This window comes from Oryza sativa, chromosome 6 (genome assembly GCF_034140825.1).
Source record: "Oryza sativa Japonica Group chromosome 6, ASM3414082v1".
NCBI classification, from domain to species: Eukaryota; Viridiplantae; Streptophyta; class Magnoliopsida; order Poales; family Poaceae; genus Oryza; species Oryza sativa.
In genome coordinates this window covers 1,890,115-2,012,010 of record NC_089040.1, presented here as the reverse complement: position 1 = coordinate 2,012,010, position 121,896 = coordinate 1,890,115, and the positions used below count along the sequence as shown (strand labels likewise).

Sequence of the window (121,896 nt, the reverse complement as noted above, 5' to 3'; positions counted from 1 at the left end):
AGTTAAAAATATTATTATTATTTTCTACAAATTTATTCAAACTTAAAGTAGTTTGACTTTAATCAAAGTCAAAATGTCTTATTATCTAAAACAGAGGGAGTATCGTGCACGCATCTGGCTAGCTTAATTTTTCTAGCGAGTTTTTTTTTTTTTTTGCTATCTTGCAATTCGCCTGGTGAATTGTTCAAGAGTACACTCAAAAACAGAAAAATCAAAATTTTAATTGGATATAATAAAACAACTGAAAACCCAACAGAACTAACGTTGTTTTTTTTCTTTTCTGCGATTCAGTCATAAACACTAATGTAGTTTTTTAAGAAAAAGGAGAAACAATTATGGGCCTTACGCATGAGGGGCAATGGTCCATACGCAAAATTTACCATGGGCCGAGCCCAATCCCGGAACGGAGTGTTTCCGGTCCAATAGTTCACTCCTCGTCCTCACCTAGTCACGTGTGGAATTTTTTTTATTTTTTTAAGATCTTTTCATGTTCTAATTTTATTAATAGACTATTTCTAAAAATATTTTCGAAAACTGAATCTTTCGGTAATGCCACCTAAGTGGCTGGTCACACGAGCAGTGGTGGCGTAACAAGAGCGTGGTGTGGTTGTTAATGCGATAGAGTTATTTGATCATGGTAGATTTGAAAATACTTTTAGAAATGGTTATTAATAAAATTAAAACATAAAATGTCTAAAAAATAAAAAAATATCACCTGTGTTGTGTTGGCCACTTCGCCTTGCGCCATTTCGATTCCACCAAGCCCTAGTCCCCGCCACGCCACCGTCCGCCGGCGACGCCCCCACCGCCGGCCGGAGGCGCCATCCCCATCCATGGCGTCCAGGAGAGCAGGGCGGGAGCGGGACCCATGTGCGGATGGGGTATCCCGATCCCCCTTCACGGATGAGGACGTACGAGTGTACAGCGATTCTCGTGGGTATTTCTCCTCCGGGGGGCGCGATGATGATGCCGGGCCATTCCCAACCTCCGATGAACTCTACCACCACTATCGCCCCCGGACGACGCCCAGTGATCCAGTCCCGCCGCCGCTTTCTTCACAGTACGAACACCTCCCTTCGCTTATCTGTTTCTTATTATATCTCGAGGGCATATATTTTCCCTGTGGAGGTTTGTGAAAGTTAGTGGATTTCGATTCAATCGATTGCTTTTTTTTGTGAAGATTGCTTCTCCCAGAAGGGGAAACCAGGACTAGGAGAATATTGATCAGTAGAACTTGATATCTGGGGAAGGGTAGGGAAGAGAGGGGAGGGAGGGTTGTCAATTTTGACAAGTTTTACAAAAAGGTCAAATTGTCAATTTTTCGGATAAATTGGTGTGTAACATATGTGCATTTCTACAAACCAAATGTTGTAACTTGGTTAAAGACTATACATTTCCTAGTGTGTTATCCTCGGATTTGCACAATGATCCTTCTAGAATATCAGCTTTGTAAGATAAACTGTTTGACTGAATATCAACTTTTTAAGATAAATTGTTTGACTCATTGATCTTGCTACTGTAGGTGCTCTTATCCTGAATCTGCACATGCACTGCAAGAACCAGATGTTTTGTCCTTGGGAAAGCTTCTTGATGCTACAACATTGAAAGAATCAATCACTTGCAGTCCCTCTTCCTCCCCGCAGGCCGTATCAAAAGACACCATCAACTCTTCACCATCAGTCCGTTGCCTTTCCTCCCCTGGGTCAATCATTTGGGTTCGGGAACCTCCTGAAGACCGCCTTGGGGTATACCACATTCGGATGGATCGTAGTGGGTCATTCCACATGTATCCTGATCTGGGTGGTCCATTTCAGAGCTTGAATGAAGCTCAAGATGCTATCAGCAGCCATCTTAACAGGATTTATCCACCAGTAAAGTAAGGTTCTTACACTCTATTGTAGCTAACGCTGTTTATTTCCCCTGTGCTTGGATGGTGTTCAGATCATGAATCACAAAATGTAACTGTAGGACCTAACTTGTAGTTTGTACTGTTCACTGGCTGATAAAAAGAAATATTTTGCTAAGTGATGAAAGCAATTGAGCAAGCGAACAGTTTTAGGTAACTATGTTTTTAAGAGGTTGTTAAGCACAAATGACTGCAACAAAAAGATATTATGAAGTTCAGAAGTTGATAAGGCCTAAGCTAGTTGTTGCTTGGTAAGCATCATTTAGGCATGTTCCCCTCAGTTTTTTTTTTGTTTTTTGAGAAAGAGAGAAAAAAACCTTTCCCATTTAAATTACTGAAACGCATATATTTTATATGTTCCCCTCAGGTTAAAATGTTGCAATTGATTCCCAAACCATGGTGGTTCATATCAAAATTGTAGTTTGGTTATTTCTTATCCTCACAGATACATAGAAGTGATCTGTTTTGTCAAAGCAGCATCCAGACAAGTCTTTACAGCATTTCTGGTCAAAACTGCATTATACAACTTAACCATTCACATAGCGTTATTTCACATGCAGTTCGGACTTAAACTGCATTATAGAACTTTGTAACAAGACTACAAGAGTGTGGGTCAAATCCTGTAGCTTACCTCATTTCTCAAGCAGACACAGGGTGCTCCTCCTTCGCCTCATTTGCTGCAGTTGCATTCACCTCTTTAGACGCTTGCAGCAGTTGATCATGGGATGAGCCCTCTTCTTCACCTGCCTCCACTTGAGCTGAACTATTTCTGAATTTATATTAGGTCCTGTTTTTATATGATCCATAGTGAATAATGGCGGTTCCAGTTGGATCACATTATTCTAGTTCCTATCTAGGAATAGATAGCTTGTTTCCCAGCTAGCTTTGATGTGCCAGAGGCTAAGTGTGATTCCACGGCACTTACGTATACCTTTCAAATTATGAAGTTTTGTGCTTCTTCTATGTTGATAACTGCGAAATTATGCTAGTGTTTTGTTGTTTCAAATCATATGCATGTTGAACTTTCTATTAGATAACATTTACACATTCTCTAAACATTGAACTAAATTGCTGGTACACATTCTCTAACAATGCCTTTGCAACCCCCACATTGTACTATATTCATTGTGCCTTGTACTAATGATATAGTCTGATCTGATCTGAGTTAGGTTCCAAGAGCGACCTGGGGAGTCATATGTGGACAGGATGATAAGGGAAAAGCTTTATTGGCCTGATGGCACTAGGAAGAAATGTTCCAAAGCACAGGCATTTGAGAATGTCAAAAATATGATGAATCAACTAGCTAAGGTGATATTAGACATGTATAATGATGATCAAAATTTTTTGGAGGTTTGTTCTTGCTCTCGCTTTATGTCTATCATTCTCGCTTTGGTGGTGTCTAATTGATGTCACACTTGCCGATCTTATTCTATTTCTCATTGTAGGATCTTTCCTATGAGCTTAAAGAGGTCGTTAGCTTCGAACCAATATTTGAGAGTCATAGGTGGTTTGATCATATAAATTTCACTGCAAACACTAAAGGATCTAAAGGGCTAGATCGTGACCATCTATTCTTTGCTGAAGCAATGTCTCTAGAAGGACAAAAGGATTATGTGGTCACTTGCTGCTCTTTGATAAGTTCTAATGACAATGGTAAGCTGTACCCGTCTTAACTTTTGTGGACTTGGGTTCATACTTCATAATTTGTATATACTCATAAACCTGGGAGAAACATTTGGTTTTTCATGTTTAATAATCTGTTTTTTCATAGCTTCTTGCATTTTTTTTCCTTTTACCTTCATTAGCTCAACTTGAATTTAAGATATTTTCATATATATAATTGCTGCCTAACTGAATAACTGATGGTGTGTCTGTCATTTGACGAAACGATCTATTTCTTTCTAAGGTAACTGCTATACCTGCAAGTTTGGGAACAGAAGTATGAAGCACCCAAATGATGTCAATTCATATGTTGGCGGCCACTGTTATATCACTGGGATATATGACACTGAAGTGTCGAGTGACTCTGAAGAGGTCAGAGGATCCATCTTTTCCTCCTTATTTTCATTAATGCATATACTGCGCTTCATTGTGAATGACATGTTTTCTGCCACTGGATTGACAGGATGAGGATGCAGAGGAACAGAGGTTAAGAAAAATGTATCAGGTATATCCGTATATGTCATGTTTCTGGCTGAGTATGTGTTCTTTTTCTCAATTAATGTTGATTGCTCTCTCGTGTTTTTCTTAGGATCTTGATGATCCAGGTGTATGGGAAGAGCTCTTTGATTGAGATCATGTCAGTTGCAACTGGAACGGATTTATAATTAACATATTTTATGCCATGCAACCATGTTAGTGACACAGTTTTCTGCCCCTTGATTGACAGGACGAGGATGCAGAGGAGCAAAGGCTAAGAAAAATGTATCAGGTACGCGACCTTATTTCAGACATAGCGTTATTATATGCATACAGTATAGTGTCTTTTTTTTTCTTCTCAAAATTGATGATTGCTCTCTAATGTTTTTCTTAGGATCTTGATGACCCAGGTGTGTGGGAAGAGCTTTTTGGTTGAGGTCATGTCAGTTGCAACATGGAGGGTGCAATATAACTAGACTGTTTTATAATTAACATAATGTTATACAATGTTACTATTTTTTATCTGGATTGTTGCCAGGAACCAGGGACCAAATGCACCTGGAACCTTAACTTGACTTTTGGCTTAGAGGCTACCTACTTGGGATCCTACAGGAAGAAATTGCATGAAAAATAACAGAATTAGGGGAATTTAAAGTGCGCTGCAAGACAAAGAACAAGTGTAGAACTAGGGTTTATATTCTTCGATAGATGCAAAGGGGGATCGGATCGGCTTATATAGATTCTGCCGCCACGAATAGGGACAAACCCAGCTCAGTTCATTAGCTCGCTTAAGACGTATCTTACGGTAAACAGTAATTACTGAAAGAAAACAAGGACGTTCGATCTACATTAGCGAAACGGTATCAGCTCATCTCAGCCGTCCATTTCCTTCTTTCTTCCTGTTTTTTCTCTTCGTTGTTTCAGCTTCAGATATACAGACCAGATATGCAATTTTCAGAGATTTGACTATTGTAAAATTTTGACGAACATTGATGAAGATAACAAATTTGAAAGAATAATCAACAAAATTTTGAAACGAATTAATCACCACGTCCTTTTAAGGCTTCAGACTTGAGTGTACTAGCTCGATCGTATAGTTGCTTCACTGCACTGAGCTAGTACTATCTAGCCGGAGCCCAGCGCTGCCGTTGAGGCGTTGAGCACCATGGCTCCAAGAGCAAGACATACGAGTATAATGCTATTCCAGTAAGCACGGAGTGACCTTGCCGGAATAGAAGGGTAACACAAGATTTGCAAAATCCCTATTTCTTTCCCTTAACAAATTCCGGGTCCACTTGCTTCCGTCAAAAACAGGTGTAATCGATTCATTCGATCAAAAAAAAAAGCAGGGGCCAAAAAAACCTAAATAGCAGAGGTAAAATCACAATTAGATATGAAAATAGGGATTGCTCCTTTAGGTTCGGTTGGGCCTTTTTAAGGATGGAGGGAGTACTACGCATACAGTAATTTGTTCAGAACACGGTAACGATTCCGATTCCCTCACGTTAATTGTCCAGTGAAGAAGATGCATATAAATCGCCCCCAATCCCGTGCTCGCTTAAACTAATTTTGTTAGCCAAATACCGTCTTAACTGTACATTGAGTATCCCTCAAAAAAAAAAAAAACTGTACATTGAGTATAATCATGGATCACCAGAGCCCGGATCTTCATCCTAAGTAAGTCCATCTTCAAACTGCATTTAATTATGATCTGCCTATCTTTATATAAGTGCATTGTAGGAGTTTTTGCATGTGGTGGCTAGCTTGATTTCTCTCAAATTATTGTTAAACCTTCATATAAATCGACCCCAATCCGTGAAACCAAGCGCATACACTGCTTATTTTTTTCGTCTCCTCCATGCTCCTGCTAGTTAGGTTAATTTAGCAAATACACTGTAGCAATCAAGCGGCTCCATCGAGCGACATAATTAAGAAACCAAATAGAAATCGATCGATAGGCATATTTCTCATGGAACAGCAAGACACCAGATCGTCCTCATCATATGCAAGAGGACTCGATCCAGTCATGCAAATTTTAGTATGGGCCGAGCCCAATTCCGGCCCAATAGTCACTTGTGTTGGCCACTTCGCCTTGCGCCATTTCGATTCCACCAAGCCCTAGTCCCCGCCACGCCACCGTCCGCCGGCAACGCCCCCGCCGCCGGCCGGCGGCCGGCGCCATCCCCATCCATGGCGTCCAGGACAGCAGGGCGGGAGCGGGACCCGTGTGAGGATGAGGAGGTACGAGTGTACAGCGATTCTCGTGGGTATTTCGCCTCCGGGGGGCGCGATGTTGATGTCGGGCCGTTCCCAACCTCCGATGAACTCTACGCCGCACTCGACCACCACTATCACCTCCGGTCGAAGCCCTGTGATCCAGCCCCGCTGCCGACACAGTACGAACACCACCTCAACCCTCCTCCCTCCTCCCTATCTTTCTCTGTCGATGAACAAGGTTGATGAAAGGGCTTGCATTTGGATTCAATCCTATTATTTATCATTTATGTTTCTGAGGATTGATGGTTCCCCAGACACTTTCTATAATGAGGTGATGATCAATCACGAGACAAATTGCACACCCTTCTTATATTTGGGGAGGGGAGGGGAGGGGTGGGAATGTAGGATACTCGATGAAAGTCATTCCTTTTGTCGGTTTAGAGGGGAGGGGAGGGGAGAGGCAGGATACTTGAATTCCTTTTGTCGGCTTATATATAGTTAAAAATAGAACTAACGGCACTATAAATTGGTGTATTACATAGGTTCACTTCTACTAAACTGATGCCGCAATTCGGTAAAAGGCTATATCTTTTCGAGTCATTTTAGAAAACAGATCAATATTTCCTAGTATGTTAACCTGGCATTTGTGCAATGGTCATTCTGGAATATCGACTTTGTAAGATACTTTTATTGTACTAATTGATCGAATATTGGCTTTGCAAGATACTTTGTTGTACTAATTGATCTTGTTCACTGCAGGTGTGAGGGCCTTTTGAGAGGTGCATCTGAGCCTGAATCTGCACAGGCACTGCAGGAACCAGATGTTTTGTCCGTGGGGGAGCTTCTTGGCGCTATAGCATTGAAAGAACCAATTATTTCCAGTCCCTCTTCCTCCCCACAGGCAGTACCAGAAGACAACATTGACGCTGTACCATCAGGGTGCTGCCTTTCCTCATCCCCTGGGTCAGTCATTTGGGTTCACAAACCTCCTGAAGGCCGCCGCGGGTCATACCACATTCGAATGGATCGTAGTGGGCTGTTCCACACGTATCCTGATATGGGTGGTCCATTTCTCAGCTTAAATGAAGCTCAAGACGCTTTCACTAGCCATCTTAACATCCTATATCCTCCATTAAAGTAAGATACCTGCATATCCTCTTTTTATTTCCATGTGCTTGGTATGCGATTTTATATCTACAAATAGAACAATGCCATGCTAAGGTGGATAAAATTTGCCAAGAAACAATTTTAGGCAACTTGATTGCACTTGTTTTCACCTGAGAATACTTGGAATAGAAGAAAATTTGCAAAGTAAGACCTGATTGCACAAGTTTTCATCCAAGAATATTTTAATTTCGCTTGCAGCATTCCAGTGTGTACAGTTAAGTATAGCTTATATCGCACCTAGTGCCTTAGATGCTGAACAAGACTGATTGTCAGTTTGCCACAAGAATTAGTCAATTCACTGGTAACAACAGGGCAAAAACACCAGTCTGTGTTAGGAATTTAAATAGGGAAATGCTTTAAAGATTGATAAATCTAAATCCAATAGCCATGCACACCTTATCTACCTCGAAACTAGTTAAGTTAGTTATGCGTAATTTTAAATGGGTGTGCCTCTTTTCTGTTGTCGACTACCAGAAACTATGCTAGTGTTTTGTTGTTTCATATGTATATTAAAACTTCTATTAAACACTCTTTACACAAACTCCTAAGCCTCAACTCGCTAAACTGTTGGTACATTTTGCTATCTAAAAATTACCTAACAATATATCTGCAACCCCCTATTATTTTTTTTACCTATAGTTCACTTCACCTTATACTAATAATGGGTTGTTCTGATTTGAGCTAGGTTTGAGGAGCGGGATGGGGAGTCTATTGTGGACATGATGGTACGCAAAATCCTTTATTTTCCTGATGGAACTAGGAGGAGGTACTCCAAATCACAAGTAACGCAGGATGTGCATAATGATATGCGCCAATTGGCTCGGGTGATATTAGACATGTATAATGACGATCACAGTCTTTTAGGGGTCTGTTCTCCCGATCTCTAGCGTTACTATCCCATCATTCTTATTGTATTCTGATTCTTAATTCTATTTTCAGGGTCTTGCATACGAGCTCAAAGATGTCATTCACTTTCAACCAATTATGGAGAGCTGTACGTGGTTTGACCATTTAAATTTCACGGCATTGACCAAAGGAGATAATGAATTGGATTATCAAATTCATCTGTTCTTTGCTGAATTGATGTGTTTGGTAGGACAAAAGGATTATATTGTCACTTGTTGCTGTGCACTTAAATCTGATGACAATGGTAATTGTTCCCTTGTATTCAGTTAACTTTTATGGGGTTGGTTCACAATATCTCTATACTCATGTAGTTTTGAGAAACATTGGCTATGTATGTCTACAATATTATATATTGCATTCTATGTCGTTTGCATCATTTGGATTAGGCCACCACGTTTATGTATGTGTAAATTATACGGCCACTGATTACTTCAAAAGTATGTACATTGCAGATTCAGGTTCGCGCTAACTGGATTTATATGTTACCTCACGTTTTACATTTGTTATTTTGAAACTGGTGGATTCCTTGTGGCCTATATTCATTAATGCATGTTTCTTTACCTTCACTTGCCTAACTGTTCGTTAGGAAATATTTATTTAATTTGATGCCTAACAGATGGAACAACAGTTGATTGACAAGTTGTATTATTTCTTTCTTATTAAGGTAATTGCTATAACTGCAAGCTTCAGAATGTTAATTTGAAGCACCCAAATGATACTAACCAATATGCTGGTGGACATGAGTATCTTTGTGGAATTTATGACACCGAAGAGATGAGCGAGTCTGAAGATGTGTGATAAGCCCATCTTTCCACCCCTCTTTTTTTTTTCTGTCTATAGCATGTAGGCATATGCTATGCTTCATTGCCAGTGGCATACTGACATGCTTCTGATGCTCCTTTCACAGGAAGAAAAAGAGGAGCAGAGGATAAGAAAACTTTACGAGGTATATTTGTACTATATGAAATGTTTCATACTGTATATTGTTACACATGTAATATGGTGCTAGTTACTCTCGTGATGGTCCATTGATGTTTGTTTGCTGTTGCCTTTTCCTTAGGATCTTGAGGAACCAGGTTTGCATGAAAAACTTTTTGGTGATGTAGAGGAAACAGGTTTACAGGAAGAACTTTTTGGTTGAGGTGGAATGGGAGCGGGAGTACGTACTCCTAATGAGTATAGAACCATTTTTATGCTACCGTGTCTGTGTTGTAGTAGTGCGTTTTCATGTTATTTAGGAATTTGTGGAGTTTTGGTTATTATGTAGTACAACCTGCCATTTTACTATAATACTATATGGTACGTGACTTCTGTGTCTCAACAGCATCAGACTAACGCTGTCCATTGCTCGTTTATACCGTGGTGTGAAACTATTGAGTTCCAGGCCTTCGCCTGGTTGAGTGGTTGTGCTGGTTGATCTTCGAATTTTAGCTTTACCTGTTAAAGGAGGATTATGATGTTTTTTCAATGGCTATCTTGGAAAGTATAGTGGTTTTGGAATGGTCCTGTGCAAGCAAAATAACTCTTCTGTTCTATTTCTAGATTGTTTAGTAAGTACTAAGGCTTTTAATTACTTCAGTGGCCAATTTTTAAATTTTGATTTGCTCAGAGCATGGCTAAGATTCCTAAAAATCTCTTTCCTAAATCTTTTTTAAGATTCTCTAAAGAGGATTTAAGGATTAAAAATATACTATTTTCCAATAGATAGTCTATTTACTCCCTCCGGACTGATAATACTTGTCGTTTTAGATAAGGATAAGATCAAACTTTAGAATATTTGATTATGAATCATTTTAAAAATATTTGTCTTTCAAATATGGTGACTACATGTATAGATTAATCTTATAAAGTACTTTGCTTTTATACATATTACAATGAAAAATAATGATCGAAGTTATTTTTTGGAGACCGTGCCCTTGTCCAAAACGGCAAGTATTATCAATCCGGAGAGAGTAACTCTTACAGTGCGCCTTATCAGATTTTACCATTCTTACAGGGGTAAACGCCTCATTCAATAGAAAAAAGTGGGAGAAAAACGAAAACCCTAGAAAACGAGGGTAAAATCAATATTGGATATGAAAGTAGGGGTATGAACGAAATTGTCCCTTAGCGAAACCATACATCCGTATAGTCATAGGACCTAATTTAACCTGTTTTTGTAAGTTAAAGGGTTAAGATATCTGTATTATGGTTTATGAATGTCGATTTAACTCCGCGTAAAGGTGAGGGAAGAAAGTTGGACTTATTTTCAACTCTTTTAGGCCCACAATACCTTGGCGGGCTTTTAATTAGGAAACCATGGACCCCCAGACAATAATATCAGGCCCAATCGGCCTACTACCCGTCTCCCCTACATATTCTGCTAATCTTTCGGATGAATTTTCAAGTTGATGAAACGATCCGATTCATTTATGGAGTCAAGCTCGTGAATTTGTGATAAATATCGGACTCGACATGCATGTGGTTCGTTAATTACTCTACGTTATACGGTATATACGTACAGTTTATTAGATTCATATATATAGCCCGATTACGATTCCTTCACGGTTTCTAGCGAGGCATCTGTATATAATAAATCAAGCAGAGCAGAACGTTTCAATTGATTAATAATTAATAATTGTCGTCTTAATTCCTCGACTATTAGCTGCGATCGAGATCGAGATATTCCTCGGCTAGCTGCCGCAAAAAAACATCGTCATGGAACACCGGTACGTACTCGATCGATCGATCTCTGCATGGACCTAGCATGTTGCAACTTTATTTATTTTTTTCCTTTCTATTTTCTTTTCGAAGATGCAACAGGCTTGGTTATCGATATATTAGAAGGACATAGTTTTTTTATACACCTAACAAGTTAATTATGAACTGATTTATCCAATGGTATAATCTTCTTAATTACGTGCTTTAGATATGATTTTCAGCAAGAAACATATCTAAAACTGCAAACTATAAGGATTTTTTAATCCAAAATACAACGAATTTCTTCAGGTAAATAATATGTGGTGCAGCTTATACTGGAAAAATGAAAATTGAAAAATATCATTAAGAGTCGGTATTAAATATATAGTTTTAATTGTTGGTACATAGACAACCTACCCAGCGAGCGTGCCAATTTATTCTAGCAGCATGGGCCGAATTAAAGCGAAGATTGTAAACACAAACTTAGATGGGTTCATTAGTTACAAACTTAATCTAATATCACAAAATAATTAATTGCATGATCCCGGTTTGTTAGGGGTCGCCTAATATATACTATTGTTAAATGATCTTTGATACCTTAATGGATTAAAACAAGTAAAAAACTAAAAAAAATCCGAAACCCAAGAAACAAAACACGACCCTTTTTTTTTAAAGAAAAGGAAGAAATAGTGAGCTGCATTTTAGGGAGGAAAATAGTTGTGGGCTACTGGGCCATCCTCCAAATGGGCTCTCTGGGCCCATAACTCTTAACAGCATCATCCACTAGGCCGGTTTGGGCTATTTTGTCCCCACGAAACCCTATTCCCCGCCACCCGTCGTCTTCCTCCTCCTCCTCCCCGGTTCGCCGGCGACGCCCTCACCACCGGTGGCCGGTGGGCGGTGGCGCCAACCCCCATCCATGGACCCTCCACGGAGGCAACGCCGCGTGTCTAGGAGGGCTCGGATGGCCCCGCCCCCTCTGCACGTCGAACTGCCCTTCATGGATCGGCAAATACTAGTCTCACGCAATTCTCGCGGGTATTTCGCCTTGGGATACAGTCTTCCCGGCGAGCCGTTCCCAAGCTTGCATGAGCTCTTGGGCGCAATCTATGACCACTATCACCCCCAGAGGGAGTCCCGTGATCCAGCCCCGCCGCCCCTGCTTCCACAGTACGGCCATCACCTCCTCTCACCTCACTCTGTTCTCTCTTTCTAACTGTAACTGGTACTTGTGTTGAAGTTGCTCAAGAACCAACCAGAAAATTTCCTCCTTGGAGGAGTTGCTTGATTATTGCTTCCAGTTCAGTTCGTCTTCCTCACCATCTATTTGCTGCTCGGACAACCCTCTTGGATGAGTCAATTTCGGTCTGGGGACAGGGACTGAGCCAATTCATACGAATGCACGGGGGGGATTTGGGTTCTTTTGTTGGGGGAAAAAAGAGAACTGTGAATCAAGTGGCTAAATGGGCATATCGTGAAATAGGTCCAGCTCTAGAGCGCAAAATTATTGATTGCAAATGTTAGGTGTCTCAAATCTTACCAGGGCATTGCTTTCAAAACAATTATTTTTCTCACTGGAAAATTTACATATGTATTCTGATGCCGATTTCACTACTGACGGCAGAGGGTAGTATGTTGTTTTTTAGCCCCAGCCATTAGCATGTTTCTCCCTGACTTGGCATAGCACAGTGAATGTGCTTTTAGGTATATAATAGTGTATGCTACTCCAATGATTTGTGGTCAATTGGTAATACAAATGTCACTTCAAATCCCAAGCTTTTGATTGTGCTACAACAAAACTGGTCATTCCAATGACTTGCACTTAAAAAAAAGTTTTTTTTTTTTGCTTGTCCCCCACCCTCCATAATTAATTGCATCCCAATTAACAGTCTTTTCATCCGGTAAGATTACTGCTGTTCTGACCATGACACTTGTTGTACCTCCCTAGATATCCTCTTATTGTTCTCAGTTCATGAACTCAACCTGTCAGGCTGTTACCTACATGCCCTATTCTCCTCAATTTACCTGTTGCGACATCACTCATCATGGTTGCCCTGAGAAATCTTTCTGTTGCAGAACCATGCCTGCTAGTTTTACAGTGTATCAAAGTGCTTGAGCAGTGAAAGATGGCACATCAAGCAACACACTGTTTATTTTATGAAAAGAAAAATCATGATGTGTGTACCGGTGTACGGGGTTAAGGAATAAAGATCTTTGAGCTTTTGATGGTTTAAAAGTGTGAGCTAGCCTAAAGGAGTTGTGTTGATTTAGTTTGAGTTTTGTTGTAGCATTATGTACTTTCAGGTCATTCTGGAATGGCATTAATAGAATTGTCTTTATGCATTCAATATCCAAAAAATAATTATATGTAATATTGGGCTTGTTCTAATTTAGGTGTGAGGAGCATGTTGAAGGCAATACTCAGCTTTCATTAGAACAAACGCTTGAAGAACCAGAAGTTGCAACCATGGAGGAGTCGCCTGAACCTACAACATTAGGAGATCCATTTACTGCTACTACCTCTTCCTTACCATCCGCACCACATGGCACTAGCGAGGTCTCACCATCATCAAGGCTCCGCCATCACACTTCTCCTGAATCAACCATTTGGACAAGAGACCCTGCTGACTGGCCATGGATATATCACATTAGGATGGATCGTGGAGGATCTTTTCACACATATCCTGCTCTAGATGGACCATTTCTGAACTTATATGAAGCTGAGGATGCTATCAATCGTCATCTTGAGAGCCTGAAGTGTCCAATGTAAGGTTTTTCTAAACCTGGTTCTAGCTTATTATTTGTCCCTTTTTTGTGTACTGCACTTGCTATACACTATTTAACAGTCCTAGGTCAATTAGCCCTACGAAACGAGTAAAAGATGAATTACAAACTGAACAAAAGTGCCTCACTTAGTCACTTATAGATAGCTCAGAAACTGAAAAAATTATGGTCTCCAAAATCCATCATTTCTGATTGAGTTTGTTAGCACAACTAGAAACATAACAAGAAAGTTCACCAAGTAAGCATAAACCCCGCTTGTTTTATGGTCAGCTAGTAAAAAGATCCTGCAAATGAAAACATTGGAACATTTCCTGTAAAAAAAAAGCATTGCCATGCGAAGAACCTATTCCTATCCACAAGCAAAAAAGGAGTTGGGATGTAAAATATAAAGGATGAAGACTTCTTACACTTTAACTTATGATCATGGAAATTTGTTTAGAAAATAGCCAATTCAACCCTGTAGTTTCAAAATTTGAGAAGTGATATCATTTGTTTGTTGACAACTATAGTACTTTATATGCCTCACTTCAGACGTACATCTTCCTAATCATTAGTTTGTGTGATTCCAATTAGGTTCAAGGAGCAAGATGGAGTTTCTCCTGTGGAGAGGATGATACAAAAATCACTTTATTGGCCTGATGGTACTAGAAAGAAATATTCCAGATCACAAGCTAGTCAAAACGTTGATAAGAGAAGACGTCAAATGGTTCAAGTGCTATTAGACAAGTATAATGATGATCATGACCTTGTTGAGGTTTGCTTATCTTCTCATCCTCACTCTTTTTCTGATTGCGTGGATTACAAGTCTTGGAGATAAAACACTTTGTAAATTTTATCCTGTTGTTGTTTGTTGTAGGATCTTGCTTATGAGCTTCAAGATGTTGTTCACTATCAATTGATTGTTGAGGGAATTAAGTGGTTCAATCACTTCAATTTCACAGCAAAGACCAGTGGAGCTGATATTGACAATTTATTTTTTGCTGAAGTGATGTCTTCGCAAGGGGAGGAAGATTGGGTAGTGACTTGTTGCTGCTTGATTAAATCTGCTGATAATGGTATGCCCTACTTGTACTAAAATAAATGCTCCTGTTTTTTTTACACAAATTAAATGCTCCTGTTAATGGGCATATATTATTATAAGGAACAATGTTAAATTTCATATGTCATGTGTCATTTTTGGTTAGCCTATGGAAATCCTGGCAGCCATGTCCCATCCAACCCCATCCACTCAACCAAACACACCCTTAATAACTATTTGAAGAGACCACTTTTACAAACATATGAGTTATTAACAACCAAAAGATTGGTTTTAGTGCATTTTTCTGTTCCATGCTAATTGAATTTACTGATACAAGTGATACAATTACTTTTAAGATGGTTGCCAATTGTATGGTGTGCACTTGTCTTTTTCATTCCATATACTATCATTATGTAATACATATGTTGTTTCTTGAGTTGGTGGATTATTTGTGTTGTGTGTATTTGATTGCTCAATTCTATTAAGGTAGATAGCATCTTTTACTTTTTTTTAATTCCCAACTGGTGACTTGATAGCCAATTATCTGACAAATAGACATATTCAGGTATCTGCTATGGTTGCAAGAACGATCGAAATCTGGATATGAAGCACCCAAATGATAGCGATACATATGTGGGCGGTCACAAGGACATAGTTATGCCATTTGAAACTGAAAATTGGACTGAATCTGAATCTGATGATGATGAGGTGTGATTATTTGTTTTCCTTCTTTTTTATGATAATCAGTTAAACAAAAATTTGTGTTTCATTGTTAATGAATGACAATAATTTCCATTTCCACAGGATGAGGAAGAGGAAGTGAAGGCGAGTAGGATAAGAAGGATGATTGAGGTTTGCTGTGTTCTTTATTAAATTTTATGCATTTAAATATAATTTCTCAATTGTTGACTAATTGTTATCATGATTGGATTAGGGTCTTGATGATTCAGATGAACCAGAAGATATTTTTGATCCAGTTTTCAAGCCATGAGTTGGAACTGCATCTTTACATTTCTACACTATTAACCTATCTTAAGTTTATTTAAACATAAATTTTGAGTTTCAAATTTTAGAATAGAGTAACGGAATGTAAATTCTCATGTATGCGTTGACATATAACCTTACACCTCGTCGTCCATTTCTGCCTACCGTGGCTTTGGTTCTTAATGGATGGTCGTAATGGTGTAGTGTTTTATTTGAAATGTTTTTTTTCTTGGACATCCCATGAGCTGATGAGTATGGCATGATGGCACGCTTCTGAGCTCCTAAACAGTGTGATTTTTGAAAAAAAAAAGTTCTACATAAATTTCTTAAAACAGTCTTAAATCCATTTTTCTTTAACTTGATAATAGTTAAGTCATTCGACTGTAAGGATCATGCATATTTTGATTTATGCTGAAACAGCAAAATATATCCAGAGTAGTTCTTCAGTGGCATGATAGTTTAGAAAATAGGTAGGCCATAATATACTGATACCTACATAGAAAACAGACAGAGAACTTTGTTAACTGGTGTGATATACTTGTAATAAACTGTGGAACTTCTTGTCAGTGTTTCATACATTGTGCATGAATGTAAGAAGTCAGCTCAGGGTGCATTTCTGTAACACGTGAATCAAACACGATCATCTTATCCCACAACAATAACGGATACACTAGTAGTAAAATTTAGTGAACCAAACAGGTCTTCACTTTATAGAAACCATATGACTTTTTACACAGCAATGCGACAAAAGGAAAACAGAAACTGATCAGTTTGCTAAAGATGTTGGACACAGCAAACTGCATCATGAAACAACAGCAATTAGATTTGACCACAACCCAGGAGGCAACCTGCATTATGAAACAGAAGCAGCTACTATTATAGCCCAAAACTTTGAAGCCACTGCCAATTATGAAATAGTAACTTACATCCATGTGTACCACTACCAGTTACACCATTGAAAACCTCTAAAGTCACCAGCAGCATCCTGCTAGTGCCAGCGCCTTGACACATCATTCTGCATAATTGCCAAAAATCAATCAATGGCAAATGTGAAAAATTACTGAGGTGAGATCAGACGGTTCTTTACTGAGAAAAAAAACAGGAGCTTTTTTTTAGCACTACAGGCTAGGCTGCATTTTCAAAAAGACACATCACAGCAATACAGCTGCCACCCCGACCACCGCAAAACTATTTCCCTTCCGAACATTTATTTCTATTTGTAAATAATGTTATTATTGGCCTCAATGAAACCTTCACTTGGATCATTTCGTTCCTTTACTTTCTCTCTTCTTCGAGAATTGTGTTAACCATTTCTCAACATGGGCCTCTATATTCCAGTCTGAAATCAAATACATAACTTTCTCAAAACACAATTTTCATATTTAAACATGGATTCAAGTGTAGTTGAGTTCTCGTGTCAATTTGCAAAGAAGCATGATCCAAGAGGGTTATTTCCAAAGATCTAACTACTACAAAAAAAAACTGACATTTCCAGACTGGACTCACCAAAATCCTCTCCAGGTTACATACAAGGATCCTAATGTTAAATGATCGGACAAAGTTCTCCTACTTAAAAGCCAATCCATAAAGAATCCTATGCTATATAATAGAATTTAAAAATAGAAGTCTATCTGAACAAACTTATGTGCTTTGTTCATCTTCACTTCTAACAATACTAAAATCACCCCTACAGATACAGGGTAGTTATTTTTATTGCAGATCTGGACCAACTCAATAAGGAATATGGTCTTTCGTATGTCCTAAGTTGCTCCCTTTATCAATTGACCCCCTCCTAGATCTTATGAGCAAACCAAAACCTTCATCCACAATTTCAATTGGTAAGCTAGTAAAATTTAGAGAAGCAAACTGCAGATCACATTTTGTATTTCTAGCCATGGAGAAACAGGTATTCACTTTATAAAAACCATATGACTTTTACATAGCATGTAACAAAAGGAAAACAGAAACTAATCTGTCTGCTAAAGATGTTAGATACAGCCAACTGCCACCTGGCCAACCGCATAGCACATTCTTTTTTTTTTTTTTTTGTACATGCAAAAACAGGAGAATGCAGCAGTAATAAGATTTGGACACAGGCCCACAGCCCAGGACAGAACCTGCATTATGAAACAGAAGAAGCTATATTATTGCCCAAACCTCTGAAGCCACTGCCAATTATGAAATAATTTACATTGTTTAGAGCCACTGCCAATTCTCCATCCATGTGTACCAGTTCACCACTGAAAACCTCTACCAGCAGCATCCTGCTAGTGCTAGCACTGACAAAGCATTCTGCATAATTGCCCAAAAATCAAGTCATTGACAAACATGAAAATTGCTGAGGTGAGATCAGACAGTTTTGTACTGACTACTGAGAAAAACAGGAGCCTTTTTTATACCACTACAGGCTAGGCTGCATTTCAAAGAGACACATTACAGCAATACAGCTGCCACCCCAACCACTGCAAACTCTTCTCTTTCTGATTTAAAAACTTTCCAGCCCAGGTCATGAGCATTTGCTGGGAAGTTAGGGATGCCAAATGAAATTGAACAGACGAACTTGCTAGAGGGCCTGTGAAAATAGATGGTTGAATATTTCAACATTCCCACAATACTGACAATGCTCATTGCCCTGCAAACTTCTCCTAACTAGATTATAGTTTAAGAGAATACAAATGTCTGGTTACTAACCAGAGAAACATGGTATCTGAAGTGGCTATTTAGTTCATACGGAAATGGTATTTTCTGAACTTTGGGAGCTTCAAGGATGTACTGAAATAAGCCCTCTTGGCCCCAAAGTCGCAAATTAATTAGGTTCGTAAGTTTCAGACCAGCCCCTTTCCATCCTACCCACGTACATCTATTTGTAAATATGTTGTATTACCGGCCTCAATGAAACCTTCACTTTGGATCATTTTGTCCCTTTCTTTCTCTCTTCTCTGAGAGCTGTGCGAAACATTTCTCAACATGAACCTCTCTGTTCCTGACTGATACACACAAAACTAAAACATCACAATGTTTGTCTAAAACATCAATTTGTCTTAACAAATTTTGTTTTACTTCATTATACTTTCCTTCAAACCGATTAATATAACTTTTTACACAAACACATTATTTAAGCCTTCTCAGTTGTGCCTGCCATTGATCAAATATTACTGGTCCCTGAGACAGGCTGACATAAACTGAAAATCAAATAAAAAACTTTCCCAAAACAATTGTGTTTTGGGAAAGTTCATATTTAAAATGTGGATTCAACTGCAGTTGAGTTATAGTGTCAATTTAGTGAAGAAGCATGATCTAAGAGGGTTCTTTCCAAAGATCTACTACCTCCGTTTCAGGTTATAAGATTTTCTAGCATTGTCCACGTTCATATAGATGCTAATGAATCTAGGCACACATATGTCTAGATTCATTAACATATATATGAATGTGGGCAATGCTAGAAAGTCTTATAATATGAAACGGAGGAAGTAACTACTAAAAATGAAAATTGATATTTCCAGACAGGACGCATCAAAATCCTATTCAGGCTACATACAAGGATCCTAATGGTTAAATGCTATTAGACGGTGTAAAATGTCTCCTACTTAAAAGCCAATCTATAATCAATCTTAGGCTCTACAGCAGAATTTTAAAAGAAAAGTCCATCTGAACAAACTTCCAGGCTTTGCTCATCTTCACTTCTAACAATACTAAAATTACTCCCTACGGATGCAGCGTATTATTACATATCTGGACTAACTCAGTAAGGAATTTTCTATTTCCATTTTACTAAGCTGCTCCATAAACAACTACTAAGTTACACTCAATATACTGTCTTCTTTAATGATTAAAAAAAATCACAAAAACTCACCATCTCAATGCCAAGCAAATCTTGCCATTCACATTTTAAGCAGAGTTGAAGAGAACTCATGTACTATGGTTCCCTGCTAACCAGTGATCAAGTTTCTCCTGTCAGTTCTCCAAGAAATTGTCATGGCAGTGCTGGAAGCCATGGAAAGACAGCCACAGGTTCAGAGTAAGAAACTAAGAATACAGAGGAAACAGCAAGAGTGGAAAAGAATGATAATTTGAATTCGGGACATGATGGGTCTTGTAATATAAGAGAGCATGAGTTTGGTGGGGAGTAGCCATGTAGGCCCAAATTGGAGGCAACAAAGAAGAGATATTGTGTAGTACATTGTGGACAAAATGGAAATTCTAACCCCCTACCTACTGTTGTTCTTTCTCTTTACACTTTCTCTAGATCCCCAAATGCTTGGCATGTTCATAATGTTATCGTAGCAAGTAGACTGTTCATGGTATATTATGAGTTATATTCTGTTTTTTCCTTTCCTTTTTAACTTTGGGCCCACCCCTGGTGACCCTCCCCCCTTGGTTTCTTACTTGCTTACCAGGGGAAGCTGCTCTCATTCAAAGTACTATCATTTACTTCCTCAAGGTGAATTTCATCATCTACATTGTCTGCAATAAGCTCCTCTGTGACATTTCAGTACCAAGGTCAACTTGATCTGAGTCGCAGGGATGCTTATGCTGGGGTTGTTTAACTGTACTCATTTACAAGTTTACCCTTGTTTGCTCAATGATGTTCATCATTTCCACAGGTTGCATACTCTGAGACCCACTGCCACCCTTAATTTCTAAACATCTAACACGGACAATAAGAAATCATTAGAAGTAGAGAGCAAAGCAAACTGAAATAGATGTACCTGCTTCTAGCTCTAGATCCTTCTTCCTTGCCATTTCTTTTGCTTCATCTATCAATTGACTTCCTCCTAGAGCCTCTGAGCAAACCCAAACTTTCTTTCACAGTTTCACATCCTTAACAACTATATCACTTTTCACATGTTGTACTCTCTTGTCAGAAGATACAATAACATAGTTGTCCACTCGTCCTCCTCAAATCGCTTCTGCATTGATGAACAACAGCTATCAAGCACCACTGTTGTTCCTAGTTTAGCTGAAAGGAGTTGGAATCTTGAGATGCACAATATCGTCACTCGCAGTGAAGTATAGTTAGAGCCTATCATTGGGCTATTCAAAAGAACTCTGCAACATTCCCCTCTTTTGAGTTTTGAGCATGCAACTCAAATTGCTACATGTCCCTTCTGAAAGAAAAACTCAAACTGCAATGTTTCTTTACTCAAAGAAAAGAGAAGTTACCCTCTTCTGAAAGAAGATATCCCCCTCCGATGTACTTATTCTTCTCCATCTGAGGCGACACACAAGAGATAAATACTATCAACTGCTACACAAGGAGAAGAAAGAAGAAAGAAAACCGGTACAAAGAACGCGCGGGTCAGTTGCATTTGCATCGGGAACAGAACAAATTTGCAAGAACAAGAACAAGCTTGGGTCGTAAAAGTGCAAAAGCAAACTGAAACACAATGCGTCAGTCGGGAGAATACCCTAGCTCCCGCTCCTGCGGTGACGGCGCTGCGATTCCCCCCAAATTGCAGGCTGCACTCGCACTCGCACTCGCACTCGCAGAAGCAGACAAGCAGTTCCGCTTCCGCCGCCGCCTGCGGTGCGCAGGCGAGGAGAGCGACGAATTGGAGAAATTGATTTTAAAAACTTGGAGGTGGTTTTTGCATATATTCTCTGTGGCCTGTGTGGGTGCGGGTGGGACCGTGGGTGGTGGCCACCTGAACCTGAAGGAAGAAATCTTGGCCTTTCCTTTCTCATCCGACGGACACCATTGCTTGGAGCTCACCATCTTCTTCCTCCTCGCGTATATATCGTCGTCGTCTTCCTCTCGCTTGTTGCTTTACCACCTGAGACTCAAAGAGAGAGAGAGAGAGAGAAAGAGAGAGAGAGAGAGACCACCTCTCTCTGTGCTGCGTCCACCCAGCGCGGCGGCGGTGAGCTCATCGGCGCCGCCGCCGCCTCGGTCGACCACGGGGTCACCACTCCTTCACGTACGCCGGTGTACGGCGGCTCGCTTCGACGGAGCAGGAGCAGGCGCTCCTGACCTGATCATCCGGACATCAAGTAGGTAAAAGAACCCAACTTTGCACCCTAGCACATGATTAAAATGCGTCTTTGATGCGTTCTGCGCGTAAAAAACGAAGCTTTTTTTTTTCTCTTCTGTGTCCGTCCGCGTGTATGTGTTTTGAATCAAATCCGGCCTCAAGAAACCAGCGGTGTTTGCAGGGACGAGCTCAGGCAGGGCAGGATCGATCGGATCGTGATTCATTTGGTTTCTTCAGATCGTGTCTCTGCTCCCACGCACACTAGCTCCACACTTGACACCACTCAACGCGCGCGGCGCCAAGATAATCCTCCTCCTCCTCCTCAATTCCTCATCGTGCTCATCAATCTGTTCCCGACCTCATACGGACATCAAGTATGTAAAAAGGCCCAACTTTGCACCCTAATATACATCATAAAATTGCATTTCTGATGTGTTGTGTACGTAAAAGACGAAGCTTTATTGATGCAGTGCGTACTTTGAAACAAATCCTCAACCAGGAACTGCCATACTTACTTGTAGATTGTTCAGTTAGTCAGTAATTCTTGATTATTACATGGTTTAGTGGTATACTATGTCGTGATAAATTAATTTGTTCATCGGGGCATTCACCTACAGCTCAGTAAATCAGGACAGAGGAGGAGCCCATGATGCTTGACCCTTTTACTATACTTCCATTGTCTAGCCTTGTCTACACTACTTTATCACCTCACTTACTAGTTTGTTAATCACTGGAAGTAATCAGATCTCTTCCCAACTAAATTTTATTGTGTGTGCAACCTTGGTACAAAATCTGAGTATTTGAATAATTTTGCTGCTTGATAAATTGAAAGAACGACGTGGTATATTTGCCATATGCATATATGTACAGCAATCCTCTCTTTTCTTAGAAAGGCACAACCTTTCTGTCTCTACATCTCCAACAACACTGTAAGGCTCTGTTCTTTTGGTTGAGTTGGGAACCCATCCCTCCGGTACGGAAAACGAAGCAGTCCATTAGCACGTGATTAATTAATTATTTGCTATTTTTTTTTCAAAAATGGATCAATATAATTTTTTTAAGCAACTTTCGTATATAAACTTTTTGCAAAAAACACACCGTTTAGCAGTTTGAAAAGCGTGCGCGCGGAAAATGAGATGGGGGAGTTGGGAACTCCAGGAAACGAACAGAGCCTAAGTGTTTACACCAAAACGGTTAACTGCAGCATTATCAGAGCACCCGCAATGGTAAAGTAAGGTGCTATCTATAAAACATGTACACCTCAACAATAGACTAGATTAATAGTAAACCACTTCAATGGTATGTCTACATGGGTATCTATAGCTCTCTAATCCATTGCCTCATTTTTCTCTATAGACTATCTCCATGTTAGTAGATAGCTTTGCTCTCTCTCTTCATTTAATCTCTTCCAAGTAGGAAAATATGCTGACATGGATCTCTTGTAGAGAGCTTATAGATAACCATTGTGGGTGCCCTCAGCATGTACTAGTGTAGCAGTCTTTGTAGGAAAGAAAGGCGTGTTCATTAGTCAATGGTCAATTTTTTTTGAAACATCGTTCTTTTATATCTTTTCGGCATTCTTTCATGTCGACACCATTGAGGTGAGTAAGAAGGTAAACTAGCGAGGAAGGGAGCTTCGTGGGAAATCCTTACTGCCACCGGTCCATGACCAGGGGGAAAAGAGTAAGACTTATTTAGGCTGTGTTTAGATTCAGGGGTGAAAAATTTTGTCGTGCCACATTGGATATACGGATACACATTTGAAATATTAAACGTAGATTAATAACAAAACAAACAATATAATCTACATGTAAACTGCGAGACGAATTTATTAAACTTAATTAATCCGTCATTAGCAAATGTTTAGTGTAGCATCACATTGTCAAATCATGTTGTAATTAGATTTAAAAGATTCGTCTCGCAATTTACACGCAATCTGTATAATATCTAAACAGGTCCTTACACTAGGAATAGGTTTGCTTTACTTCCCCAAGCTATATATACAAAGTAAATAATTCTATGTTAATTTATTGCAGACACTTGTATATTTCACTCACTCGGGGCTGCTACTGAGTCCCATTACAAAAGGCGTGGTGCTTTATCTATCCCCAAGGAGGATTTTGAGGTGACTTTATCCATTGATGACTACGTCAGCCAGTACAATAAGATGATTTCAGGTAATACTGCCGCAAATAATGATCAACCATCCACATAAAACATAAATCAACCTCATTTAGGATTGTTTCTACTATTATTATTACAACAAATTAAATGCTCTTATTAAGATTTCCAAGCTAGATCCATTATATATCCTCCAGTAACTTTTGATCCCTTACCTGCCAATTCCACTAATTGACCAAACTTTTGATCCCTTACATGCCAATTCCACTAATTGATCAAGAGTTGTTCGTTTGTTTTTTATATTAGAGTGCGCAACCTAGCCCACCAACTGTGGGTCACCTATGTCACATTGGGCCAAGATTGTTTTTTATGTTATTGGGCCAAGAGTTGTTCGTTTGTTTTTTATGTTAGAGTGCGCAACCTGGTCCACCAACTATGGGTCACCCAGATCACATTGGGCCTGCTTCACCACAAGCCTAACCAGAGCCACAACTTTAGGTCCTGAGCCTACACAGCCCAAAAGACTAGTCCAATGGATTAGGACCGCCGCCACCTTTTAGATCATGCTCCTCCATCACCAATTAACGATGTGGGACTAAACCCAACAGTTTAAATGACATTATTTACCTTACCATATAACTAAAAGTGAGAGATGTTCCACGCAACAATTATTTGGATTGTGAAAAAAAAATATACAAAAGGATACATTAGCAAAATCATTGAAATTCAAAAAATTGTAAAACTTTACATCAAATTTGAAAAGTAATTCTTGAATAAATATACGGTTTTAAAAGTATGGATTTTGCCATAACCATGTACTACCTCCTCCAAAAAGAATGTATTTCTACCATTTCAAATTTGTTAAATAAGTTGTGTTTCTAGCAAGGTGAGACCCTACTAACTAATTAGTTGATGAATATATCCTACCTCCGGCCCTCCTATATCTTTCCATCCCTCATCTCGCCATCCTGTTAATGCATGTAATTTGAGAGATTGACTGATTGGCTGAATTTCCCCTTTTAACTAGTTGATTCCCCTGCATTTTGTTGCGGAATATATGAATGAATGCATAAATATATTATAAAAATGATATATGTATGTGTTTAAATAGTGTGAAAATGAAGTGGAGATAATGATTTGACATTGGTTGCATATTGAGTTCTAAAAATACAACAAAATTGTAATTGATATATCATGTTTGCATGATATTTAAAATACTCTAGATAATAATTGCTAGTGGCACATTTGCATGTTGTTTAAAATATTGTGGATAATAATTGCTATTAGGTGATGGTGTGACATACTAGCATGTTAAGCTTTACAAGTTACTATATATGCATCAACTTTATAGTGAGATAGGATATGTACATGCTCGTTTAGTGAAATAATGAAAAATTGGACCACCATATATATATATATATATATATATATATATATATATATATATATATATATATATATATATATATATATATATATATATATATATATATATATATATATATATATATATATGTATATATATATAAAATATGTACATGCACGGTGGATTAGGAATAAGGAGTAAGTTTCAATCATTAGAAACAACATTAGATTGGCAATAATTTGTGTTGAATGCTAATCTGTCTAAAATTTGCTAGGAATGCATTTTCTTTGAGGCAGTAGTAATACTTACCTTTGGTCACTATTGTCAGTCCATGCAAAAAAATGTTTAATATCTAAAGTTTCCTTTTCGAATTCAGTGCAATTATTATTTTTAGTATGTATCAGCCACTCAAACATTTTATTTAGTGAGGACGCTTACCACTTTATGATGTACTACTTCCATCCTAAAATAAACCAATTTAGAATTAGATGGAACATCACATAGTATAACGAATTTGGACATAACACATGTCCAGATTTATTGTACTATGTGATATCCAATCCAATCCTAGATTGGTTTATTTTTGGATGGAGAGAGTGCACTAGAGGTAATATGGTTATTTTAGAAAAACAATATAATGGCCACTTAACAGCCAACTAATTAACGGAATAGAAGTATAGAGGATAATATAAAAAATCAGGGGCATAAAAAGGATTAGGCAAAATTTAGCGACATAGAAGGGATTAGGTAAAAGTTTAGGGGTATACAAAAATTTCTGTGTTACAAATAGCAAATGCATGCATGCAGCATTAAGATACTTCTTGTCTTGATTGCTTAATGCAGGAGAGCTCGGAACAGAACCAGGTGGAGGTAGAGGTCAAAGCCGAATGCATGTGGCACTAAGAGTGCTACAAGAAATTGGTATTGCTGCAGAAGATCCTGGCCTTGAGGGCATGCGCTATAAAATCTATAACTGGAAGATGATTAACAAGGAGGATGTTAAATTCAAGGAAATTGCCGAAGAGATCGGGATAAAAGCTAGGGTCATGGCTGCAGGATTCAAGATATCTAGCAACTTCAGGACCACCAAGCCAGGCGAGATTTACTCCTACGAGCCTAACAAGAGGGAGAAAAACGAGGATGGAGTCACACGTTCCCATTGTGTCCTGGTGGTCGGATTTGGGCGACGAGAGGGGCAAGAGTACCTGGTGTATCAGAATAGTGCTGGCATAGAGTTTGGAGAGGAGGGCTTTGGCCGTGTCTATCTCAAGGACGTGCTGAGGATGGCAACCTTGAACGTCATTTGATGTTGATCGATATATTGTATGATTCATGGTTGTGTGTCCTGATAGCTAGGTGCCTTCTGAACTTTGATCAGTACTGGATTACATCATCATGGCTACTCTACTGCTATATATATACTCTAGTTGCTACTGAGTTGATGTGCTGCGGGCTGCTTGCTGTAGACAATTAATCTCCCCAATTTGCATCTCATAAAGTGACAATAGACCAAGGTGCTATCTTAATTTGGAGGTTGGAGTAACTTCAACATGTATGCTCCTCACTTTCTCAGTTTCAAAATATGATATGTTTTGGTTTGTCTTCAAGGCTGAGTTCTAAGTGCTTTCCGGATGAGCTAAATGGTGTCTTTTTTTAAAAAAAACTTTTTATATAAAAGTTTCTTTAAAAATTAAATAAATCCATTTATCAAGTTTCTAATAGCTAATACTCAATTAATCATGCGCTAATAGCTTTTGTCATTTTGCATGCCAAGGAAAAGCTCGACCAAACTAGCCAATTTGAACTAAGCCTAAGTCAAGCTGCTTTAACCAAGTTTATTAAAAATGTAAAAACACATTTTTAATACTAAACAAATATATTATAAAAATATATTTGAGTGGATTTAATAAAATTAATTTGATGTTTTAGTTGTACTAGTATGATTTTTCTATAAATATTGTCAAACTTAGAGAAATTTGAGTTCGGACAAAACCAAACCATCTTACATTCATAAACGGAGGGAAGTTAACACACCTAGGTCATGCATCACTTCTTGTTATGCTTTCCAATTCGGGCCATCAACGGCATGATAAGCATCCATTTTTGGGTGTGTGGCAATCATCGATCTATTGATCTTCCCATTAATAGTATTCACTTTAGTGGTCAAGATTGCTTTAAAGATTCGTACCCTTTATAATCCTAACCCCTATCTTTCCTCCTATGTCCGAGTAAATTGTCGTTGTCGCCGCCGCCACGGTGCTCCACCTTGCTCTCGCCCAATCCTGGTCAACCACCCTCTCTACCACCTCGCTCCTACCATAGATCCACCGTTTGTTATTTTCACCATCATCAAGCTCAACGTCTTTCCCCTAGCGTCGTGATCTCCTCCCTCGTCCTTGGCGGATCACGCTATTAGAGAGTCATCGGATCCACTACCTTCAACCCCACCTCCTAACCACAAGACCCGCCACTCCCTATCATTAACCCACCTACCACCCTCCTCCAAGCATCCTCGCGTCTATGGCGCCTCGCATGCTAATCTCCACCAGTTTTCCACCACCCCGCCCATCCTTCTATAGTCGTCTTCATTGCTCTCACCCTTGAAACTTTAATCCGACAAAGCCTACTAGAATTTAAGTGTTGGTGGCACTAAGGTTAGCTAAGGAAGTTGTCATCGTGGTGAGTCGTCATCATCAAAATATGGAAGACGATGGCTAGGGCGCTAGATGTTAATCCAACATCACTCATTAGTCCACCAAGGCTCCATAGATTGGCCGTCAGCAAAATAGATGGGGGCCCCAACGCTTTCTAAAATTTTCTTAATAGAATGCCACGTAATTGCCACATTAGCATGGTGGACAACGTCAACGTGACATGCCAGCGAAAACCATTCTCAAAACGGAGAATTGATCCGGTTTTAGTTGAGGGAGCCAATAGGAACTTTCACATGTATCAACTCACCATGGGCCAGCGTGCCCAGCCCACCTCCCCATGCGGTACGTCCACGGACCTTCGAGGTGGGCCAATTCCGGCCCAACCGGCCCACCCAACGCGCACGGTCTCGTCCCCCGCACGCGTGGGTCGTCGTCATCGTCGTCCACCTCCGACCGACGGCTATGAAGGCCGCCGCCTCCCCGCTCCGCGCCGCCCTCCTCCTCTTCCTCTCCTCCTCGCCGTCCCCGCGTCTCGCGCTCCCCATGAACCCCTCCTCCTCCTCCTCCTCCCGCGGCGCCGCCTCCTACCACTCCAAGGCCGCCGCCTTCGCCTCCCCGCAGCCTCGCGGCGGCGGCGGCGGCCGAGGGGGGCGACGCGGCGGCGGAAGAGGCCGCGGCGGCGATGGGAGCGACCGCATCGACGCCCTCGGCCGCCTCCTGTAAGATACAAGGCCAACGCGCCCATGCTCCCGCGATTCTCCTTTTCCGCAGTTGCTTTGCTTGCTTGCTGATTGTTGGATTCCTTCCTCCCTCCCCAGGACGCGGATCTTGCGGCACATGGCGTCGGAGCTGAACCTGGAGATGAGGACCGACGGCTACGTGCGGGTCCGCGACCTGCTCAAGCTCAACCTGCAGACCTTCGCCAAGATCCCTCTCAAGTCCCACACCGTCGACGAAATCAAGGAGGTAATACTAGCTCAATCTACCCAGTTATATCAACCGTATGCTTCGGTTTAGGGTTCGTGTTTGTTTCAGCTTGCCAGCTTGTGTTTGGATTCACCAGTGTGCTGTGAGTGATGAACTGATGATTATTAGTATGTGAATAATAAGTGAATGTTGCTTTAATTATGGCGTGTTAGGCGGTTAGACGGGATAACAAGCAGAGGTTTGGTCTGTTGGAGGAAGATGGTGAGCTGCTGATTCGAGCTAACCAGGGCCACACAGTAACGGTATGTTCTCTACCAAAACCCCCTGCACTGATGCAATTATACTGGTATAAAATACACTATCACTTGTTTATGATTGTTTGTGATGACTAAGCATCGCTTCTGTTATCGCCAGCAAGCTCAGACTTACGAAAAGAGAAGTAATACAGGCATGTGTGGTTGTGCAATTTCATTCTATGGGGCACTGTTTTAGCTGTTGGAAAACACATATTTTGTGTTTTGCTCAAGATAGTTTTTTTTTTCTTTTCCCACTGTAGCATAACTTACTGTTGATTTTTTATGTTGCTAACAAGCAGTGGCGGAGCTAGGGAGAATTGGAGGGGGGTGCCCCACTTAGTCATGCGTCCATACCATAAAGCCATATAGAATTTTTAAGTGATATTGTACTAAATAATTATGCCTCCCATCAATTATTAAAAAAGAAAATTCAATAAGTGATGTTAATCGTATCAAAAGAGGAGTACAACGATTAAAAGTACTAACCAATATGCGTGAATGCATTGTACCAGCAAAACCGAAATACATTGCCCCAACCTTCATGTTAGCTCTGAAGTAAAAAAACTTATGAACTATTCATGTCAAATACTAGATACATTACCTTCTAGTACTATTTATGACTCTACATCTAATTTTCTAATGTTTGTTAAACAGTAAGGCAAAGCCTGGATATTAGTATATTCCTTGCACTCTACTATTGGCCACTTGTTATATATAAAAAAAATCCCAAAAAAAATCGCCTATACAGCACTGACATTATTGGATAACAATATGTATACAACTTTACTTCAAACACCAACGATCTATCATGAGAAAATAACTTTGTATTCGTATTAATCAAATCCTATATTCAAAACATAACTTTTTTTGTTTGCAAGATCAAATTAATTAAGAAAAAAAGTGGGCTTTACGTCTCCGTAGCTTAATTATCGATCTAGGGGTACACATACGTGAGCCCAGGGGGGTGCCCACATGGTCATTAGGGGGTATTAATAACTAATTTCACTTTCCTACCCGGGTTCCTAGGAACCCCCTTCGGACAACATAGCTTCGCCCCTGCTAACAAGCTACCCGAGAACAATGTCGCTCAATTGCTTATTGACCCGAACTAGGACAAAATAAAAGGGAGTCACAATTCATGTGTGTTTATAATGCCTAACACTAGTACTCTGATCGAGCGTCTTGTATTCTGTAATCATATACTCTTCTGTAGCACTTCTTTTTTTTGGTTTAGAGGCTTGCATAGCTTTGCTAAGTGACAAGTTTCATCAGCATACCACATACACCTTTACAGGATTTTACTGATAGCTCTGCCATTTTTTGGCATAGTTTAAAGGTCAAAAAACCTAAATGTTCAGTTATGTGTATTGCAATGGTATGGTATGCATGGTATTTGAGGTCACCACGTTTTGCCTCTCTTTTAGGTCTTAGCTGAAATTTACATAATGCACAACTGCTCCTATGCATAAGGCATCTAGTTTACTAGAGGGCTAGGTTAATTTTCCTATCGAGTGAATTGTTTTAGTGTTTACAACTAACCATTGTAATCAAAGATGACCAAACAATATTTGAAAGTGAGTTGTTTTGCATTAGGGCCCAATGGCAAACGCCCCAAGTTTGTGCCATAGACTTCCCATTGTCCACAAATTGTGATGTTAGACTCTATATACTGGTTAGATAGATGTCTCAATTGCATCTAACTTGTTGATCTTGTCTGCTTTATAACAACCCTGCAAAACCTCTTGCAGACTGTTACTTCAGAGAGCTTGTTGAAACCCATTCTATCAGCAGATGAAGTCTCTGGTATGTGATTTTTGAGTTCCCCTTTGCACTCTCTACAGAATAATAGTTTGGTTTGTACTGATTCTTTTATCCACAGTTTGTGTGCATGGAACATACAGGAAGAACCTCGATTCAATCTTGCATCAGGGGCTAAAACGAATGGCAAGGTTACATGTACATTTCTCAAGTGGCTTACCGACAGATGGGGGAGTTATTAGCGGTAATGCTTTACCCTTACGCAAGTACAAAATGCACCATTGTTGAGCTTGTTTTCTCTGGAAGGCTATGGCCGTTTGCTTAGTTTCTGTTATAAATCTAGTGTGTTTCTGTTATTCCCGCTTAGGTGGATGACAAGCTATTATTGATAATGGTGCTTTCCTGTATGTAGTCTTTTGGTTCTTCCACTACTGCAATCATGAACTAACGTCTCATCTTCTTCAGGTATGCGGCAGAGTGTTAACATCTTGATATATTTGGATGTCAGTATGGCACTGCAAGGTATGATGCTGTTTGTTTATAGCCACAAGCAATCTATTTATTCTCTTATCAACTTGCTAGGGGCTGGTTTCTGATAGCTGAATCTGTTTCTCAGATGGAATGAAGCTGTACATTTCAGACAACAAGGTGATTCTGACAGAGGGTTTCGATGGCGTTGTTCCTGTGAAGTACTTCGAGAAAATTGAAACATGGCCAGGGAGAGCACCGATACCATTTGAAAAATAGAGAACACTGTTGTAATTTTGCTCATGCGTATAGCGATCTACTTCTTCAGTTCATGGGAATTGTGCCCTGAAAGGCCGAAAGAAATGTAATTTTGCAAACAAGTTTAGGTTATGCTCGTTTGAGAAATGGAGAGGTAGACATTGTTGTGAAGCTTCAGTAAGCTGTTCTTAATGTTGATTGGGTCAATGGCTCCTCCAGTTTATCCAATTCCATCTTTGCAGTTACTACTAATCTTGTAACTGAGTATATTGCAATACACAATTGGCTACGACTGACGATTTATGTTGTTGTATGGTCCATCAGATTCAGATTTCAATAGTTCAGATGCAATTTGCATTCAGACTGGTTTATTGGCGTAAAATAACAAGCTGTGCAAGTTCATAATTCCATATTCGCAAGTAAGGAGGCAAACATAGGCTGCTTTCTATACTTTACTTTCCCGACTTCTAATACTCGTTTTCTCCACATATGCTTCTCAAATTACTAAGTGATGTATTTTTTTAAAACATTTTTAAACTAAAGTTGCTTTTAAAAATCATATTAATCAATTTCTCAAATATTTTTTAAATTAGTATTTAATTAATCATGTGTCAAGTTCCCAACTAGGATATCCAAACGCGGCCATAGGAGAGAGTCAGAGAAACAGCAGACACAGGCTTGAGTTCTTATCCTATCTTTCCACATATTTCGTTTTTCACGCGCACGTTTCTTAAATCGCTAAACAGTGTGTTTTTTTTTAAAAAAAATATCTATACGAAAGTTGTTTTAAAAAATTATAGTAATCTTTTTTAAAAAAATAGTTAATACTGCTTAATTAATCGTGCAATATACTTACATGCTTCGTTGTGTGTGCTAGGAGGAGGGGTTCCAACTGGGCCTACTGTCATCCCTTGCAAGACAAACTGGGCCCACTGTCATAGACACGACCCACCAATGCTTCCCCTCTCCCAGAACGAGTCACATCCAACGGCCAGAAAACACTCCGACCATTCGATCCAACGGCCACTCGAACCCCACCTCCTACCTCCCGCCTCTACATAAACCCTCCGCCTCCGTCGACGCCGCGAAAACCTAGATCCCCATCTCGCGCCGCCACCTCTCCCCCTCCTCCATCCGCGAGGCGAAACCCTAGCCGAGGACCTCCTCCCCTTCCGCGCCAGCCATGGCGGCCGCCGACGTGGCGTACGCGCCGCCGATGAAGTCCGGCAAGATCGGCTTCGAGAGCTCGCAGGAGGTGCAGCACAGGATCCGCATCACCCTCTCCTCCAAGAGCGTCAAGAACCTCGAGAAAGGTAAACCCTCTTTGTGATTTCTCGTTTTGTGGTGATGGGGTTTATGTGCGACATTTGATCTGATGATTGGTGTTGGATTGGATGTGTGTTGCGTGGGGGCAGTCTGCGGTGATCTGGTGAAGGGAGCCAAGGACAAGAGCTTGAAGGTGAAGGGCCCCGTGCGGATGCCCACCAAGGTGCTCCACATCACCACCAGGAAGTCTCCTTGTGGAGAAGGTGACATTTCTTCTCGAGATGATCTGGCTTGTCTGTTGATGGTTTTGTTAGGTTGTGTAGAACAGTTGTCTATGATTTGTCATGTTGATGATGATCTGCTGAGCAGATGATGTTAAATACTAGTTGATCACTGAGATCTTGATCTTTGATGTCTAAAAAAATCGAGCTTTTTAAAACTGATGCTTAGCATATCATCATCATCTTCAATTGTGTTGTTTGTTAGGAGTTAGCATTGCCTTGATTAAAGCATTTTAGATGAGAGCTGAGTTGTTAGTTGTAGGCCGAGCATGTGATGTTACAAGGAGATGCTACTGAGATGTTATATCGTTGAAGTCTCTAAAACCGAGCTTTTTAAAACTGATGCTTGGCCTTGTAATAGCAAGTGTAGTGTGGATGGTTTTATGGTTATTGCATGGTTTCTGCTAAACTTACTGGCGATGCTGATAAGTTTGAGTATATTGCTACGATTTTGTACTTGGTATGGAATTGCTGATATGAAATCTTCTTTTAGGACCTTATGCTTGTTCTGTCTGAATTAATATTGTTTTTAATGTGGTTATTGTTCTATGATGGGCTGGCCAAATGATGCTAAAATATGTTTTTGCTGAGTCTTTCTTTGAAGACTAACAAAATCGAGCTTTTTAAAACTGATGGTTGGCCTATCCAATGCTTGGTAATTATTTGTCCAAATACTGACCTTTTTGGGTTAATGACTTAGTTGCTTCTTAGTACTTCTTTGTACCATGCACTACTATTTTTTTCCACATTGCATGGCAAACCTGCACCTGAATGTTTTAATGATTGTATATTTCTGGACATGTTGAGCAGATGATGATATATTATGTTTGTACTGATTTATTTGATGTCTAAAAATCGAGCTTTTTAAAACTGATGCTCAGCCTTGAAGTAATAATGTGAACCCCTTGTTTGCAATTATTTTATCACTATAGTTGGAGCATTTCTCTTTTGCAAGTTGTGGTGCTCTTATTTACCTGTTGAAACTGTATTTGTTTCCACTCTAGTTGTATAGAAACATCAATGCAATATTTTTAGTTGCCCTCTTTGTTCTGCATCTCCCATGGGCGGTTGGAAATGTTAATGATGTAAACATTGTTTCAGGTACCAACACCTGGGATCGGTTTGAGATGCGGGTGCACAAAAGGGTGATTGATCTTGTCAGCTCTGCAGATGTTGTCAAGCAGATCACCTCAATCACCATTGAGCCAGGTGTGGAGGTTGAAGTGACCATCAGCGACCAGTAAAATGCTGCTATCCAACAGGTGGAGAAATTCGGTGAACAGGGTAGGGTATTTCAGAAAGTTTTTAGCATGAGAACACTGGTGGAACAGAGTTTTTGTTCATCTATAGGCTCTCGGCGGTTAATTCCGACCATCTGTTATCTAAGCTATCATAAATCTTGTGACTCATGTCTGTTCCAACATATGCTATAAATGAATGACTCGCTAAAGATCTACAAGATTTTGGTGCCATTTCCTTACCAATTCCTTTGTGTCGTTGCAGTATGCTGTAGTGTATCGGCGTTGCTGTTCCCAGACTCGAGTGTTGTTGTGTTCTGTCTTCTGTTGCTTGGGCTTGTTATGTATGATTGAGTTTATAGTATTCTCTCTCGTGTGGCTTGGTCAGCCAGTTTGCTGGCCACTCAAACAACACTCGAGTTGTACATATGGACATATATGGTTCTGTTGTACATGGTGGTGATAGAGCATTACGGGCTTCAGTGCTTCACACTGTCGTTGCATTGCCATGAGGACCAAGGAGAATTTAGTGAGATGGCAATTTATAGCTTCTGAAATCGCAGAAGGCCAAATTATTCTTTATGCCAAAACAGTCTGAATGAATTTAGTGTACAGATCTCATTTTACCTCAATTCTCATCACCTTATGTAACGCAGCCTTTGCTACAAACTAGTATTACAGGCACACAAAAACTCATCTCGTGAAGAAAAGAAGAAACGAGTTCCCTCAACAGTCAACACATGGATGATGGACAGACAGACAACAGAACCTAGACCTCACTCTTTTAAAAGCTCAGTTCAGTTCCTGACGAAAGTGCTTAGAACGTCGAAGTAGTTGGGGAAGGTCTTGCGGGTGCAACCAGGGTCCCTGATCGTCACGGGCACGTCGGCGCAGGCAGCGAGGGAGAAGGCCATGGCCATCCTGTGATCATCGTAGGTGTCGATTGCCGTGATGTTCAGCTTCTCCGGTGGGGTGATGATGCAGTAGTCAGGACCTTCTTCAACCGATGCTCCCAGCTGGCACAACACCAAAAAAGAAGATGATGAATTTAAACATCATTGAAGGAGAATTCAACTTATGAACAAACTACTTGAAGAATGAAAGGACACGGGACCTAATGAATTTACCTTTGTTAGCTCGGTCCGAATTGCAACCATCCTTTCGGTTTCCTTTACTCTCCAGGAAGCCACTGTGGAAGACAATGGATAAGTATGATGAACAAACATGCAATTTAGCTGAAACCGTTCAGAAAATTGCCAGCAGCAAACTTCATAGCTGAAACTACAGTAGTACTGTTTACCACACAAAACGAACCTTTCTTATATTTCTAAGTTATTTTGAAGAAAGTTTGGTTATTTGTTTTGTCACAATGCTAAGCAGTAATTGCTAGTATGATAGAACAGGTATAATAGGCCTTAATGTTTACCATCTCTGATAGCAGTTGGACCATCAGCGAAGAGTGCAACAACGGCAAGGGTCATGGCAACATCAGGCATTTTGTTCATGTTGACATCAACAGCTTTCAGGTGTTTCTTCCCATAAGGCTCACGTGGTGGACCAGTTACGGTTACACTGGTGTCAGTCCATGTAACCTTTGCTCCCATCATCTCAAGTACCTCAGCAAATTTGACATCACCCTGTAATATTAACATGTAGGTCAGGGAACATAACAGCACAGCAAGCCACAAGAGAACTGTTTAGTTTGAAGATTAAGCTAGGGTATATAGCACTCTCTAGGTCAAGCGTATTTGATTAACAGTGGCATAATACAGATTGTGCTATATTCTGAATATGTGACTACTGACTAAACTTGACTAAACGGTAGAATGTCAAAACAGGCACTACAGTTATACCTGCAAACTGGTCGTACCACAACCTTGAACTGTCACAGTGCCTCCAGTGATTGCAGCACCAGCCAAGAAATAGCTCGCGCTTGAGGCATCACCTTCAACATAGGCATTTCCAGGAGATCTGTCAATGCCAAAGAAAAGAAAAAGGGTTAGTTTAGGGAGTTAATCATAAACACCCGAATAATTCAGCTCAGTAAGGCAGGTAGAAGCTTACTTGTACTTCTGCCCTCCCTTAATATAGAATCTGTCCCAACTATCAGAATGCTCTGCCTTCACACCAAAACGCTCCATCAATCTCAATGTCATTTCAACGTAAGGAATGGAGATTAGTTTGTCAATGATTTCGATCTCCACATCCCCAAGGGCCAAAGGAGCAGCCATCAGCAAGGCACTCAAGTACTGACTGCTGATGGAACCAGAGAGCTTAACCTGTTGAGTGTAATTCAGTTAAATGCTAATTCAAAAGAAGACATCAAGACCAAAAAGGAATGCCCAAATATACAAAAATATGGTACCAAATTCAAACAAATATTGCTCGCTTGAGCTTGGCAGGAATATGGCATATTGATTAAGCATGAAACATTTCAAGTTACTGTGCAGTGTAAGGTCGAATTGCATCATAGAATGTTCCTTATAAATGCAGAAGGTTGACAAAGAATTGAGGTGCATACAGAAGTACAAAGGATGCAGTTTAGGAGTAACTAACCTTGCCACCAGGAAGTCCTCCAATTCCCTTGACACGAACAGGTGGGCATTCAGTGCCAAGGAAACAGTCGACATCCGCACCAAGTTGTTTCAACCCGACAACCAAGTCACCAATCGGTCTCTCCCTCATTCGTGGCACTCCATCAAGCACATAACTGATGGTAAAGAAAAAGGTCATAAAACATACCCCATGAATTCCATACATATTTTCATAAACATTAAAAAAAAAAACATACGTTGCATTTCCACCAGCAGCAGTCACGGCTGCTGTCAATGGTCGCATTGCAGTTCCAGCGTTCCCCAAGAAGAGTTGCACTTCCTCTTTCGCATCCTTCTCAACAGGAAACTTGCCACCACAGCCAACGACTACAGCTCTTTTTGCAACTTTATCTGCTTCCACAGAGAGCCCGAGGGCTTTCAGGGCCTCAAGCATGTAGTGAACATCCTCACTGTTCAGCAAGTTGTCCACCACTGTTGTGCCCTAATAACCAGAGAAAAAAAAATGATCAATCACATGTCAAAGGATCAATACCCGCTTGAAATAATAGCAATGTAAGCAGGCATCAGTTTCTTGTCCACATTAAGATAAGTTAATGACATGCTTGGAAACAAATAAACCCAAGGGATTGTATATTTAGTACCAAACATGGCTCATGATAAACTGATGCTACAAAATAACAGCTCAAGAATTAAAATGTTAAATTTCGCGATCAAAGCTATTAAGAATAAAGAGCAATGTATTGGGGAATTATAATGATGTAGAGGAGCCTCAAAATTGCATAATTTTGGGAGAAAGCACTGCTTGCAAAATGTTCAAACATAACATTGGTACAGTGCGAAACCTCCAAAGTTGCCTTAGTTTACACAAATTTCATAACAGACCTCACCAGACTCGTTAAGAAACTTGTTTTGAGTGGATCATACCGTCGTGAAAATTTAGTAGCCTGACATGTAGGAGGATATCATACCTTCGTAAGCAGTTTCTTATGCCAAACCAAAATGTTTCAATAAATTGGTTATATGAGTGTGTGATTAAAACCAGAACCTCAGTTATATCTCATCGTTAGATTGACTTGAGAGATAATTCCTAGGATTTCACAAACACAGCCACCTCACCTAATAAACCCCCTAAAATCTCATCTCCAGAAATGGAATTCACGCAAGAGGAAGGGATCCGCGTCTCACCTCGGAGAGGGCGGAGAGGAGGAGGATCCTGTTGGAGAGCGACTTGGACCCTGGCAGCTGAACCGCCCCGGAGATCTCCCTGATGGGCTGGAGCACGATCTCCTCCGCCTTCGCCGCCGGCGCTGCCACCGACGACGACGACGCGGACGCCACCACCACCGCCTCCCGCCGCCCCCGCGCCCGCACCCGCACCCGCATCCCCCCGCGCGCCGCGGCGGGCAGCCGCAGCTGCTTCCGCGACGAGAACGCCGCCGACGCCGCCACGGCCTGGTCCAGGGACACCGCCGCCGCAGCCGCGGCGTTGGACGCCATGGTCGCCGCCATTGCCGGCGGCGTGGAGGTCGGGAGGATGGGGTGGGGTTGGTGGGAGGGGAGAGGGGAGAGCGCGCGCGGGGTTGGGGTTGGTGCGGTTGGTGTGGTGAGGCGGAGAAGGGAGGAAGAAGAAGAAATAGAGGAGGAAGAAGGGTTGCCACCTACCACGGCGAGTGCGCGAGTCGAGTCGAGTCGTGTGGACTGCTTAACGGGTTGCGGATCCAGCGCTTCACGTAGTACGGAGTTGGATTGGTGGGCGGTGGGCCTACAGCGGTTAGATGGGCCGGGTTCGGGGCCGATCGTCCCGTGCCCGGCCCGTTTAGAAGCGTCCCCCTTTTACCATCGCGCCGTGGTGGCGGGATTTTTATTTATTTTAAACTTTTAATTTTACTTATAAAAATACTCGTGCGTTGTACCGGGTGAACATTTATATGTTTTAATTAAGGTGAAATCTACTATAAGAACTCGTTTGGATATATTTTTTTTTGGAAAATTATGAGCTGCAATTAGCAGTTCGATCGTCTCAAGTTAGCATGCGAGTTTTTTAAAATAGATTTATTTTACGATTCCTTTTGTATTTCAAAAAACGAACGAACTTAAAAACATACTCAAATACGGATATGTATTTCCAAAAGCGAACAAACTTAAAAACCGACTCATGCACAAATGAGTAACAAAATACCGGTAAAAACATCTTCAATTTTTATAATGATATAGATAAAAAATATAAATTGTTTTAAATTTTATTTTCAATATATGAACATTTTGTCCACACCAGCTGGATTGGTGTGGCAAAACAATATTGTCACGCCCGTTTGGGTGACGTGCCCGCTGTGTGTCACGTGTTAGTGTTTTTAAAAGATTTGTATTTGAAGATAAGTTTTTAAAATGGTTTTATTTTTTAAATTAAAATTTGAAAAGGTAAAAAAGAAAAATCCAAGCGGCGTGGTTCTCCTTCCGTTCCGTCGGTGTCTCACTCTCACCAACCAACTCAACTCGAGGGAGGAGGAAGAAGGCCGTCTACGTGTACTGCCTACGTGGCGCCGTACGACTGGAGGAGAGATGGTGAGACCACGACCAGTGCACCTACCTGAACACAATACACATGGCAGTCCGTACGATTGTCACACTGACATGCGGAACCTACGTACCACGCCACTGGAATGAAATTGGGTAGGTGGCACTGCACAAGTGAATTGGTGGTGATCAGTTGGTGAGTGGAAATTTGGAGGAAGTAGTTGTTGAGCTCTTCGCAGTAGGTGCGTTCCTTCTCTTCATTTCGTCATAATGTAAACAACCTTGTAAGTTAACGCATACTTTCGTCGTTCTATAATCAACAAATCCAATATGGAATACCACTGTAATATTATGACATATTCTACTACTATATATTTATATAAGCTCCTATTCAGATTTGTATTATATTAGATTTGTTGCGATGAAGAGAGTAGTCAGACATTAAGGCTATCCATCGAAAATATATGGCATATGTGTCCTAGGAGAACTTTGGAATGTAACTGCATGCATTGATGGTTGGTGCATTTTTATATTTCAGGACCTATTTAGATTAATGTCATTTTAAACCATACCACTATTTGGTAAAATTGATAAATATACGGTTGTGTTTAGTTTGTTACCAAATTTCAGTAACAGTAGAAAATTTTGGCGCAACATATTTATTTCATCCTAATATTATTAAAATTTGGTACGATTGATTTTGGCAATTATCCGAACCGGCCCTTAGAATAAAGGTAGTAGTAAAGTAATTTAAGGGGATAGCAACTGGAGTCGTAGTTGCAGACTTGCAGTTCATTCACGTCTGATGGCGGTCTTTGTGGGAAGCAGCCACCGACGAGAGCCGAAAGAGAGACCCGACCCAATCTTTTGGGGCTTTGAAAGGCTACCCAGCATGAACCAAAGAGTCAAATTCAAGATGGCGTGCTGCTCTTGGTCTTTTGAATGTGGCAGCAGCCAGGATCAATGCATCCTAATATATCTATGTTGGCTTAGTGAATGACTAATTAAACACAATTAACCCCAGGGATGGTCACATGACTACTGATCTCTTCAAACTGTTTTAATTTCCCATGTCAGAATCTACATCTGTACGTACAATTTAAGCTCTCCTTTTTTTTTTTTTAAAAAAAAAAGACGAGGTTAAACTAACTAACTAAGCTTGAGCATCTTCTAATGTAGTAAGGTATATAAATCAGAAGCAAAAACAACATCAAAACTGTTACAAAAACAAGCAAACCATATAAATAAGAATATTCCACAAAGGTAGATTCCTGCTGAATAGATTCTATGCCCATCTGGGTCTATCTTGTTATTTATTCTCGTGTGGCTCGGTTTCATCATCCATCTTGGCGAATCACAGAAAAGAGCGGTTTGCAATTTATATTTGGTTGAAAAGAATGGCAATTTTACATGCCAGGATCATATACCTCTGCATCTAAAAAGTTGATTTTTTTGACCCCAAATTTTCAACATAAACATCACAATCAACCATGGAATGACGCCAGAAAACAACTGTGACGGCGACGACCCCAACATACACAAGGAGCCAGGACAATCTTTACATTATTTTTATCTCTTAGAAAAAAATATGTCCCATAACAATTTTTTTTTCAAAAGGCTCACCAGACCACTAACAAATAGGCGAAAATATCTTTAATAATATCCAATCGTTTCCTACCCTCTTCCAACGGCCAGGATCATCTTGTTTGCCATATCAACGGTCATGGCTGATATCCTCATCCACCAACCCACCTCACCACACCCATCCCCACATAAACCCAGTCCATACACGCAAATCTAATCAAAACCACATGTATAGCTGCAGAATATATATAACAATTCTATCATATATACATACTACAAACTTGCACTTTATTATTCCAAGAATTGATACCATTTCCAGCATCTTTTTTAAACCTAACTGTAGAATTTTGTGAAAGCTACAAAATCAGTCAGGTCAATGTTCATGTAAAACGAACTAATTCTCATCAGATTAGTGTGCTATAAACATAAGCAAAATATATAAAGAAATTAGTAAGATCACTCCTCTATGTGAATATTTTCACACCTTTGCCAAATATGCATAAATTTTTTATCCAAGATGTTGCATATACTTCCTCCGTTTCACAATGTAAGTCACTCTAGCATTTTCCACATTTATATTGATGTTAACGAATCTAGACAGTCTAGATTCGTGTCTAGCTTCATTAACATCAATATGAATGTGGGAAATGCTAGAATGACTTACATTGTGAAACGGAGGGAGTACTTACCTAGGTTAACATTTGTTAAGTTTTTTTTATTGTGTCATATTTTCATCATTTGTTGATAATGCTATACTTTCTTTTCAGTATAGACTATGTAAGTAAGTAGCTATAGCTTCTGTTAAAACAAATGTCAGGTTTTATCTATTATCTAAAAACATCCAAGTTACCCCCTCTGCTTCATATTATAAGTCGTTTATTTTTTTCCTAATCAAATATTGTTAATTTCGACAAAATTTATAGAAAAAATTAACAACATCTAAGATATTAAATTAGTTTTATTAAATCTAAGTTGTATATATTTTGATAATATGATTGTTGTGTTGAAAATACTAATATATTTTTCTACATATTTAGTTAAACTTAAAAAAAGTTTGATAAAATTTTTTTAAAGGATTTATAATATAAAAGGAGGGAGTAACATTTGTTAACTACAATATAAAAACTAATTTAAAGATCAAATAAGTACAATAACTACTTTATAAAGATTATAGGTTCAATAATTGCGGCGAAGAAAGTGCTCCTAATCTCACCAGCCATGGCGGCTTAGGATGCTGGTCCATGCACCATGTCCACGTCCACACCATAGCCCCCTCCTTTTTATTGGCTACGAGTCCCCCCAAAACGCACCCCCAAGTCTATACATAACCCATCCCATCTCCCACCCCACAACCTCGCCATCTCCGCCTCTCCTCGCCACCACACCACTCCTCTCGCCATGGCCGCGCACTCCGTCGCCGCCGCGCACGCCACCATCGCCGCGCGCGCGGGTGCCGCCGCGCCAGCGCCCGCGCCGCCGGAGCGCCTCGGGTTCCGCCTCAGCGCGCTCGCCGGCCGCGGCCTCCGCTCCCCGCTCCCGCCTCGCCGCGGCGCGCCATCGGCGTCCGCGTCGCGCCGCCGCCACAACAACCGCGTGCGCGCGGCGGCGGTCGAGACGCTCGAGGGGCAGGCGGCGACGGGGGCGCTGCTCGAGAAGTCGGTGAACACGATCCGGTTCCTCGCCATCGACGCCGTCGAGAAGGCCAACTCGGGGCACCCCGGCCTGCCCATGGGGTGCGCGCCCATGGGGCACATCCTCTACGACGAGGTCATGCGGTACAACCCCAAGAACCCCTACTGGTTCAACCGCGACCGCTTCATCCTCTCCGCCGGCCACGGCTGCATGCTCCAGTACGCCCTGCTCCACCTCGCCGGCTACGACGCCGTCTTGGTAAGCGCTTCCCATATCCCTTTGCTCCTTGCATCTCTCTTTCGCTTCTCGAGTTGGTTGGTTTGGGGCGGATAAATCGGGAGTAGGTTCGTGCAAGTTTCGGATCTTGTTAGGTGAAGCAGTGGAAAGTGTGGATCTTGACTGCTATTTTTGTGTGGCGGCTTCGTTTTTTTCCTAGTAAAAGTGTGCACCTTTTCCAGTCGTCAGAGATCTGTTTAGTGGAATTTAATCTTATGTAATACTTCCTAGGAAGATTAGTTGGAAGATGCTATTAAGTCGAGCAATTGTTCACTGTAAATTCTGGAGTGATCGGTGAAGTGTTTAATATGGTTGACTTCAGTTTCAACTGATTTGTTCATCGAGCTTGCTGTAACTATGGCCGCATATTGCTGCAGGAGGAGGACTTGAAGCAATTCAGGCAATGGGGAAGCAAGACTCCAGGCCATCCCGAGAACTTCGAGACGCCCGGAGTTGAAGTTACCACTGGTCTGTCATCTCAACTGAAGCTCATAGCACCTTTAAGTTTCTATGCTTGAATACATACAGAACTGAATGTTTCGGTTTCTTGTTTGGTTTCGTTCTGTAGGACCTCTTGGTCAGGGTATTGCAAATGCAGTTGGGCTGGCCCTTGCTGAGAAGCACCTGGCTGCTCGTTTCAACAAGCCCGACAGCGAGATTGTTGATCACTACACGTAATTTTTTTTTTATCATGAATACCTTTAGTTTTCACTTTAGTTATGGTGGTGCAACCTTGGTAACATGATTCATGGATTTTGTGCAGCTACTGTATTTTGGGAGATGGGTGCCAGATGGAGGGTATCTCCAATGAAGCTTGCTCGTTGGCTGGCCATTGGGGTCTTGGCAAGCTGATTGCATTCTATGATGACAACCACATTTCCATTGACGGAGACACAGAGATTGCATTCACTGAGGATGTGAGTGCTCGCTTTGAGGCTCTTGGGTGGCATACAATCTGGGTTAAGAATGGAAACGATGGCTATGATGAGATTCGTGCCGCCATTAAGGAAGCAAAGGCGGTAACTGACAAGCCAACACTAATCAAGGTTAGATTCCTGTACATTCTGTTATGCTGTGTTTTGTTATAGAGCTTATCATATTTAGCCAAAATGTACTCTTTTTAGGTGACCACCACAATCGGTTTTGGATCACCCAACAAGGCCAACTCATACAGCGTCCACGGAAGTGCTTTGGGTACCAAAGAGGTTGAAGCAACCAGAGAGAACCTTGGATGGCCCTATGAGCCATTCTTTGTGCCTGAGGATGTGAAGAGGTTTGTCTATTGTTGTTTTGGTTATCTGAATGAGATGTTGAAATTTCATAGCACTCACCTTATGGTTTATTTGCATGGGCTGTTACAGCCACTGGAGCCGCCATGTGCCTCAAGGTGCTGCTTTTGAGGCTGACTGGAATGCTAAGTTCGCCGAGTATGAGAAGAAGTACCCAGAAGATGCAGCGACCTTGAAGAGCATTGTCTCAGGGGAGTTGCCTGCTGGCTGGGCTGACGCTCTTCCTGTAAGTCTTTTACCATTTCTACTCATAACATTTGAGCTGGTATGTGAATGATGACATTCTAATGGTAGATTACTTGATTTGTACAGAAATACACTCCAGAGAGCCCTGCAGATGCCACCAGGAATCTGTCACAGCAGTGCTTAAACGCACTTGCTAAAGTTGTTCCTGGTCTTCTTGGAGGAAGTGCTGATCTTGCATCCTCCAACATGACATTGCTTAAGATGTTCGGTGACTTCCAGAAGGATACGCCTGAGGAGCGCAATGTCCGATTTGGAGTCAGGGAGCATGGAATGGGCGCCATTTGCAACGGCATTGCTCTGCACAGCCCAGGACTCATTCCATACTGTGCTACTTTCTTTGTTTTCACTGATTACATGAGAGCTGCCATGAGGATCTCAGCCTTGTGTGAAGCCGGAGTTATCTATGTTATGACCCATGACTCTATTGGTCTTGGAGAAGATGGTCCAACCCATCAGCCCATTGAGCACTTGGTGAGCTTCCGTGCGATGCCCAACATTCTGATGCTTCGTCCTGCTGATGGTAACGAGACTGCTGGGGCATACAAAATCGCGGTCCTCAACAGGAAGAGGCCATCCGTCCTTGCTCTCTCCAGGCAAAAGCTTGCTCAGCTGCCTGGTACCTCGATTGAGGGTGTTGAGAAGGGTGGGTACATCGTCTCTGACAACTCAACTGGCAACAAGCCTGACTTCATTGTGATGAGCACTGGCTCTGAACTAGAGATTGTCGCCAAGGCTGCTGATGAGTTGAGGAAGGAGGGGAAGACTGTCCGTGTCGTGTCATTTGTTTGCTGGGAGCTTTTCGATGAACAGTCGGCTGAGTACAAGGAGAGTGTTCTCCCTGAGGCTGTTACTGCAAGAGTCAGCCTTGAAGCAGGGTCTACTCTTGGATGGCAGAAGTACGTCGGAAGCAAAGGCAAGGCTATTGGCATCGACAAATTCGGTGCAAGTGCTCCTGCTGGAAAGATCTACCAGGAGTATGGCATCACCGCGGAGAACGTCATCGCAACAGCAAAGAGCCTGTAAGATTCAAACCGCGCGTTTTGAGTTTTTGTCATCGTTGATGCCAAGGAACAGTATACATGAAGCCATGAAGGTCTTGTGCCCAAAGCTTGGAATAATGAAGGGAGAGGGATGCCTGCATTGGAGCGTGAGTGGTATTTTAGGCCTGTAATAAGCACTGCTTTTCCATTTACGTTTGTTTTGTTGGATCACTCCTTAGATGATTCATCAAGTTGAGCCTGATTCAATTGGGGACTGGTTTTGGTAATATTTACATTTGACTATAGTCCAGCTACAATATTCCGTTCTCCCTAAAGTCATCTCCTCTCAGTGTGTTAGTTTGCTATTCACTATAGTCTTGCACAAATGTTGCTAGAAAAAAAAATTCGTGCATACAATTTCTGATCCATAGGTGCTTTTGGTTGAGCATCAAGATACATGAAGCTATATCCATCTCTCTTTTTTTCTATGGCCTGCATGGCTTCTCTGTTCCGGTACGGCTAGGATGAACTACCTCCACTGCTTATTGCTCTTCTTGCTAGTTGCTACTAGGGTTCTTACTTTTTTTTTTTTTTGGTCTGTGAAATGAGAGCCTTCAGAAATGTATGTGGCTGGAGAAGAAATTGAAGCAAGATAGGCAGGCTATCCATATTGTCTTCTTCTTTAAGGTGTTTGGAGCCTCAGATAGATCAGGGTGTGATCGTCTGTCTCGGCCTTTTTCTTTTCTTTTCTCGGTCGTTTTCTGTGGCTGCTGCTGCAGAAAGCAGCCTGTGACCGAGAGTAGATAGTAGAGGAGTGCTTTGCTGAGAGGTTGACGCTGGCTTGCCAGAGAGTTTGAGATTTTAGTTGAAAATGCTGTTACATTTTTCTAAAAATAACATGTTCAAACGTTAAAAAGAATTAAATTAAGATAAACATAGAAGAGTAAAGTGCATCAGCCAATCTCTAAATTTGTTTATCTGTGTGGCAAATCTATGTCTCAGAACTTGTTTAAATGTATCATTTTTTTTTTCAATTTTGAGTTTAAAGTTTTTAAATTTTTCAATAGAAATTTACCCATTCTCGTTTTAAATTTTGAGTTTGACACACTCTTAAAAAAATGAAAAAACATATACACGTTTACTTTTCCCGTATGACCGGCCGTCCCCACCCCAACTGAATCAGCGCTACGTTCCCTCCGCAGCTCTGCATTTGCATGATTTTCAGCCTAATCTTTTAGCTTATGCTTATCAATTAAAATTTGAATTTTCAACCTTAAATTTGAAATTGATTTTGGCGGTTTTTTTATTGTAGTTTATTTTTCAGCATTTACTTTTAAAACGTTAAGAGCACATACATAAAAGTTGTAATCAAAAATTATTTTTCCGTCATTTTGCTTTTTCCTCCAACGAGCGCGAAATGGGAATCCTGTCAGCAATACTCTGGCTGGCAAAAGGACACACTTGGCCTAATTCACATCAGTTCAAGCCAGTAAGACATTAACTTAGGGCTGGTTTGGTTTGGGGCCTAAATTAGACTTACCAATATTTGATAATTTCAATAGTGTTTAGTGTCTATTTGGTTTGAATCCAAATTTTGACATGCCTCAGAAAATATGCCATTTTAATAGTGAACTTAGATTATTTTGACTTCAATCCAAACACAACTTTACCTTACCAAAATTAGTCATGTCAAAACTTGCCAAATTTTTTTTTTAGATAAATAACTTGCCAAAATTTGGCAAGGCCTTTTTAGGCCACGAACCAAACCAACCCTTGACCCAATAACATAGCATTGTCTTCCACACCAGCTTCTTTACACTATCTTCCACACCAACTTACTTCCTCCATGGTCTTCGACCGTAATTGGAGCTACATGCTAAGCGAAGAGTCCCTCTAGATAACCTGGTTCATCCATGCCCTAAAGAAAATATACAAGCAAAGGGGCAATCAATCAAGTAGCTGACATTAAGTGACATCAGTAATTTACTGCCCAAGACGTGTTGCTATTACCTTATACAAAGATCTTAGCATAGCCTCCTCATCTTCCGGCTGTAAAGCGAGAGAAAAGTCCGGTCATTAACGATTGAGTAACAAAAAAAAAGGAAGTAAATAGTTGTCAAATAAATCTCCATACATTGAGACCGTCGTATTTGCTGCGCGAATCGTTTAGTCCAAAAGGCAAACAGCCATCCAAATGACCACCACTGTAAGCATCAGAATTGTTGGGGTGCTTCAAACCAGATTTTCCATCATTTCTACAACCATAGCAGTGACCTTCACAAAAGAAAGGGAGCACATTTGTCATTTTACTGCCAGCAAACAACAGCTGTGTGGTCAAAGATGAACAAAAAATGTGTGCACAAATTCCTATTAGCATAAGCTACACTGCTATCCAAACAAATTTCCAAAGCACAACCACATTACATATTTTTTAAAACAGGAAACTATCTGTGCTACTATATTGAACTGGAATTGTAAATAATACAATAAGTGAACCAGCAACATGAACATGCAATAGTTAAATAAAGATTAAAGAGTGATTACCATTAGCGGCAGGTTTAATTACACAGCAACAGCTGATCACCCATTCATCCTTTCCTTGCATATGCGATAGTTCAGCAAAGAATAGGTTGTCCATGGCACAGCCAGACTTGTGGGCTCCTTTTGTTTTTGTAGTGAAATTGATATGGTAGTAATACCTTTGGTCCTCATACATTACTCCAATTTGCAAAAATTCCTTCAGTTCATAAGCAAAATCCTAAAATAACAGACATGGATCAGATCATCAAGTGTTACAATAGGACATAAGATATAGACATATATGTTGTGTGGGTATTTAGATAGATGAGAGAGAGCATACCCCCAAAAGATTATGATCATCATTGTACTTCTCAACTAAAGCTTGGACCAAACAACGGTTATCCTTTTCATAACCCCCAACTAAATTGAAATGTTTCCTTTTGCCGTCAGGTCAGTACATATCTTGCCGTATCATACTCTCAATGAGAGGGAGCCTATCAAGCTCCTCGCCCCTAATTACATCAACATGCCCCCATATGATTAGTGTGTTAGTCTCAAAGTGGCAAATATGATGCGCTATAAAGTAGTCTGCAGTCTGCACAAGTTAGCGAGACCATGAACGGTTAAGGTAAATAAATACATCCAAGTATCCAACCACAAGAGTTTGCAGCGATTAAACAGATAACGAGATAGAACAAAGTTAAGAAGCCTCACATCTCTGGAATCCGCAGGTTATGAAGATGTTGGTTGATAGCATCATCAACTTCCGGCAGGCTCCGATATGGCCCATTACCCACATCAGGATACATGTGCAAACGTCCCCCAGGATCCATCCTGATGTAGAATACAAAATACCAACCAGGAGGTCTCCTGACCAAAATGGATGACCCAGGAGATGACCCTGATGGTGTGGAAGCGTCAATGCCGTCACGCCGTACTGTCTGTGGAGAGGAAGACGTAGATGCAGTTATCGGTTCTTTCAGTGCTGTACTACTGAGTAACTCTCCAGAGAGCAAAGCATCAGGTTCTTGCAGCTCTTGTGCAGAAGGATCAGCAGCAGTACTAGTTCCCAAGCTGTAGCAAACAATATCAATGAGCACGGTAATTAATTAATCTAGTGAAATCCATAATCAAAAAGAACCCTTTTGCAGTAGCCAAGCTAACAAGGGTCAAAAACATGTAGTACATTTTACCAAGGTGCAGCATTAGTCCCTAGAAATACATAGAATTTGATCACATACATAGACTTTACCCTCCTATTCAACTGACATGTGAGGCCACTTAAGGTCAATGACATGTGGGGCCAAAAGGGTAAATAAATTCTCAATTAGAGGTTATATGATCAACTTACTGGCCATTATCCCCGCTAAAACAAGAAAAAAAAAAAGACTACTGCCCCTTAGAACAGTAATAATCCTCCTGCAATCTCAAACAATACGAGGAAACTTGTTCTGCGATCCTAACACTAAATCCGCACAGGAGACGATGAAGCGAGAGAGGGAGAGAGAGGAGGCGTACAGTGGAGGCAGCGGCGGCGACGGGGCTCGACGCTGTCGACGACGGGAACTCCGCTGGCAGAGAAAGAGGGCACGGGCCGGCGACCTAACCGGAGAGAAAACCGCAAGCCTCCGGGCGCTCCTTCGCCGGCGGTGGCTTCTCATCGCTCCGCCGTCGGGAGGGTTCGCTTCGGCGTGGGGATTCGAGGGATTCGTGCCGATTCGTGTCAATCACACGAGTCCAATCCGAATCTTAAAGCAACTCGTTCGCTTGCCTCAGATCACACTGCACACCATCTTTATTTCTTTCTTTTAATTTTTTTTTTCGCAGAACACGTTTCAGATGTAAACACTCGTATATAGACGTATACACGAGTATACGTAACACGGACACACCTAACCAGGGTTTTCCAAATCGCCGGGGCCGGGGTTACCGCGCCCCGACAGTAAGCACGGTTACCACATGGTAACCGCGGTAACCGTGAAAAACTGTACAAAACCGTGCAAAATTTATTAAAAATTCAAATTATTTTTTAAATTTATTTGCATTTAAGGATGTTACCGCGGTATTTATATTACCGTACCCCGTGGTAAGCCCGGTAACCACGGTAACCGCGCGGTTACGGCGGTAAGGGAAACCCTACACCTAACTTTACGAGGACCATTTTCGTTTATCACATAGAGATAAATTAGTTGTAAATCAGATTACATGCCATGTCAAGTCTAAAACATAAAAACATAAGTTTGGTAGCCAGGTTCCAATACAGCATTTGCAGCATTTGACTGACTAATTGCGTTTGCCGCTTTCATGCAAGTAGTCCAAAGTTCTTCATAACATCACGGCATTGCACCATGAGGTGCCCTGTGTCCTCCATGGTAATTGACAACAAGAGTAAATTACTTGGGATAAACCAAGCCATCCATATGGCTAATCTAATACTTGAAAAGCATTGGTTTTCCACCCACGAAGTACAAGATTGCGTCAAAGTACTTTGAGCGAGCACTAGCTTTGAAGCTTATATCCCAATGTCTCCAAATCCTATATCACACGGTAGATGGCTTGAGATCTCTCTATCTTTTTTTTTTAAAAAAAAAAAACCTTGTTCATAAGTTCATTCCATGAACAATGATGAACATCACTCACCAAAGGCATACGGGGTATGTATGGATGCAATTGGCCAATTAGAGTTCACATTCCAGTCACAGCCCTGCCTTTTATCAGCGTTTGTGGCCAATAAATTTGGTCTTCAGGTTCCTGATGCTTGTGCTTGTGTTTCTGCCCAATGGTAAAGTTGAAGTACTAGCCGAATCCTGCTCATGAATTGACGTACTATTGTGCCATGACCCATGAGTGCTAATTGTATTTGGGCTGCTTATTAGCAGTGATTGAAATTTCGAAATGAAATTTCGCAAACCCCCCTCCCCCCCCCCCTCCATCGGCAAGCACAAATCTCGTCCAAAATTTTTCCTTTTTTTTCAACTTTTTGTTAATTTATCGAAGTTTATTCAAATTCATTTAAAATTTATCAATTTTTCAAATAATTTCGGCAAAGAAATTTCTGATATTTCGGTTCCCCCCGGGGCAAAAAAAAAAATCTAATTTTGATATTGCAAACTCTGCCTATTAGTAACCAGTTTCTTTAGTGAATGGTACATATAAAGATGCACATGAACTTACTCTCACACTCACACCACACCACACATGCACACACTGTGTGTCCAACACACACGCTTAAACTAGAGACTTGGAGGATCTAAAGTTTTGGTGTGTGAGAGAAGCATATTACCAGTGAACACTCACCTCCGTTTTTTAATAGATGACGCCGTTGACTTTTTCTCATATGTTTGGCCATTCGTCTTATTTAAAAATTTTATGCAAATGTATAAGATATAAATCACACTTAAAGTACTATGAGTGATAAAACAACTCATAACAAAATAAATTATAATTACGTAAATTTTTTGAATAAGACGAATGGTCAAACATGTGAGAAAAAGTCAACGGCGTCATCTATTAAAAAATGGATGTAGTACTTTTTTACCTAAATGGAATCAACCGAAGTTAGTCTCGGGGAAAACAAGAAAAATCTGTCAATGAGACGCGCGAGTGTCGATCTTGGGGATTGAACTCGTGCCGGGTGGTTCGAACCAACCAGCTGTGGTAATGCAACTCCTCTTCTTTGGGGAACTTGGTATTCTATATTGAGGGAACTTGGGCTAATGAGTTTTTTCAAGGGGCCAGGGAGGTTTTTACATAGAAGTATAGATGACAATCTATTCTACGGATTAATGGACCTTAATTGTTTTGTTTTTTTCCTCCGTTAAAAATTAGCGTGTGAGTGTGTGTGTGTGTGTGTTTTGGTTGTGTACATCTCAATTATGCAGATGTCGCTATATCACCTTGATGTAACTTGACAAGTTCATTAAAGCTTCTATTAACTTAAAAAAAATGAAAACACATCAGCCCTGCATCATTTTAGATTGAATTCAGTGTTAGCATAAGTGAACTTCCAGATCTTTTATTAAAAAAAACACCTTTTTGGGGGGTTAACTGGGCTGGTCGTTGGGGAATGGACAGCTCAGCGTAATTCTAAGGTAGTAAAACTGAAGAAGAACCAAAATGTTTCAAACAGAGTATAACCTGTGGGAGTCCATTTCTGCTGTAAAAACTGCATTCTTTCTTTGTAAAGATAATAACAACTGCATCCTTTTAAAGGAGTGTGTAGAGGTCTGGTTGCTATCACAGATTTGTGGTAAATATTTGATGACAAATTAATTTTGGGGAGTCAAAATGATGTGAGATCCCATTAGGTTACAAAATCGATGGCACACTACAATATTCATCTTTAAGTTAATTAAAAGTATAAGTGCATACCTCTCCACTAAAAAATTTTGAATTTGGGAACTTCTTTAATTTCTAGTGGGAATTGAATGTTTCGCTGAGTTTGATGCGTTCAACGGGGCCTCAGTAGTTGCACACATGAATGGATAGCACAAACCGGCAAAACACAAACTGCAAAGTAGTGTTACAACTAAAGCACATGAGGACATGAGGTTTGCAGGGCTTCCTAGGAACGCAAGAATTTTACAGTATTTTCATAGGAAACAGTTCGATTTCTCCAAAATTCCCGCGAAAATCCACCAAACCGAATAGGCCGCACAGCCACAGTGTGCATTGATTATCAGTAACAGCGACACTGATCTGTTGAGTTTTTAGACGAGAAGCAAGATTGGACGCCAATTCATACCAAATGGAGACGATCAGTACCAAAGGCTGGTGACTGAGCTTCGTTCGGTATCGATTTGATCCACTTTTGGTTGTCAATGCGGGATCTGCTACAAGTCTGATGAACTATTTAGCACGAGCCTGCTCAACTGTGGACGGCATGAAGAGAGAAGCAGCCTTGCTTGGTTACTGCTTGCACATTTTACTGCATCCACCTGATCAAGGTTGCCAAGATCAACTCGTCCTGCAACACAAGAAATTTTGAAGGTCAATGTAACAATCTTGCAGGTGCTTGTCATTGTGTTGTGCTCCAAAGTGTGGTGATCTTGCTAATTAACTATTTATCTCACTACTGGACTATCAATCATTCTGTCATGGTTGTACTGCTCTAGCCTAAGAAACATGGAGCCAACTTGCTAGGAATGGAGATGATAGGTTTGGATTCAGTTAATAAAAGATAAGTTTGATCATCACTTAATTTCAGACGAAGTTGCGTAGATCTATTGTGCCCAGTGCCCTGTCGTGTGCGAGCTAAGCAAAAGACGGTTAGCCATTCGAAATTAAAACTGACTGAAATCTTCCATTTCTTCATGCACAGCTGAAAATCAATCTGTCTTGAAGGATGAAGGAGACCAGTATTATCTAAAAAAAATGAAGGAGACCAGTACTTACTTCGGATGAGGATAAGTTGGAGCTAAGTTCCTGATACCTCTCAATCCTATGAACTGCACCATGGAATACACTGCTTTCGTGCCTAGGACTAGGAGTAGGTAAATCACCATGCATATCTCAATGAGGAGTGTATATATATATATATATATATATATATATATATATATATATATATATATATATATATATATATATATATATATATATATATATATATGCTCTCATAGAAGTAGCTGCCACAACAACCATAGTGCACTTATCCGACGTGGTCACTGATATATGGTCCCATGGATGGTGAGGCTCACATATATCAGCGACCATGTCCCTGTCATAATAGGAGGAAGAGTTCAATAATAATGTAGTACTCCCTCTATTTTTTAATAGTCGACGCCGTTGACTTTTTCTCACATGTTTGACCATTCATCTTATTCAAAAATTTTATGCAAATGTAAAAGATATAAATCACACTTAAAGTACTATGAGTGATAAAACAACTCATAACAAAATAAATTATAATTACGTAAATTTTTTGAATAAGACGAATGGTCAAACATGTGAGAAAAAGTCAACGGCGTTATCTATTAAAAACGGAGGTAGTACTATTACTAGAACTATGTGTTAATTCTGGATTTGAATTGCTATTTGATTCTCTTATTAATATGTTAGCCTTTTTACTGAATGCCTACGTGGCATTATACTAGGTGACAATGGAATTCAATTCCCACTTTATAGCTCTGCTCATCTTTTTATAGTCCTGTTTAAACTATAAGTAAAAAAGTGTAGATACAATAGGCCAAACCAAGTTTTAAACAAGACCAGTTCTTGCATAATGTGCACTTAGCACATGTCCAATCTAATTTAATTTCAAGTTCTTATTGATCATGAAAGGATTTGTTTCACTACATCAATATGTAGACTTTCTGTTTAATTTACCACACTAGGCAAGATTTTGCCTTAACAGTTGTGAGTTCTTGACATGAATCCCCGCGAACTCTTCTATCGTCTTAAATTTCCTCTGGTGGTCGGGCAGCAACCCTTCGATCCCTATTCTGCAATGACGCATATGCATATAGTAAAAAAGAAGAAGTTAATATTAGTAAAGGACCTAATATCAAATAAATAGAAGGGATGAAGCTTCGAACTCAAGCCGGCTAACCCACCATCTTGTGGAGCTAGCTGGAAAACCCCTAGACGTTTCTCAAGCGTATGCATACGGTAACATCGAGTTGGTTGTAAGTTAGCAGTTGTGCTTATCACAGACAACTGGAGGCTCAGAACTGATAGTGATCTACGACATAATCGACAAGATAGTTTCTTTTAAATGCCCCGGCCTTTTTGATGCAAGGAACAGTGAGGTGGCGACCGTCCAACAAGTCGTCAGTGGTGTAGGCCAAGCCGAGCGAAGCAGGCATGGAAGAGTACGAGAGTAAAATGCTACAAACTGCAGCGTGCAAGAGTTCTTTGACCATCAGTCGCAGCGTCCTTCGTTGATAAGTAGAAAACACGTCTCTCCGGGTCCTTTGAATCGCAGGAATGAGAAAACCTAGGAATAGAGAAAATAAAATTTTGATAGGAATGTAAGTGTAAAACAAAGGATTGCAAAACACAGGAATAGCCATTTGATTGGACAGCAGAAAAAATGCAGAAATTAGAAAAGATATAAAGACTCAAAGGAAAGTTTCCATGAGGTTCTATCTTATACTAGAATTCCTCCAAAACTTACATGCATTAGGCATTCCATAGAAATTTCATAGGATTCCATAAGATCAATTCCTTTGATTCAAAGGGCTGTATAGAAAAAAATTTTATAGAAATGAAATCCTCTAAAATTCCTATAGATTTCCTTTGAATCAAAGGGAGCCTTAATCTGGAAAGCAGTGGATGTTATGGAAGCTCTGAATGATCATCGAAGAGGACTACACCAAGTTCTGCAGATGTGAGCTACACAACTGAATATTCTATCTTCTTCCAGTTCCTTGTCACCCACCACTGCTCAAAATCTGCACTAGTAGCATCATCTTGGATGCCTCCTAACCCTAGCAATATAGCATATGCACCGGTTCGTCTCTACATTAACATAGTTTGATCCAGTGACGGAGCCAGGAATTTAACCCTGTGGGGTCGATTAATACCAGTTTATATTTAAGTGGGGTCATTTTTCTAAGTTTTCTGGATTCATACATAAAAATTGAGGTTTTTAAAGGGTTTTTCCAAAAACTCGGCCCCAAAGGATATGCATGGATCCGCCACTGATTTGGTCATCATAGGGAGGTGCTGAAATCAAGATAAATGGACACTCCTCACAGCCTTATATATGTGCCATTCAGGTTGTTTTGTACTTGGCTTCATCCATACACAATTAGTAGTGTATAGAAATTATCGAATTAGTAGGGGATCTTTGTGAATTCGGCATGCAGGAAGGAACACAATTACATCAAGAACACAATTGGTAGTGTACAGGTCAAGCTATCGCTCTGGTAGCATGTTGATTGCCGATACCTCCTAATCTTATGCCATACATACTGTCCAAGCCCTAGAAATGGACGAAGCAAAAATGACAGTGAAGCTAGTCGGAGTGGACACTTGCATTTTGGGTGCTTGCTGAGTTGTTGTTATTGCAACAAATGTATGATTTATTTGAGCAATTTATAGAGCTCGGCTGCATAAGGTTGAAGGGCCACGTCATACCCATGTGCTTACTTGATTGCACTCTGGGCTCATGTTGAGCTTCTCAACTTTAGCGATTTGCCTTTAATTACATATCATAAAAATATGGATTTGTTTTGCGACTAAATGCCATTTCACAGAAAAATGCATTGCCTGTTTGCACCAGAATATATAACAGTCACAAGGAAAAGAATAAAATATATCAGCATGCCTAATTAAGTACTCCCTCCGTTTTTTAATAGATGACACCGTTGACTTTTTCTCACATGTTTGACCATTCGTCTTATTCAAAAAATTTACGTAATTATAATTTATTTTGTTATGAGTTGTTTTATCACTCATAGTACTTTAAGTGTGATTTATATCATATACATTTGCATAAAATTTTTGAATAAGACGAATGGTCAAACATGTGAGAAAAAGTCAACGGCGTTATCTATTAAAAAACGAAGGTAGTATATATGCTTAACAAGGATTTTACATTGCAAAAATGAAAAGCGCAATAGGACTTCTACAACCATCATATTATGCATTCTTGTTTATAGTTTTCTTCCCTTAAAAATGTGACTAAAACAGAAGAATTGCCAATCAAAGTAATCGACTAACCTTCCTGATATTCCCCTTTCCAAACCTTGCAAAAAAGTAATTAAAACAATGTGGTTTCAATTGAAATTGTCTCAAAATCCACGATCAGTTCCGTTATCTTGCACATTTTGTTCATACAATTCACCGGTTGAGGCACTGAAATCATTTCATATACACATATACATGTTGGCTGATGCTATTTCTGTGAAGTTTACTAGATGTCTGCATAGAAGAACTATTCTTGCCAATGGTTCAGCACAACATGCATATTTCTCCCCAAATCCGTGGACATCCGTCGGTTCTGCACCGGCCATTCTATGACGAATTCCTCGCCGCATTGGGCTTCCAAAGGCGATAATCGCAGCTGCTGGTCTCTCGATGCCTCATGTTCTACTCTACCTCTCATCGCCTAATTATCTCTCCTCGTCTAGCTTGCCATGTGATCACCAACATATATTTAGACACGCACGCAAAATATAACAAGGACAAAACTAAACGAGAGTGGATGAATCATGAATGGGCAATGCAATGCTGCCTATATATAGCTAGCTACTCGATCATCGCAACAGTAATGCAATGTAATTCTTCAGAGATGTGAGGGTTGATCAGGGTATATATTGGCCTGTATTTACTTCACTTAGTTTGTTTGTTACTTCTATCCACATCAATAGCCTTAAGAGATATCGAAAGATAATAAATTTTTAAAAAAAGAAAATAAGGTACGATATTTTCTCGAGGACAATAAAATCGCTCAAAAAAATACCTTTGTATTGACTTATTGCGAGTAATCTAATTTGCCTGTGCATCACTACTTTCTTTCACAAAACTAGCATGGTGGCCCATGCAGATTGCACGGCTAGCATCGTTATATTTTTTTCTCATATAATAGCTTAAATAGTTTCATATTTTATTATTAAAATATATTAAAAATAGCAACACAATTTTGAATTTTGTATTGTGTTGATAGTTATTAATTATTTGCTAATTTTGAATTTTACTTATTTCTAAATTGTATTTCTATATGGACTCTAGAGTCTAGACTCATCTTTTAGTATTCTTTATTTTTAATTCTGAATTTCAGTTTTTTTTTCTTATTATTCTATATGGGCTATATAATCTTCTTCCAATATTCCTTATTTTTTTAATTCTAATTTTAGTTATTTTCAAATTGTATTCCTTTAGTTTTATTTTTTAAAAAAAATTCTGAATTTCAATTAGTTCTAACTTGTATGCTTGTATGAACTCTAGTCTACTCTTCCTATATTCCCTATTTTTAATTCTGAATTTTTGATATTTTTAAATTGTATTTCTATATGGACTCTACTTTTCTTTTTCCCTTATTAATGTGAGAATTTATAGGCCGTAAGAGCGGACGTGGAGGCTCATTTTTCTGTTACTTTAATAAGTTAATAGATGGGACATATCCTTTCATAACTAGTGTACGAGGGTTTACCAGGTTATTTATATTTGCTCTCGTTGAGTTTCTAAAGCTATTTCTCGAGGGGAAAGGGCAGTAGCTCTGCCAATTTCAATTAAAGAGAGGAGAAATAAAGTTTTACATCATACAACATCCAGTGTCAGGGGATCCCCTGGAAGAGGGGGAATAGGAGGGGGATACAAAAATTTAAGGCAATGCAAAGCGACTAACAACAAGATGCGTAGAAAGATCATCTAAACCGTCTGGGCTTCATCAAACGCCTTGCACATGGCAATGATGGAGTCAACCACCTGTGGCACCGAGTAATATTATTTTGGTAACTTTCTTCCTGTAATAATTATGTTGTATTTCTGACGCAAGTGACCATGAGGCATAAGTGTAAAATGTTTTTCAATATATTGATGCTCATCCTTCTAGCCTTGCATGCTTGGCTATTCTTGCATTTAAATAGGAACTCAAATGTAAAACAGAGAATTGAAAAAAAACATAAAAATTGGATAAGAAAGATTTGACCCCAAATGCTTAGTTGTAAAAGAAACATAAAAATTGGATAAGAACTTCCCTACGTTTTGAAATAGCACGATTGCAAAATATAGGATTGAAAAAAATTTACAAGAATAGAAAAATAATAGGAATACACGCATGTAAAATAGAGGAAGATCGAGAGGATATTTACAACTATGCATTTGGATGGAGCGTGCATGAGGCCATCAAAGACGTTCTTTTTTTTTGTTGTTGTTGTTTTGAACTAATCAAATCTTCACGTGCTCAAGCCACACCAAGAGGCGAAACTGTTCTTGAGCTCGCCATCGTCCACATGGAGCTTAACCCGGGCATCTTGGATCATGAAGGAAATCATCTTCTTCCCCAAGCTCACAACCATCTTCTCCACCAACCATACAGAGTTACATACACCGATAGAGTTAGATGTAGTGTGTTGATTTTCGATACCTCCCAATCTTATGTCATGTGTAAGCCTCTACAAAATGGATCGTGTGAAAATGATCAACTGAGCAAACCTTATGTGCATTTTGGTGCTTGTTGCTGCAACAAACATTATGCTTTGATCAATTTATAGAGCTCGGCTGCATAAGGTTGAAGGGCCACGTCATACCCCATGTGCTGCTTTATTGCTCCACATGACTACATTCTGGCTCTTGTTGAGCTTCTCAGTTTAGTGATTTTTTTTCTTTTTGATAGGTTTTGCTCACAAAAAATGCATTGCCTATGGACCAGAGCAAGCATAACACTCAAAGGAAAAGGGAGAAAAAAATCATACGTAGTCGTCACTTCATGCCTAGACATGCTTAACAAGGATTTTACATTTCCAAAAATGAAAAAAAAAAAACAATATGACCCCTCGTATTAATGCATTAATATTAGTAATTCTTATGAAATGAGTGCTTAGCTTTGCATCTCTTCACATTGTGCCTAAAACAGAGGAACTTTCAACTGCAGTAATCTACCCATCTTTCGTACGAACGACGATATGCAATTCGATCACCATTTGTGTACGTCATGTCTTCATTGAGTGGATTGTTGGAGCTTTTTTTTAGAAAATGAGTGGATTGTTTTTTTTTCGAATGATTAGGCCTTCGCCGACATTTTATATAAATAAGAAGGTGCTCCATTTTGACGAGAAAACGGGACCAAACCTTACAATACACAATTAATTAGAGAAAACTGGGTGAAAACCACAACTATCACACAGCACCACCAACTAATCTAATCTACCACGACAACGAAAACAGGACAACGGATCTCAACACCCAACCAAAGCCGCTAACAAGGCACAAGCTAGACGAACATACGGTCCCCACACACTGATACAGCCATGGTGTTATCGTCATCACACCAACACAAATGAGTGGATTGTTGGAGCTGATTTTAATCGCGTCGCATGTGTTTCCACCGCCTCCAACCAACCATTGCCACTGCGAACTGCATCTTCCACCCGTCATTGTAGGAGTTTCTCCATCACCAGTTCTTCCGCCATGGCGGGTGGCAGCCGCTTATCTCTCGATGCTTCTCATTCCAACCTCCTAATCCTACCTGCCTATTTCCTCCATCCAAAATAAAACTCAACCTTAATTAGAACGAAACATCATCTAAGGTTGAGTTTTTTCTTGGAAGGATGAGTACTTACTGCCTTCTCCATCTCTCATCATCTCCTTATCTATCCTGCCCATGTAATAATCCACATATACATATGCATTTGTCTATGGCGCTATAGTATAACAAATATCGAAGAGTGGATGAATGGGAGCATGCTGCCCCTACTCAAACACAAGGGGTAATGAAATATTATCGATTGACACGTGAGAAAAGTTTCAAGTTTGGTGAATGCATCCCCTGTATTTACTTCACACTATTACTCGCAACCATATATGCCATCGAGCAAACTTCATGTTCTACTCGTCTTATGGCCTTATGGGCCAGAGGACCGATGGCCTTAAAAGCCCAAGCATACAGATGGGCCTTTGTTTCCCACAGAAATAGAACATCACGGCCCAAACCAACTGTATGTTTTGTTTGCATTGTCTTACGATTTTTAGGATCTTGCAGTGTTTTCATAGTGGCACAATAATCCCACATATGTCACAACCTTTTTGACATGAGATGTATTATTGGTTGAGAAATTTTACAGTTTTCAAGAAAGAAGTATCGAGAGGTATCATCTTTTTATTATAAATTTTTGTACATTCTAATATTAGAGGTACCAAGAGGTATTAAATTTTATACTAAAAGATACGATACAATCCAATACTTTATTAGGTACGGTAAAATTACTTTTATTGTTTTCGGTACTTTTTGTAAGTATGGATTTGTCTTTTGAGAACAGTTAGCATGAATCTGCTCTTCTGAGGGCAGGCCGCAGGCATCATTGCCACTGGGTTTAGTGGGGCTAAAAACTGAAAAGGGCTTATGCCGGGTTTAGTTCCTAACTTTTTCTTCAAACTTTCAACTTTTCTATCACATCAAAACTTTTCTACACACATAAACTTTCAACATTTTTCTTCAAACTTTCAATTTTAGTCCAACTTTTAATTTTAGCGTTGGAACTAAACACTCTTATTCATGATCCTCTTTGACCGGCTTACAACAGCTGTAAAAGATGAACAAAAGCGAGCTATTGGAAAAGAGAAAGCGATGGAGGAATTCATGACGAACGAGAGATGCATGATGACATGACCTCCTGGCCTACCACCTTGGCCCCAACAGCAAAACAGTGAGTACATCAGCATAAGTGGTGTGCAGTAGCAGAGCAAGCGGTGGTGCTGGACTGCACAAGCGATCTTCCAAATGTTGCTAGTACCATTCTTTTTCTCTTAAGCATCCCAACGATAGTGATCGGTCATATGCGAATGGGAGAGAATTGGAGGGGATCGAATCTATGAGTTGTGTTTGGTTGATTGCTTTACAATGTCAAGCCATATCTATTAGGTAGGTGTTTGTTTCACCGCCACAACTTAAGACTTGCCACATTTTGTTCTAGGAAAAGAGATATCTTTTGCCCGCTCTAAATTAACTAACCAGAATGCCTCGACATCTATTGTCGTAAAGGAATTTTAAAGGTATTTTACATGTAATCAACTATTTACCGTGAAAATCCTACAAAGTTCTTGTATTCGAGACAAGCCTAAGAGCAAGTCTTTAATGTACTTATAGCCGACATTATCTTGAGTACAAGCATGCAGAATTTCTACAAGTTCGTGCCATGGAGCACACTACTACATTATCTGCCGTACGTGCGGCCACGCTACACGGACAGGAATAAAACCGCATTTACATATGCTGCCCATCGCATTCATCCAAGCTGTTTCTAGCAGTAGCGTTGATCGAGCAGAGGCTAACACAATCCATCGGTTTCAGGACGGAGGTATTGATGGCTCACCCCGGTACACCATTCGAGTGCTATGTACTATTCTAAAAGGACGCCTAGCATGACATGATCACATGACCACACAGCAGCAGAATCAATTGGGTAGCCAGGACCTGCCTATTGTTGGTTTGGTTTGGTTTTGTGTCTTAGTAGTAACTTACATTGTTGAGTTTGGATAAGATTTGGTAACATTAAATTTCTCTAGGGTAGAGGTAAAATGGATTTCCATGCATTGATGCTAAAGTTTTGTTATGCTATTATTTTAGCTTTTAAAGCCAAAATGCCTACTATCAAATTGGCATTTTGAATTATACTACTTGTTAGATAGAGTTTGGTTTGCTAACAAAGGGTTGTTCAAATTCGTTGTCGTATGATGGATCAAATCTTATACTATGTAGTAACGTTTTGGGACAAAGATAGTAATATCAAGTACACACGTGTTATCAAAATATTGGCAATGCTAAAAAGTGCCCAAGTTTTGTATTACCTCTATTATAGCATGGTAGCAAAACAAATCAACCGAAATAATCTCTCTTCCCCTTGGCTAGGGACCTAGAGAGGCCAGAATATCGTGTGCTCACAATATCGACGAATTTTAAACATTTCAAAGTTGGCTCAAAATGTGCATCTCGAATGGTTTTCTTCAAAATTTATCAAACTCCATTCAACAAAGTTTGTCGAAGTTCATTCGAATTAATGAAAAATCAGCATCTCGATGGGGCTCAATGAAGAATGTAAGCCCTACTCTGTCCTGCAAACTGAAGAGCAAAGAATTCACCAGGGTCCAGGGAGATCTCTGAATATCATGAAGCTGAATTGGTCCACCCATCATTGCAAAGTGAGCCAGCCAAGCCAACATGAATATTGATGGCCTGGTGCCTGCCTGCCTGCCTCTCCATGATTTCACAGCACCAGTTGCTATCAGTATCACCTCCTCCATTTCGGAGGCCAATAATGCGTGCAAAAGCCCGGCTGTGTTTAGTTCAACATAAAGTTTGAATTTTGGTTAAAATTAGAGATGATGTGACTGAAAAGTTGTGTGTGTATGACATATTGATGTAATGGAAAAGGACTGAAGTTTGTTTGGATGTAAACACAGACCTAGTACACTACTACACGAAGCAGTGTTAGTGCAGTAGTTAGAAGAGAAGAGAGAAACAGAAACAGAACCAGCTGTGTTCAGCTGAATGCCTACACACACTACTGCCTAGTGTTGTGCTTGTGCCTGCGCTACACAACAAAAACCGCAATTGCCCATGAATCATTGCCACAACTCACACTCACGGGCATCATCAATCTCATCTTGTTTTCAATCCCCGGCATCAATTAATCCCGTGATTAATGGCCGCCTGTCAATCAACGACCATCTCAACATCGTTTGAACTGTGACTGTTTTGCCAATGCGGCCATGCCCATGTCTAGCTTCCAAAATTCTCATGAAATTTTACCTGTTGCAATGCCAAATTGCTGAGTTCGAATTCAAACTTAGTTCAAGAAGAACGAACTCAAACAAACGAATTGAGCATTTGAGCCATGGTGGTAAGCAAAATAATCTCAAAGTTCCAAACAGTCTCCCCCAAACATACCATCCATTCACCCAAAGTCACCCAAAACCCCAAACATCGCCACCCTTGTTCACTTCACCGGCTCGATCTATACAAGAATTTAAAGCTACCATGGATTCCCAAGAAAAGGAATCCGAATCCATGGGCGGACGAACACTGCGTTCGTGCGTGGCGGCGGCGGCGGCTACTGGTCGAGCGCGTTGGGGCCGGAGCAGTAGCTGAGGATGGGGTTCCACACCCACTGCACCAAGAACTTGCGGCCGCCGACGCCGTTGACGTTGTACGACGCGCCGGAGCGGCCGTCGGTGAGCAGCTGGCCGGTGTACGCGCCGCCGCCGCCGGTGCCGTAGATCCCCTCGCACAGGTCGGCGATCTCCGTCGGGAACGACGGGTCCTCGCCGGCGTACCACGCGTTGGCGAGCGGGTTCGACGCCAGCTCGGCCAGCTCGTGCGCGATGACGCTCACCATCCCGTCCACGCCCACGTCGCCGTTCGGCGGCGCCTCCGCCCTCCGCCCCCCGCCCACGTACGACGGGATGGCGAACGGGTACGCGCACACCTCCGGGCACCGCGCCGCCGAGTTCCCCACCCACGCGTACGGCAGCGTGTACCCGACCACCGACGGGAACGTGAAGTAGTGGAAGCCGCACACCTGCCCGCAGAAGTTCTCCACCACCACCTCCGGCGAGGTCAGCACCAGGTACACGCCGCTCGAGTCCACGGGGAGCGGCCGCGTCCGCGCCGTCACGGCGTCCCGCACCACGGACTGGATGTCGAGCCGCGTCAGCCGCCCGCCCCGCGACGCGCGCGCGTCGCACTTCTCCCGCCCGAGCCTCACCACCCCGGACACGTTCGCCGAGGTCTGGTCGGTGTACAGCCGCACGGTGCGCCACCACGCCGCCACGGACGGCGACGGGATGCCGCCATCGCCGGAGCCCGAGCCCGGCGGCGAGAGCGACCGGAGGAACGCGCGGATGGTGCGCTTCTGCTCGGCGGGCCACCGGCCGTACCAGATCGGGTGGACCGTGATGTCGGCGGCGAGGACGGGGCCCATGTGGTACTGCAGCTTGACGAAATCCGACGACCCCTCGAACTTCTTGGACGCCCCGATCCCCTCAACCTCGCCGCTCCCATTCCGTGGCGGCCACGGCCGCCACGCGACGGCGGCGAGCGGCGCGAGCACGAGGAGGACGACGCAGCAGAGGCTGAACCGGTGCATCGCCATCGCCATGGAGGTGGAGGAGGTGGCGGTGGTGGTGGGTTTAATGGTGGTTTTCTTGGCTCGGGAAAAGATTTATAGAGAGAAAGAGGAAGAAGCTAGAGTGACACTGTTCTTGGTATGTGGGGAGCTAGTGAAGGTCTCGTTTCTTTGGAGGCTCCAACTTTTATTTTGTTCTACGTGTACCAAGCTTTTGTTTCGTGTGGGGGCTTAATGGAATGTGGGTTGTTTGTTTGTTCCATTCAACGAGCTAGATTGATTAAACTTTTCTTACCTTGTCCTTGCGATCACGAGTAAATTTCCCTGTGCACAATAGTGGTACTAGTACACATTACCCATCATCTACCAATGGGGCCAAACAGTAACATTGCATCACAAGAGTTAAAGATATTTTTAAAAAACCAAACAGTAGCATTGCTTACATTTTGTTCTCTCCGTCCAATAATAAGTTTATTTTTTTAGCTTCTCTTAGTTGTCACAAAATAAATTAATTTTTGGATAATCATTGTATTGACGTTCGTGAAAATAAGTAATACTAAGTTGTATTAGAAGTAGATAAAGTGAGAAAACATTGCATTGAGAGTTGATAAGATATAGGTATTTTAGTCTTTTAGGTTTTGTATTGGTATGTGTGATAGGAGAAGAACAAACTTATCTTGTGACGGAGGAAGTGCTAAATTTTAAATTTTAAAAAATTTAAAGTATTTTGTCGTAATTTTTTTTACATTAGCTTTTAAACCACAAATAAAATATACATGAAAAATTTGCCAACAATTTTTTTCCTTTACATGCTGTTTTACGGTTTGTCAGCTGCATGCCAAACGATGCATGTACAAAACCTTCACATGTGGCAAATGGGAAGAGCATGAGTGGCAGCAGCATTGAGTTTGAGTAGAGTGCAAAGCAAAACTACCGTTGCTGCCGTTCGCGGTTTTCGCACCACTTTTTTTTACCTCTACGAGAGGGAGGAGACGCGCGCGTAAAAAAAAAAAAAAAAAAGCGGGCAAAGTGCGCGCGAACTAGGGGGGTGATACGTGAGGCGTTGTTATTGCCCAGCTGTAAAGCCGGGCCCGCTTGCCAGATTCCCCGTGTCTCGCTCCTCCTCATTGCTGCTACTGCCTCCCTCGCGGGTGGGTGAATGCCAAACCGGGCCCACCTCGCCTGGGTCGCCGTACACGTGTCCTCCCGCCTCGGCTAGGCTGACCCTGACAACGGGGCCCACTCCCGAGACGATATTTTCCTTGCGGGACCCACCAAGATCACCTTCGCGGGCACGGATCCCGAGGCCCATGCGCGCCCGAACCCGCGATGGCCGTAGACGGCCAGGATGATCCGCATCGCCGGCTGGGCGCGCCTTCTGTCACGTTGGGTAGCGGAAAAGAAGCAACACCATCGAAGGCTGACAAGTGGGCCCGTGGTTTGTTCGGACCCACAAGTCAGTGACTGTAGTTGATCCAGTTGGAGTATTTCTCGAGCACACAAAGCAAGGTGGGTCCCGGATGTCCGGGAAAAGAGGTAAGAAAAGAGGGAGAAAAATGGGGCGGCCATTTAGTTTCCAAACAAAAAATTTTTCACATTACCACATCGAATATTTGAACATAGGTATAGAGTATTAAATATAGAAAAAACTAATTACACAAATTATGTGTAAATTGCGAGACGAATCGTTTAAGCTTAATAGCTCCATAATTTGATAATGTGATGCTACAATAAACATTTTCTAATAATGGATTAATAAGGCTTAATAAATTCGTATCGAAGTTTCTAGATGGAATCTGTAATTTATTTGTTATTAATCTACATTTAATACTTTGAATGTGTGTTCATATATCCGATGTGACACGCCAAAAATTCTCGTTCCCGAACTAAATAGGCCCCAGGTGCTCTCGTCTACTACTCACTGCTCTACATTGAGGCTGTGTTTAGATCCAAAGTTTGATCTAAACTTCAGTCCTTTTCCATCACATCAACCTGTCATACACACACAACTTTTCAGTCACACCATCTCTAATTTCAATCAAAATCTAAACTTTGCGCTGAACTATAAACACAGCCTGATTTTAAAAGAGGCCCCGGTTTTGTTGCAGGAAAAATTGTTGTCTACTCCACAAAGCGTGCTCATGTCTACACCGATGTGCAACAAAGATGATGTACATACACTAGAGTATACGAGTGGGTGGTATGGCTTTTGGTATCATCGGCCAGCGGTTTTGAGCAAATTATGAATGCCCATATGTTTGTTGTTTCCAGATACACTGTCTCTTTCCCGTAGGAGTATCAACTGGGTCCAGTTAAGTAGCTTTTCGCGCTGAATTGGTTTGTAATTTTGGGGGGAGGGGGGGGGGGGGGGATTTGAAGGAGGAGTAGCAAGTGATTGGCCTTTTGAGATACATGAAAGAACTGGCCCTCCTGTGTAAGAGGAGGTACCACTCTACTATACTCCACTCTAGGAGTAGTCTCAAGTCTCAACTACTTACTCAGGCTTCATTCGCCATCTCTAAAGAAAAAAAAGGTTTCTCTCTTCATTCTCTTCGGTCATTAACTACTCATCAGTTATTCACTCTCATGGCGAAATCCAACTGTTCTTGCCCCTTTTTGCAGTCAAGTTGCGCTTAAGATGGATTTCAGGTAGTAGTAGTAGTACCATTTCAGCAATCTCTCCGCTTCAAATCTTGCCCCGGTCGAGCTTGAGGCAGGGTTCGAATTACCGCCGGTAACCGTGTGGTTACCGGGCTTACCATGGGGGTACGGTAATATAAATACCACGATAACCTCCTTAAATTCAAATAAATTTTAAAAATAATTTGAATTTTTGATAAATTTTACATGATTTTATATGGTTTTTCACGGTTACCGCGCGGTAACCGTGCTTACCGCCGGGCGCGGTAACTCCGGCCCCGGCGGTTTGGGAAACTCTGGCTTGAGGTGGTGTTGGAAACTTATGTAGATAAAGATAAAGTAGTTTACGCAAAATAAGATAATATTAACATATGGTTAATCTCGAGTTGTGAATGGAGTTTTGCTTTATCTTGCAAAGCAGACGGACGGAGACAGGCAGATGAGCGCTGAGAATAGCATTGACTTGTCGCTTCGTCACTTCTGCAGGGGTTGTCAGTCAAGTGCTGCAACTGCAGTACTGTACCCTTTGCTTCTTTTGAACGTGTTTGACGAACTTGTGACCGCATATTCTGACTTACGCCGTCCCCCCAAAGAGAGAGAAAACCAAAGGAATAAGTTCCTTCGTGAGCTTTAAAAGTGATCGAAATCTAATCCGTAACTCTAAACCACAAAATCGGATATCTCGACCCCTCAACTTTTAAAACCGGTGCAATTTGACTTATTCGGTGGTTTTGAAGGACGGTTTCGCTGATGTGGCGCCTACGTGGCATCCTAATCATCAAATAAATTAAAAACAATAAAGTGGGGCCCACCTGTCAGTGACTCCTCTCCTACGTAGGCGCCACGTCAGCAAAACCGCTCTCCAAAACCACCGAGAAAGTCAAATTGCACCGGTTTTAAGAGTTTGGGGAGTCGAGATATCCGGTTTTGTGGTTTAGGGTCATGGATTAGATTTCGATCACTCTTGAGGGTCATGAAGTGAACTTATTCCAAAACCAAACACTGCACCTCTCTGAATCTTCTGCCAGTATTGCCGGTCCAAAAAGCCCACATGAGACATAATGGGCCAAATGACACAAGCCATTTTGACGTGCGTTCGACGCAGTCCAAGCCTAAGAAGAGTCAGACTCCGACGAGGAAGTTCATACGTTGACGAGGAAGTTCACACGTTGACGTCAAGGAGCATGTGTACTACTTTCGGCCCATGTTCTCTCACACGTGGCCCAACTCGGCCTGCAGTCCAAGCCGAAGAAGAGTCAAGGAAGTTCACACGTTGACGGCAAGGAACTCGCGCGCGAAGCCGTCGTGAGATCCACGCGACCACCCTGGCTTTTGCACTTGCAGAGTTGCAGTCGCGTGCGTCACGCGGCGAGGTGACCAGGTCGCGTACGCTCGCGTTCTTTCGGCCGCCTCGCCTTCCACCGCGTCCGCGAATTTTCTCGACCCATCTGTCCAAGAAAACACACAAATCCACTTCGATTACAACACAAATCCTCTCCCCCCCACGAGTATATATAATCCCCGATCTCTCTCCCCCCCATTGGCAACCTGTGCAAGCAAGGCAAGCAACCACAAATTCGAAGCAAAATTCAAGCCTACACGCCAGGTTTTTCGTCGAGAGGTTGTTCGATCTCGTCGTCTTCGTCGGCGGTGATGGACAAGGTGCTGGCATTCTCGATCCTGAGCGCGTCGCCGGCGGACATTGCCGCCGGTGGCTACTGGGCTCGGCTGTCGTGGCGGAGGAAGGCGGATGACCAGGCGGTGGATGGCCGGAGGCAGCCGTCGGAGCAGCAGCAGCGCGGGGAGGGGAGCTCGCCGTCGCAGAGGGAAGAGCGGCGGCGGCCACGCGAAGCGCCGCCCCTGCCACCGCGGTTCGCCCCGGAGTTCGACGGGATCGACTGCTTCGAGACCATCGTGATGCATTAGCCATTGCGAAATCATCATTATTACTACACGAGAGGATTTGATCTGACACGGGGTACTAATTTGGTGTTTTTTTAAAAAAATTTCACACGAACATGTATACGATGATTACTAGTCCCCTAACTATCCAGCTTCTATCTGTTGTTTTAATTGAGATGACGGGTTGTACAGAGCTGGAAACTAATCGAATATGAGCCCCTCTTCTTTTTTTCTGAAATCAAATTGAATTGTGTACTGAATTTGACCTGCTTTGTTTGATTTAGCTGTCTTGCTGTCTTACTACGTACTTCTATACGTCTGTAGGCTTATTCGAATCCAAATTTGAACTTGTGATTTTTTAACTTTGTTGCACAATAGTAGTGACTAATCCAAATTTGGGACGCTCCAATCCAACCTGTCCGCTATCGAATATAGAAGGGGACACGTTTCGCACGCTTAATTAAGCAACCGGCGGGTGCGTTTTGCTGTCGCTGGCCTGAAAGGAACTTGTCAAGTTTAGTTGGCGAGAGGGTCAGTTTCGCAGTTCGAGGGTAACGTGTATGATCTGGCACGAATTTATTTATAATTGAGATACTGATTATAATTATTTTTCCCGGGGAATTAAGATACCGATCAGGCTTCGCGTTCACACGAAAAAGAAAACCAAACCAATTTCGATGCAAACACGTTGAGCTCAAAACCATACCAGGAAGAAGAGAATAAACTTTGATTTTAAATCAAATAAACGTATGGTCATTCATCAGTTTCATTTGATCGCTGTATGCCACAGCTCTGTACAAATTACGCCTCTTTAAACAAAAAAAAAACTAAGAGAAGAATTGAAGCATCGAGATAGAGTCAGAAGGGAACGATGGTCTCGAAGCAATTGATGCCGTCGAACTCCGGCGCGAACCGCGGCCTCGCCACCGGCTTCCTCTCCGCCGCCGCCGCCGGCGAGCTCCGCCCGGCCTGCTGCTTCTCCCCTTCCTGCTGCCTCGTCGGCGCCTTCTCCGCCGCCGCCTTCTGCTGCTTCCCGGCGCTGGTCGTCCTCCAGGAGAATCGCGTGTAGTACCCCGGCGCGGCGATCTCCGCCGGCGACGAGCTCAGGATGGAGAAGGCCAGGATCTTGTCCATGATCAAGAAACTAGTGCAGTTGTGCTTCACTTTTGCCTTTGCTGACCAGTGTGGTTTGATTTGTGTGTGCTTGGGTTGAGACTTGAGGCTTCTCGCGGCGCTGGTCGTTATATATAGGCACAGCGAGGTCAGCGAGTCGGGGAGAAGGCGGGTGGAAACGGTGGTGAGTGAGCCGTGACGCGGCGGGAAAGCTCGTGTACGCGACGCGCCGCACGCACGCACGCGCGCGCGCGCGGAGGACTGGACCCAGTCCCACGTCGTGCGGCGAGTTCGCAGCTCGAATTGACGCGCGCGCGCGGGGGATGGCGCAGACGCGGTCGGTCAGGCTGGTTCCAACCGACGAGAAACGGATGGGGGGCGGTGCGCGCGCGCGCGTGGGCGAGACGTGGCGGGTGGTCATGGGAGGATGCAGGATGGGGTGGGGGCGCGGCGACACTGGGTGGATGGGGTTGGTCGGCGTACGTGGTGATTGGTGTTTGGTTGGGCACTTGGCAGACACCCCCGCACCGCACCGCACCGCACCTGGCGGGCGACGTGATATGCTGCTCCTGCGCCTGCGCCTGCGCGGGCGCGGGGGATCGGTTCGGTTCTGCGTCGGTAGGGGTAGGCGAAACCGTGGTGCAACAACGACGTGGCACATGCCATGTAATTTGCCTAATTGGCAGGTGCTTTTTACCGGACACGACGGTGCAGTGAAGGTGATGTTGGTTTACCGAACCTACCTAGCTCTACTTTTCCAAACGGGACAAACTTACCGCTGGTACTAGACAGTTTCTTTTTTTAGTCCATCACCGGTCACAAACTTGTACCGCTGTGTCATCGCGGTCCCTAAACTCGCAAAACGACCGTTCAGGTCCTCAAACTTGTTCAATTGTGTCATCCCGGTCCCTAAACTTGCAGATCACTCGTTTAGGTCCTCCAACTTATTCAGTTGTGTCACTCCGGTCTCTAAACTTGGATTTGAATATCATCTGGATCAAATAGAACGGTCTAAAGACTTTATATTTAAAAATAATTCATAAATTTTTCATGTGAACTCTAATGAAGACAAACTTTATATCAAATTTGTAGCCCTCGACGCGATCTAAAACTTTGTAGTTGATTTTTTTTATTTTAAGTCATGTTTTGTCCCAAAATGTAATTTTAAAATTAAAATTTCAAAATCTATAAATATACAACAATATTTTGGAACCCTAAACAGTTTTAATTCAAAAACTTATCAGGTCGCGTCGAGGGCTACCATTTTGATATAAAGTTTGTCTTCATTAGAGTTCACATGAAAAAGTTATGAATTACTTTTTGATATAAAGTTTTTAGATTATCCTGTTTAGGGACCGGGGTGATACTGAACAGGTTGAAGGATCTAAACGAGTGATCTGCAAGTTTAGGGACCGGGATGACACAGTCGAACAAGTTTGAGGAACTGAACGGTCGATTTACGAGTTTAGGGACTAGGATGAGATAGCGGTACAAGTTTAGGGACCGGTGATGGACTTTACTCTTTTTTTTTATGGAGTTACTACTACAAGTAGTGCTACTAGAATGGTTATTAAGCTTTGACGAACCGAAAGAAAAGTCAGGGCAGTTCAGTGGAAATAAGGGGATGAACGTTCCGGTCGGCCGCCGAACAAAACAGATGGGTGTACGTGTCGGGACTGGTCAAAAGATCAAACCGGCCGTGCATATTTTGGGTTGCCTCTTTGACTTGGCGGCTGCTTCTACTAGTTCGTTTTTGACTAGACGGAGTTTGATAGTAAAGCGAATCGAGGTAGCTGGTGGAGGATGACACAAACACCACACTCGCTAGCTCATGTTTATCTCAAAGATATACTTTGCTTAGATCGATTTGCCCTCTCCCCTATTATGTTATTGCTCTTTGGCCCCCCGTCTTTTCATTTGAAAAATAATGCTGGATTGGTAACGTGTTTGCCCGTCATTTGTCGAGCACTCGCAAGACATCCACTCGTCACGACATGTTGCCCTGTCCCTTTGCCTGCGCTAAACAACAATCTCACACTTGATGATACTACTATCTAGGACTGCTAATTAGCTGGCTAGTGATGTCTCTGGCGAGGGCAACCCGATATCTCAGGCACACATGCATGCACATAAGTACGCGGCTATGCTGATACACTTTGCACAGCGACTTGTTTAGTTGGGGAAAATTTTTAAATTTAGTTATCACATCGAATATACGGATATATATTTAAAGTATTAAATATAATCTAATAACAAAATAAATTATAGATTTCGTTTGAAAACTGCGAGACGAATTTATTAAACCTAATTAATCCGTTATTAGCAAATGTTTATTGTAGCACCACATTATCAAATCATAGCGCAATTAGGTTTAAAAGATTCGTCTCGCAATTTATACGTAATCTGTGTAATTGTTTTTTTCCTACATTTAATACTTTATACATGTGTCCAAATATTCGATGTGATTGCGTGAAAATTTTTTATTTTAGAACCTAAACAGGGCCTAGGCCAATCTAGCTAAGTGACGTTTGTTTGCCTTTGGGTGAGGATGCAGGAAATGCTGTCATGGGCGAAAGCCGACGTTAATCCCCCACCATGAATGAATAAATGAAGACGAAGGCAGGTTTTCTATTCATGAATCATGATGGTAAAAGGGGTCGGAGAATTAAACTCCGAACACCCACGGCACTCCGTTCCGCGGGCAACCCATCTTCAGGACATGTTGCTCTGTCCCTTTGCACTATCAAGACATTGTGCATTTAACCCGTAATAGTTCATGCCGCATTCGTGGGTGTGGGTTGATACTCTGTACAGACAAATCAGCGCCATGGAAGTTTAGCTTTTGGGTGAGGTTGTGAAAATCTGAAGATGCCGGATTTTGAGGTTGGGATAATCATGGCTGCGAAAGCCAGTACCAAGGATGGCAACGAAAACGAAGGCAGGTTTTGATCAGTTTATGATGTCCCAAGGGGGTTCGTAGAATTAAACCCCGAACCCAGCGGCCTTATTAACCACAAGCCGACCTTCTCAATGCTTAAGCACGACCGTTACTGTACAAAATTACAACTATTCTACAGTTAATTAGTTTGCTTGAAACGGCCTACTAGTCAGTAGTCACTGGTCAGATATCGCCGCGTACTCGAAACGAACTTTTCGCGTGCGTGCAGAGACTACAGTTTTGTACTTTTCTTTTCTCCGTTGAATAGATCTCCTCCGCTTCTCTTTCAGAGAGGATGTGCACAATGGGAAGCAAAAGCATTGGATCATTATTCAGCACCTGAACACATAAAAAAAGTTCCGGTAGGTTTCAGCAAACAACGTCGATAAAAAAGAACAATATGACTTCAAATTCTTCCTGATTGGATTGATCTCTAAAATTTATCCTTCAGTACCAATCATATACAATGGCCATCAGTAACAAAGATAATCTATGTTTTTACAATACTACATGGTTAAAAATTGATTATATTCAACAATCAAATGAAAGAATATTAGTAGTACTTGCTATAGCTTAAACACAAAAACGAAGGCAATAATCATTCCGGGTGATCAATGATCATCATCAGTGCATCACGATGGTCTCGAAGCTGTTGAGGCCATCGAACGCCGGAGAGTACGCCGCCTGCAGCAGCCGCCGCGGCGCCTTGCCGGCGGCGTCCTTCTTAGCCTCCGATGATGGCGCCGCCGCCGAGACCGCCGGCCCGACGACACGGCCGCCGGGGCTGGCGGTGGAGACCTTGTTCACGGCGGCTGTCAGCGACGTGCCGGCGGCGTAGGCGAAGACGTCCATGCCAGGCGCCTCGCACTCGCAGAAGACCAGCGATGTCAAGAACCTCTCCATGGCCATGATCTCTCTGCTGCTTCGTTCGCTGCGCGTCGCGACGGCTCGATGAAATGGCGCTGCTTCGACTTGGTTTGGTTCTTGGGTGCCTTTCGCTTTGCGAGTTTGGGATGGAAGCAAAAGAATGCCCTGCAGATCAATTTATAGTGGATTTGCAGGAGAGGTTTGCAGAACGAAAGAGTGTGGTATGTTCGACGGAATTGCTGCCGCTCGGGCGACCGGCGGAGGGCGAGAAAATCTGGCGCTCCCCCTCCCCTCCAACCCACGTGCGCATGTTTCCCTGGGCCTCACTAAGTGTCTAAAAAAAAGATTCACCCATATATAGATCTAATATTATAGTGAATTAAAATATTTTTTTTAACAAATCACCTATATATTTGAAAACCTCTGTTTAGGGAATTCGTTTCATTTTTTTCAAAAAAAAAATGTTTCACCTAGTGTACTCACAATGTTTCACTACTTTTGGAACAAATCATCCACATATTTTAGAAAGACTCTATTAAGGGAATTCGTTTCTTTTGTTCACCAAAAATGTTTCACCTAGTGTACTCATAATGTTTCACTATGTATAGATCTAATGTTGCAATGAATAGAAACATTCTTTCGTTATTTGCTGAAACATTGTTTTTATTTAAGGTGAAACAACGCCCGATTTAAACGATTGAAACATTTTCAATCTACTTATTTAAACAATTCCAATATACTTGGTGGAACATCGTGCAACATTTAAAAATAATTCAATAATAAGCTATTTTTTTCGTCGAAATATATCCATGTGTGGTATTGTTTTAAAGATTTAATTGCAACGAATTTAATGGTGCAATCGGATCATCATTTGGATACATAATTTAAGAGAAAAAAATAGTTTAAAGTGGTTTTGCACACATACGTCATGCTAACCGACATCCGTGCCTGATTTTTTCCCTCCCCATTGCGTGCCCGATTCTAGGTTGGCTCCGTCATATACAATGTTCATCCGTAAATAAAATCTTATATACTCCTAGTACAATAGGAAATTTGGCTAAAGAAGCGATGATATTCTACAATCAAACGAAAGAATATTACAAGTACGTACTTAGCTTGCCAGTAGCTTAAGCGATAGCAACACAAGAACGAAGGCAATTAACAGGAACACCATCGATCATCCGAATGATCAGTTCATCACGATGGTCTCGAAGAAGTTGAGGCCATCGAACGCCTCCGATGGCGGCGCCGCCCAGACCGGCTGCTCGACACGGCCGCCGGGGATGGCGGCGGAGACCTTCTTCACGGCGGCCCCCCGCCCAGCGATTCCAAGAAGGAAAAAGTACACCGAAGGTCCCTCAACTTGTCATCGGAATACAAAAACATCCTCGAACCGCAAAACCAGAGATGCGGGATCCCTTAATTATACAAAACCGGTCACCCGAAATCCTTTGGTGGTTTTGCACCCGGTTTTATCTGACGTGGCGGCTAAGTCAGCATGGGACCCACGTGGGCCCCACATGTCAACTGGCCACATCATCACCCTCCTCTCTCTCTTTTTCCCTCTTTTCCCACGGTTGACCGGTTTTGTATAATTAAGGGACCCCACGTATCTAGTTTTGTGGTTCGAGGATGTTTTTTATCCCGATGACAAGTTGAGGGACCTTCGGTGTACTTTTTCCTTCCAAGAACCTCTACTTCTGATGATCGGCCCATCTACTTCTGTTTTCGGCCATCATGGTGGGCTAGTTTTTCTCCGGGCTGATGATTGGCTCGTTGGCCCAGATGCTTTATGGGCTTAGTTTCGAGGATTGTTGTCGTTGTCTTTGAGGAAAGAGCGATGAACTTTTTTGGCATGTTGTGACTTGTGAGATATTCATTGGAAATTGTGATTTGGGTATCTGGCAATTCGTGTTAGGTATATTTATCATGTCTCTTGAATTTTGAAGGGAAGGTAGGACATGTTAGGTAGTACTCTTTATGTTCCATGATAAGCCAATTCTTTCTATACGACGTATACATAGGAGTATTCCCATAAGTGATTGATGGACATCGATGTCGATTGTATTAAAGCATAGACAATATGCTTCATACCTAAACGATTTGTGCTCCTAATAAAACTTGTGCACAAAACTTTTAGTACATTTCAAAAAACTGTCTATATAAGTTTTCCATGTTATATCTAGATAATATATAGATAACTCATTTCGGGCTCTATTGGAACAAAAGACTTGAATTGTGATTGAAGGAACAAACTCATTTTTCGTGAGGATAGTTACCGTTGGTTTTGAAGGAAAGAATGATGAATACTCAACGAGATCGGCTTACCAGATTCAGTTTCTCGGTGGGATCACGGACAAAAGGCATAGGTTCATTAATCATTTGGGAGGGAAAGGCAGAGGGGAAATGCAAATTTTTCATGTGGCTCACTGCTCAAAGAAAAATCCTAACTACGGACAAGTTACAACTAAGAGGCTAGCCAAATAGCCCCATTTGCTCCATGTGTGGAGTGGAGGAAGAAACATCCTGGCATCCCCAAATCTCCAAAATACTGTTTTCGTGTGAAACATCCAAACAACACAATTGAACAATCATTGTATTTTTCATGTTCCTTAGGATTTCACTCACAAACCATCCCAATTTATGTGTTTTTTTTTATGTTATTGCGTTTTTCAATTACTATGCTTTATAAAGTATATGAAATGTATAGGTAGGTATTAAGTTGTCTATTAGACATATGTAATGAATAGAAAAAAAAACATACATATGTCTCCATTTTCTCCTGCTTCTAATATCACTAAATATTTAACGTGGTATTTTCTCCTACACGGTAACTATATATTATGGTAAATTTTGTTACATGATGTGTAAAGTTTTTTTTTCTCTTTGTTGCTAGAAACCTTTGAAAATGTGAGATAGTTGTAGAATAACAAAAAAAAAATTGCTAAAGGACCCCATAACTATTATTTTATTATTTTCAGCTAAATGGAGACAAGTTTGCTCCTGTTTCACCTACTTGCAATGCCCTTATTATTAGGACTTGCAGCCATATTGTGTACCTTGTTCCTTTGATCCATTGTCAATATAAGCCTTGCCAAAATCTTGGCATGATTAACATGTGAAACAAACAATCAACCCCTAATTGTTGTTCGGTGTACGCTGTCACGGAAATATTAGGCATCGCCAGTTGCCTAACACATTTTGCAGAAAAAACTAAAAAGGAAAGAAAGGCACAATCGTCTACCAAATTCGATTGATTTCTTTTCTTTTCTTTTTTGCAGAAAAAAAACAAAAAATTCGATTGATTTCAGAATTGCTCGACATCCTTGTGCAATTAACAAATCGAGACATGTTTCCAAATCGCTCGAATCACACGCAACCTAAGAAAGAAAGAAACAAAGAAAATCCCCCCCAAAACAAGAGGGGATCGGAAGAACAGAGCAGGGTCAATGCGGCGAGATGGTCTCGAAGCAGTAGAGGAGCCCATCCCGCGCTGGATCGAACCGCGCGACGCCGTCGCCACCGGCCCTCCTGCCTTCCGCCGCCGCCGTCGCCTGTTCCGCCGGCCTTGTCGCGCCGCGCCCTGTTCCCTCCGCCGCCGCCGCCGCCGAGGCCGCCGCGTTGTCGGTGGCGCCCGCTTGCCGCCGCGGGACGAAGCTCTCGAGCGCGCCGGCGCTCATCCCCGGGCCGAACACGTTCCCGGGCCCCGCGCCCACCACGGACATGGCGATGATCCTCTCCATGGCTCGCACGGCACGACCAGGTTGCTGGCGGCGCGGACTCGCCTCGCCTCGCCGCCGCGATCTGACGCCGCGCGCGCGTCGCGTCGCGTGGGTGGGCGGGCGCGCGCGCGGTTAGGTGAGGTCGCGTGGCGTAGTGGCGTGCCCCCCCCCCCCCCCCCCCCTCCCCCGGCTTTATAGGCGGCGGCAGTGGCACAGCCGCTTCGTCGTCATGTTGGAATCCGACTCGTAATTCGGAGACGAATTCTACTCCCTCTAAGTCATTCTAGCATTTCCCACATGATATTAATTAACCTAGACATATATCTATCTATTAATTTATTAAAAGAATAGAAAAAGGAGCCTCCACGTTCGGTCTCGCGGCCTAGAAATTCTCATATTAATCGGAGAAAAAGAAAAACAGAGTCTATATAAAAATACAATTTAGAAATAGTTGAAATTCGGAATTAAAAAATAAGAAATATTAGAAGAGGAGACTAGAGTCCATATAGAAATATAATTAAGAAATAATAGAAATTTAGAATTAAAAATAAGGAATATTATAAGTAGAGTATATATAGAGTCCATATAGAAATTCAATTAAGAAATAATATAAATTCGGAATTAAAAATAAGGAATATTAGAAGTAGAGTATAGAGTCCACATAGGAATTTAAAACAAACTAAAATTCGGAATAAACATAATAAAATTAAAAGTAGAGTTTATAATTCGTATAAAAATACAATTTATAAATAACTAAAATTTAAAATCTAAAAAAATATGGGAAGAAGAGTATAAAGGCAATATAGGAACACAATTTAGAAGTAACTGAAATTTAAAATTAAAAATTAAAGAATGTTGAAATAACCGGGACTAAAGATACATCTTTATTCCTGGTTGGTACCACCAACCGGGACTAAAGAGAGGGATCTTTAGTCTCGGTTAATGTTACCAACCGGGACTAAAGAGACAATAGCGGTAGTGCAGATGGTTCCTTCTTCTTTTTCATTTTTCATTTTTATTTTCTCCCGAATCAAGTAGGAAAATCCCCAAATCAATCCTCAAATCTAACTAACATCCCAAATTCACATCACCAAGTCCACATCACAATCATAAAGTTACTTATACACACAAATCAAATACATCACAATATTCTAAGAAATTACTCAAATATATCACACATCCAAACAATGAATCATAAATTTCTAACTTCTCAGTCAAATACATCACAGTGAATCATCACAAATTAAAAAAAAAAGAAGCTGCTGCCGCCGCCGGTCGCCACGAACGACGGGCGCGGCCCCGCCGCCCGCCACGGCCGCTGCCGCCCGAAGCCCCGCCGCGCGCGGCGCCGCCGCCCTCTGCCGGGCACGACCCCGCCGGGCGCCGCCGCCCACCGCCGGGCACCGCCCCGCCGCCGGCCGCCGCCGCGCGCGGCCCCGCCGCCGGCCAGCCCGCCGGATGGGAAGGGGAGAGAAGGGGAGGAGTTGGAGAAGAGAGTCAGAGAGGATAGATCTGAGGAGAGGTGTGAGATTCAATCTGTCTAAGTTGTAACTGTGGAGGAGATGATAAGGGATAGGGATTATATACTACGTGTTTAATTTTAGTCCCGGTTGGTACTAAAGTGGTGATCTTTAGTCCCGGTTATTGACATCAACCGGGACTAAAGATTTTCGGCCCCCTGACATACATCTGACAGCGGATGAACCGGGACTAAAGATCATCTTTTGTCCCGGTTGGTGTTATCAACCGAGACTAAAGATCAAAATTTTTATAACCGGGACTAAAAACAATCTTAGTCCCGGTTAATCTTAGTCCCGGTTTTTTTGGATCCGAAACTATTGTGGATTTTACCAGACCGATCAAAGATGATTTCTCCACCAGTGTCAAGTTTCAGTTTTCACGGGGGTTTGTGGATTGGGATGCATGACGATGCAGTAGGGAACGCGCGGCCGCGCGTGGACCATGGGACGACGGATGCAACAAGAGCGTGAGACAAAACATTTTGCATGGCTCTCGTGAGCCTCCACTCGTCATCCATGACACCCACCAACACATGCCTTCTGTGCCTGCATGTGTCCTACTTGGCCACACAACAAGGTACACACCGGTGCAAAAAGAGGTCCAGATGCCTGCCACATCTAGTAGGGGGTGAAAACGGTCACGAAAATCACCTTCAAAATGGTTACGGGCAAAAGTGAAAATGGTAATAAGTATGAAAACGATTTCACTAAGAAGCCTAATATACCACGAAAATAGAAATGGTAAGAAGTATGAAAACGATCTTGCTAAGAAGCCTAATATACCAACCGTATTCTTACAGAAAAATATGGTAATTACTTTATATTTTTAAATATCTACTTCCTCTGTCTTACGAGAAGGTAATTAACTTTTATATACGAATATGGATGTAAGACATATCCCAGATTCATATATAAAAGTTATCTTTTTAAAATAGAGGGAATGGTCTGGGGATCCATAAATTTTTAAACAAAATGCCTAACTTGAGTGTAAGCTTAAATTTGTTTGGTCATATTATGTACTTAAGCTAAGTTAAATATAGTTTCCTCTCAATATTACTCTCTCCGTCCCACAATATAAGGGATTTTGAGTTTTTACTTGTAACATTTAACCACTCGTCTTATTTAAATTTTTTTTCAAATATTAAAAACGAAAAGTTATGCTTAAAGTACTGTAGATAATAAAGTAAGTTATAAATAAAATAAATAATAATTTTAAAAAAATCTATTATATTATTAAAGGAATAGATAAAGGAGCCTCTACATTCGCTCTCATGGCCTAGAAATTCTCGCATTAATCGGAGAAAAAGAAAAAGCAGAGTCCATATAGAAATACAATTTAGAAATAGCTGAAATTCTTAATTAAAAAATAAAGAATATTAGAATAGGAGAAAAGGAGCCTCCACGTTCGCTCTCATGGCCTAGAAATTCTCATATTAATCGGAGAAAAAGAAAAAGCAGAGTCCATATAGAAATACAATTTAGAAATAGCTGAAATTCGGAATTAAAAAATAAAGAATATTAGAAGAGGAGACTAGAGTCCATATAGAAATACAATTTTGAAATAGCTGAAATTCGAAATTAAAAAAATAAGAAATATTAGAAGAGGAGACTAGAGTCCATATAGAAATATAATTAGGAAATAACTGAAATTCGGAATTAAAAATAAGGAATATTAGAAGTAGAGTATAGAGTCCATATAGAAATACAATTAGGAAATAGCTGAAATTCGGAATTAAAATTAAGGAATATTAGAAGTAGAGTATAGAGTCGATAGAGAAATATAATTAGGAAATAACTGAAATTCGGAATTAAAAATAAGGAATATTAGAAGTAGAGTATAAAGTCGATATAGAAATACAATTAAGAAAAAAAATAGAAATTCGGAATTAAAAATAAGGAATATTAGAAGTAGAGTATAGAGTCTATATAGGAATTTAAAACTAACTAAAATTTGGAATAAACATAATAAAACTAAAAGTAGAGTTTAGAGTCCGTATAAAAATACAATCTACAAATAATTAAAATTTGAAATTAAGAAAAATATGGGAAGAAGAGTTTAAGGTCAATATAGGAATATAATTTAGAAGTAACTGAAATTCGAAATTAAAAATTAAAGAATATTGAAAGATGAGTTTAGAGTCCACATAGAAATAATAAAAATAAATAATATTGGAAGAAAAGCATAGAGTCTATATAGAAATACAATTTACAGAAAATTCGGAATTAAAAGAAAAATATTAAAAGACGAATCTAGAGTCCATATAGGAATATATATAATTTTTAAATAACTAAAATTTGATATTAAAAATAATTAATAACTAACATGTATATAAAATATAATATAAAAATTCAGAAATAAAAATAAATAATATTGGAAGAAGAGCGCATAGTCTATATAGGAATACAATTTATAGAAAATTCGGAATTAAAAAAATATTAAAAGACGAGTCTAGAGTACATATAGGAATATATATATAATTTACAAATAACTAAAATTTGATATTAAAAATATCTAATAACTAACACGTATATAAAATATAATATGAAATTACACAGTTTTGTAAAGTTATTGCAAAATTTAAAATTATGTTGTCATTTTAATTTATTTGAATAATATAATGAGAAAACATATATGCTATTATATGAGAGAAAATATAATGATGCTAGACGCGCAATCTGCGCGGGCTACCATGCTAGTTTTGAATAATACGAGTGGTTAAACGTTACAAGCAAAAATAAATCCCTTATATTATGGGATGGAGGAAGTAGCAATGTTTCCATTCATATAGTCGATATTTTTTAATACTGTTTTCAATTCCCTTTTTCAAAAAAATATAGCTATGAAAATGGTTGAAATTGTTTCCCAACTGTTTCCATCCCTATGTTTAGCTATGTACAGTACAGGCTGCAGAGTACAGACAACCTTCTTTTCACTTTATACAGTACTAGGTGTATTTAGCAGTTTAGATGGAGTGGATTATTCAGTAGGGTAGCTTAATTTCCTCCAAGGGGCAGTGTCATGGAACAGTGTAGAATTCGCCTAATTATTGGCCTTCTTTATTAGTGACTCCGACCGGCACAAGGGGAGAGAGGAACGGCTGAACGATCGAGATGTGAGCCGTTCTTTGGATCACACACGACGAATTCAAGTGGCCACCGGGGCAACCATGGCCGCCAATGTTGGCCACGGAATAGATTTGCGAGTCCCCATGGCCGTTGGTTTGGTCAAGCGACGAACGATGGCCGTAAAGTTTATCCCCCACTCTCTTCTTGACTTGTCCCGGACCATATATTAAGGCGGATCACATCTCCCGGAATACAAATCTCTCACGCTTCTAGCAAATTGATCATTTTTTTTTCGATTACACGAAAAACACGTATAAATACATCACTACATTCGTACATCACACTTACTTAATAAAGTGCACCCTAACACTCATTTGAAGAGAAGACCAATGATAGTTCTGAAATCTTACTAAAATCCTGTTGAAAACACATTTACGTACGCGTACATGTGCATAACATTCATAGGTAACCCCATCTACTTATTTCCCAAAGAACCTAAACAGTAAACACTGGTCATGGGTCATTATGTTACAGTACACCTTTTAAAATTTTATATACTAAATAAATTATCCTTATAAAATTCTTGCATTATAAAGAAGAGGTACTCCCTCCGTCCCAAAATAAGTGCAATTTTAGCACTGTTCATGTTCAACGTTTGACCGTTCGTCTTATTTGAAAAAAGATTATGTTTATTATTTTTATTGTTATTAGATGATAAAACATGAATATTACTTTATGTGTGACTAATTTTTTTAATATTTTTTATAAATTTTTCAAATAAGACGGATAGTCAAAGCGCTAAATACGGATATCTATGGCTGCACTTATTTTAGGACAGAGGTAGTAAAAGATTGTGGAATCCAATTATGATTCTGTATCTAAAACCTTGAGGTGACTTGTATCGGCCAATGGTTGGTATGATCCACACCTTGTTACCTCCACAGCCATAAGCCACACCAACTGGACTATCAACTGATGACCTACCTGAACTTGACGTAGACAGACGTACGATATATGGAGCACTAGTAATGACAGTGGCATCTGATCAACCAGAGCCACAACCTCAAAAACACACGAACAGGATATTTAACAGGACTAGTTCCTTCGTATCCACTCCCTCCGTCACATTTTAAGTGCAACTATAATTTTTCGTGCATAATTTTAATCATTCGTTTTATTTAAAAAAATTAAAAACATAAGTCATGTATAAAGTACTATTCATGTTTTATTATCTCATAACAATAAAAGTATTAATTATAAAAAAATAAATAAGATAAACGATCAAAGTTTTGGTTGCATTTAAAATGGGACGAGAGAGTATATTATAAATTATTTTACATCTTATCCTGAGTCAAACTACTGCTCCTTCAAACTTAAATAAATTTATAAAAAAAATATAATAACATTTTTTTTGACACAAAACAACTTTTAGCTACACATATAGACAGACACATACCCAGATACATAACTAAAAGTTATTATATTTTGAGACAAATATAGTACCTATAATTTAAGTTTTGACAGTCTGTCTAACAAAAAAATAGTTCAGTATTACAAATGTTGCTATATTTATTTTTATAAATTTGGTTAAATATAAAAAGTTTGACTTGGCATAAAACAAAAATGGCATGGTATAATATGGAACAGGGGAAGTATAATATAACATATATAATAATATAATAAACCCTTTATTACTTAATATTATTGGCAATAAGCCACACACATAAATTCAGGGTCCGATAAGATACTTAAGCACACCCAGAAGAGTACAACATCAAACTTATTAGCCTATATAATTGGCTATAGCTACAAATTCACTACAACAAACAAACCACTGGTTCATTCGTCTCTCATCCATATACTGCTATATTAATTAATCACTCCATATGTAGATCTCAGGCTCTTCAAGGAGCAGCCACGTTCTCCTTGGCGAGCGGCGCGATCTCGTCGCCTTCGATCCCCGGCGCGCTGCCGGCGACGCCCAGGCCCAGGAGCACATTCTCCCAGTTCTTCGCAGGCCCCTGAAATCCATGTTGCAAACAATTAATCATCATCAGCATCAGACAGGTGAATCTCTGAACTTCTGAACAAGACGTTTATACTCCCTCCGTTTCTGAATATTCGACACCGTTAACTTTTTAGCACATGTTTGACCGTTCGTCTTGTTCAAAAAATTTTATGAAATATGTAAAACTATATGTATACATATAAGTATATTTAACAATGAATCAAATGATAGGAAAAGAATTTATAATTATTTAATTTTTTTAATAAGACGAATGGTCAAACATATTTAAAAAAGACAACGGCGTTGAATATTTAGAAGCGGAGGGAGTATATAGTATATGTTTGGGTTAAATTTGTTTCGTAATTTATACCTTCCAGGAGAGGTCCTGGTTCATGCAGTTCCTGACCATCTCCTCGTACGCCGGCGTGCCGACGACCTTGATGGCGCGCTTCAGGGTGGCCGCCACCTTCTTCACGTCGCTTGGCTCCACCACCTTGCACTGCCAAAAAAACCATATAACCAGCAACCATGTAAATGTGTAGTAGTGTACCGACTTATCGGTATTAGGATGTGTCATATCTGATTGTTATGTAAATGTATAGGCTTACGTCGACGCTGAGACGGCCCATGTGGAAACCAGTCTTGCCTTCGATGACCGTGTCCACGAGCCCACCGGTGGACGCGCAAGCACAGGGCTGGAGAAATCAACAAGGAAAATCATCATGCATTTGCATTTGCAATTGCATTGCATTGCACAAAGATGAAATCGAACAATCGAATTGATAGATGGAAATTGTATACCGTTCCGTATCTCATCCCCTGCAGCTGGATGAGTCCACAGGGCTCGAAGCGGCTGGGGACGGCGAGCACGTCGGCTCCGGCCATGATGAGATGAGCAAGCGGCGCGTTGAACTTCACCACGGCCCTCACCTTGCCCGGATACTTCTCCTCCATGCTCTTGAGCAGCTTCTCGAACTTCTTCTTTCCAGTACCCTGAAACACACACGGATCAAAATTATACACATCATTTGCCACTGAATTGAGAAATGCTCAGAGGTCTTCCGGCTAACTCCACAAGGTGGTGGACTAGACGATCTGGGTTCAAAGCCTCACCCCTTCTAATTATTTGATATTATTAGGTCCTTCCCTAATATTCGAGTTTTTTTTTTGCCACTGAATTTGTTCTGAATTTTTGGCATATCGTGCAAGTGTGTCTTGTAGTGTATTATATTATACCAGAAGAACGATCTGGACGTCCTCCTGCATGAGCTCCGGGATGGCGGCGGCCATGACGTCAGGGCCCTTCTGTTCCTCCAGCCTGCCGATGAACGCGATCAGTGGGATTTTCCTGTCGACCGGAAGACCCGCCTCCGCCTGCAACGCCTCCTTGTTCAGCGCCTTCGCCTCGATTGCCTGAAATTTGTCACTCATTCTTGCCTTGTCAGAATCAATCAAGAAGTGACAGATGATAATTTCTTTTTCAAAGAAAATTCAGATTGCATATCTTGTGAAGAATGCATTCGTTCTTACCGTGGTTGCGTCGTACTTGGCGGTGATGTACTTGTCCTTGCTAGGATCCCACTCGCTGACGTCCATGCCGTTGACGATGCCGGTGATGCCGGTGAGCCGCATGATGTTGTCGAGCTCGCATCCCCTGGCGATGCCGGAGATGAGCTCCTCGGCGTAGTACGGGCTCACGGTGAGCACCCTGTCGGCTTCCAGGATTCCGGCCTTCATCCAGTTGATCTTCCTGCCCTCCACCGGCGTGTCATACCTGAAATTTAACCGGATTTGAACGATGGACAGTAGTGCAGGGTTGTCAGCTCAAAAGGATCTTGGATTGAATCGATATATGGCGAATTGACAGTAAGTTACTCTTAGAATCTTACTCATACCCGTCGATGAAATCGAAGGATGACCTGAACCTCTCGGAGAGGTTCAGCTCAGGGTAATCCTCGAAAGCGAAACGGCCCTGGTAGGAGATGTTGTGGATGCAGAAAGCAACCTGCAGTGAAAAAGATTCAGACAGTCAGTTTCTGAACAGAATGCAGTGTGCATGCAGATTTGAGTTGGTATGGCAAGAACAAGCATAGACCTTTGCATTCCTGTAGATGCCATTGGGCTGGTAGTTGTTCTTCAGGTAGCTCGCCAGTGGGCCAGTGTGCCAGTCGTTGCAGACGAACACAACATCCTCACCTGTTGTCAGTAACAAACCGGAAGGAATTAGTCTGATCATCATGGATTCCTTCGAAGAAAGTTATAAGATCTTGAGATCAATTGTAACTCACCATAAGTTCCTTTGAAGTATGGGTTGTTGTTGAGGTTTAGGATCCTAGGAGCCTCGAGTGCTGCCTGCAGGTAGCATCAATACACGAATTAGTTATGAATCCATACATACTATGGTAAACTCGTGATGCTTCCAACCATCATCAGATAGAAGTAATCACTGACCTGGCAAAGAAGGCTGAAACGCATCTGGTTGTCTTTGTAATCAACTCCAGTGTCAGGTCCGTAGATCTTCTCACCGGTCTTTCCCCAAACCTGAAATCACCAGTGGAAGCTAAGCTCAGTCCAACTGCTAAATGCACTGTTAATAATTCAGTAAAAACAAAAAAGGTAAACTAATGATGACTCCACCTTCTCCAGGAATGACGGATGGTCGATGAACACACGGTCGACTCCACGCTTGTAGCAATGGAAAAACCTCACCCTCTCGTACCTGTCTGCAACCTTGATCTGCAATGAATTGCACCACAAAAACTTGGGTTAAAATCTTGCGAAATGTAACAAATCATCTAAAGCTAATCGATCTTGTGATGATCTGATCACGCATATGCTCCTACCTCAGCCACAACGCTGGTATCCCAAGCGTCCTTGTACTGGTCGTACCGAGGAGAGATCACCATGACCCTGTGGCCATTCGCCTGCAAAGAACACAAGAACACAACATTACACATCCATCCAATGCGATGATCAAGAACAGTTGAAGACGACGACGGTCAGCGACGACGAGCGATCGAAGTTTGTGTGTGCTTACAGCCATGGCAGGGGGGAGGCCACCGAGGACGTCACCGAGGCCGCCGGTCTTGCTCCAGGGGGCCATCTCGGCGCCGACGAACACGACGTTCATGCCGGCGCCGGTGGCGTACACGACGACGGAGGGGAACCTCCGGCTGCCACGCTGCACCGACCGCTGCTGCTTGGGCGTCGCGCGCGCGCTGGTCGTCACGCTGAGCGACGTCGCGTCGCCGCCGGCGGGGCTGCGGGGCTTGAGGCCCTGGAACCCGTGGCGGAGCAGCGACGACGGCGCCGACCTGTCGGCGATGCCGAAGCCGGTGGCCGAGGTGGCGAGCTGGGACGTGGTGAGAGCCGACATGGTGGTTGTCTAGCTGTTGCTGTGGAAGATCTCTGCACTGAATTGAATTGTTTAAGGTTTGGTGAGCCTAAAAGAATTTGAACTGGTTTTCAAATAAATGAATTAAGATGTTAATTAGGAGAATTGAAGTTTATTACAATTTGGATTGGGGATTAGAATTTGAAGCTACATTTAAAATTCGAAAAAAAAAGACAGTGAAACTTAAAACGTTCATAAAAAGGACCAAAAGTTTTTAAAAAAATTGTCGCTAAAACTCAAACATATATATTACAATGCCATATGTGCTTATAAGGACTTAAGGAGCAGTTTCTTGGGTGGCTAGGGGATATGACATTTTTTTACTGCACAATAAATATCCTGGCCGTTGCACCCGGAGATGCACAGAGCTTTGAGCAGATCAGATGAATGATTAAATTGTTTTGAAGAGAATCTATTCCTTCACACTGAATTCTTGCACAAAACCTTGACACTGAATTTAATTGTGCCAAATCAACAATTCTTTTAGCCCAGGAAATATAATCCATTTTTTAATTTTCTGCTACTTATTTTCATCTTCTTAATACAAAGATATACAAGTATTTTGCATATTCAGATTTTTTTTTGCCAAAACAATAAATCTAGCTATATACATTTTCCTTTGACCAACTCGGCTACTAAAATTGGTTGGATTCTGATTTTACTATTTGTGAATTTCAATCTTAGCTTTGACCTATACCCAAAATAAACCCTCCTGATCTGTTTCTCCAGTGGCGAGAGACATGATTTAACGAGAGTTGAACACAAGATCTAGACTCTAGAATAAAAAAAGACACGAATATTAGAAAATGATCTAATATAAAATAATTATAAGGAGTGAGACTTCAAATCTAGGTCAGCTAGCCCACCATCTTGTGGAGCTAGTTGGAAAACCCCTGGGTGTGTTTCTCTAGACTCTAGAATAACATTGATCAGCCTAACCAAACATAACGAACGAAGATTTAATATCAGGACATATATATGGATCTTGGCAAGTCAATTAATTAATTAATTAATTTCCAGCCCAACACCTTACAGAAATTAGCATGTATGAGACTACTTGTAAGGAAAAACGAGCAATGAAAGATGCATGTGATCGATCTGAATAAGAGGGGAAACAAAGAATTATAAACATATATGTATAACTTGCAGATGTTCTTCCTGATGAACAACAGAACAACACAAGCAGAGAAGTGAAGCAGAGAGAGAGAGAGAGAGAGAGAGAGAGAGAGAGAGACTGCAGTTATTTGTGTCTTGAGATAGACAAAGAACTGAAGGAATGGTGAGAGAGGGGGTGGTGGTGTGGGTGGCTATTTGTAGCGCCGTTGCGTGAAGCCCGCGCGATCTCTCTCTCCCCCTCTCCCTCCCGCAACACATTTTACCCGGTCCCCGGCCGGTGTCGACGATGACATGCGGGGCACGCAGGCGTACGCTGGCCCGCACGTCAGTGCCTCAGAGCCAAAAAACCAAAAGCAAAACCGACTTTTGTCTATGACGACGCAACGGGACGGGAGAGAGAAGAGAAGCGAACCCATCGGCCGGTCTCGCGCGAGCCCCGCGCATGCATCTGCATGCACTCGCGTACGTCGCTCGCGTGTGCTGTGGCCTGTGTGTGCGTGCGTGCGCGATGCTGCCTGCCGTTTCGGCTTGGCGTACGTTGCATTGCACCGCACGCTGGTGGCGCGTCGCGGTGGCCGTGGGTGAAGCCTCCGCTCCGTTCTTTTCCCCTTTTGCTTTTCCAGCTTGTTTCCCCCGTTTGTTTTCTCCTCGGCTCGCGTGCGCGCGCGCGCTCCCGCCGTGCCGTCTGTTTGGGGTGTGCGTGGAGCGCGCGCGCACGTGCGGTTCGGTTTTTTTCGTGCGGGTGGTGTGTGGTTTCTGTTGGGCACCGGGGGATGTGTGAGCCGTCGGCGTACGCGTAAACCATCGGTGGATCTCGCTCGCGTGCGTACGTCGATCGTGTGGCGACGTGCGGGACCAGCAGCGAGCTGAGTGCCTGCCAGTTTGGTGGCGCGCCGCGAGCTTCTCATGCAGGGCGAGGCTAGCGGCTGCTTGTACGTGCTGACAAAAAAAAAAGAACTTGGAATTACGCTACATGACTCACGTTAGCGTGCGTACGTTGGCACGTTGCTCTTTACTTTACTGTAGCTATTAGTGCCTGCCAACTAACGCCTCGACAAAGGGATGATCGATGAAGCAGTGAGCGAACGATCAACGTGCACTTGAGTCTGGAGACGATATGATCTGTGCCTCTGTGCTGCTAGCTTGTCGTCATTCCGTAGGACATAAACCTCATTGTAGTTTTACCTAAGTCTAATTAAGATGATTAGATGAACGTGTTATGTATCTACACTTATATGCGTGGGGTGTCAATTACCTGCGCTTTTCTTTTATTTTGATTTTAATTTTATTTTCTTGCAGGTCACAGCATTTATCTAAGCTACAAATTTGGTGATGCATTTGCTTCTCAGGGATGCATTCTTACCGTCTAATCAGGCAATCAGCTCATGGGTTTGCTGTATACATCGACTTGTAATCTTGTAGCTGTATATCTCCTCTCCCACGGCTGTAATAAGCTAGAGAGAATTATCAAACAGGCTGAAGAAAGCTGGGCTGGACTTGAAATTAGGCCTGTGCAAATATAAAAAGGAATAAGTTCATCTAAGGTCCCTTGACTTGTCAATAAATCCAATTTCCGTCCTTCAACCGCAAAACCAGATACAACGGGTCTCTCAACTATTAAAACCGGTGCAGATTAGGTCCCTCGGCGGTTTTGACGGCGGTTTTGGCTGACGTGGCGCCTACGTGGCTAATTTGACTTGGTCTCGATCTGACGTGGCGCTGATGTGACGCTTACGTGGCAATTTATCCGAAAAAATAATAAACCTCATGGGACCCACTTGTAAGTTTCACCCAGAAATTAATAAAAAATGGTGGGGCCCACGTGGGCCCCACGTATCATTCCCACCCCTCTTCTTCCTGTCCTCTCCCCTCATCTCCCATCTCTTCAACTCTCTCTCACATCTCTTCTCCTGCGACGGTGGCACGGGCGATTCGGGGCGGCAGCGGATCTAGTAGTCCTCCGGTGCCAGCGGCTGGTGCGCGCCGCCGTGCGGGGTGGCGTCGGCGGACGGGATGTCGAGGTACTCGTAGAGAAGCTCGGCGAGGCTGGCGCCGATGAAGGGGCCGAGCTAGTACACCCAGTGGTGCCTCCAGCGCCAGCCGACGAGCGCTGTGCCAAACACCCTCGCCAGGTTCATCTCGGTGCCGTCGAACGGCCCTCCGGCGAGCATGTGTCAAGAGATGTTGCATTAACAGATAGCATTGTCAAATACATGCTTGATAACACAGGCAATTAGCAGAGAATGTACTAGTGTTAGACTGATAAATGAGGATGTATACCTCCCGGAAGTCAGAGACGTCGTCGTCGGGGTTCAGGTACCTCGTGGAATTCGTCCTCGTTGCCGGAGTAGTCGACCACGGTGTCGGAGGCGGAGTCCTGCGTGGAGACGAAGCTCTGGGCGGCGACCATGGCGATGTCCCCCTCCTCCTCCTCGCCCTCCCTGGACAGCGGCTGCGGCGACGCCTTGACGGGGGCGAGCAGGCGGTCGTAGTCGACGTTGGACAGCGCGCCTCGCTCGCCTGCTCCGTCGCCCACCCGTGCCGTCCGCCGCCTGGAAAGAAGAGAGAGAGAGGGGAGAGGGGAAAGGAAGAAGAGAGGAGTGAGGATGAAGAAGAGAGAGAAGGGAGAGGGAGGCTGACACGTGGGCCCACCATTTTTTATTAATTTATGTGTGAAACTGACATGTGGGTCCCATGAGGTTTATTATTTTTCAGATCGAATTGCCACGTAAGCACCACGTCAGATCGAGACTAAGTCAAATTAGCCACGTAGGCGCCACGTCAGCCAAAACCGCCGTCAAAACCGCCGAGGGACCTAATCTGCACCAGTTTTGATAGTTGAGGGATCCGTTGTATCTGGTTTTGTTGTTGAAGGACGAAAATCGGATTCGTTGACAAGTTAAGGGACCTTAGATAAACTTATTCCATATAAAAAAAGGGCAAACTAAAGCCCAAATTGAATTGAAATCTGGCCTTTGAAGATTCCATAATGTACCAGGAAAAAGTACACCGAAGGTCCCTCAACTTATCATCGGGATAAAAAAACATCCTCGAACCACAAAACCAGATATACGGGATCTCTTAACTATACAAAACCGGTTACCCGAGCTTCTTAGGTGGTTTTTACCCCGGTTTTGTCTTACGTGACGGTTCTGTCAGCCGTGGGACCCACGTGGGCCCCACATGTCAGCTGGCTACGTCAGCCTCTTTCTGTGTCTCTTTTCCCCTCTTCTCTCCCTTTTGACCACAGAAGGACAACACCACCGGCCACCTCCCATTCCCACCTCCGCCGGCACGGCGCTGCGGGACGAGCTCCCTCCGCCGCCTCCCGCCGGCCCCGACGTCGACCTGCACCCGCCGTCTGCCCCGTCTCGACGACCTCCCCGCCGCCGCCTCTCCACGCGCCTCCGCTAGCTCTGCCTCGGTGGCGCCGATCTGGAGTTACTTCGCCGCCCCGACGACCTCCCCATCCTCTCCGTCGACTTCGTCGCCGCCGGTCCTACGCTTCCGCCGACCTGGAACGGAGGAAGCCGTAGGGGTCGGTGAGGTCGTGCTTGATGGCCGTAGCGGAGGAAGCCGTAGGGCTGATGACGACGCCGTCACCCGCGGCGTGGACGTGGTGGTGGTGCGCGGCGACGGGCGAGGGGAGGAGCATGACAGTGAGGAGCAATGCAATAGGAGGCGGCGGTGGTAGGCGGTGGCGGAGGATGGTCTGAGCATGAGCATGGCTGGTGGTGTTCGTCGGTGGCGTGGTCCTTGCATTATGTGATGGATTGGATTGGATTGGATTTGACTGCAGCCGCCTCCCTCCCTCGAGCCGTGCTGCGGTACGCCGGCGCGGACTCGGGCACCACCGCTCGCGCCCTCGCGAACCGCTGCCGGCCGCGCCCCGCACAGCACTGCCGCTGGCCACGCCGCCGCACGGCGCCGCGCCGAGAGCCGACGCGCCCCGAACAGTGCCGTCACGAGCCACGGCCGGCCGCGCCCCGCACCGCGCCGCCGCGAGCCGCAGCCGACTGCGCCCCGCAAGGCGCCGCCGGCCTCTCCGCCTCCTCCCTCTCCGCGCCCTCACCGCCGGCCTCTTCCGCGCCGTCGCGTAAGGCGTAGCGACCACAAGCCACGGCCGGCCGCGTCGCCGCACGCCGCCGCAAGCCGCAGCCGACTGCGCCCTGCACGGCGCCACCGCCCTCTCTGCCTCCTCCCTCTCCGCGCCCTCGCCGCCGGCCTCTCCCCCGCCGTCGCAGCCGGAGGAGCCGCCCCTTCCCCGCCACCGCCGCCGCCGGAGAGGCCACCCCCGCCGCCAACACCAACGACGAGGCCCGCGCCCTCCTCCCTCGCGCCCGGAGACGCCTCTAGCCGGCTTGCCCAGTTGCCCAAAGAAGATATAAGAGAAGAGTGAGAGAGAGAGAGAGAGGAGAAAGGGAGAGGAGGGGAGAGGAGGCTGACGTGGCCAGCTGATATGTGGGTCTCAAGCTGACTCAGACGCCACGTAGGACAAAACCAGGGGTAAAAACTATCAAAGGATCTCGGGTGACCGGTTTTATGTAGTTAAGGGACCCCGCATATCTGGTTTTGCGGTTCGAGGATGTTTTTGTATCCGATGACAAGTCAAGGGACCTTCGGTGTACTTTTTCCATGTACCAAATCTATCTCGACTTGAGTTGGAATCAGGCCCTTATATCTCAGCCTGTCCAATTCATACAAAGCCTACGCAGTAAGAATAAGTTGGGCTGGTTTTCTGATTGAGGGATGTGATTCGACAGGACAAGAGCTGAGGGGAACAAAATAGACTTACTACCTACGCAGAACTCACAAGATTAGGCCCATTTTCTATTTTAGTTTGCGCGGCCCAGCTACTACTCTGGGCCATTATAACCGCGGCACGCTCCCGCGCGCGGGAATAGCCGCGGAAAGGCAGCGAAAGAGGGCGCGAAACCGTAGAGGCGGGCGGCGAGCGGCGGCGGCGGCGGCGCGGAGATGAGCTCGTCGACGTCCGCCCGCGACGACGAGGCGCCGGACCTCGTCTGCCAGATCGACTGCGTCCACGGCATGGTCGACGCGCTCTCCTGCGTCCGCTGGAAGCGCCACCAGGTGCGCTACCTCTCTCGCCTCCCCGACCTGCATCCATGAACAGATCTGCCCCGATCTGAGGCCGCATTTCCCCCTCCCCCGTGGCGTGCAGGACGCGGTGCTGGAGCTGTCGGAGCACGGCATCGTGCTCATCGTCGAGGAGAGTGGCTGCCTCCAGGCCAAGGTCTACCTCAAGCGTGAGGTGAGTTTGGTGCGCCCGTCAGGTGTTTGTGTTAATGCCTCGCGGCGCTTGTGCGTTGAATTTTTTGTTTGGGGGTCGTGTGCTGCAGCTGTTCATGGAATATGAGTACGCGGCAGAGGGGCGGCCGCGGTTTGGCCTCAGCCTGGGGCTCCTCGTCGATTGCCTCAACACGTTCTCGGCCCCGGGGCACTCCTCTCCTGTCGAGATCCGCTACCCTGGGCCTGATATGCAGCTTCTTCTCAAGTACGTGTATAATCTGATTAATTACTTGGAATTATTGTCCTGTCATAATCCGACCATGTAACTCAGCATACCTTTGCAAACTGTGGTGGGTAAATGGCTTGTTCATAATTCATACTTGGAATGGATTATACATGCAATTCGATGGGGTTTTGTGGCTGTTATTATGTACCAGTTTATAGAGGTGTAATTCATGTGAAATTCATGTTCAGATCAAATTTTAAAACTATCTGGGCATTACATTTTATAAGGAGATTAATGAATCTTACTTTTCAAATTAATCATAGTACCATCTCATCCTTGAAAAAAAGATTCAAGCTCTTTTGTTCAGCTTCAGCATAAGATGCTGAACCAAATGCTTGACAATGTAACCTGAGTAATGTAAAATAGAGAGCAACATAACGTCAGGAGTTATTTGTCATCCTTTTCTTATAAGCCGGAGTCTTGTAATTTGGGTGCAGGTCAGTGGGCTCCCCAGATTCATGTATGTATGCAGAAATTAGAACCAGGATTCCAGATACAATCTCCTGGGATTACCATTTTGAGCATGCTGGGAATACACCAGTCACTTTTACTGTCAAGGTACTCCAAGTACTTCCTCTGTTTATTTGGTGGCAGTATGCATCAATAGAAGCTTTAACTTTTATGCACAGTATGATTCACCCTCTTCAATTTTATAGTCTGCTGTCCTGAAAGAATCGATCGAGGACCTTGAGTGGCCAGGTTCCAGCATTCAGATTCAAATGCAACCAGACCCCCCTTCGGTACTATTCAAAGGTGAAGGTCATGGTGACTTGCAGGTACGATAAGTTTGTTTCTATTCGTTACTTGGCTTCACATTGAATCCCTGACTCACTGCTGGCTACACCATTGGGCAGATTGAGTTCCCCTACTATGCAAATACAGATCTTCTCATTGCATTCCAATGTGACCATGAAACATCATACAGGTAAACTCTGCTGTTTAAAAAGTTCTGAATCTCTGACCGTTTGCTGCTTTGTGCTAACTATTCTGTTTTCTGCAAGGTATAAGTACAAATTTCTTCGTGCAACAACTTCGAATTTCCCAAACAGTATTGTGAAGGAGAATCGTGGGAGCAAGGTGACAATTGGTAGGGGTGGGATGCTTAAAATCCAGCACCTGGTTTCAGTTGCAAGGCCAGGTATGCAGAACTTCCGTAATGTTGCTGGAGGGGCTCAACAGCCAAGCCGAATTGCTTATATAGAGTTCTTTGTAAAGCCAGAGGAATATGAGATAAATGATGCGTAGGGATTGTGGTATGACTTATTGACGTGTTCCACCGTTCCACACCTCATTCCACCCATTAAGCCTTACACCGCACCTCATCTCTCCAGTTAATTATAGTTTCTGATTTGGCATAACTGGTAGTGGCAAAACCGAATTAAGGCTTTTATGTCCTTTACCGATTGGTTAACTTCTGCATAATCACATTGCCTCATATCCTGATTAGCTACCTTTTAGAATTAACTAGGAGATTTCCCCCACTCAATTTTGCACGGTGATAGATTTTAAAAGCCCAATCAAATTTGATATACAACTCTTAGCTTTTGTTTCTGTAGATGCACTTATAATTTATATACAATAGATTTGCAAATAAAATTAGATTAGTGGTTTTGATATACAACTCTTAGCATATTTTTTTTTCTTAGATACGATTATATTTTCTACACAACATTTTTTTTAAAGCACGATTGGATGTACATCTCTTAGCTTTGGTTTCCATAAATATAATCATATTTTCATATAACTATATCAATCGATCTACACCATTATAATTTAGATATATCATGATTGGACAGAAAATACCTTTCTCCTTTTCTCTTATTGATATGAGAATTTTTAGCCTCCAAAGCGAATGTGGCGTCTTATTTTCAAGTTATCTTTATAATATAATAGATAGATTTGGGAATTGGAATGGATATCGGTTTATTTCTTAACCTTTTAAATCTGGTCCATCGGTAGGCCTTCTACAGTTCCACTTCCAAATAGCAAATAGTTAACCTTCATAGGTCGATGCCAAAAGAGAACATAATATTGGCCAGGCAATAATCGAGAAACAAAAGCTGGAGGAAAGAATTTAGAACTTTTGAGCTTGAAATGATCTTGGCACTCTAAATATATAGATTGAAAGGATAGCTATTTGTTGCTAACTAAGTGAGTGTGTGTAACCATTGAATCTTTTACTCCCTCCATCCCATAATATAAGGCGCACACCCATTTCAAGATTTAACTTTTAAAACATTTGACCAATACTTAGTATAATATAAAATTTATTTTATTTATTAAAAATTATATTATTAGATTGAGATTTAAATTTCCTTTCATATGGTTACAATTTTGCTACTACAAACCTTACAGTATATGATAAATTATAAGCTAAATATTAGTTTTGGAGACCGCGCCTTATATTATGGGATAGAGGGAGTATATGAGGATCATATGGGCCTTAACCCAACACAAGCAAACAGTGCCAGTCAGTTCGCATCTTTGTCTCGTCATAACCTCCTATTGCTATCAACAGGCCCCCAATTAATCTAGGTTGGTACTATTAACGAACCAGGCCACTATTCAGTGGCCCATTGACCTAGCCATTCTCAGATGAGAGCTGCATATCGTCTGTTATTCCTGTTTAATTGCTAGCCATTCTCAGATGATAGCTGTTTATTGTCTGTTATTCCTGTTTCCCTCTGCTATTATCCGGCTGTCTACTTCCCACCCCATATGTGTTAGGTACTTGCTGAAATCGATGTACTTTCTCATCACAACTGCTAAATACAGCAAGAACAAACATAGTGAATATACAAAACGTGTGGACTAGCTACTCGATTTTTATAGCCATGATGGGAGTGCCAACTAAGGTAGATGCTTTTAGCTGAGATCAGATAAGGGGAAAGAGAAGTCGGCAGCACTGATTCATCACTGAACAATCTTTAACCAGTAAAAGATACATCGAAAAAGACTCTGTCCTGTTTCTTCTAGCTAGTTATAGCCAAAGGGTCCAGACCTTAACTTAGCAACAAAGAAGTGATAGCTCCAAGGGACCAAATCTAGTAGATTTCAGAAGTATGAAAACCCTAGCTCTGTTTCACCTTCTCAGAATGAAAGGAATTTAGGGCAGCACCATTCTCCTTTTCTTTTTGTAGGGTTCTCTCTTGATGCAAGGTAGGGAAATCTTAGCTAAAAGTTGATTGGCTAATGGAGTATAATATGATTGGAGGGTGTTGTTTCTGTGTTTACTTGTGAAAATGGACGTGCCATTGAGTGAAGTGACCCGAGTGATAATTTAGATAGCTCCAATGAGATATATATATTCTGCCTGTACCTACTGTCCTTTGCCCATTCCCGTGAATGCGAAATGGAATTTGTTGCTACAAGACGCCCACCAAACCTTGAGGCGCCTGTATATGTTTAAAACCAAAATAACGAGGCATTGCACTGTGAACACCTTACACAATCCAATGCTGTAACTTGGTAGGATGAAATCAGCCAGAAGCCCTGAAACAGGTGCCTACTTTCCCATTTAATTCCTTATGCAATGCATGCACTATCAGCTCATATTAATGGACGTTAGAGTACTGGCTGGAAAACTAGAAATGCACTGTTTGGAGCATTCGTTTCTGGTAGGAAAACGGTGTGCATATATAATATGCACAATATATAACTATAAGAGCTACCCGTACTAGTTCAGGGCTGGTATAAACACTCTCATCAATGCACACATCTGTTAGCCACCACAATTAGGTCCCCATGCCACGGCCTCCTGCATTTTGGGTTTCTGACTCGAAAGACATCTTCTTGACAGGCACTCACGGCTTTGGCTTTGTTTACACTTGTCATGTGCTGGTTCGCATGCTTAATCGCATGGCATGGTCACATCAACAAGACAACAACCCAACCATATACTTCGTCCTTAACCAATTTGGACACTACCAAGTAGCTGCAAGTACTACCCTTCATTTTGTTTGGTGACAAACTGGTGGTGTCTCTTATGAATTTTACAGTATTTTACGGCTTGTGTTCATTTCACATAGCTCACCTGTATCTAGGACCCGCGTGTAGGTGGGGCCCACATGTCAGCCACTCGTGCAGTTCATTGTAGGTAGCCAGGTAGGTGCCAAGTGCGAGCAACACTGTACACATGTCACACACCTTGCAGACACGTAGTTAGAGCTGCTGCTGCTGATGGAAGAAGGGGTTTGGTAGCAGAGCAAGTGTTAGACCAGACCAGACCGGAGTTGGACCCAACCAATCCCAACCTATTTGGGTTGCCATTGATGGCTGACCGACGCCGTGCCATCACAGTATCTCTCAGATTCAGAGTCCCTCAAGAATGAAAGAAAGAAAGAAACAAAGAAAGAAAAGGGAGAATGTGAGGCTCCTCCAATGAGCTATCCCTCTCCAAATTCTTTTCCGGTGATATGATCCGCTATGTGATCAGTTGGGCAATCACTGCTTGCCTGCTTATTAGCGTAGAACACACTGTAGTCTGGGGCAAAGCCCTCTTCAATTATTGTTGCACAAGTACCCTACGGAAGCGGGCACTAATTGGCCGGCCGGCCGGCCGGCCTGCCCGGTGGCGTCTCACCGGCGGCCACCGTCTCTTTTGGCATGCACTGCCCCACACTTGTGTCCACTCTATGCATCTATCTAATTAAGTGGGTTTTCGCGCTGCAGGGTTCTTTTGATGCAGCTCTTATCTTCCTAATAAGAGTCGCTCTACTACGGATTTGGATCTATCACCGTTTGTTACGATATTCGCCCGAAATTCGACCATTCGGACGGGTATACCCTGGGCAGGCTTAAGGAGATCCAATAACTTAAATCCAATCTGGTGGTACAATTTCTATGTAGGAAATTCCTTCAGCCTGGCACATATTCTTCCTCTCATACAATAATCAAAGCTCCTGACTGAAATCCAAGTAAGAGTAGGTTAGATAGCTCCTCTATACGCCAAATAACTTTTTTTTTATCATGTGTGGGGCTTTGTGTGTGATGTATGGACCAACCAACCACAACATCATACCCCAGGATTGCTATGATGCCAGTGTGGTTGATCATACCATCATCATCACCATCAGTTTATTATGCAGCAATGAAAAAGTCATAGGGGCTTGACCATTGGGCGATGGCGTGGGCCCCACATTCATAGAGGCCTTCGTTTTTCTCCTGCAATCCTGCCTGCATGTGTGCTCCTCCTCCTCATCCATTGCTCTGCTCATATCTGCAATTTTGGGCTCTTAAATGGATGGATGGTTATGAGCTAGCAAGGTTACTCACTCACTCACTCAGTGGCCTTGAGACAAGGGGTGGTTATGCAGCACATGGGTGTTTAGATCCAGGGGTGTAAAGTTTTGGCGTGTCACATCGGATATTATATAGGGTGTCGCATGGGGTCTTCGGACACTAATAAAAAAACTAATTACAGAATACGTTAGTAAACCGCGAGACGAATTTATTAAGCCTAATTAATCAGTCATTAGCAAATGTTTACTGTAGCACCACATTATCAAAACATGGAGCAATTAGGCTTAAAAGATTCATCTCCAAAATTAGTCGCAATCTATGCAATTAGTTATTTTTTAGCCTATGTTTAATACTTCATGCAGGTGTTCAAACGTTTGATGTGACAGGGTGTAAAGTTTTGGGATGGGATCTAAAGAGGGCCCAAAGCATTTTCCTTTTGCTGCTCAAGCAACAGTCTACAGCGTGGTGAACCTGAGTCAAAATAGCCTATTCATATTACTTGGGCAACCAAAAACATGGCCAAATTCAATATCATCTTTAAGACGAAATGGATTTTAATTTTTGGAGGAAGTTTGGTGTTGAATTTACGTTGCTTGCTACTAATTGTATGATGATTGCTTGACTCCGTTTTTGGAAGTTCATTATTGCTTGATTGCTTACTTGACGTGTTCTGCATATAATGCAATTTGAAGTGCATTGGGATGGGATATATAATCGGTGTCGGACACTGTAAGTTTAGTACTATAATTGTGACTGAACAGTTTGTACTTTGGTCATTTCTTCTGGAAAAATACTGAACTAGATTCATGCTATTATAAAGGAATTTGTTGGCCAATTGACAATACGTGTCTGCCAACTGGGATAACAAAGAATGGACTATGTTTTTAGATTTGAACTGTGATTTGGAATGTCCTGTTGATACAGTTGAGACCTCTTGGGTCAGAAAGTTCTATGCAATGGCTGTAAAACTAGTTTCAAGCTTCCTGAATTAAGAGAAACCAATGCACATAATTTCAGGCAAACTTAAATTCGATTCAGGTCTTGCATAATCTTCAGACAGCTAATGTGATGCTGTGAATATTCAATTGATACTTAATTGATACGTTGATGCTTTGATGAAAAGCTAACGTAATCACAAGTGAGCTAGCAATAGCAATCAACATCGCCCAAATTAAATGTCGCCACCAACAAACAAGAATCGGTTGGACTCATAGCATGGTTCCTGATTTAATCTCCATACTATTTTGACTAATTTTTCCAGATTAATCTGAATGCAAGATCTACCTGATCTGAACGCTTCTGATCGATTATTAGGTAGATCTTATTACATGTTCTGTACTCTATAACTGAAATGTCAGCATCGGTGAGTACCTCCAGAAACAGCATTGGCAATAATTATGCCTCATCAACGTACGCAAAATCTAAAAAATGTCACAATGGGTAATCTACGCAAAAAATTCAAATTGATTCCTATTATACTGCTAGGCTAATAGAAACAAAACTTTAGAATATTTTTGTTGGTGATGAAACACAAAAAGGCACTTCATATTCAAGACAAGTTAGGTAGCTTTTCTTCATTTCCCAACTTCTATCCATCACGGTACATTCAGTACCGAAATTTGCCAATGTTACAAATATCGTATATATGTTTTTAAAAGAAGAAAATAAGGAAAAAGACTGAAGCACATAAATTGAGTCCTGATACGGTAGGATATTCCTAGTGCTGGAGATCTTTTCTGTTTCTTGGAGAAATGTCCTTTTGAGGCCGTTGCTATCTAATCCGTGTTAGACTGTCAGATAGGGTGTTATCTACTAACAGTAGCCTAATAGGATGTAATCACTCCATCAATAAATCAAACAAAGTGGGGATGATGAGGTGATCTGATCAACAACACAAGTAGCATGATCCTAGCTAAGAAATGCTCAACAGTAGAAAAATTCCATCTGTACGCACGCGCCGTACGTCTTAAAGAGTGTCCACTTGTCGAGAATAGTGATATTTTAGGATGCGTACCATTGGACTTTTCTGTATTTTGGGTATCAATATTGCCAAATTTTTTGCACTGAAAACATCAAAATAATAATTTTCATATTTGTTCCAGAAAAATAAAAGTTCCATATATAACATTACCCTTCTCTTAGGTCTATAAACATTTACCATTAGATATTTGTACGTCGCGAAAGTTATATTTTGAATTCAAAAAATTACTCAAGTGCAGTGGCAAGAGGTGCGTGGTTTCATAATTTCTTTTTTTTTTAAAAAAAAAAGTTTAGAGAGACATCTCCTCCTCCAAATCTCCTTTTTTACTTCTACTTGTGACTGGCAATTTGGCATCAGTTGTTAGAAATTTAATTTTGCCCATGCCCTGTCAGTGGCATCCTCCACAGAGTACTTGAGTAGCTTTCAGAAAGTAATTAACTAGCCGTGTTTCGGTGGATCCTTCAACTTGATATCTTTCAGCGATTGATTACGCAGATTCTTAATTATCCGGCCCCGGCCGATTCTGCATTGTCTTCTTCCAAAATGTTTCTTGTGCAAGATAGCACATCATCTTTGATTTTGCAATTAGGTCACATTAACTGAGAATAGTCGGCTGAGCCATGCTTTGTGTTATTCACATCACCATTGTACATCTTTATCCCCCAATACATTTTGGTCAGATTGTAGCTTTCAGATAACTATATAACCGTGTTTAGCTGGCTCTTTTGCTTTCATGGACTTATTGCTTTGTATTCTATGTTCAATCTTCAATTTCGTGAACAGCCCGTGTTATTCACAAATGCACATGTCGTTTCACAGTTTATGGTCTGAGGTGCAATTTGAATTTTTTTAATATAATAACACATTAGCAGTTTAGCACCCTAATAAAAAATAACAATTCTAACAACGTTTCTGAAAAAAACAATTTTAATAACGCGGAATTCATCTATCTATCTATCTATCTACTATATTATATTATCAAGATGGGAAAATATATGGTGAAAATTACATATGCAGTGGAAACCTGGAAACTACCTTTGGATCGAAAAATGGATGTCTGAGATTCGTCCACGTCCTCATGAGTAAAAATTTTACTCGTAGATTTACTCATCATGGTGACATGGATGAATTTTAGACATCCATTTTTCATCCAGCAGTAGTTTTCAAGTTTCTACTGCATATGTGATTTTCACTACATATTTTTCCTATCAAGATAGCTTAAAAAAAGAAGGCACCACATTCAATCCGCATGCTAGAAACTCTCATATTAATCGGAGAAAAAAAAACAAAATCCACGTTGTTAGATTGTGATAGGACCAAATTATAACGGTGTGGTTGATAGCAAATAGTCGTATACAGAGTACAATTGTATATATAGACTAGCAAATAAGAGTTGTATAGTAAATTCAATCATTCTTTTAATATATATTGTATACAAAGTATAATTAAATATAAGTAAATAGGAGCTAAGTTATATAATAATCCAATTCAATTAGCCCGCACAAAATTGTGTGGGAAGATCCCCTAGTTCTGATAATGGAAATAAAATTTCAGTACATTCCTATCTTGCTCTATAATACTCTGCAACATCTTTTACATAATCATGCTTGACTCTGTAATATCCTAAATCTGGATTCATCATCTGAAATTGGAAAGCAGTACATGATGTCAGTTAAGTCCGGCTACTTAAATAATCAATGACATTTATTTGGTGAACACAATTTTGCGTAACAACTTTTGTCAGCAACAGGCATGTCATGGCTGCATCAAATCAAGCATAAAAACAACCAACTAACTGTATTTGCAAAGGGACAAATAGAAATCAATCACTTCCTCAGAAGAGAGCAGTGCATAACGACTCAGCAGCTCCCTTGGGACACGACATCGAACAATTTTTCGGTGCGATTACTGTAATTTGTACGCACAAACACTGTGTCCGTTGCATCCACAAAAAGTTCAAAAAACTGTAAAGGATGAAAAGTAAGCACTGTCCAAACTCATGCTGATCGAAAACCAAAAGTCTCATCAATTGTATATGATTGGGTTACTCCATGCCATTGATAGATTTAGACTGTTAAACTTGATTTGCCTGCGCCCTTCAATAGTTCTTAAAGTTATCTTGTTTCTTCACCTATTTCGAGTCCATCCTTACATACAATCAAGCCCTTCTGTTCTTGATTTGAGCATGTAAACTACAATAAAAGTGGATTTTCCATTCAAAATTTTAATTAAAAATATTTTAGGTACATTTAGTTATCTTCTTAGACGTAAAAAAAAACCCGGAAAACAAAAGTGACGAAAAATCTCCTAAATTAATCCTTGAATCAAATTCTATGAGAGTAAATTATACAAGCTTATGGATAGGGATGTAAGCGGACTAAGGGTCTATTTGTAAGTCCTAGTTCCCAACTCCCTCCGCCTCGTTTTCCACGCGCATGCTTCCCAAACTGCTAAACGGTGCGTTTAGTTGCTTAAAAAATTATATTGATCAATTTTTGAAAAAAAATAACTAATACTTAGTTAATCACGTGCTAATAGACCGCTCCGTTTTTCATGCGCAGGAAATGGGTTCCCAACCCATTCTAGCGAACACAACCTAACTTACGAATCCAGTTATAAGTCATTTTAAGCGAGTTAACTTAACATGTAGATCAATCTAGAAAATCATTTGTAATCGGGTTCATCTACCGGCCTACTTAACCCTAATACTAACACATTGTTGTCCAGGTCAGACAGGCTGCATGGGTCATCACCAAATAAAAGATAAGCTAGTTTCTAGGCACACCATTACTGAAAAGGACTGTAGTAGCAAACACAGCAACGTGCAATGGTTGCAAGTGTTCTACCTTATTCTTCTTCTCCTCCTTTCTTTTTTTGCCAAGACTGTGCATACATCGTGATGTCCCATGATGAACTACAGTCTACAAATGTACAGTTCAATGTACATGATGATGATAATAATACACAAGTACCGCACGTACTACGTGGGAGCACGGCCTGTTGGAATTAAGTACTGTTGCCTAACTGAATATTAAGTACTAGTATTTATTGTTGTAAATAGTCTTGTAGACTGATCAATAGTAATTGGCCGTAATAACCAAGTTCACTGCTTCATTCATGTTTTTCAATGCTGCATTTTAGCTTATTTTTTGGTCTGATAGACGTGGTTTCAGAGAAACACCGCGCCTGCAGAATTGAAGTTTGGCACAAACATCCTAACGATTGTCTTTGATGGAATTGAATTTTGTGAGTACAGTGCAAGGAAATTGGCAGAACGTGAATGGAAAATAAAAAGATTTATTATTGATCAGCTAGGAGTAGTAACTTCAGTTGAGTCATGTTCAGACAGGACACGCAGAAGCTCATCCCAATGCTTCTGTCCTTTTCTTCGACAACATCATCAGTTTTAACTTCACATGGCCCTGAAGATATGGTCACCAACAAACCGTCCAATTGTCCGCTAGTGTCTCAACTTCCTACACTCCTGGAAAACCAACTGCTGCCAAATTCACAAAGAATAGAGTACTCCTAAAATATACTATATCCATCCTTTATATTATATAAAAGACTTTGTCTATGTAATTATACGAGTAAAATCCTTATATTTTAGGACAAATGTAGTAGCAACTTATAATATTTAAAATTTATTCTAAAATATAACTATTTTCTCGTCTACATTCTCTTCTCAACCAATCACAACTTTTCATCATTCAATTTTTTTACTTACTTCATCTTCTTAACCAATTACAATATTCTTCTATTTAATTTCACTAACTTTCTTAATACTCACATTCAACTCTAAAATTTTTTATATTTGAGGACGGAGGTAGCAGAAAGCTGTTGCTAGAACTTGCAACTACCCATCTACTCTCTCTTCAACTTTAATTTCTGCTAAACAATCTATACAAACTTATACTCCCTCTATCCCAAAATGTTTGACGCCGTTGACTTTTTTTAAAAAATGTTTGACCGTTCGTCTTAATCAAAAAATTTAAGTAATTATTAATTCTTTTTCTATCATTTGATTTGATTTATTGTTAAATATACTTTTATGTATACATATAGTTTTACATATTTTATAAAAAGTTTTGGAATAAAACGAACGGTTAAACATGTTTAAAAAAGTCAATGGCGTCAAACATTTAGAGAATGAGGGAGTATTTGTCAATGGAGGAAATATTTCCTTGTGAGATTGAGAAAGTTACACGCGTTTCAAATGGATCAAATACGCCGTCGGTGACATTCTGCAACGGGTCGAATTGTGAGCCGTTTTTGACTTGTACCAAGTGCTCCCATCATCCCTGATGCTTTGGCCCGCATGGCTGGCGGCAGCAATGGTGACGTTGAGACATTCATGGCCGGCACGACCAGGATCGAATGAGCATGCGGCTGAGACGCGGTGTTGGTTTGGGAGCGAGGTTGACGACGACGACCGGCTGGGCTGGAGCGCCCAAGTCAACGTGCGGGCGTGAGCGGATCAGATGAGATCAGCTCAGCTGAGCATGAGCAGCAGCTCGATCAGATCACTGTGTCATTCTCCCTCTCTGCTAGCTCAACTGCCACCTAGGCACCTACCTCTCTCTCGCACACACATATTTCTCCCTCAGTAAAAAAAGAAGATATATTTGAACATAGATCTATAGGGTGTGTTTAGTGCTTTGAGTGTAAGGTTTTTAAGTATACGGACGTACATTTGAAATATTAAACGTAGATTAATAGTAAAACAAATTATAGATACCGCCTGTAAACTGCGAGACGAATTTATTAAGCTTAATTAATCCATCATTAGCAAATGTTTACTGTAGCATCACATTGTCAAATCATAGCGTAATTAGGCTCAAAAGATTCGTCTTGTAATCTACATGTAAACTGTGCAATTGTTTTTTTTTCCACATTTAATGTCCCATATATGTGTCCAAACATTTGATGTAATGTTTTTGACCAAAATTTTTTGGGATCTAAACAAGGCCTTAGGTTTTCTTTTAGGGGGGACAATGAAGTAATTCTGTTAGACTGTTACCGAGCGGTTCAGTTAGGTCACGAACAATTCTTCTACTTAGTTAGCGGCTATACTCGCCACGTAGAAGCCATGTTACTGTGGATGAGAGAGGGGTGGGAGAGAGGTTGGTTTCAACGGGTTTTCCATGCTTTGAAGAAGGCACTGTAGCCTTGGCAGAAAAATGTGGGCACACAGAACCACCTGCAAGTGAGCCACGCTGGGTGACATGAAAATAAATGTGTGGAGTAAAATCGAAAATATAAGGAGCTGACATGAAAACTAAAGACACCACTTGAAGCCACTTATATTATGGGAGAAAAGCATTTTATGTGAGTGGCCTTAGCTACATGGCAGTTGGCCTCCGATGCTAAATGTCCTTACTAGCCACTCTTGCTAGGAGCTTGGTTACTGAGTCCACTGCCAAGACCAAAAACCCATGACATTTTAATTGGCATAGCGATTCCACTTAACCTTGAGTTGGCATAGAAAATTTTGATAAAAACGAAGGGTCCACTACAATTATGCAAAATGCATATTTAGTTTAGCAAATAAATGTCTACAAGAATCCATTTGAATAGGAATCTCACTTCTAAAATGCAACATGGTGGCATGAGATAAATTTTGTGTGAGAAACTTTAGTACTCTGCCGGTTTCAAAACATAGAGAGTTTTAGCATTTGGCACAGCTATCAAGGAGAGAGGGGTAAAAATACCTAGTTGCCTCCTTAGGGTAAGTGAGGTATAGGCCCAGATTAGTTGGGCCAGGGCTACAATAAAGCCAATCGGTAGTAGGGGTAGCATGTGTAGTTTAGTGGTAAATGACATCTTTTACAAGTACAAGGCTCTTATATTGGCTACGAAATTTGAGTTCTATAAGTTGTTATATTTTAGGATGGATGGAGTACAACATTCCCTCGTTCCACAAATATTAGCATTTCTATGTTGTTTAGCAGAGATTAAGGTTAAGAGAATAAGGCTTTGGTGCCCCCTCATTCAATCAGATATGGTTAGGATATGATGAAAAGAAATTTAAATTAGATCTGTTGATAGGACATACAGTGTTACAGAAGTCCTTACATTTGTGAATAAACTAATTTTCTAGAATACTAAGATTTGTGGATAGGGAGAGTATGTACTTGGTTTGCTAATAATATATATGTTCAACTGAAAGGTACGATAGCTAATCATGCGAGCGGTACCAACAACAATTTCACAATTTTCTTCGAAAATAGTCACATGTCAACCGTAGGCCTCACACGGTGCCACGATCTACCATCTCGACCACACGCAGGCACCTTCTTTGCCTTTCTTTTTCCTTTGCTGAGCCGGCAGCGCTTCCCTTGCCAACCGCCTCAATCTACGTAGCCACATGTCAACACGGTGCCACGATCTACCATCTCAACCACATGCGGGCACCCTCTTCGCCTTTTTGTTTCCTTTGCTGAGCCGCCAGCGCCTCCCTCGCCAACCGCCTCTGTCTACGTAGCCACATGTCAACCGTAGGCCTGACACGGTGCCACGATCTACCACCTCGACCACATGCGGGCACCCTCTTTGCCTTTTTGTTTCCTTTGCTGAGCCGCCAGCGCCTCCCTTGCCAACTGCCTCGATCTACGCAGCTCTACAACCCGAGAAAGAGGTGACATCGGCAGTAGAGAGGGGAGAAGCACCGCTGGTGTCTGAAGAAGGGTGGGGCGATTGAGAGAGTGTGAGGGAAGGAGGGACTGAATATGGTTGTGAGTGGAAGGGAAGTAGTAGACTTATATTGTTTGTAAGTTATGGAGCATTTTTTGTTGTAAAAATTTGGACTGACATGTAAATGGAAAATAAATGTGTGGAGTAAAATTGAAAATATAAGGAGTTGACATGAAAACTAAAGACACCACTTGAAGCCACTTATATTGTGGGAGAAAAGCATTTTTATGTGAGTGGCCTTAGCTACATGGCGGTTAGCCTCCGGTGCTAATGTCCTTGCTAGCCACTCTTGCTAGGAGCTTGGTTACCGAGTCCATTGCCAAGACCAACAACCCATGACATTTTAATCGGCATAGCGATTCCACTTAACCTTGAGCTGGTATAGAAAACTTGGCTAAAAACAAAGGGTCCACTACAACTATGCAAAATGCATATTTAATTCAAACTTGCAATAGCAAATAAGTATCTACGAGCAGTGGCGGATCCACCATGGGGTCTGTGGGGTCTCGAGCCCCCACTACCCATGTTGTAACCATGAGAGCCTCATGAAGACCCCACTAAAATTTTATGTCATACATTCATTAGAAGAGGGGGCTATGATTTTGTATAGTTTGTTTAGGCCCTCCTATTAATCTTTCCTAGATCCGCCATTGTCTATGAGAATCCATTTGAATAGGAATCTCACTTCTAGAATGAAACATGGTGGCATGAACTAGAAATTTTGTGTGAGAAACTTCAGTATTCTACTGTTTCAAAATATAGAAAGTTTTAGCATTTGGCCCCACTATCAAGGAGGGGCAAAAAGACCTAGGCTGAGTTTGTTTCTCAGGGTTCCCAACCCCCCTCCCTCGTTTTTCACGTGCACGCTTTTTAAACTACTCAACGGTGCGTTTTTTGCAACAAAAAAAAATCTATACGAAAGTTGCTTAAAAATCATATTGATCCTTTTTGAAAAAAAACTAATACTTAATTAATCACGCACTAATAGACTGCTCTATTTTCCGTGCATAGGGCTTGAGTGAGGTATAGGCCCGGATTAGTTGGGCCAGGGCTATAATAAAGCCAATGGGCAGTAGGGGTAGCATGTGTAGTTTAGTGGTAAGTGTCATCTTTTATAAGTACTAGGTTGTTATATTGGCTACGAAATTTGAGCTCTATAAGTTGTTATATTTTAGGATGGAAATAGTACAATATTCCCTCGGTCCACAAGTATCAGCATTTCTACGTTGTTTAGCAAAGATTAAGGTTAAGAGAAAAAGGCTTTGGTGTCCCCTCATTCAATCAAATTTGGTTAGTATAATATTAAAAGAAATTTAAATAAGATATGATTGATAGGGCATATAGTGTTACAGAAGTCCTTATATTTGTGAATAGACTAATTGTCTAGAATACTATGATTTGTGAATAGGGAGAGTATGTACTTGGTTTGCTAATAATATATATGTACAACTGAAAGGTACAATAGCTAATCATGTGAGCGTTACCAACAATCACACAATTTTCTTCGAAATGCGGCACATGCCAACCATTGGCCTAACACGGCGCCGCGATCTTTACAGTGATATTGGTAAGCCCCTTTTATTTTATAGATATCTTTACAAATTTTTATCATGTGATATAATCAAGTATCCCTTCAGATATATTTTATGTTAGGATAAGAGTTGGTTCAAACTTTAACAATCCATAATTTCTCAATTGCTTACTTTAAAATAAATAATATACATATATTTGTGTTGAAAGGTACTACTATCTTAATATCATAAACTTTTTAGATTTTATAAACTTTCTAATACATAATTGATCGTTAGAATATTAAAATTTAATGAAAATTTAATAACATCAAATATTTATAACCAGGAGCAGAACTCATGTCAAAATAGACGGTGGTGTCCGTTCCTTGGCCTATGGTACGTCAGCTCGAGCCGTGGCACAAGGTAAAATTCTTGGGATTTAGACATGTGGCCTAATATTGAACGGTTGAGAGGGATTACAATGCAACAAAATTGCAAAAAGTTGGGAAGGAATATAGTACAAAGTATCTCGAAGATACTGCGCAGGTCATGCCTTTCGAATGATACTCGATAATGACGAAGTGTGTGCAATTTATACACGCAAATGTGGAATCATCCTTCTGTTTAGGCGTGCCTTAGTGAGCAGGACACCAACCTAAATTTGTCTAGATTAATTAGTTGGGCATGCCAACCCCAAATTCTTGGTGGTTACCTTGCATTATCAAAGATTCCTTTTTACTTGGTTATTTTCTGCCATATACATTTTTTTGTAGTTTTTTTTTGTTCAAAGCATTGCACACACTAATTAATTTCCATTATGCGGTTGTCTGAATTATTTAGTGTGCAAATGAAAAATCTAAAAATTCAGAATCAGAAAAGAACAGAATGATATTCTCATGTTAATCAGTGAGGAAATAAAAGTAAGAGGAAAATGACAATTTTGGTCCCATGGCGATTTTATTATAGCACTTGAATTAGGCCTCATTTCTGATCATTTGGGCAAGATATTTGGCCATAATGCCAGTCCACTGTGACCCTTTGCCGTAGGGCACAGGATCCTAATCGGTTATTAAGAGCTATCGATACATGGTTATTAAAAAAATACAGCTACAATTTTCATCTTATATATTAGCTAGATCATGCGACAAATATAACTCTATTTGAAAACATAAACATTCATTCTCTGCACCTAGCTAGTTGTGCCGGTCAGTGAAACTGATCCAACTAGTAAGTGCCACCTTAATTAGAAAATATCGTGGTTCCGCCAAACTTTTCCTTAGCTAGGAGAAAAGAAGAAAAAAAAAACAGATCTCTCTGTTTAGAACTATAAGTTTTTCTCGAATCATGACACGTAAATATAATGGAGAAGTCTTGTGAACCCTCGAGGGTTGAAAAGAGAACCCTTATCTGTTAAAAAAACATTCAAAATGTTTTTTTTAAAAAAAAGTAGCAGCATTCATACAACATATAAATCAGTCTAAACTTATTTCGCACGTCAAGATAGAAAAATATAAATCTAGAATATAAATTGTACGAGTACTATTAAAACTTAAATTTATCCCTTTTTTTTATCAATGTGGAGATTGATTTAGAATTTGATTTTATCAAGTGTTGGATGTCACTATATGATCTATATTATCATTTTAAAGAAAAAATGTTTACAACTATTTATATTGAATTTGAGCAATAATAGTATAAAGGGGACATCCACTCTAAGGATTAGAATTATCAGCATAACGAAATATGATTTTAGCAGGATCTAAACAGAGAGATTATTTATTTCCGTAAAAAAGAGTGAGAAACACATTTGAGCAAATTCATCCCTCCTACCTCAAATACTCGAAATAATAAATGAAGTTTTTTTTTTCTTTTTTGCAAGTTGAACTAATAAATGAAGTTAACCCAGATGATGATCAACTGCAATGCATATAACTAGTAACTTGATCATCAGAAATAAATGCCAGTGAGAAAACAGCATGGAAATCCATCCATCCATCCATCATGGTAAAGTCCCAACCCAACCCAAGCCCACACTCCTCTATTTAACCCAACCAAACCCCCCTTTGCTTTTGCCCCATCTCCCACACAAATTTCCTCCGCAAGAAACCAAACCAATCCATCCGCCCGCCTCCAACCGCGCTTAATTGCGCGCCTTTTTTTCTCTCTCTCCTTCTCCTTCGAGTTAGTTCAACTTAAACCCTTCGTTTACAAAAAGCTAGCTCATCTACCTTGTCCACTCCTCTGCACCGGGCGCCGCGCCGCGGCAATGCACATTGCCACTACTGCCTGTGTGTGGCAGCAGGAGAAGGCGGCAGCCATGGGCGCCGGCGCCGGCGACGTTGCCGCCAGCTGGAGGGTGGCGGCGGTGGCGCTCCTCGGCGCGGTGAACTGCGTGGTGAGCTTCGTGGTGTTCTCGTTCTTGGATTTGCTGGATATGGTGCTGTGCGTGGTGTACAAGGTGGTGGACTACGCGGTGGAGGCGGAGTGGAAGGCGTGCTACTGCTCGGCGGCGGCGCGGGACGGCGCCGCCGCCGCCATCTTCGTGCCGCCGGCGTCGGCGTCGGCCGCGCCGGGGCCGAAGGTGGTGCGGCTGTCGCCGTCGTCGGCGAAGATGCAGCTGGAGGACGTCTCCGACACGCTGTACGTGCGCCCCTCGCTGCTGTCGGACGCCACCAAGAAGTCCGGCCCCGCCGCGCCGTCGCTCACGGTGAGCCCCGCCATCGCCGAGCTCATCCGCGGCAAGATCGGCCGCGCCGCCCCGCGCCCGCCGCGCCACGCCGCCCCCTGCTGGTCCGACTGCGACTGCAAGGTCTGCCACTCATGGAGCGCCTCCTCCCGCTCCTCCCACCTCTACGTCCACGTCCAATCCCCGACCACCGCAAGTAATCCACACACACACCACCTCTACGTCGATCGCCGGAGCTGAAGAAGACGATCGATGTGCTTAACCTTAACATGAATGCGAATTGCAGGTGGAGTGGAGACGGAGGACGTGGTGTTCGTCCACGGGTTCATATCGTCGTCGGTGTTCTGGACGGAGACGGTGTTCCCGGCGTTCAGCGAGGCGGCGAAGGGGAGGTACCGGATGTTCGCCGTCGACCTGCTGGGGTTCGGCCGGAGCCCGAAGCCGGCGGACTCGCTCTACACGCTCCGGGAGCACGTCGAGATGATCGAGCGCTCCGTGCTCCAGCGCTACCGCCTCCGCAAGTTCCACGTCGTCGCCCACTCGCTCGGCTCCGTCCTCGCCCTCGCCCTCGCCGTCAAATACCCCGACGCCGTCCAGTCCCTCACCCTCCTCGCTCCGGTAAGCCGCCGCCCGCCGCCCATCACCCTCACCGCCGGCGAGGTGACAGTGAGATCACTGACACTTCACTTCATCAATTCTTGCATGGCTAGATATGCATGTGAATCCATCACCCTAACTAACTCCAGTCCACTTTATACATTTTGACCAACTTGCCCAGTACATTTCCACGAAAGAGAACACATGTTCCCATCATAAATCATCACACTATCACTTTAATTTATTTTCGTCGCTTTAATTGGTTTACCGGTAGTGACTAGTTTACTTTCAAGGCACTACATGATTAATTTGGACCGATCGAGTTGGGTTTTCTAAAAAAAAATAATAGAATTTGATTTGAACCCTGATGGATAGAGCGAGATTGCTAACGCTATGGTGAACGTGGTGAATAGCCGTACTTCCCGGTGCCGGAGGAGGAGGCGGGGGCGGCGACGCAGTACGTGATGCGGCGGGTGGCGCCGCGGCGGGTGTGGCCGCCGATCGCGTTCGGGGCGTCGATGGCGTGCTGGTACGAGCACGTCAGCCGGACCATCTGCCTCACCATTTGCAGGCACCACCGCACCTGGGATCGCCTCTTCAGGCTCTTCACCCGCAACAGGTAAACCCCACACTTCCCTTCTTAACTATATAAATATTTTCTAACTATATACTCCCTCCGTCGTATAATATAAGGATTTTGGGTGGATGTGATATTCCAGTACAACGAATCTGGACACACGGTCTGTTCAGATTCATTGTATTAGAATGTGTCACATCTATTCAAAATCCCTTATATTATGGGACGGAGGAAATAGTACTTTCTCCACCTTTTAATTATGTAAGTTAGAAATGGTTAGTATTTTTTAGTGTTCTATCTCCATTTTTTTCTTTTAAATTCTGCTTTCTTGCAGCCACCTGGCTGTCTGTTCTGCTGTCCTGCACTCCTGCATGCTCTGACCTTCTCTTCTATATTCTGTATTTAAAAAACGAACTTATTTTACTTTAATTTTGGGGAAATGAGGGGTTTTTAAAAACATTTTTTGGGTATTGAATTCGTGTGAAATGGGTAGATGAGCAAGAACAGCTGTGCGACAGCTAGTGTGAGCCTTCTACTCATGCTGGCTACTCAAGTTTTCTCTGGTTGACGTACTACGTCCTTTTGATCGGTTTCTTGCCGTTGCCCTGCTTTGTATGATGCCCTTTTCTTCCCTGTCCTAAACGTACACTTCATCCAGTACTAAATGTTAATCCAAAAGAAGAGTTTACCTGTACCTTTTTGCTCGTGAAAAGTTCAGAATTTGAATAAGATGGAGTATTAGCAGCAAAAGCAGAGATTAAATTAAGGCGACCACCATTCCATTTTCCTGTAAGAAATAGAGAGAAATTAATCAAACAGATCAGACGACAGCGACCTTGGACAGTGTCAGTGCTCGAGCCATAACCCAAAATTATGCCATTCTCTCCATCCATCCATCGATCGATCGCTGTCGCCTGCTTAAATGATCGACCTCCAATGTTGTTCTCTGACAATAGGTTCACGTTTGTCGTCCTTCAGAATTAATACCCCGCGATTCCAGCTAATCCGATCATAATAAGCAACCTAGCTACAGTTCTGACGAAGAACTCCGCTACTGTACCAGACGCAGTTGGTGGCAGGCAGGCAGGCAGGCCGGCACCGTCAGTTTGCTGTACCTGTACCACATGCTGGCTAACTCACCCAAGCCGAGTTTGCAGCAATGGCCGTCTTGATGGAGAAACTCATTTCGTTCGTACGCATCATGCAGAATTGCAGACGATGATTTTCTCCTCTTCGCCATGACAACGATGGATGGAGAACAGTACTACGGGCAGGAGAGGGTTTTCGCGTAGATGGAGAGAGCTTAGGGACGTGCCTAAAATGGCGGTGGCTCACTGCACCGTCATAAACCATTCTGTCATGACCCACAGGCTATTTGTCGACAAATCATAGGAAACAATTCTGCATATTGCTTCAGAATCTGGAAAGCTAGTGAACTCATCGTTTTTTATATTCTGCACAAAAGAAATCTGATCTGAAAAAAAATAGAATTTATCTCCTCTTTTACTGAAGTTTTGAGATTTTTACCTCTGAAGACTGCGGTTTCTTCAGTAGGTTGAACAGTTTCACAATCTATTTTTTTTAATTAAGAGAAATTTTACTGTTTTTGAGAAAATATCTGAAGATACCTAAATTTTACACTAAAAAAATTAATACCTTGAAATACCTACAATGGAAAATGTGGTATACCTTCTCAAGAATGGTAAAATTAACTTTATTAAAGTTCAAGAAAAACTTCAGTTCTTTGCACCCGTTTTTCCATGCTGTCCTATACATACGCGCAGCTGGAGAGAGATTAATACTGAACCATTGATTGATCAATTTAAGGAGTTGTGTTTTTCATGGAGAAAATTTGGAAACTCTGCACGTTTCTTTCGGCCTTGGTTCTGAAGAAGAGGCGTCCATTTGCCCGGAATCAGTTAGCTAGGCTTTGCCGTTTTGCAGGATAGATTGTGTGTGTGGTGTGTTCACGGGAAGAAACGTAAGCAGAGGAGGCGTGCAGTTGGGGCGATGGTAACTAGCATGCAATGGCTAGTACCATACACCTTCTCTTAAATGTTTTTCGGTTGTGAAATCGTATGGCTGATCGATCGACTCACCTAACAACATTTCTTGATTCCAAAGGGCCACCTTTTCTCAATTATTTCTCCAAAAACCTTTTCTCAAGTATTCAGACATCTCCAGCTAGCTGTTGAAGAAACGGTAGTGAAGCTGAAAATATCTGAAGTTCTTAACTTTGTACTTAGTGCTGCATGATCTACCACACAGGATAATAAATTCTGAAAAATGCATGGAAGGTATAATTAACTAGCTAGAGGTAGCTTTGCATATTGGTAGTTACCATTGTTTTTCTCTTAGGTATAGTTTTTTTCCCTCTTCCAAATCATAGATTATCGCGAACACACTTTCCAAGCCCCTGGAAGACGCAAATATTTGAAAACTTTATATATATAAGTTGCTTAGGTTATTTTAAAATAACTTTTCAACTTTGCACTAATAGTTAATTCAATCGGTTGTACCCTCGAATGTCATCAGACAATGAGATAATGCATCATTTACTTATCTATTGAGAACAATCAAACTGGGCCACAGTGTGGCAGTAGCAGTCAGTCGAAGCAACATGAGTGATGAGTAGCATGTACAGTAGCTAGTGTACTAAGCTGGAAGGTTACCCACAAGTTTAGGACACACACACAAACACACAATGTGGGGTTGCCATGGGCCATCGCAATGGTGCCATCCACAGTTCCACACACCACTTGCATATATGCTACTAGCATGTTGGCATGGCCTGCCAGAGAGATCTAGCAGTTAAGTTGGTTCGAAGTTGCCACCACCATTTTTATTACTGGATTGTGCAAGTACAGCGAAGTGTAATGAGTTATGGCCAGCCATGGTGGGTAGCAAGTGCTGCCATGGCAAAGATCTTCTTCTTCCCTGGCAGTTCGTCCCTCTGTCTCACTGTCGATCATCAGTGAATTGCACTGTGCTGTCTGACTGAATCCATCACTGAATGTTGATGATGAAAGTGTATGCGAGTTAACGCGATAATTAGATTGATCACGGACACGAGTACATATAGGGACCGTACATTCTTATCTTTATAACCGACTTATAGAAACATAATCAGGATAAGATTAGGAAACCAAACAGGATACAGTACAATATCTATAACAGATGAGTTCGATCGATCCATGGCGAATTAATTGATGTGAGGTTGGTGGTGGTGGTGCAGGATGAGGACGTTCTTGATCGAGGCGTTCATGTGCCACACGCACAACGCGGCGTGGCACACGCTGCACAACATCATCTGCGGCAGCGCCGGCAAGATGGACAGCTACCTCGACGTCGTCGCCGGCCAGCTCGCCTGCGAGGTCGCCGTCTTCCACGGCCGCGACGACGAGCTCCTCCCCGTCGAGTGCACCCTCGCCGTCGGCGCCAGGGTGCCCCGGGCGCGCGTCACCGTCTACGACCACAAGGACCACATCACCATCATCGTCGGCCAGGAGAAGCTCTTCGCCACCGAGCTCGAAGACATCTGGCGCCGGAGCGCCGCCGCCGCCGCCGCCGGCGACGGCGAGTAGCACCGAGCTGCATGTCACACGCTACTACTCCAGCACTATACGCGACATGTACGTATTATACTGATCAGCAGTGCACAGCAGAGACAAGAGAAGCAAGTTAGTTAATTAATGGCCGGTAAATTAAACAAGAACTCGCAATAACGATCGACTGCCCTGCATGAAGAAGAAGAATTAAGAAGATGCTGCCCTATTTTAGGATGAGCAATATATTCTACCATATAAATTAAATATATATATTTTCTTTCTTTCTTTTCTTTTCTTGAAGGGAAACAATATCCATATATTTGCAGGAGTAATTAAATACATACAATATATATAGTCGTTTCCCTTCATTCCTTCTTCTTCTTCTTCTCTTGTAGTGGAGTATAAAGTGTACTTTGATTATACAGCTCTTTCTTCTCTGTATTTATTGCATGATTGGGACCAACTTGGACGGTACTCCAGGTAGCTCCACTATATACTGTCAGAACTGTAATATAATATGGACGTCGAGGCAGAATTAATTAAGCTGCAGAAGTTGGTTTCTGATGGGGATGTTAAATTTGTCGCATATAATTGCATGGCTTGTGACAGGCACGATTTGCTTGATTCGGGCCCTGCTTCCAATTAATTTTTCCCATGGAGCGAAAGAGACCTCCACCTCCATTTAACCAACGAATCCTCTCCTCTTTTTCTTTCTCTTTCTGTCTTCTTTTCTAGTACAATTAGGGTGTCTATTTGTCATTTTGTATAAAAACTGGATTAGTTCATTGTGCTATGAACAAAAAAGTTCTAATGAGTTTTTTACCTCGAAGAAAAAAAAATTCTAATGAGTTTGTACGCACTGGAGTGTGTAATCTCTCCAATTATTTAGCTGGCTGATAACTTCTGTTTACATCTCCATTAATTTGATTCTGACGATTGGTTGGTTTATCAGAACTCGGGAACTCTGACGAAGACATCTTCTAAACAGAAAGTCAGGACGACAGTGTATATCAGGAACTCTGGATGGGCCGCAAGTCCCAGCTTACAGATCTTCTAGCCCGTTATATTTTAGATTGGGCCAAATAGCAGCCAAGGATTTCTTGCTCCTTCATGCCAAGACGAAGGGTCCATTAGGATTTACGGCCCAGAGAATATACACGGTACCCTTATTACGCTTCAGAGTATCATAATGTTTTGAGTAAATTTCACAAAACTACAGGTATTTTGCACAATATATCACAAAACTACAGATTTAAGAGCTTGTTTCACAAAACTACAGATTTAGTGTCTTCGTTTATCACAAAACTACAGGTACTTTATACAATCTATCACAAAACTACAGATTTAAGAACTTGTTTCACAAAAATATAGATTTAGTGTATTCGTTTATCATAGTGCTACACATTTAGTGTCTTTATTTATCAAAAAACTACAGATTTAGTGCCTCCATTCTCACAAAACTACAGGTTTTAGCATCAAAACAAAAACCTGTAGTTTTGTGAGAATGGAGACACTAAATTTGTAGCTTTGTGATAAATGAAGATATTAAACCTGTAGTTTTGTGAAAAATGAAGATATTAAACCTGTAGTTTTGTGAAACAAGTTCTTAAATCTGTAGTTTTGTGATATAGTGTTCAAAGTACTTGTAGTTTTGTGATAAACGAAGACATTAAATCTGTAGTTTTGTGAAACTAGTTCTAAAATCTGTAGTTTTGTGATAGATCATGCAAAGTATCTGTAGTTTTATGAAATTTACTCTAATGTTTTTTAACCACATCATTTTTTTCCAGCAAAGATGTGAGTTGCATGTACATAGGAGAGATAATCGGTATTGAAGGTGTCAATGTGTGTTGAGGCTGTTGATGTACTCACGAAGAGAGTTTGGGTGGCCCAAAATTTTAAAAAGAAAGCATAAATATCGTCAAAAGAGAAGATAAGGTAATCCAAAGAGAACAATGAAGTTAAGGGTAATACAAAATAAAAGATGGTTCAAAGTGTGATTTACTCCAATAATATTTTTCTGCATCTTAGAACTCAAGTGAAGCCCATAATAAGGTCATCATAAATATGATCTGGTACGAGTCGTTCAAAAAAAAAAGTCATAAGGTCATCATAACCCATGCCTATAATGGGCTTGTTGGATAGAAACATTTTTAGCCCAGTAATGAAGGTAATGTAGAGTTATCAGTGAATATTTGGGTAGTTGAGGGGGCTATCCGAAAAAACCCTATCCCCAGAATCCCAACTCCAACACCCGCGAACCACTCGAACGGGAAAAGGGAAATCCCCCCTCACTCCTCGCTCCGACCATGGCGCGCGCCGCCGTCTCCACCGCGCCGCTCTCCCGCGTCCACTCGCCGCCGCCGCTCATTCCGCGGCATCCACATTCACATTCGCGTGTAGGACTCCTCCACCCCCAGCGCAAGGCCCTCACCACCGCCGCGGCGCTGCCCCCGGCGGCCGACCTGCCCCCGCTCTCCCTGCCCGCCGCGGCGGCCGCGGCTGCCGCGCTGGCCGCGGCGGTGTCCCTCTCCGACCCCGAGCGCCGGCGACGCGCGCAGGCGGAGGCGGCGGGGGGCGGGGACAAGGAGGCGGTGCGCGCCTACTTCAACTCCACCGGCTTCGAGCGGTGGCGCAAGATCTACGGCTCCGCCACCGACGGCGTTAACCGCGTCCAGCTCGACATCCGCGAGGGCCACGCCCGGACGGTGGCCGCCACGCTCTCCATGCTGCGCGACTCCCCCGTCCCGCTCGCCGGGGCCACGGTCTGCGACGCCGGGTGCGGCACGGGCTCCCTCGCCATCCCGCTGGCGTCGCAGGGCGCGTCCGTGCTGGCCTCCGACATCTCGGCGGCCATGGTCTCGGAGGCGCAGCGGCAGGCGGAGGCGGCGGCCATGGCGGCGTCGGACACGTTCCGCATGCCGCGGTTCGAGGTCCGCGACCTGGAGAGCCTGGAGGGGAAGTACGACATCGTGGTGTGCCTCGACGTGCTGATCCACTACCCGCGGGAGGAGGCGAAGCAGATGATCCGGCACCTGGCGTCGCTGGCGGAGAAGCGGGTGCTCATCAGCTTCGCGCCCAGGACGCTCTACTTCGACTTCCTCAAGCGCGTCGGCGAGCTGTTCCCGGGGCCATCGAAGGCGACGCGCGCGTACCTGCACTCGGAGCGCGACATCGAGGACGCCCTGCGCGACGCCGGGTGGCGCGTCGCCAACCGCGGCTTCATCTCCACGCAGTTCTACTTCGCCAAGCTCTTCGAGGCCGTCCCCATCGCCGCCGCCTCGCAGTAGGTGTTCGTCCAAGATTTTGTGCGTCTTCGATTCGTCATTGCAAATTTTGCGTCGATGTAGGTAATGTATGTATCTAACAATCAAAATGGATTTTGGGATGTGGATTTTCATCCCTCGAGGAGACACCCCCTCGTTGTTTACATGCCATCTGAATATTTATTAAAAAAATTAACAACATAAACTAATACGAAATATATCACTCTACAAACATGCAAGTTTAAATTCAACTTTTACAAGTTATAATAAAAATAATAAATATAGTTGCGGATGTGTGATGATGTGCGATGATGATGATGATGCATGATGTCTTCCTCTGATCGAGCGCTCGGCGCGTAGAGTAGAACAATGTAGTGATATCGAGCGCATCTCCATGGACTAACATGTAAAGTTTCGGTCCCAAATAGGGACTGAATTGGTAAAGTTTGTGATAAACGGGATTTCAAATGTAAAATTCAAGTATCAAATGTAAACGGGATAGCCATTCGATCAGGTAGTTGCGGTCTGGATTAGGGGGTTGGCTGTAAAGTAACAAGCGTTGGATATTTACAAAAGAGCCCTCCTACAACCTGTGTGATTTGCATTTCATCTTCCTCGTCTCCCCGTCTGCCGGAGCTCCGGCGAACTCGCCCCAGCCGGCGAGTCGACGGGAATGGCTAAGATACTAGTAGTATTGTGCTTACTCCTACGAGCACTCTTAGGTAGTGTTTGGTTGCAAGGATGGGATAGAATGGGATGGGATGAACCCACTTTTAGGGGTGTTTGGTTGAGAGGCGAATGGGATGGGTTGGTCCCTGGAGAGAAATATTCCTCTCAGATCCGGGACGAAGTGGTCCGCCAAAATCAGCCAGACCAATCCATCCCACTTCGACCGAGCGAACGGCGTCAGCTGCCGCTACCTCCTGCTCGGCTCCGCCGCGGCGCTGCCACGGCCGCCTGTCCGTCCTCCTCCGCTTGCTCCCTTCCCCGGCGCACTCCCTCCCCCGACGCCGCTTCCTCCCCAGGCGCCGCTAGCTCCCTCCCCCGGTCCCCGTTCGCCAAGTCGCCGGCTGCTCCGCCCGCTCGTCGATTAGCCGGCCACGCCTCCCGCTCGTGAAGCTCCTCCTTCCCTATGCGCGCTCGCTGAGTTGCCGGCCATGCCCTCCCGCCCGCTCCGGCCGCTCATGAAGCTCCTTCCCTACGCGCGCTCGCCGAATCGCCGGCCCCGCCGCCCGCCCGCACC

The 121,896-nt window shown here is 42.2% G+C and overlaps 15 protein-coding genes, 1 long non-coding RNA gene and 4 other non-coding genes across 32 annotated transcripts; 14 read left to right on the top strand and 6 right to left on the bottom strand.

The window, feature by feature from the left end:
* The first annotated feature begins 741 nt into the window (after nucleotides 1–741).
* On the top strand, nucleotides 742–4,693 carry LOC9272651 (uncharacterized). Its single transcript, XM_015786136.3, has 9 exons — nucleotides 742–1,060; nucleotides 1,523–1,876; nucleotides 3,076–3,256; nucleotides 3,352–3,559; nucleotides 3,813–3,940; nucleotides 4,032–4,073; nucleotides 4,158–4,205; nucleotides 4,296–4,337; nucleotides 4,440–4,693. The coding sequence occupies exons 1-7, from the start codon at nucleotides 834–836 to the stop codon at nucleotides 4,197–4,199; spliced, it is 1,182 nt and encodes a 393-aa protein (XP_015641622.1). The 5' UTR covers nucleotides 742–833; the 3' UTR covers nucleotides 4,200–4,205; nucleotides 4,296–4,337; nucleotides 4,440–4,693.
* Nucleotides 4,694–6,109: 1,416 nt separating this feature from the next.
* LOC9266746 (uncharacterized) lies at nucleotides 6,110–9,765 on the top strand. The gene is made up of 7 exons (XM_015786272.2): nucleotides 6,110–6,441; nucleotides 7,022–7,399; nucleotides 8,115–8,295; nucleotides 8,369–8,579; nucleotides 9,000–9,127; nucleotides 9,243–9,281; nucleotides 9,396–9,765. The coding sequence occupies exons 1-7, from the start codon at nucleotides 6,236–6,238 to the stop codon at nucleotides 9,474–9,476; spliced, it is 1,224 nt and encodes a 407-aa protein (XP_015641758.1). The 5' UTR covers nucleotides 6,110–6,235; the 3' UTR covers nucleotides 9,477–9,765.
* A 2,080-nt stretch (nucleotides 9,766–11,845) lies between these two features.
* On the top strand, nucleotides 11,846–16,034 carry LOC4340029 (uncharacterized). The gene is made up of 7 exons (XM_015787561.3): nucleotides 11,846–12,184; nucleotides 13,409–13,780; nucleotides 14,372–14,552; nucleotides 14,655–14,853; nucleotides 15,382–15,524; nucleotides 15,621–15,668; nucleotides 15,751–16,034. The coding sequence occupies exons 1-7, from the start codon at nucleotides 11,934–11,936 to the stop codon at nucleotides 15,805–15,807; spliced, it is 1,251 nt and encodes a 416-aa protein (XP_015643047.1). The 5' UTR covers nucleotides 11,846–11,933; the 3' UTR covers nucleotides 15,808–16,034.
* Nucleotides 16,035–17,689: 1,655 nt separating this feature from the next.
* On the bottom strand, nucleotides 17,690–21,369 carry LOC9269570 (uncharacterized). Its single transcript, XR_010742158.1, has 6 exons — nucleotides 21,209–21,369; nucleotides 20,964–21,012; nucleotides 20,510–20,710; nucleotides 19,654–19,784; nucleotides 17,992–18,092; nucleotides 17,690–17,917 (listed from the first exon to the last, which is right to left on the bottom strand). It is a non-coding gene; the product is annotated as an uncharacterized lncRNA (long non-coding RNA).
* A 1,539-nt stretch (nucleotides 21,370–22,908) lies between these two features.
* Nucleotides 22,909–26,696, top strand: LOC107277920 (uncharacterized). Its single transcript, XM_066311426.1, has 3 exons — nucleotides 22,909–22,948; nucleotides 23,809–23,949; nucleotides 26,103–26,696. Exons 1-3 carry the CDS (start codon nucleotides 22,909–22,911, stop codon nucleotides 26,564–26,566), a joined length of 645 nt encoding a protein of 214 aa, XP_066167523.1. The 3' UTR covers nucleotides 26,567–26,696.
* Nucleotides 26,697–28,348: 1,652 nt separating this feature from the next.
* Nucleotides 28,349–31,916, top strand: LOC9267091 (uncharacterized). Its single transcript, XM_015787562.3, has 7 exons — nucleotides 28,349–28,632; nucleotides 28,732–28,879; nucleotides 29,053–29,142; nucleotides 30,885–30,939; nucleotides 31,016–31,138; nucleotides 31,360–31,416; nucleotides 31,511–31,916. The coding sequence occupies exons 1-7, from the start codon at nucleotides 28,376–28,378 to the stop codon at nucleotides 31,639–31,641; spliced, it is 861 nt and encodes a 286-aa protein (XP_015643048.1). The 5' UTR covers nucleotides 28,349–28,375; the 3' UTR covers nucleotides 31,642–31,916.
* A 740-nt stretch (nucleotides 31,917–32,656) lies between these two features.
* On the top strand, nucleotides 32,657–34,651 carry LOC4340027 (40S ribosomal protein S20-like). The gene is made up of 3 exons (NM_001402787.1): nucleotides 32,657–32,933; nucleotides 33,036–33,149; nucleotides 34,269–34,651. The coding sequence occupies exons 1-3, from the start codon at nucleotides 32,804–32,806 to the stop codon at nucleotides 34,409–34,411; spliced, it is 387 nt and encodes a 128-aa protein (NP_001389716.1). The 5' UTR covers nucleotides 32,657–32,803; the 3' UTR covers nucleotides 34,412–34,651.
* Nucleotides 33,250–33,335, top strand: LOC112939467 (small nucleolar RNA SNORD36). The gene has a single exon (XR_003243179.1). It is a non-coding gene; the product is annotated as a small nucleolar RNA SNORD36 (small nucleolar RNA).
* On the top strand, nucleotides 33,433–33,516 carry LOC112939468 (small nucleolar RNA SNORD36). The gene has a single exon (XR_003243180.1). It is a non-coding gene; the product is annotated as a small nucleolar RNA SNORD36 (small nucleolar RNA).
* Nucleotides 33,727–33,805, top strand: LOC112939465 (small nucleolar RNA SNORD36). Its single transcript, XR_003243177.1, has one exon. It is a non-coding gene; the product is annotated as a small nucleolar RNA SNORD36 (small nucleolar RNA).
* Nucleotides 33,972–34,047, top strand: LOC112939466 (small nucleolar RNA SNORD36). The gene has a single exon (XR_003243178.1). It is a non-coding gene; the product is annotated as a small nucleolar RNA SNORD36 (small nucleolar RNA).
* Nucleotides 34,652–34,946: 295 nt separating the features above from the next.
* On the bottom strand, nucleotides 34,947–38,616 carry LOC4340026 (3-phosphoshikimate 1-carboxyvinyltransferase 2). Its single transcript, XM_015787560.2, has 8 exons — nucleotides 38,146–38,616; nucleotides 37,197–37,441; nucleotides 36,962–37,115; nucleotides 36,470–36,684; nucleotides 36,259–36,376; nucleotides 35,832–36,042; nucleotides 35,533–35,594; nucleotides 34,947–35,421 (listed from the first exon to the last, which is right to left on the bottom strand). Exons 1-8 carry the CDS (start codon nucleotides 38,467–38,469, stop codon nucleotides 35,203–35,205), a joined length of 1,548 nt encoding a protein of 515 aa, XP_015643046.1. The 5' UTR covers nucleotides 38,470–38,616; the 3' UTR covers nucleotides 34,947–35,202.
* A 3,792-nt stretch (nucleotides 38,617–42,408) lies between these two features.
* LOC4340025 (transketolase, chloroplastic) lies at nucleotides 42,409–45,816 on the top strand. Its single transcript, XM_015787721.3, has 7 exons — nucleotides 42,409–42,948; nucleotides 43,344–43,434; nucleotides 43,535–43,640; nucleotides 43,730–44,012; nucleotides 44,091–44,239; nucleotides 44,328–44,481; nucleotides 44,568–45,816. Exons 1-7 carry the CDS (start codon nucleotides 42,457–42,459, stop codon nucleotides 45,522–45,524), a joined length of 2,232 nt encoding a protein of 743 aa, XP_015643207.1. The 5' UTR covers nucleotides 42,409–42,456; the 3' UTR covers nucleotides 45,525–45,816.
* Nucleotides 45,817–46,846: 1,030 nt separating this feature from the next.
* Nucleotides 46,847–49,723, bottom strand: LOC107277358 (uncharacterized). Of its 2 annotated transcripts, none has more exons than XM_066311561.1 (7): nucleotides 49,520–49,723; nucleotides 48,716–49,075; nucleotides 48,342–48,596; nucleotides 48,026–48,239; nucleotides 47,616–47,755; nucleotides 47,492–47,530; nucleotides 46,847–47,399 (listed from the first exon to the last, which is right to left on the bottom strand). In XM_066311561.1, exons 4-7 carry the CDS (start codon nucleotides 48,195–48,197, stop codon nucleotides 47,358–47,360), a joined length of 393 nt encoding a protein of 130 aa, XP_066167658.1. In that variant the 5' UTR covers nucleotides 48,198–48,239; nucleotides 48,342–48,596; nucleotides 48,716–49,075; nucleotides 49,520–49,723; the 3' UTR covers nucleotides 46,847–47,357. The 2 variants fall into 2 exon arrangements, with proteins under 2 accessions (XP_066167658.1, XP_066167657.1); XM_066311560.1 differs by having other exon boundaries at nucleotides 48,342–48,513.
* Nucleotides 49,724–63,508: 13,785 nt separating this feature from the next.
* Nucleotides 63,509–64,803, bottom strand: LOC4340024 (protein EXORDIUM-like 3). The gene has a single exon (XM_015786172.3). It carries the CDS (start codon nucleotides 64,762–64,764, stop codon nucleotides 63,718–63,720), a length of 1,047 nt encoding a protein of 348 aa, XP_015641658.1. The 5' UTR covers nucleotides 64,765–64,803; the 3' UTR covers nucleotides 63,509–63,717.
* Nucleotides 64,804–70,003: 5,200 nt separating this feature from the next.
* Nucleotides 70,004–70,491, bottom strand: LOC4340022 (uncharacterized). The gene has a single exon (XM_015785935.3). The coding sequence runs from the start codon at nucleotides 70,405–70,407 to the stop codon at nucleotides 70,132–70,134; it is 276 nt and encodes a 91-aa protein (XP_015641421.1). The 5' UTR covers nucleotides 70,408–70,491; the 3' UTR covers nucleotides 70,004–70,131.
* A 13,661-nt stretch (nucleotides 70,492–84,152) lies between these two features.
* LOC4340018 (granule-bound starch synthase 1, chloroplastic/amyloplastic-like) lies at nucleotides 84,153–89,268 on the bottom strand. Of its 9 annotated transcripts, none has more exons than NM_001402723.1 (14): nucleotides 89,045–89,182; nucleotides 87,545–87,915; nucleotides 87,351–87,431; nucleotides 87,145–87,243; nucleotides 86,959–87,048; nucleotides 86,796–86,859; nucleotides 86,603–86,703; nucleotides 86,403–86,512; nucleotides 86,038–86,281; nucleotides 85,744–85,920; nucleotides 85,309–85,500; nucleotides 85,116–85,202; nucleotides 84,878–85,006; nucleotides 84,153–84,520 (listed from the first exon to the last, which is right to left on the bottom strand). In NM_001402723.1, the coding sequence occupies exons 2-14, from the start codon at nucleotides 87,881–87,883 to the stop codon at nucleotides 84,404–84,406; spliced, it is 1,830 nt and encodes a 609-aa protein (NP_001389652.1). In that variant the 5' UTR covers nucleotides 87,884–87,915; nucleotides 89,045–89,182; the 3' UTR covers nucleotides 84,153–84,403. The 9 variants fall into 9 exon arrangements, with proteins under 9 accessions (NP_001389652.1, NP_001389653.1, XP_015644489.1 ...); NM_001402724.1 differs by having other exon boundaries at nucleotides 87,545–87,920; nucleotides 89,137–89,163; XM_015789003.3 differs by having other exon boundaries at nucleotides 84,160–84,520; nucleotides 86,397–86,512; nucleotides 87,545–87,920; nucleotides 89,137–89,268.
* A 4,651-nt stretch (nucleotides 89,269–93,919) lies between these two features.
* Nucleotides 93,920–100,453, top strand: LOC4340017 (uncharacterized). 4 transcript variants are annotated; one of them, XM_015786096.3, is made up of 8 exons: nucleotides 93,920–94,108; nucleotides 94,200–94,289; nucleotides 94,378–94,532; nucleotides 94,991–95,111; nucleotides 95,210–95,329; nucleotides 95,408–95,478; nucleotides 95,555–95,691; nucleotides 100,181–100,453. In XM_015786096.3, exons 1-8 carry the CDS (start codon nucleotides 93,995–93,997, stop codon nucleotides 100,261–100,263), a joined length of 891 nt encoding a protein of 296 aa, XP_015641582.1. In that variant the 5' UTR covers nucleotides 93,920–93,994; the 3' UTR covers nucleotides 100,264–100,453. The 4 variants fall into 4 exon arrangements, with proteins under 4 accessions (XP_015641582.1, XP_015641581.1, XP_015641583.1 ...); XM_015786095.3 differs by having other exon boundaries at nucleotides 100,157–100,453; XM_015786097.3 differs by lacking the exon at nucleotides 100,181–100,453 and adding an exon at nucleotides 99,225–99,357.
* Nucleotides 100,454–112,040: 11,587 nt separating this feature from the next.
* LOC4340016 (probable lysophospholipase BODYGUARD 3) lies at nucleotides 112,041–117,828 on the top strand. Its single transcript, XM_015786346.3, has 4 exons — nucleotides 112,041–112,861; nucleotides 112,952–113,283; nucleotides 113,676–113,881; nucleotides 117,075–117,828. The coding sequence occupies exons 1-4, from the start codon at nucleotides 112,246–112,248 to the stop codon at nucleotides 117,421–117,423; spliced, it is 1,503 nt and encodes a 500-aa protein (XP_015641832.1). The 5' UTR covers nucleotides 112,041–112,245; the 3' UTR covers nucleotides 117,424–117,828.
* Nucleotides 117,829–119,654: 1,826 nt separating this feature from the next.
* Nucleotides 119,655–120,817, top strand: LOC4340015 (magnesium protoporphyrin IX methyltransferase, chloroplastic). Its single transcript, XM_015785870.3, has one exon. It carries the CDS (start codon nucleotides 119,697–119,699, stop codon nucleotides 120,675–120,677), a length of 981 nt encoding a protein of 326 aa, XP_015641356.1. The 5' UTR covers nucleotides 119,655–119,696; the 3' UTR covers nucleotides 120,678–120,817.
* The last annotated feature ends 1,079 nt before the right edge of the window (nucleotides 120,818–121,896 follow it).

Excerpts from the sequence above, each read along its gene's own strand:
- LOC107277358 (XM_066311561.1), bottom strand. The coding sequence starts at position 48,197 with ATGTATGAGGACCAAAGGTATTACTACCATATCAATTTCACTACAAAA. Across the intron at positions 47,531-47,615 it reads GCAAATACGACGGTCTCAAT|CCGGAAGATGAGGAGGCTAT; the intron begins GTATGGAGATTT and ends CTCGCTTTACAG. Across the intron at positions 47,400-47,491 it reads TGCTAAGATCTTTGTATAAG|GGCATGGATGAACCAGGTTA; the intron begins GTAATAGCAACA and ends TATTTTCTTTAG.
- LOC4340016 (XM_015786346.3), top strand. The coding sequence starts at position 112,246 with ATGCACATTGCCACTACTGCCTGTGTGTGGCAGCAGGAGAAGGCGGCA. Across the intron at positions 113,284-113,675 it reads CCCTCACCCTCCTCGCTCCG|CCGTACTTCCCGGTGCCGGA; the intron begins GTAAGCCGCCGC and ends CGTGGTGAATAG. Across the intron at positions 113,882-117,074 it reads AGGCTCTTCACCCGCAACAG|GATGAGGACGTTCTTGATCG; the intron begins GTAAACCCCACA and ends GTGGTGGTGCAG.
- LOC4340015 (XM_015785870.3), top strand. The coding sequence starts at position 119,697 with ATGGCGCGCGCCGCCGTCTCCACCGCGCCGCTCTCCCGCGTCCACTCG.
- LOC9266746 (XM_015786272.2), top strand. The coding sequence starts at position 6,236 with ATGGCGTCCAGGACAGCAGGGCGGGAGCGGGACCCGTGTGAGGATGAG. Across the intron at positions 7,400-8,114 it reads ATCCTATATCCTCCATTAAA|GTTTGAGGAGCGGGATGGGG; the intron begins GTAAGATACCTG and ends GATTTGAGCTAG. Across the intron at positions 8,296-8,368 it reads ACGATCACAGTCTTTTAGGG|GGTCTTGCATACGAGCTCAA; the intron begins GTCTGTTCTCCC and ends TTCTATTTTCAG.
- LOC4340022 (XM_015785935.3), bottom strand. The coding sequence starts at position 70,407 with ATGGACAAGATCCTGGCCTTCTCCATCCTGAGCTCGTCGCCGGCGGAG.
- LOC4340024 (XM_015786172.3), bottom strand. The coding sequence starts at position 64,764 with ATGGCGATGGCGATGCACCGGTTCAGCCTCTGCTGCGTCGTCCTCCTC.
- LOC107277920 (XM_066311426.1), top strand. The coding sequence starts at position 22,909 with ATGGGGGAGTTGGGAACTCCAGGAAACGAACAGAGCCTAA. Across the intron at positions 22,949-23,808 it reads AGGAAACGAACAGAGCCTAA|ACACTTGTATATTTCACTCA; the intron begins GTGTTTACACCA and ends AATTTATTGCAG. Across the intron at positions 23,950-26,102 it reads GTACAATAAGATGATTTCAG|GAGAGCTCGGAACAGAACCA; the intron begins GTAATACTGCCG and ends TGCTTAATGCAG.
- LOC9272651 (XM_015786136.3), top strand. The coding sequence starts at position 834 with ATGGCGTCCAGGAGAGCAGGGCGGGAGCGGGACCCATGTGCGGATGGG. Across the intron at positions 1,061-1,522 it reads CCGCCGCCGCTTTCTTCACA|GTGCTCTTATCCTGAATCTG; the intron begins GTACGAACACCT and ends TTGCTACTGTAG. Across the intron at positions 4,074-4,157 it reads GGTTAAGAAAAATGTATCAG|GATCTTGATGATCCAGGTGT; the intron begins GTATATCCGTAT and ends TGTTTTTCTTAG.
- LOC4340025 (XM_015787721.3), top strand. The coding sequence starts at position 42,457 with ATGGCCGCGCACTCCGTCGCCGCCGCGCACGCCACCATCGCCGCGCGC. Across the intron at positions 43,641-43,729 it reads GAGATTGTTGATCACTACAC|CTACTGTATTTTGGGAGATG; the intron begins GTAATTTTTTTT and ends GATTTTGTGCAG. Across the intron at positions 44,240-44,327 it reads GTGCCTGAGGATGTGAAGAG|CCACTGGAGCCGCCATGTGC; the intron begins GTTTGTCTATTG and ends GGGCTGTTACAG.
- LOC4340017 (XM_015786095.3), top strand. The coding sequence starts at position 93,995 with ATGAGCTCGTCGACGTCCGCCCGCGACGACGAGGCGCCGGACCTCGTC. Across the intron at positions 94,533-94,990 it reads GATATGCAGCTTCTTCTCAA|GTCAGTGGGCTCCCCAGATT; the intron begins GTACGTGTATAA and ends ATTTGGGTGCAG. Across the intron at positions 95,330-95,407 it reads AAGGTCATGGTGACTTGCAG|ATTGAGTTCCCCTACTATGC; the intron begins GTACGATAAGTT and ends ACCATTGGGCAG.
- LOC9267091 (XM_015787562.3), top strand. The coding sequence starts at position 28,376 with ATGAAGGCCGCCGCCTCCCCGCTCCGCGCCGCCCTCCTCCTCTTCCTC. Across the intron at positions 31,139-31,359 it reads AGATGGGGGAGTTATTAGCG|GTATGCGGCAGAGTGTTAAC; the intron begins GTAATGCTTTAC and ends CATCTTCTTCAG. Across the intron at positions 31,417-31,510 it reads TGTCAGTATGGCACTGCAAG|ATGGAATGAAGCTGTACATT; the intron begins GTATGATGCTGT and ends TCTGTTTCTCAG.
- LOC4340029 (XM_015787561.3), top strand. The coding sequence starts at position 11,934 with ATGGACCCTCCACGGAGGCAACGCCGCGTGTCTAGGAGGGCTCGGATG. Across the intron at positions 13,781-14,371 it reads GAGAGCCTGAAGTGTCCAAT|GTTCAAGGAGCAAGATGGAG; the intron begins GTAAGGTTTTTC and ends GATTCCAATTAG. Across the intron at positions 15,525-15,620 it reads CTGAATCTGATGATGATGAG|GATGAGGAAGAGGAAGTGAA; the intron begins GTGTGATTATTT and ends CCATTTCCACAG.
- LOC4340027 (NM_001402787.1), top strand. The coding sequence starts at position 32,804 with ATGGCGGCCGCCGACGTGGCGTACGCGCCGCCGATGAAGTCCGGCAAG. Across the intron at positions 32,934-33,035 it reads CGTCAAGAACCTCGAGAAAG|TCTGCGGTGATCTGGTGAAG; the intron begins GTAAACCCTCTT and ends GCGTGGGGGCAG. Across the intron at positions 33,150-34,268 it reads GAAGTCTCCTTGTGGAGAAG|GTACCAACACCTGGGATCGG; the intron begins GTGACATTTCTT and ends ACATTGTTTCAG.
- LOC4340026 (XM_015787560.2), bottom strand. The coding sequence starts at position 38,469 with ATGGCGGCGACCATGGCGTCCAACGCCGCGGCTGCGGCGGCGGTGTCC. Across the intron at positions 37,442-38,145 it reads TCCTCTCCGCCCTCTCCGAG|GGCACAACAGTGGTGGACAA; the intron begins GTGAGACGCGGA and ends TCTGGTTATTAG. Across the intron at positions 36,685-36,961 it reads GAGGACTTCCTGGTGGCAAG|GTTAAGCTCTCTGGTTCCAT; the intron begins GTTAGTTACTCC and ends TACACTCAACAG.
- LOC4340018 (XM_015789003.3), bottom strand. The coding sequence starts at position 87,883 with ATGTCGGCTCTCACCACGTCCCAGCTCGCCACCTCGGCCACCGGCTTC. Across the intron at positions 86,860-86,958 it reads GTTTCAGCCTTCTTTGCCAG|GCAGCACTCGAGGCTCCTAG; the intron begins GTCAGTGATTAC and ends TGCTACCTGCAG. Across the intron at positions 85,921-86,037 it reads CCAAGTACGACGCAACCACG|GCAATCGAGGCGAAGGCGCT; the intron begins GTAAGAACGAAT and ends GACAAATTTCAG.